The 129,273-nt window shown below is 64.5% G+C and overlaps 10 protein-coding genes across 40 annotated transcripts in view; 6 read left to right on the top strand and 4 right to left on the bottom strand.

Moving 5' to 3' along the window:
- DENND6B (DENN domain containing 6B) overlaps window positions 1-7,330 on the top strand; it is a 10,413-nt gene extending 3,083 nt beyond the window's left edge. Inside the window, exons 2-20 of one of the 7 annotated variants that reach the window (XM_059187380.1) lie at window positions 1,489-1,527; window positions 1,602-1,644; window positions 2,459-2,571; window positions 2,912-2,992; window positions 3,649-3,754; window positions 3,871-3,950; window positions 4,036-4,098; window positions 4,359-4,414; window positions 4,949-5,071; window positions 5,156-5,251; window positions 5,361-5,455; window positions 5,561-5,626; window positions 5,812-5,876; window positions 5,972-6,061; window positions 6,132-6,185; window positions 6,509-6,618; window positions 6,713-6,815; window positions 6,910-6,987; window positions 7,066-7,330. In XM_059187380.1, coding sequence (XP_059043363.1) covers window positions 1,489-1,527; window positions 1,602-1,644; window positions 2,459-2,571; window positions 2,912-2,992; window positions 3,649-3,754; window positions 3,871-3,950; window positions 4,036-4,098; window positions 4,359-4,414; window positions 4,949-5,071; window positions 5,156-5,251; window positions 5,361-5,455; window positions 5,561-5,626; window positions 5,812-5,876; window positions 5,972-6,061; window positions 6,132-6,185; window positions 6,509-6,618; window positions 6,713-6,815; window positions 6,910-6,987; window positions 7,066-7,188 — 1,584 coding nt within the window. In that variant the 3' untranslated portion in view covers window positions 7,189-7,330. Of the gene's footprint in view, window positions 1-1,488; window positions 1,528-1,601; window positions 1,645-1,896; window positions 2,037-2,458; window positions 2,572-2,911; window positions 2,993-3,648; window positions 3,755-3,870; window positions 3,951-4,035; window positions 4,099-4,358; window positions 4,415-4,948; window positions 5,072-5,155; window positions 5,252-5,360; window positions 5,627-5,811; window positions 5,877-5,971; window positions 6,062-6,131; window positions 6,186-6,508; window positions 6,619-6,712; window positions 6,816-6,909; window positions 6,988-7,065 lie in introns of those variants that run through there. The other 6 variants (XM_059187381.1, XM_059187377.1, XM_059187378.1 and 3 more) reach the window with 6 other exon arrangements.
- A 3,210-nt stretch (window positions 7,331-10,540) lies between these two features.
- Window positions 10,541-39,316, top strand: PLXNB2 (plexin B2). Of its 4 annotated transcripts, none has more exons than XM_059187372.1 (37): window positions 10,541-10,665; window positions 22,070-22,122; window positions 26,048-27,134; window positions 27,570-27,752; window positions 27,838-27,966; window positions 28,413-28,513; window positions 28,612-28,738; window positions 29,053-29,206; window positions 29,746-29,860; window positions 29,982-30,090; window positions 30,171-30,272; window positions 30,733-30,825; window positions 31,097-31,178; window positions 31,256-31,416; window positions 31,519-31,667; window positions 31,815-31,923; window positions 32,031-32,167; window positions 32,303-32,473; window positions 32,863-32,992; window positions 33,083-33,310; window positions 33,430-33,606; window positions 33,719-33,858; window positions 33,958-34,058; window positions 34,234-34,463; window positions 34,557-34,738; window positions 35,192-35,258; window positions 35,411-35,557; window positions 36,059-36,215; window positions 36,352-36,452; window positions 36,550-36,634; window positions 36,787-36,941; window positions 37,020-37,180; window positions 37,251-37,398; window positions 37,741-37,805; window positions 37,970-38,045; window positions 38,354-38,428; window positions 38,509-39,316. In XM_059187372.1, exons 3-37 carry the CDS (start codon window positions 26,061-26,063, stop codon window positions 38,611-38,613), a joined length of 5,526 nt encoding a protein of 1,841 aa, XP_059043355.1. In that variant the 5' UTR covers window positions 10,541-10,665; window positions 22,070-22,122; window positions 26,048-26,060; the 3' UTR covers window positions 38,614-39,316. The 4 variants fall into 4 exon arrangements, with proteins under 4 accessions (XP_059043355.1, XP_059043358.1, XP_059043357.1 ...); XM_059187374.1 differs by lacking the exon at window positions 10,541-10,665 and adding an exon at window positions 17,924-18,080; XM_059187375.1 differs by lacking the exon at window positions 22,070-22,122 and having other exon boundaries at window positions 10,555-10,665.
- A 2,597-nt stretch (window positions 39,317-41,913) lies between these two features.
- MAPK11 (mitogen-activated protein kinase 11) lies at window positions 41,914-50,199 on the top strand. The gene is made up of 12 exons (XM_059187371.1): window positions 41,914-43,757; window positions 46,060-46,189; window positions 46,288-46,346; window positions 46,433-46,544; window positions 46,629-46,658; window positions 46,745-46,792; window positions 46,875-46,989; window positions 47,345-47,416; window positions 47,660-47,739; window positions 48,221-48,299; window positions 48,388-48,561; window positions 48,888-50,199. The coding sequence occupies exons 1-12, from the start codon at window positions 43,642-43,644 to the stop codon at window positions 48,965-48,967; spliced, it is 1,095 nt and encodes a 364-aa protein (XP_059043354.1). The 5' UTR covers window positions 41,914-43,641; the 3' UTR covers window positions 48,968-50,199.
- A 1,913-nt stretch (window positions 50,200-52,112) lies between these two features.
- On the top strand, window positions 52,113-61,150 carry MAPK12 (mitogen-activated protein kinase 12). Of its 6 annotated transcripts, XM_059187366.1 has the most exons (13): window positions 52,115-52,480; window positions 52,560-52,689; window positions 55,109-55,167; window positions 55,986-56,097; window positions 56,192-56,221; window positions 56,444-56,491; window positions 56,988-57,102; window positions 57,364-57,435; window positions 57,553-57,632; window positions 57,713-57,791; window positions 57,871-58,056; window positions 60,542-60,644; window positions 60,735-61,150. In XM_059187366.1, the coding sequence occupies exons 1-12, from the start codon at window positions 52,356-52,358 to the stop codon at window positions 60,619-60,621; spliced, it is 1,116 nt and encodes a 371-aa protein (XP_059043349.1). In that variant the 5' UTR covers window positions 52,115-52,355; the 3' UTR covers window positions 60,622-60,644; window positions 60,735-61,150. The 6 variants fall into 6 exon arrangements, with proteins under 6 accessions (XP_059043350.1, XP_059043352.1, XP_059043349.1 ...); XM_059187367.1 differs by having other exon boundaries at window positions 52,113-52,477; window positions 60,542-61,150; XM_059187365.1 differs by having other exon boundaries at window positions 52,116-52,480; window positions 60,542-61,150.
- Window positions 61,151-62,313: 1,163 nt separating this feature from the next.
- Window positions 62,314-68,022, top strand: HDAC10 (histone deacetylase 10). Of its 9 annotated transcripts, none has more exons than XM_059187361.1 (20): window positions 62,506-63,063; window positions 63,134-63,268; window positions 63,514-63,610; window positions 63,827-63,924; window positions 64,016-64,120; window positions 64,280-64,348; window positions 64,454-64,580; window positions 64,764-64,829; window positions 65,020-65,079; window positions 65,156-65,245; window positions 65,397-65,503; window positions 65,575-65,642; window positions 65,712-65,976; window positions 66,083-66,167; window positions 66,473-66,558; window positions 66,703-66,759; window positions 66,925-67,003; window positions 67,164-67,346; window positions 67,525-67,593; window positions 67,752-68,022. In XM_059187361.1, the coding sequence occupies exons 1-19, from the start codon at window positions 63,005-63,007 to the stop codon at window positions 67,549-67,551; spliced, it is 1,863 nt and encodes a 620-aa protein (XP_059043344.1). In that variant the 5' UTR covers window positions 62,506-63,004; the 3' UTR covers window positions 67,552-67,593; window positions 67,752-68,022. The 9 variants fall into 9 exon arrangements, with proteins under 9 accessions (XP_059043341.1, XP_059043346.1, XP_059043339.1 ...); XM_059187357.1 differs by having other exon boundaries at window positions 62,510-63,063; window positions 65,751-65,976; window positions 67,434-67,593; XM_059187355.1 differs by having other exon boundaries at window positions 62,515-63,063; window positions 67,434-67,593.
- Window positions 68,023-71,487: 3,465 nt separating this feature from the next.
- TUBGCP6 (tubulin gamma complex component 6) lies at window positions 71,488-101,545 on the top strand. 5 transcript variants are annotated; one of them, XM_059187348.1, is made up of 26 exons: window positions 71,488-72,695; window positions 73,657-73,820; window positions 77,661-77,871; window positions 81,164-81,337; window positions 82,348-82,469; window positions 83,185-83,263; window positions 83,365-83,474; window positions 83,829-83,920; window positions 84,018-84,157; window positions 84,985-85,134; window positions 85,680-85,761; window positions 85,846-85,934; window positions 86,064-86,179; window positions 87,319-87,457; window positions 87,766-87,837; window positions 87,994-89,128; window positions 89,284-89,342; window positions 89,424-89,565; window positions 89,645-89,813; window positions 89,891-90,032; window positions 90,116-90,310; window positions 90,386-90,518; window positions 90,704-90,917; window positions 91,001-91,200; window positions 91,305-91,410; window positions 101,164-101,545. In XM_059187348.1, the coding sequence occupies exons 1-25, from the start codon at window positions 71,955-71,957 to the stop codon at window positions 91,394-91,396; spliced, it is 4,962 nt and encodes a 1,653-aa protein (XP_059043331.1). In that variant the 5' UTR covers window positions 71,488-71,954; the 3' UTR covers window positions 91,397-91,410; window positions 101,164-101,545. The 5 variants fall into 5 exon arrangements, with proteins under 5 accessions (XP_059043331.1, XP_059043330.1, XP_059043329.1 ...); XM_059187347.1 differs by lacking the exon at window positions 101,164-101,545 and adding an exon at window positions 100,140-100,453; XM_059187346.1 differs by lacking the exon at window positions 101,164-101,545 and adding an exon at window positions 96,018-100,042.
- On the bottom strand, window positions 91,515-103,223 carry SELENOO (selenoprotein O). Of its 2 annotated transcripts, none has more exons than XM_059187350.1 (9): window positions 102,627-103,222; window positions 98,751-98,954; window positions 97,428-97,608; window positions 96,662-96,792; window positions 96,055-96,335; window positions 93,360-93,510; window positions 92,376-92,561; window positions 92,127-92,283; window positions 91,515-92,023 (listed from the first exon to the last, which is right to left on the bottom strand). In XM_059187350.1, exons 1-9 carry the CDS (start codon window positions 103,205-103,207, stop codon window positions 91,868-91,870), a joined length of 2,028 nt encoding a protein of 675 aa, XP_059043333.1. In that variant the 5' UTR covers window positions 103,208-103,222; the 3' UTR covers window positions 91,515-91,867. The 2 variants fall into 2 exon arrangements, with proteins under 2 accessions (XP_059043333.1, XP_059043334.1); XM_059187351.1 differs by having other exon boundaries at window positions 91,877-92,023; window positions 102,627-103,223.
- A 1,889-nt stretch (window positions 103,224-105,112) lies between these two features.
- Window positions 105,113-108,283, bottom strand: LOC131839652 (angiopoietin-related protein 5-like). Of its 2 annotated transcripts, none has more exons than XM_059187354.1 (7): window positions 107,400-108,283; window positions 107,272-107,299; window positions 106,994-107,192; window positions 106,650-106,741; window positions 106,042-106,168; window positions 105,732-105,917; window positions 105,113-105,462 (listed from the first exon to the last, which is right to left on the bottom strand). In XM_059187354.1, exons 3-7 carry the CDS (start codon window positions 107,082-107,084, stop codon window positions 105,161-105,163), a joined length of 798 nt encoding a protein of 265 aa, XP_059043337.1. In that variant the 5' UTR covers window positions 107,085-107,192; window positions 107,272-107,299; window positions 107,400-108,283; the 3' UTR covers window positions 105,113-105,160. The 2 variants fall into 2 exon arrangements, with proteins under 2 accessions (XP_059043337.1, XP_059043335.1); XM_059187352.1 differs by lacking the exon at window positions 106,994-107,192 and having other exon boundaries at window positions 107,400-107,491; window positions 107,920-108,283.
- Window positions 108,284-108,851: 568 nt separating this feature from the next.
- Window positions 108,852-116,849, bottom strand: TRABD (TraB domain containing). 2 transcript variants are annotated; one of them, XM_059187343.1, is made up of 10 exons: window positions 116,745-116,849; window positions 112,066-112,133; window positions 111,614-111,692; window positions 111,084-111,250; window positions 110,652-110,792; window positions 110,110-110,220; window positions 109,883-110,022; window positions 109,483-109,655; window positions 109,285-109,396; window positions 108,852-109,165 (listed from the first exon to the last, which is right to left on the bottom strand). In XM_059187343.1, exons 2-10 carry the CDS (start codon window positions 112,096-112,098, stop codon window positions 108,988-108,990), a joined length of 1,134 nt encoding a protein of 377 aa, XP_059043326.1. In that variant the 5' UTR covers window positions 112,099-112,133; window positions 116,745-116,849; the 3' UTR covers window positions 108,852-108,987. The 2 variants fall into 2 exon arrangements, with proteins under 2 accessions (XP_059043326.1, XP_059043325.1); XM_059187342.1 differs by lacking the exon at window positions 116,745-116,849 and having other exon boundaries at window positions 108,852-109,138.
- A 3,897-nt stretch (window positions 116,850-120,746) lies between these two features.
- Window positions 120,747-128,941, bottom strand: PANX2 (pannexin 2). Of its 2 annotated transcripts, none has more exons than XM_059187340.1 (3): window positions 128,666-128,941; window positions 122,500-123,945; window positions 120,747-121,965 (listed from the first exon to the last, which is right to left on the bottom strand). In XM_059187340.1, the coding sequence occupies exons 1-3, from the start codon at window positions 128,889-128,891 to the stop codon at window positions 121,622-121,624; spliced, it is 2,016 nt and encodes a 671-aa protein (XP_059043323.1). In that variant the 5' UTR covers window positions 128,892-128,941; the 3' UTR covers window positions 120,747-121,621. The 2 variants fall into 2 exon arrangements, with proteins under 2 accessions (XP_059043323.1, XP_059043324.1); XM_059187341.1 differs by having other exon boundaries at window positions 122,500-123,898; window positions 128,666-128,765.
- Window positions 128,942-129,273: the final 332 nt, after the last annotated feature.

The raw sequence follows: 129,273 nt of genomic DNA, 5'->3' as shown, positions 1-129,273 counted from the left end.
GCTCCCAGGAGACCAGGCCATAAACATGGGTTCCCTAGCCTTGGATGCAGAGGCCAACGTGGCCTGCTTTGAGGCTGCAGCAGTCCATGGCTGTCAGACCAGATTCGGACCCCTGACTTCAGTGTGAGGCCCGTCACCCCAGCTGCCAGGCACCTGCCTTCCCTCGGCTGTCTGCGACACAGGCACCCGAGAGCTTGGCTGAGTGGTGCTCTGGCCCCTGCCCCTCTTGGAGCTCTCCCAAGGTGCCTCTCTGGGTCCAGTCCCATAGACACATTCCTTTTGGCTCCTGTGGCCTCTCTTGGCCCTTCCTTCTTGTTGCCTCCTGAACTGACATCTTGAGGTTTCTACACGACCTTCCTGCTCTGTTCTACCTCGGAGATGTGTTTGCAGTCACATACCACATGTGGTGAGGGTGCTCGCTGCCAGGCCAGGAGTCCCTGTCCTCGGGACACTGGTGTGCGGCAGAGGAGACAGAAGAGCACGGCCCAAGCGAAAAAGGACAAGAAGCTTTATCATTTGAACAGTGTGAAACCCAGGACATGGCACCGTCCTCTGTCTGCGGTGCAGGCAGCATCCCCAGAGAAACCTCATTTCAGCTAAAACCCAGCTCCTCGGTGTTGAAATTTGGGGGACAGGGCCAGTTGGGGCTGTGTGCATGCATGCAAGCCTGTAGACCCCCTGACGCCCTGCAGACCCTTAGCACTGTCCCTTCCAGAGAGCATCGGCCAGGGCAGCAGCAAAGCCCAAGGCACCCCAGCTTCGCAGAAGACAGCTTGGAGGCCCATTGGGAGTGAGGGCTATGGGGCCCCCTGCCTTTTGGGTATCCAGGCCATGGGCCTGTGCACAGAGCTGCTGAGCTGGGGAGCCAAGCCTTGCCCGCCACTCCTCTAGGGTATGGCCGGCTCCTGGGTCACTAGGCCTGCTGCTGGCCCTTAGGAGCCCAGGATGCTCTCCTCAGGCTCTTCCCCCAGGTGGAATAGAGGCCAGAAGCTCCCGGGTCCCTGACTAGCAAGGCCGGGATGAGGGCCCTCAAGCTGCTATCAACAGGCAGGGATGCCACGGTCTCGGTGACACCAGAGTCCGGACCAGGAGAAGCTGGCCAGGCCCCGTCCGGGGAACAAGCCTGGGGCAGTGGTGCAGTCCAAGACCCTCTGGCTGAGTGGAGGGGAAGGGACGGGGAGAGGAGGGAGGCGGAGGCCTGCAGGCAGAGCCCTGTGGTCAGAGGAACCCGTGGGGGCGGCGCTCTCAGAACCGCCTTCTGAAGCTGTGGGGACAAACCTTGGGGATAGTGGAGGCAGAGAGGTCCAGCCGCAGTCGCATGAGAGGTGTGAGAAAGGAGCTGGGGAGCTGAACCAGGTGTGGTTCCAAGGAGAGGGAAGGATAGAGCGGTCTCCCCAGAGGAGGAGGAGAGGCAAGGCCGTGCTCCGGCAAGACCAGCATCGCACCTGCTGCCGGCTGATGGTACCAAGTGCTCTGTGTCCCCTGCAGCTGGTGTACCCCAGTGACTTCCGGCTCACGGACAAGGAGGTGGGTCCTGGCCCTCCTGGGAGCAGCCGTGGCCCTGACTTGAGCCGGCCCTCACCCAGTTTCCTGTGTTTCAGAAAAGCAGCATCTGCTACCTGTCCTTCCCTGACTCCCACTCAGGTAGGCAACCCCAACTGGGACGTTGGCGCTGGGGGTGGGGGTGGGGAGTGGGTAACAGGAAAAAGGTAGGAGATAAGGCTGTCCGGGAGCCCCTGTGGCCCAGGCCCGGGCATGACCACTGCCAGCTGCCCATGCCAGCCCCAGTCCCCACGCCATAAAGACCCCAGAGCTCCACATCACAGCAGTGGTGGCTCAGGTGCCCCTGATTTTTTTCTTTTTTTTTTTTTTTTTAAGATTTTATTTATTTGACAGACAGGGATCACAAGAAGGCAGAGAGGACAGGCAGAGTGAGAGGGGAAGCAGGCTCCCTACTGAGCAGAGAGCCCGATGTGGGGCTCGATCGCAGGACCCGGGGATCATGACCTGAGCTGAAGGCAGAGTCTTTAACCCAGGTGCCACTGCCACTTATTTTCAAAGAAAGAAGTGTCCCTGGGCAGAGTGATCAGTGGGGTCTGGTCTCCTTCATCCCACCCAGTGGCCACCAGGAACTGGGTCCTGGCCTTTGCACTTCTCCAGGGCTCAGGTGTCCAGGCAGCCCTGTTTTTCTGTCACAGACCAGCAGACAGGGCCCCACCAAGGTCTCCCAGTGTCCCCAGTGCTAGCTGATTATACCAGCATGTGCTGTGTTCGTTTTGAAACTCTCAGGTGCAGGAATCAGGACATAGGTTTCCTCGAAGCCTTGGCTTTTTTGTCTGGGGTGTTTACGGCCTGGTCTTGGGTTCCCTCCCTGGTGCGTCTCTTGTTGCCTCCCCCGCATGCTGGCAAGAGAGGTCCCAGCACTGACACGGGCTGGTGGAGGCCGCCTCCTTTCCAGGCTGCCTCGGAGACACTCAGTTCAGCTTCCGCATTCGGCAGTGTAGCGGACAGAGGAGCCCATGGCACGCCGAGGACCGGCACTATAACAGTGGGGCCCCCATGTCGCTGCAAGTGAGTGTGGGCTGCCTCTTCCCAGAAGCCAGGGCCAGGCTGGCGGGAGCAGCCAGCAGGGTTTCTAGCTGCTGCCAGCCTGTGGGACCGGAAACCCAGCCTGCCTGCGTGGGGAGTGGGCCCGCTTTTTACCACCGGCTGCTCTCAGGCCCCTGTGGCCACTGTGCCTGGCTAGATGCTCTGTGTCGAGGGGTTGGCCAACTTCAGAGCCAAGGATCCCAGGGCCTGACCCCTGTGGCTGGAGAGAGCTGCTGTAGCGGCCTTGGCGGCGGGGGGCGGTCTGGGCAGGCAGGGGGGACGTGGGCAGTGGGCTGCGCCTGACTGACGCTGTTCCTTCCAGAGGGAGCCGGCACACTACTTCGGTTACGTGTACTTCAGACAGGTGAAGGACAGCTCCGTGAAAAGGGGCTACTTCCAGAAGGTGAGCCGCCCGGCTGCTCTGGGCTGGTGCTGCTGTGAGGCGGGGCTGGGGGCCAGCAGGCTGGGGGTCCTGAGCCTCCAGAAATGGCCACTCCTCCTGTGGCCGCCAGTCACTTGGCACTGGGCAGAACTCACTCCTGCCTGGACAGCAGGCGAGGGGTTGGGGAACAGGTGCCGCCGCACCCAACTCTCCTGGTGGCCCTTTGGGGAGCAGGCTCTGCTGCCCTGCCTTGCCCAGCACAGCACCCAGGGCCCTCTGTCTCTGAGCTCAGGACATCCCTGCTCCTTGCTGCAGAGGGGACAGGGGCTTTTGTCACATGTTCAAGATTAGGACAACTTCCATCTTGAACTCAGACTCCATAAGCAAATCTGCTTGACTTCTGGGGAGATCGTCCCAGAAATCTGGCTTTGTGCATTTCTCCTTGAAGGCCCGGGGCCCAGCTGTCATCTGAGGTTTCCGTGCCCTGTCTGAGGCAGACTTTGGGTTTTCTTCTGATAACTCCAGGGTCCAAGCTGGCCCATTCCTGGGGACAGCTGTCCTGTGGGGTTTGTGGGGTCCATTTCCCTGGGCAGACTCAGGATGAGCCAGGCCTCAGGGGTCCCTGCTGACTCCTGCGGGGCTGGGATCGCATCTCTCCGGCCCTGTGGACTCTGCAGTCTCTGGTGCTGGTGTCCCGCCTGCCCTTCGTCCGGCTGTTCCAGGCGCTCCTGAGCCTGATCGCCCCCGAGTACTTCAGCAAGCCGGCCCCCTGCCTGGAAGCGGGTGAGTGGCTGTCAGCTGCTGCCGGAGCGCTCTCCGTCCCGGCCGTAACCCCCGGTGGCTTCCACAGACAGCCGTTGCTCGGGCCGGGCTCCTGACGCGGCCTCCTGTGTCCACAGTGTGCAGTGAGATTGACGAGTGGCCTGCCCCTGTGCCTGGGCAGACCCTGAACCTGCCCGTTATGGGCGTCGTCCTCCAGGTGAGGGCAGACCAGCTGCGGAGGGAAGGCCCCAGTTCACGGAGACACCCACCCCATCTAGCCACTCCTCCCTCTCGTCCCCCAGGTTCACATCCCGTCCAGGGTGGACAAGCCTGAGTACAGTCCTCCGAAGCCGTGTAGCCACGAGGTGGGGACCCACGAGGTGGTGCCGCCCCTCCCACCTGCTCTGGCCTCCCTGCCCTTGCTGGGGGCCCTGTGGGGGTCCAGACAGAGCCCAGGCAAAGCTAGCGGCCAGCATCTTGCTGTGGGGTTGCGTGCCCCCTCCCCAGTGCTGTGAGGAGGTGTGCAGGGTGGAAGTCGCAGCGCCCAGGGGTGACAGGTGCTACTTGGGGTCTGTGGGCTGCCAGCCTTGCCCTCGGCCTCACCCCGTCCACCCCCCAACCTCAGAATTTGCTGCCCGCCCCAGTGATCCTTAGCAGCGTTCATGAACTGGACCTGTTCAGGTGAGCCCTATTGGCCGCTGCCTGTCGCCTGCACAGGTAGTGTGGGGACCCCGGGGGGAGGCATGTGTAGAGCCGGGGCCACTAGCGGGACAACCTAGCAGAAGTGAGCCCTTGGTTGGTTCCATGAGGGAGAGTTGGACCGAAGAAAAGCCCAGGGCCCTCCTGCCTCTACCTAGAGGAAATGGGTGCCGTGGGCAAGAAGGTTCCAGAAGTCAGGTGCAGGGAAGGTAGCTGCTGTGTTGGGAGGTACTCGCTGCTCCCACGGCTGTGTCTCTCCGGGCAAGTCGGGGAGGGGCCACCCTGGGTGAGGTGTGGGGGCCGGGGCTGCTGGCTTCTGGGATACAGGTGTGCCACCAGAGTGCGGGGCAGCCTGGACGCCGTCTCAGCATCTTCAGGTGTCCTCGCCGCCATCCCTCCGGGGCAGTGCCTGGCGTGCACGGAGAGCTGGGCCTGCCTGGTGGGGAGGGAGGGGCTGGGACTGGGAGCTCCGCCCCTGCTGGGCGTTCTCTACCACCCGCCCCTGCCTGGCACTAGGTGCTTCCAGCCGGTGCTGACCCACGTGCAGACTCTGTGGGAGCTTATGCTCCTCGGGGAGCCCCTGGTGGTCCTGGCACCCTCGCCCGCTGTGTCCTCAGAGCTGGTGCTGGCCTTAATCAGGTAGGCGGGGAGGTAGGGGTGCGTTGGGGGCCCCAGAGCAGCCCAGGCTGTGCTTAGGGGCTCTGTTGCACCCCCACCCCACAGCTGCCTACAGCCCCTCAAGTTCTGTTGTGACTACCGCCCCTACTTCACCATCCATGACAGCGAGTTCAAGGAGTTCACCACGCGCACACAGGCCCCGTAAGTGCCCTGCCCATGCCCCATCCTCTGCCTGCCTGTGCTCCACTCCCGGGGCCTGCCTCTGCCGCTTCTCTCTCTCTCTCTCTCTCTCTCTCTCTCTTCTCTCTAGACCAAACGTGGTCCTGGGAGTCACAAACCCTTTCTTTATCAAAACACTCCAGCACTGGCCCCACATACTCCGTGTTGGAGAGCCCAAGATGGCGGGTGAGGTTGGCCTGTCCTTTGCCCAGGGGGCCCGGGGGCTGGGGCTCGGGGCCCCGAGGGTTCTAAGCTGTGGCACTGAGGTTCAGCACCGGGTGTGTTCCGTAGGGGATCTTCCTAAGCAGGTCAAGCTGAAAAAGCCATCTAGGCTGAAGACACTTGACACCAAGCCAGGTGTGTGCCCCTTGGGCCAGAGCTCTTCCTCACCTCCAGAGCCCGGGCCGTGGGCTCTGAGTTCTCGAGGAACCTTCTGTGCTTCCCCCAGTTGGAGGTGGGCGTAGAGGTGCAGTCACAGCTAGAGGGGGTGGGGCTGTGGGGGGAGGCCCCTCAGGACAGGGCCAGCTCTGCCCTCCTGCCAGGCCTTTACACCGCGTACTCGGCCCACCTGCACCGGGACAAGGCACTGCTCAAACGGCTACTCAAGGTATAGGCTCGGGGGGTGGGGGGGGTTCGGGAGTGGGTGCTTGCTCTCTGTAAAGGGCTGCATTGGAGTTGAGCCCATGCCTCCCCTGCCCTTAGGGGCTGCAGAAGAAGAAGCCGTGGGACACACAGACGGCACTGCTGAGACGGCACCTCTTGGAGCTCACGCAGAGCTTTATCATCCCCCTGGTGAGGCCCAGGGCAGGAGGGGGATGGGGGCAGAGGGTCGTGGCCCAGGCTCACTCCCCTCCCCTGCCAGGAGCACTACATGGCCAGCCTCATGCCCCTGCAGAAGAACATCACGGCCTGGAAGGTGCGGTGCAGCTAGTGGTCTGGGGCGGGCTGGGAGGTGGGCTCCTCTCCTAATTCTAGAAGAAGGGAGGTCTGCAGGGAAGGTGGGGAGGAGGTCATTGGGTGAGCAGGAGTTTCCAGGGCTCTAGGCTGTCCCCACATGTGCCAGACATCCCTCGTAGGACAGAAAAATGGGGGCCGCACCTGAGGAGCTCTTGTCCCAGGAAGGGCGGGGGCTGTGGGTGCTCCCGTGGCTGCACAGCGAGGCCCTTCTGGCCAGCTGAGGGGCAGAGCTTGTGAGGCTGTGTCCCCCACCGACCTGGGCTCACTGGGCTCCCATCTCAGACTCCTCCCCAGATCCGCCCCTTCCGCCAGGATGACTTCCTGCGCAGCCTGGAGCACGCAGGGCCCCAGCTCACCTGCATCCTCAAGGGCGACTGGCTGGGCCTCTACAGGTGGGTGGATGGTGGACGGGGTCCTGAGGCTCCTGCAGGGCTTGGTGTAGGGTCATGGGGTCAGCCCACAGTGGCTGCCTCTTGCCACCCATAGGCGGTTTTTCAAGTCCCCCCACTTTGACGGCTGGTACCGGCAGCGGCACAAGGAGATGGCCCAGAAGCTGGAGGCCTTGCACCTTGAGGCCATCTGTGAGGCGGTGAGGGGGAGCTGGGGCTGCGAGGGAAGAAGGGGGGCACAGGCCTGGGGCAGAGGGAGGGCCCTGGGGATGACTGGCTCCATCTTGTCCCCAGCAGAACATCGAGACTTGGATGAAAGACAAGTCTGAGGTGGAGGTCGTGGACCTGGTCCTGAAACTTCGGGAGAAGCTGGTGAGATGCCTCCGGGCCCTGTCCAGCCACCCCAGGCAGATGGAGGTCACCTGCCCCTGACCACTGCTGCCCCTGCAGGTGCAGGCACAGGGCCACCAGCTCCCGGTGAAGGAGGCAACGCTACAGCGGGCGCAGCTGTACATCGAGACGGTCATTGGCTCTCTACCCAAGGACCTGCAGGCCGTCCTGTGCCCTCCTTAGGGCAGGGCCAAGGGGCGAGCTCCAGGGGCCTGGGTTCAGCCAGGCGGGAGCTCCTCAGCCCAAGCCCCCTGCTGCTCTCTAGTCTTGGTCCCCCATCAGCTCCACTGTTGTTTCAGCAGTAAAGGTGGCATTTGGAACCACAGCCTGGCCCCTGTCTACTGCGGATCACGTATAGGCCAGAGCCTTACCTCCCCCTGGGTCCCACCTGCCCTCTGCAGGGCCCCGGGGCTGGGAGGCAGGGCTGGCTGGGAGCCCTCATTGCTCTGGCACAGGGCCACCCGTCCCCTGCAGTGCCCACCTGCCCAAGCTCTGGGGCCCCAGGCCTTGTACTTGCCGTGTCCATTAGCCCCACCAGGCTGCCCAACCCAGGACAGAAGGGGGCAGCTGTTGGCAGACTCCTCTCCTCACAGCCAGCCAGCCGAGAGACTTGGCTGTTACGGTCACTGGCTGGGGAGGGGCCAAGGCCTCCTTGCAGGGGCGGAGTTCTGCCCTGTAGTACGTTGGGGGGCTGCCAAGAGGGTCGTTCTGGGTCCCACTCTTGGAGCACCCGGCTGGGCGTGCTTCTGTGTGCTCTGCCCAGTGATGCTGCTTGTCTGATAGGCTGTCTCCCTCCCATGTGTCCATCCACCCCCACGAGTAGCTGGAGGGCCATGGGACTCTAGTCTTACTGGACGCCCTCCATAGCCCTCGATAGCTGCTGCAGCCTGGGAGCGGTGGGTTCCTTGGCTGGAGCGGAAGGGCCCTCAAAGGTGCTGACATCCCCTGTGTGACACTGTGGAGTGCTGGGCCCAGCGGTAGCCAGTGGCTTAGCACAGGGGGACGGCATCGTCAGCCGGCGGGAGGGTGGGCGTGAGGGATGGACCCAGCGTGGTGAGCCTGCAGGTAAGTCTCCTGACCCTCAGCCTCAGCACAGACCCCTCATCTGAGAGGTGAGGATGGGTAGGTCCCTGACGGGGCTTGGCCGTCTCCCTGAGCACCGGCCATCGGAGGTGCTGTTTCCGCGAGCGGCCGCAGCGGATGCTCTTTGAGTGCTCTGGTCGCTGTGTGCTGATTTGGGCAGAGCCGCCCATGATGGTGGCTGCGGCTCTTGGCGATGCTGTCAACTTGTGGGGTTCTGATAATGGCCTAGGACACCCTGTTACTGTCACGGCTCTGCAGACTGCTGAGCCCAGTCTGATGCGGGGTCCAAGGACAGGGCTGTTAATGAAACAGAACCGAATAGAGCCGGACAGGAGCAGGGGGTCTGTGTCTGCAGAAGAAACAGGCTGGGGCTGGAGGAGTGGGAGGCCCCACGTTGGCCCAAGATGCCACCCTGGGCAGCCTGCCCTGGCTGGCTGGTGTGGAGGGGTGATCTCCTCACCCAGGGTGTGGTCTTGAAGGGGGTCTGCAGAGATGCCAGCACCTTCCTTGTGGCTGGCTTACATACCCGTGTGCCTGGTAGGGCCAGGGCCGGTCCCAGGCCCCCTGAGCACTACGGTGCAAGGTGGGTGGGTGGCTTGGGAGTTGACCTGGACCCCCCATGACGGTGACTCCACATGTGAGGGCCGGGCTCCGGGTGTCACTAGCCTGTGCTTGAGTGTGCGAGCAGTGGGCGGCCACTTCCTACAGTTTCCAGAGGGGTGCTGCAGAGAAGGGGCTGTGAGGCCTCCTCAAAACCACCAGGGGCCTTGGCCACCATCAGTCCAGGATGGCCCAGTCAGGTCCCCCCTATTCCCAGAGTTGCCCCCTGGGCACTTGAGGGCTGTGCTTGGGGCCCCGTGGCTCTCCATCTTGAGCACCACGTGGGCAGGCGCCCTAGGGAGAGATTCCAGGCAGAGTGGGCAGTGCTGCGGGGGGAGGTGGGGAAGTCTGACCCTGACATGGAGAGATGTATGGAAGCACCTCTCCTGGGGCGCCTGGAGCCAGGAAGGGTCCATCTCCCTCATAGGCTGACCTCGGCATGGAGGTGGCCTCTGGTGAGAGGGCTCTGTGGGAGCCCCACATGAAGTCTCCCAGCTCCATCTCCCCCACAAGGTCCCTGTTCCCTCCTAGGACCAGACCAGCTCTGGTTTGGCTGAGCTTTCCCCCCAGCGGGCCAAGTCGCAGCCGCCAGTGAGGAGGAAGGGGCCAGCAGATAAGGCCCTCCTGCCCCTCAGGCTGATCAGAGCCCCAAGGGCGGGGGTGGGGCACAGAGGCAAGAGCTGGCTGGTCCAACAGAGTGTTGTGCTTGGTCGCTGAGGCTTCCTGAGTTTGGAGGGGCTGTGTGTGGCCGTGGGGATGCGTCAGCCCCACCAGGAACAGGAAGGACAGTCTTCACCCCCTTGCTTCCTGTGCTTTATTTAAAGATGCCCTTTTAGTCTGGGAGAGTGGCCTTCCCACATTTCTGGCATTAAAATGTCCTTCAGTGACAATGCTTGTCTTTTAACGTCCTCTTTTGATTAAAACAACAACAAAAAGTAAGTGCTCTTGTCAGGCCCTGCTAATTTTAGGGGTCCTCTCCGGTGGGATTGGGTGGGCCTCGGTTGTAAAGTGTGGTTCGGGGCTGAAGGAGAGGAGGTTTGGCCTGCCTGGCTGGGGTTGGCGGGCAGAGAAGCTGCGAGGACTGACATGCTCCTAAAGCCTCCAGACCTAGTGCAGGTCTCCGGGCGGAGAGCGCCCAACGGGAGGAGATGCGGGAGGGTGCGGAGGCCACAGGAGGAAGTGAACAGTCTGCGGGGAGGGGCATCCTGGGGGAGGGGTGCAGGGTAGGGTTCAGGAACTCCGCTCTTGTCTTCCATGGGTCCCCAGCTGCTGCTCACCACCCCGCCCCCCATCCTGTGACTGGAGACTCCTCCCAGGGGCAGAAAGAGCTCCCAGGACCGCGGGCCCCACGGAAGGTGCCCACCCCTTTTCCAGTCAAGGCGCCGACAGCCCTGGGTGCTGGTCCTGGGGGCGGGTCCCCAAAGACCTCTGGGAGTCAGCAGGCGCTCCTCTAACGCTAAGAGGTGGGGGGGTGAGGCTCCCGGCAACTGGTCAGGGCGCAGCAGTCCCCGCGCCGGGGATGTGGCAGGCCTGAACCCAATCTGGTGAGGGCCCTGGCGCTCAACGGTGCCTGAACCGCGAGGTGGCTGGGGCAGGTGAGGCCCGGGGCGCTCCCAGGGTGGGGCCCGGCCCAGGGGCGCGTGCTGCCCGCCGCGAACCTGGGCCCGAACCCGGCCGAACCTACCCCGCGACGCGGCGGGCTCACCGTGGGGCGCCAGGCACGCGCGGGGAGCGCCCTACCCTCCTGCCCCACGCTCCCCTCCTCCCTGCCCGCCCCTCCCGCCGCCGCCGCCCTCCCTCTCCTCCACCCGCTCTCCCCGCCCTCCCCCTCTCGCCGTCGGGGGCGGGGCCGCTGCTCCCGCGCGCTCCGGCCCCTCCTCGGCCACACAAAGGCCCGTCTCCATGGCAGCCGCGCGGGCCGGAGCGCAGCGCCGATCGCGGCCCGGGCGCCATCGAGCCTCGGCGGCGGACGTGCAGGTACCGCGGTGGGGGTACAGGGCCTACGGTGGGCCCGCGCGAGTCGGGGGGCTTCGGCGTCAGCGCCGCTCCGTTCCAGTCTGCGCGCTCTGCGCGCGGGGGACCCGGGGCAGCTGCGGGTCCGCGGACGGCGATCGGGCCTCGGCCGCGGTGCGTGTGCCCTGGACACTTCCAGGTGGCCGGCGAGGCCCGCGGCGCTCGGGCGAGTGGGGGGAGGTAGGGGCCCGGCCCGGCCGAGAGTCCCTGGGACCCCTTCTGGTTTCCGATCGTCCCTACCCGCCCATGCCTCCCACCTCCCCCGACTCCGAGATCCGTGGGCAGGGCTGCAATTGTCCCTGTTGTGCAAGAGCTCGGGGCCCCCAACCCCGCAGCAGTTCGGGGTGGCTGAGCCCAGGCTTCCCCAGGGGGGTGGACCGGCAGTCCGGGTTTAGCGGCACTCTTCCTCCACACCGCCGGGGGCTCCTTGCGAGGACCACCCTGGGATCTCCCTGGTCTGTGCTGGGCTGGGTGTAGAAAGTGGGAGCAAGGGTTCCAGGGTGGGTCTGGGGGCGCTTAGTCCTGGTCGCCGGGGCCTGCCTGCTGCTCCACCGGGCCTGCTAAGGCGGTTCCTCATTTGCTTTATCGGCGTCCTCTGTGGGTCTGGGGACATACTCCGTGCCTGGGCTTTCCCCTCAGCCTCTGACCCTACACCTCTTCATGATTCTTCCTGCGGGAAGCCCTCCTGGCTGGGCTCTTACCACCCCCTCTGTGTTCAGGCTGATTAGCAGATTTCTGGGGTTCCCGAACTCAAGCGTGCCGGAGTTTCCTGCCACGTCACTGAAGCATCTTTCCAGCAACTTGGAAAAGGAAGGAAAGGGTCTGTCTGTGTCCACTGTGGCCTGTGGCAGTGCTCAGGACTGGGGCAAAGTTGGGCCCCAAAGCTAGTGGAATATTTTGAGGCTTGGAGGGTTTTCTGGCCTGTGCCTCCCTTGGGGGAGCTCCCTCGTTTCTGACTTCAGGTGGGCCCTGTGGAGAGTCCGGGAGCAGGAGGGTTGGGGGGGTGCCGCATGCCCCATGCCCAGATGTTACCCTGGCATGGCCTGGAACTGCCGTCTGAGAGAGTCGAGCAGCTAGTGGAGAGGCCATCCCCTGTCCTGAGGTGAGGGTCCCTAGGAAGGACGGCCAGCGTCACCCCAGCTGCGTCTGCTGGGTATTTTTTGTGGTGTGTCAGCTTTCAGGAATTCTCAGAGAAGATTAAGGACAGACAGGTGGGCTCTGCAGATACGAGCCTCCCACCTCTTCCCAGCATACTTACTGAGTCCGGGGGTGGGGGGGCTCCTTGGCCTAAGGAGTGGGCCCCTCTGGAAGGCCTGAGATCTGGCCAGGGGTTCCTTCCCCAGGAGGGGAGGGAAGTTACTGAGAAAAACAAGGGTTTGGAATGTAAGTCCCCCCTCCCCCGCCGGCCTCCTGCCAAGAAGGAATTATTTTGGGTTATCCAGCCGTGTCCAGCCACCCAAGGGGGGAGGCTGCGGCCCTGGGAGAGGGATCCACTTCCGGGGCTGAGGGCTGAGAGCACCGGGAGGGAGGGCCGGGCAAGTCTGGGCAGCTCCGCCACCTCCCAAGGCTGCTCAGACCGGTCCACGGCAGGGTGGGTGGGGGACACGTCACCCCTGGGTCAGAGATCGCAGATGCCCTAGCTGGCCCTGCCCAGCTAGCCTGGGGTAGACCCAGGCCCCTCCGTGGGAGGCCGCAGGGGTGGAGGGGCCCTAGATCCTGTCCTCAGGGCCTGGGCTAAGGACCCAGCCAGGGAGCCCCTTCAACTCCAGAAGGTTTAGGACTCTGACCTGAAAGCCTCTGAGGCTGCTCTCATAGCCAGCTTCAGGGACACGCCTTGGTGAGTTACCCACACCTGCTGCTTCCCAGGGAGGACGGAGAGCAGGTAGGGGTGTGGCTTGGATTGCTCAGGGTAAGGCCCTGGAGTCTTCTCAGGCTGGACCTCAAGCCACCTTCCTGCCCCCCCACCCTGCCCCTCTGACAGTCCAGAGTGATGTGCTCCCCAGGTGAAAATGTGATGCCAAGTGATGTGCTCCCCAGGTGAAGAGATCAAAGCATTATTAATGGGTCCTTGTGAGGAGCTGTCTGGGATGCTGTCTCCCCCTGTGTGGGCTCCCTGGGTTTGTGCCTGAGTGTGCCCAGCAGTCCCTGTGGGGACCACATTGGAGACGCAGAGCCGGCAGCTTGGCCAGAGTGCAGGAAACCCAGGATCCTGGCCCTAGCCCAGGGGAGTGGAGCAGAAGAGATTGGCTTGGACAGCACTGGGGTGGGCTGGCAGCCTGAGAGGGTCCATACGGCATATGCCCACCTTCCCCAGGAGGGCACGGCCGCAGGCACTCGAGCCACCCTGGGACTGAGGCCACTCTGGGAACAGAGCGCCCTCTTCCCTGCCTCAAACCCACGACCTTTTGCCCAGAGACGAAGTTCCCCCTGGGACGCTGGGTGCAGGCTGGGCTGTACTGGTAGGGAGAGGCTGCAGGGGCCAGCACCTGTGGCCCCTTCTCGGCTCCGGGCAGGGCCACGCCGAAGAGTGGCGCCCTCCGCCGCTGAGTGCTGTCTGGCTGTGAGAGCTCTGGTTCTGCAGGCCGCCGGCCTCCCTTGGAGGGGAATGACCTTTTTCCTCGCGGTTGAGGAGCCTCCTGTGTCCAGAGCCTGCCTTGGACGCAGGTGCGCGGCTGGGGAAGGCAGGGGAGGTGAGCAGGGCAGACCTGTCGCAGCACAAGGCCATTTAGGGGGGCTGCAGTGGTCCCCTGGCCACAACCTGGGAGGTGGACGGGCTTCCCTGGGGGCTCCCTGGGGGCGAGGCCGTGGCTGAGGGTGGGGCAGGGCAGAGTCCCGCCCTCAGAGCCTGCCGGGTGTTTGTGTTTGGGGTGGGGCTGTGGGGTGGGGCGGGGCCAGCCTGTGGTAATTGTCTTTGGATTCAAATTACAGGCTGAGGGGGCGGGATCAGGGGGCCGTAATTGACTGGTGGGGTGGGGGCAGCTCCCTGGGGCGATGGGTGGGGTCACCGCGGGAGCTTCTCCTTCCTCCTGGGGTCCCTACACACCCTTCTCCTCCGCAGTTTCACATCTCCTGGCAAGCTCCTGCTTCTCTCTGCGGCAAGGCCAGGAGGACCTGGTCCCCTCAGCTGCCCAGGCAAGAACCCTGTCCTGACCAGCCCTGGGTCAGGCCCGCACAGAGCTCATGGCGTCTCAGGGGGTCACCTCGGGCAGAGCATTTGAAGCACTGGGCCAGCCCTTTGCTGTCCTGCCGGAAGGGCCCCCGAGGTGGCTCCACGTCCCCTGTTCTGTGGTTGATACAGACTTGTGTGACGGTGACTGGCCCCAGGCCCCTGGTGGGAGCCTGGTGTAGCCACGGATGGAGACCAGGCTGGTCACAGGGACACTTGCAGGGCTGGCCCGGGCCTGGAGCTGGGCTTCTCTTTCCCGCTTTGTCTCTCTGTGGTCTCCCCACCCCACCTGCCCACATCTCCGCTCCCCTCGCCTGCACAGAGACGGGGCCACTCACTGCCGCTTCCCCGGGGGGGTGGGCGCAGGTCCGCCTGAGAGCCTGGTATTTCACCCCGGGCTAGGAGTGGGTGGCCTCTGGAGGCAGGGCCTGGCTCAGCGCCCACGCCCATGGCCTCAGCCTCTGAGGGGCACGACTGCTGAAGCCTGGCAGTTTCCCATAATGATGGCAGGTGACTCCTGGCCCCAGGGCCACAGGGAAGGACATGGAAGCCTGTGTTCTGACCTCAGCTCTGCCGTCAGCCTTGCCCTGACAGGTCACGTTCCGGTACAGACACCAAACCCTTGCAGTCGAGGCCCCTGGCACCTCTGGCAGAACTGCCCAGCAGTTCCCATGTGAGGCTTGGGATGGAGAGGCTCAGTGGGGAGCTCAGATCTCTGTGCCCAGCACTGCCCCCACTGGATGCCTTTTCAGGAAAATCAAGAAAGAGAAGAGGGTTTGATGGTTAGCCTTTGAAGGTGCCACTGTGTCAACAGAGCAGCAGGGCTGGGGCGTCTGCCCCCGAGGCCGTTCTGGCTGGCCCTCTACTCTGGTCTGTGTCCCCTGAGCTAGCATGCCACCTGTGCGGGTCATGGGCCAGGCGTTGGATGGGGCCTTGTTGTGGGGTGCCACTGGGGCCCAAGCTGGCTGCGGGAGGCCGGAGGCTGGAGGCGGAAGCTTGGAGGCCAGGGCAGAGGGTGCTGTTCTCAGCGGGGTCCTAGTGCTGGGAGGAGGGGTGCCAGCAGGGGCCTGGGAACAGCCCGGACAGACCCGGCAGCATGGCTCTTGAGTGCAAGGGGACCTGTGGCAGTTGCAGTTCAGAGGCTCCAGGGGTGGGGGGGATGGGGACCCGGCTATGGAGAGGTCGGGCTCGGGGCTGCCCGTGGAATCTAGGCCCCCACCCCCATTCTAGGGTGGTTTCCGAGCTGACGCCTGCTTTGGAGGAGCGCCAGGCCACAGGACACTGCCTGAGGTGAGGCCTTCTGTGGAGAAGCTGGGGCAGCCCCTCCTGCCCAGCAAGTAGGAGCCGCCATTGTAAGTCAAGCTGAGCGAGTTGGCAGGGCTGAGTGATGGTGGGTGGGGGGCAGGGAGCCAGCGTGGTCCACCTGCCCTCCTCTTGGACATGCTCCGCACAGGGGCCAGGAAGCCTGAGGGGCTGGCCTACTCCTCCCGCTCTTGGCATCTGGACTGATTTGGGAGCCACCCAGAGGGACCTCAGGAACCAGGAAGGGATGTCAGGACTGGGGGTGGGAGGCCAGCGAGAAGAAGGGGGCCGGCCCGGCAGTGCCGGAGGTGGCCCCGGTCTGACCACTGGCTCGGCACCTTGCTGAGCTGAAGGGGTTGGATTTGGCTGCAGGCAACTGGGCCTCCTTCCTGGGTGCGTCCCAGGGAGGATAGCTCCCCCCCTCCCCCGCCAGCCCGCCCCAACCAGTCAGGCTGGGCTTGCCTCTGACCCCTGCATCACGTCACTCCTCCCCGCCTTGCTCTGACCTGGGGCATTTCCTTACTGGGGCCTCCTGGGCCCTCTGCCCTCCCCAGACCCCGACTATTTGCCATTGTGGGGTTCTGGCTACTGTTCCACCTTTAGTCTGGCCCCCAGACCCTGCCCAGCACCCAAGCATTGTGCATCTTGCCAGGCCCCCAACCTCACCTAGATGGGGCGCTCGAGTGGCAGCAGGCAGTGTGGAGCCATTCCCTGTACCTGCGTAGATGCCCCCCCCCCCCCCCGCTCCCACACGTAGTCCCACTCTCCAGGCCAGCTCCAGGCCTGCCCAGCTCTGCCAGCCCTTTTGCTCCCTCTGGGCAGCCTGGGCTACCCCAGTGCTGGGGCCCCCAAGACTCTAACTGCACACGGCCTTTCACAGCCCCAGAGCTGGAGTCTGGGGGACTTCCCGTGGCCTGTTCATCCTGGGGACACTCGCTGGGTGTTGGCAATGTCCTTTACTGGCATCGCAGATGTGGTGCCTGCCCGTGTGTGGTCACGTGTGTGAGTGGGGGCTGGTTTGCCGGTTTGGCACAGTGCCCCAGACTAATTGTGGGGTTCGGTAGTGATTGGGGAGGCGGGACTGGGGTGGCCGCCGCGGCGCTGGCAGACTGACGGGGAGATTACAGGTCTTGCCTGCTCCTTGCTTGCTCAGGCCCTCACCCGTCCGCCCCCCATGCCCACTCCCGCCTCCTGAACACGGCCTATGGAGGGGGCTCTGGGTGGGGGCTGGTCCGGGGCCAGCTGCAGCTGCCCGGAGTTGCAGGCTATCCCGGCAGCATCCAGTCAGCAGGGAGGGGTTCCTGCAGTGGGGAAGTGAGGGGGAGCGGGACCAGGGGGTGGGCAGGGGGCAGTAGGCTCAGAACCAGTGGCTCCCGCCTGTCCCTGAGCCCCAAAGGCCCACAGGACTGCCCTCAGCCGCCTCCAGCTCGGATGTGGGGGCTGCTCACGTGGGGCCATCTGTGTCTGTACGGCCCTCTGAGCAGGTCTTCTTCCCCCAGGGGGTGGCTGGAGACTTTGCCTGTGCTGTGGGCATCCCGCAGCGTCCGACCCCCAGCTGGCCCAGCCTTTAATCTGCCCGTCCCCGTCTCTCAAGCCCTCTTTCTCTCTCTCAGTCCTGCCATAGTCTGGCCACTGGAGAGTTACCTCAGGAGGGTGTCCGCACGGGCCTCCGGGCACGGGCCATCCCTGCATCTGTTCACGTACTAATTGAGGCCACATGCGAGCTGGGCGCGGAGGTGCAGTCCCGGGTCCCCAGCACACCGCGGTTGGGGCACACAGGAGGCTGTTTGGGGCTCTGGGCCAAGCAGATGGGACAGGTCAGCGGGCCCCAGCCTGGGCTCCCCGGGAGCACGGGGCTGCCATTGGAGTGTTGAACTGTGGAGTGTTCTGATTCAAGGACTGCTGTGCAGAGGAGAGAGCTGGGGCAAACCCAGAGGGGCCTAAGCATGCCCAGGGAGGGACATGGTGGCTGGGACTCAGCAGGGAGGCATCAGAACCTAGCAAATCCCACCCCTGTCCTGAGGGCCTGGGAGGCCAAGGCGGCAGCAGTCCTGCGGCAGGGTCCGCGCACTGTCATTTTACTGAGACTGTTCTTGGGTTTTCCTGAGCTACAGGGTTAGGTGCAGGGAGTGGGGCCAGAGAGTGGCCAGCTTGCCGACAGCACGGGGATCCCAGTGTACGCAGACAGTCACGAGGGACAGACAGGGTCAGGGCTGGAGCCCACGCCCAGGCTCTCTTGAGCAAGAGACGCCAGAGGGCACGGGCTGAGTGCAGATATCCCTGGTGATGATGACCTCCCGACCTTAGAGTTGTTGAGCAGGGACTCCGATGCTGGGGATGGGGGGGGTGGGGACCGGAGCATCAGAAGCCTGAGTGGGAGGGTGGTGGGAGAGGGCTGGGAGCAGAAGGGGCTGGGGTTTCTCTGGGCACACTCTCCTCAGCCCTGGGCTCTGGGCCTGTGACCTCCTTACTGCCACCAGCCAGTGGCGACTTAAGGCCAGGAGCCAGAGTCCAGGCTTCGGGAGGCTGGTCACTCCCCCCCAACCCAGGCTGGGCGTGGGCAGTTGGGCCACAGTCTAGGCAGGTAGGAACCTGGCCCCAGGAGCCAGGGCTGGTGAAGAGGGGTCCTGTGGGAGGTTCTGGTGGCGCTGACGCAAGTCTGGGTGTGCGACGTCAGTCTGTCCCTAGAGCCCCGCCCCGCCCCACCACGCCCCACCCCTGCCCTAGGTGCCTGCGCCCGGAGAGCTCAGCCTTCGCCCGGGTCGGGGTCACGCGGGCGACCGCCAGGGCCAGGGTGGTGCGTGACGGGCCGGCGGCGAGGGGGGAGGCCGAGCCCCGGGCCGGGGCCGCTGGGCTGGGAGGCCTAAGGCAGGTAATGGCCGGCCGTGCGCTGGGCTGAGCCCGACGCCAGGTGAGCGCTCCGCGGCGGCTGCTCCGGTGCCCACGTGACCGCCGCCGCCGTCATTGTCCGACCCGCGGCGCGTCCCGGGGTCCCCGTGAGACTCGCGCGCCGCCCACGTGCTCCCCGCCGAGGGTGTCCGCGGGGCGCGGGGCCGTTCCCGGATGACCCGCGGGCTCCGGGGACCGGCGGGGACGAGCCAGGGCGGTTCCCAACACCACCCCCCACCCCCCGCCGGGTCACCGGGCGGGCGGGGCCGGACGGCGGGGGGCGCGGGGCGCCCTGGGAGCCCCGGTCCCGGGCAGGTACCCGCCGCCGCCGCGCCCCTCCCTCGCGCTTGTTTTGAAAACAGCCGAGGCTCGGATTTGCCGGCGCTTCGGCCTGTTTTGTTTCCCCTGATTTGTTTAACGCTCCCGCTAATTGCAGATTTGCATTTTCGTCGGGAGCGCTGCGGCCTGGTCCCCGGGCTGCCAGCTGCCCCGCGGGGGAGGGGCGGCTCCCTGGCTCCTCACGTGGCGCCCAGAGGCTGGCTCCCCGCCCGACTGGGGGTTCCCGGGACGCCCCCCATGGTCGGCGCGCGGGGGGGAGAGGGGGGGACGCGGTGGGCGGGATCTGTCCCACCTGGCCCTGAACCTCCCCCCAGATCCTCCCTCCCTCCTTGTCTGCCTGTGCCTGAGCCCTCATCTTGGTCCCTGGGCCCCTCTTCCGTCCCTCTGTCCTGTCCCAGCCGCATCCGGGTTCCCTTCAGGAGCCCACAAGCTGGCTGGCCCGGCGTGGGCGGGGGGCAGCCCTCAAGCTGGACCCCACGTCCGCTGGGCCTGGGGGCTGTGTGTGGTTCTAATGAAGTCTGTGTTTACTGGAGGGCCGTGGCCTGGGAGGCAGCGTGGCTTGGGCCCATTCCCCAGACAGAGCCTTCCCTTAGGTGGGGCTGAGGGCTGGTGGGGAGCAGGAGGCTGACAGGCCCCCTCCCTCTGGAGGTCGGTCTGCAGTGAGGGCTCTGCCCTTCTTCCTTAGGGGCCTTCTGTTGACCTTTCTTAGGGTAGGAGGTGCCGAACCTGCCCATGCAAGGCGCCCTGTGTCCGTGGCTCAGAGGAAGCTAGAACCTGTGAGGAACCACAGGGAGCCATCTGGCAAGAGACTGACACTGCTTCCTGCTCCAGGGCAGGTGTGGCGGGGAGGCCTGCCCCCCACCCCCACAGTGCCTGTCTCCTGCCAGCTCTCGGGCTGGGGGAGGAACGAGCGCCCTGTGTCAGGCTTGGGGATCAGCTGCGGGGGCACCTGTGTGTTCAGCCAGTCCATTTGCAACGCCACCAGCTTCCTGGTTGACCACACTCAGGCGCACAGGTGCCCATCCGGCCGGCTCCTGTGTTCACATGTGTTCCTGGTAGGCCCATCAGCTGGCTGTAGGCCACACAGCAGGAGTGACTGTCCCACAGGACCAGGTCAGGGTGGGTGTCTTGAGATTCTGAGGGATGTGTAGTTTTCTGGGCGAGGTGTGGGGGAGACATCACAGAGGACCCCAGACTACCCCCACTACTGTAGGCACAGCCGTGGGATTTCCACACGTGGATTTGCTTACACTTTGCAACAGTTCACGGAGATGGATGTGATCACCTCTGTTTTCCATGGGGAAACAGTTACATGGTGTAGCCTGGTAAGTAACCCACATGACCAAGAGGGAAACCAACAGAGAGCTGGCATTTGAATCCAGAAGTCTGGCCCCAGAGGCACCTGGCTAGCTCAGTGGGTGGAGCATACAACTCTTTATCTCAAGGTTGTGAGTTTCGAGTTCCATGGTGGGCTTAGAGAGAGCTTAAAAATGAGAGCCAGAAGTGTGGCTCCAGAGTTGTGCTCTTGAGGCCCTTCCGTGTGGCAGTGTTGCAGGTGTGTGACTGTCGGGTTGAAGGGCTAGCCGTGGCCTCAGTGGCCTGCGGTTGCACAGAAGAGTGGCTGCCTTCTGAAGGAAGTGGGAGTGGCCTTCTGAGAGGCGAGAAAGCCTGGCTGTTGGGAGACAGACAGACAAGCTGGGAGATGCTGGGGGCAGCACTGGGTGGTTGAGAGAGGCATCCTTGAGTTAGGAAAGGCCAGGCCCCAGGACTTGGAGGGATCTGGTTTCATTCTGCAGGAGGTTTTGGCTGGAGGAACTTGATGTTGGGAGAAGAAATCAATGGGCTGCCTCTGGGAGGGTCTGAGAGCAGGACCCAGCATGGTCAGTAGGTCCCTGGAGGCCTGCAGCAGACAGACAGACAGACACACACACACCCCACCCTGCCTGGGGGCTGGGGATTAAGTCATGCCCTGGGTTGAAGTTCAGAGGCTAGACAGAGGAGCTTGAGGCAGCAGGCATCGGGGCACGTGGAGGCTGGCATGCTGTCCCTTCAGGGGGGGATGTCCGTGTGCTGTGGACCCCAGTGCAGTTTCCACTTGCGCTGGCCACAGCCTCAGGCCAGGCCAGCCCCTGCTTTCTCAAGAGACTGCATCATACTGATGCCCAGGGGTGTAGCCCCTGAATTTGCCTGTGGAGTGGCTCTTGCTCCTTTCCCAAAGGCTCTGTTCAGTCCCTGTGGCAGAAGGACATCCCTCATCCCTGCATCCAGGGCCCTGAACCCCTTGGCCTGTGCTCAAGTGTGTGCTGCCCTGCCCTCCTCGCCTCGACCCGTCTCCCTTGGGTCCGCCATAGGTCCTGCCCAGGACACTGCGGGATGGGCATGGGAAGGGCCTGGCAAGGGCCTGGGCCTTGTAGAGAAGGTGTTGGAGGGACAGTGGCGAGGGGTGGGGAGCAGCCAGTCTGGGAGCCAAAGTGGGAGTGCAGGAGTGGCTGAAGCTTAGACGTGGGGAGGGTCTGGGATCGGCCTGGAAAGATGGTTGAGTCCATAAAGCCACATTCTAAAGCAGAGTGGAGCCGGAGGGGGTGGGCTGTGTGGGGGGGCAGTCATTATCATTAGATACATACCCCTTCTTATTTAGGAAATATGTGAATATATCCCACTAAAAATTTTTCAAAAATTGGTTAATGAGGTTATTTTGCTATCCCGGTCCCTTCCTCCTGGCCCCCAGGCTTTACTACTATTTTCAGTTTGAAAGAAAGCTTCCAGAACTTCTCAGCAGTTAAACTGATGTCCACACACAGGTCCATGGAGACACATGTCCATCCCTGACATGTCTAGGCTCTATGGGACTCAGCATGGACCACCCCCTGTGTGGGCCTGGTTGTATTTTTGTTTTGTTTTGTTTTGCTTGTTTGTTTGTTTGCAGCAGTTGGGGGGGTACTCTGGTTGGCGACTGGGTGGTTGTTACATTTTCATCATCCTCAACCATGCCAAGAAGTATCCTTCGACCAAGAAGTATCCTTCGACAGGTCTCCCAGGGGATAGACTTGGGTATTTCTGGAAGATGATAGACTACAGTAGCGAGCTTCACTGAGTGCTACAGAGTAGCAGGCTCTCCTGAGGCTTTCTTGAATGCATCCTTTAGTCCTTACAAACTCTGAGGGGGGTTCGCTATGACTGTCTCCGTTTTACAGATGGGGAAGTGAGGCAAAGAGAAGTAATTTGCCCAGGGTCACACAGCTAGTAAGTAGAACTTATTTTTCAAGAAAGCAGTTTACTGTTTAATCAAATATATATCCCTAGTTTAAAAAAGACAGCCGGTACCAACAGAGTCTTAACGAAAAGGAGCTGTTCTCACCCTTTTCTTCCCCGGCCGGGCCTTTTTGAATGGAGTGAGGGATGTGTCAGGCTTGTGTTCTGGAAAGGCCAGAAAGTGGGTGTGTGTGCATTGGGATGCTGGACTAAGGGACCCAGAGGCTGGTGTTTGAGGGACGGACTGTGATGGGGGCAGGGTGGAGGAGGCAGAAGGTGTTGGGGGTCTCCTGCTCAATGACGGCAGATGCCAGGTGGGGTCGCTACAGCTGCCCCCCGCCCCCCAGACGTGGCGCGGAGGCGGCAGGTGGAGGCAGGCTAGGCTTGTGGTGAGACCGCTGTTGCTCCTTTGCTTCCTAGACAATCTTGATGCTGGCCCAGAGCAGAGACTGAGCTGGACTACTGGAGCCTCGGTGAGTGGAGGCTGGGCCCCACCTGGGGAAGGCAGTGGGGGGCTACAGCCACACGGACAGGCTGGGGTGCCTTCCACTGGGTGTGGGTGGTGACCCTGAAGCTCTGGTCTGACTGGGCCCAGTGTGTACAATCCCAAGTGCCCTGGGACGCCCAGGTGGCTCAGTCGATTAAGCCTCTGACTCTGGATTTGGCTCAGGTCACGATCTCAGGGTCGTGCGACTGAGCCTTATGTCAGGCTCTTTGCTCAGTTCGGAGTCTGCTTGACACTGTCCCTCTCTCTGTGTCCTCCCCAAGCGTGTGTGTGCAGGCTCAGTCTCTCTCAAATCTTAAAACTAAAACCCCCAAACCAGGTGTCCTGCCATGGGAGCCACTGCCAGCCAGCCCCCCCACCCCCTGCCCCCAGCTCTCTGAGACCAAACTTTCCTTGGGAGGGCAGGCTCTACAGTGGGACCTGCAGGAGAGCTGGATTCTGGAGCACAAGGCCTGGGAATTCAGGTTTGGGGTAGGAGTGCCTGTCCAGAAATTGTTCTGGGCCAGCAACAGGCCAGAGTCTGTGCAACTTTTTGGAAGTGCACCTCCAGGCTTCAGCCAGGAAGAAGGCCGTCTGATGCCCTTAAGGAAATCCCCGCCAGTCCCGGTGAGCCAGGGGTCCTGGGGCTGCTTTCAAAACAGGAAGCGCCCGTTCCAGGAACGCTAGCGGCAGGAAGCTTTGCCGGCTGTGCCTGGCGCCTCCCGCACCGCACCTCGGCTTGAGCTCCCCAGTCAGGTGGGTCACCCTTTGCTCTGGGACCTGGCCAGGCAGGTCACCTGAGGCTTTGTTTATCCAGGAAGTGGGTGGGGGAGCTGCTGCCTCTGGAGTGTGACCCAGGTCCCTCCTGCCACCCTGATGACTTGGGCTCAGTCTGGGGTGGGGATGAGTTTGGAACACTGGGATCTGAGTCACTTTGCCCACCACCTCGGGGTTCCTGGGGCAGGAGTGTGGGTGGTGGGCAGCACAGGGTGGCTGGGAGGGCTGCATAGCATCGGGGCCAGTGTTAATGCTGCTGGTGGGATCTGGGCCAGCTCTCCTTGATGCCATACCCAGTACTGGTGGGCCAGCCCTGGGGGGCTCTGGGGCAGAGGACCAGGCTGAGGGAGGGTCCAGGACAAGCTTTTTCAGAACAGGAGTGCCCCAAGAATTCCCCCACTGGGTCAGCTATGTCTTCAAGTCCTGGCCCAGCGGGTGGACCAGCAGAGGGGCCCTGGGCTCCTTGGGTCCACGTGGGTCTGACTGCCGCAGGGGTGGCCAGGGCTCCGGCCCCGCCCCCGCGCCCCGACCCCGCCCGCCTGCACTCCCTCCCTGGGCCCCGGGAACATTCCATTCATTCCGGGCTCCAGCAGGCGGGTGGGAGCCGAGAGGGGCCGGGGTCTTGGCGGCGACGACGGGGGAAGCCGGTGAGCGGGGCCGGGTGGGGGAGGGCCAGCTTGGGCCCGAGGCCGAGGGGCCAGGAGGCCCACGCCCACACCCCCTTCGCCCTGGCCGGCGCCACTCAGTGGACTTTGGGCCCCTACACGGCGCTCGGCGCAGGGGCGGGGGGATGGGGCGAGGGGGCGGGTCCTTGGGCGCTTCCCTTCCCCGGGAGGGGCGGGGGAGGGGCGGTGGCAGTGACCAAACCGTGGGTGCCTGAGCCAGCGGCCAGGCCCTGGTGCGCTTGGTTCTGCGAAGTCTCAGGGTTAGGGACAGTCAGGCTCCACGCCTGGGGACCTCCCAAATGGCTCTCTCCTCCCTGTGGGAGCCACAGGGGCAGAAGGGACCCCCACCATTCAGCGGGGTGCCCTGAAGGGCTGGTGAACTCTTCTTGTCCTGGACTCAATCCCCAAGCGTCTCCCTGGCTCTCCCTGCTACTGCCCTGCCTTGGGCCGCCTTTGTTTCACCCTGGTACTGCCCAGCCTTCTGCCCCAGGCAGCCAGGGGTTCCCTGCCAGGTCCCTGCTGGGTCCCCTTCTGGACATCCTCCAGCTCACCCATGGGTGTGGTTGCTGGGGGCCAGGCAAGAGCTTTGCGCTCCAGTACAAGGGGGGTGCTCTCCGCAGCGGCGGCGGCTGCCCTGCTGAGGGGGCATCTTCCCCAGCCACTGTGTCCTGCTCGGGCTGGAGCCTTGCCGTGACCTAGCGGTAGAGAGGACTTTGTCAATGCTTGCTTCTTGGTTGTACTTCCTCAAGAGGTTTGAGGAAGGTTGTGGATACTCGGAACGGCAGGATGCCAGGGGGACGGTGAATAGCCACGCTGGGCAGGGGCTTCCTCGTGGCCCAGGCAGAGAAGGACATCAGCTTGACGGAAGACTCATGGAAGAATCATAACAGTAAACACAGCTTTGCCCAAAGCCAGTGCTCCAGAGAAATGTCTCCTCTGGCCAAGGAGCAGAGCAGATGCTTTTCTGCTTTCCTGGGAGAGAGGAACAAGGATGCGTGGCAAGGCAGGATGTCGGCAGGTAGTAGAGAGGCAAGAGCGCGTCCAGGGAGGTGGTGTGTGAGGAGGCCCCAGGGGGAGAACCAGTTCCTCCGCGAGCGCGGTGCGGTCTGTTCTGGGGAGTCTGGGAGGCTAGGGTGGGTCCCTCCATCCCTTCTGCCGTGTCTGCCCCACTCAGGCGTCGGGAGAGGCAAGAGGGCCATCAGGGTCCTGCCAGTGATGGGCGTGCTCAGGGAGGGTGACAGCTGCGGGGGCTCATGCCCGTGTCTGGAGAGGGCAGTTGGGGGGGTGCCAGCGGAGGGTGGCACTGGGGGTTCTGACCAGGACAGAGCAGGGTCTGCAAGCTGGGAGGTCTGGGATAGCCCCCAGGGTGAAGAGGCCTAGAGGCAGAATGGCCCTGCCTGAGTTGGCCAGAGATCCCTGTGTCCCTGAATCGGGGAGGGAGAACCACATAAGCTCTGGGTCCTCGAATTTGGGGACACTGCGTCTCACCATGGCTTTAGCAGCTCATCCCTCATACACACGGATACATGTGCGGGAACATCCAGAACATGTTCTCAGAGGGACCCCTGCACACTGGCTGGCCCAGCCCCAGCCCTGCAGGCAGCATGCCCCTGTAGTCTCCTGGCTCTTCCCCTCTCAGAGAGCTGGTGGGTTCTGGAAACTCCTCCCAGGGCCCCACACCTGAGGGTCTCCTGGGGAGAGGGGAGGCAGGGCAGATGGAATCTGCTGGGGAGGGAGCCCAGAGGTTGGAGGAGGGAGGGCTGGGCTGGGCTAAATGCGTGTGTCAGGAGAGTGTGCAAGTCTTGACCCCGGGTCTGTGAGTTAAGCCGCTTGTTGGGTGTTGAGACTACCTTAAAAAAAAAAAAGTGTGTATGTGCCCTCGCTGGCCCACACCATTGGTTCCTCCTGTTCATCAGCTTCCTCTGTCTCCCTCGAGGTTGACCCGTCTGTGGAAAGTCACCTGTCAGGCAGGGGCGTGCCCTGTGACCTGTCAGCCTGGGCTTGTGCTTGGGGCTCATGGAGCCCCGGGGTCTCACGGTATGGGCGGACACATGCGTGAGTGCCCAGACACTGTCTAGAGGGGCTGCTCCGTTCCCTGGGAGGTGGGCCTGCAGGTGCTTTGAGACCCAGGAGGTGAGATCATGGCCATGCTGGGGGCAGCCACCCCTGTACCTGTCCTGCTTAGTGGCGGTGGCTGGGCTCTGGTCGGTAGGTTGGGTTACAGGTCAAACCTCTTGAGAAGGACTGGGAGTCGGTCTCCTTGGAGAGGAGAAGGGCAGGTGGGCCTGGTCAGAAGTGGAGGAAGGCAGAGGAGGGCCGGGCACTCCTGGCGCGTCCTCTGAGGCCCTGAGCCCCGCTGGCCTTTGTTCTAGTTTCCCAGGCAGGTCTAGAGAGACCCTCAAGGGGACGCGTCCTCTGCACTGGGTGGCTCTCCCGGGCCTGGGCTCCCCTGACCCTTATCTCTCCCCACAGGGTGCGAGGGGTGATGGCTCTGCAGCTCTGGGCCCTGACCCTGCTGGGCCTGGTGGGCACCGGGGCGGGCCTGCGGCCCCGCAGGCTGGATGTCTTCCGCAGCGACACGGAGCTGAACCACCTGGTTGTGGACGAGGCGTCGGGCGTGCTGTATGTGGGAGCTGTGAACGCGCTCTACCAGCTCAGCGCGGATCTGCAGCTGCAGCAGCAGGCCACCACGGGCCCGGCCCTGGACAACAAGAAGTGCACGCCGCCCATTGAGCCGAGCCAGTGCCACGAGGCCGTTCAGACCGACAACGTCAACCAGCTCCTGCTGCTCGACCCACCTGGGAAGCGCCTCGTCGAGTGCGGGAGCCTCTTCAAGGGGATCTGTGCCCTGCGCGCCCTGAGCAACATCTCCACACGCCTCTTCTACGAGGACGGCAGCGGCGAGAAGTCCTTTGTGGCCAGCAACGACGAGCGCGTGGCCACGGTGGGGCTGGTGAGCGCCGCGAGCCCCGGTGGCGAGCGGGTTCTGTTCGTGGGCAAAGGCAATGGACCCCATGACAACGGCATCATTGTGAGCACCCGCCTGCTGGACCGGGCCGAGGGCAGGGAGGCCTTCGAGGCCTATACCGACCACGCCGCCTACAAGGCCGGATACCTGTCCACCAACACACAGCAGTTCGTGGCCGCCTTTGAGGACGGTCTCTACGTTTTCTTCGTCTTCAACCAGCAGGACAAGCACCCACCCCGAAACCGCACGCTCCTGGCTCGCATGTGCAAGCAGGACCCCTTCTATTACTCCTACCTGGAGATGGACCTGGAGTGCCTTGACCCCAGTGAGCCCCAGACCCCGGCCTTCGGCACCTGCTTGGCGGCCTCTGTGGCCGGGCTGAGCGCCAGCAGGGTGCTGTACGCCGTCTTCAGCAGGGATGGCCGGAGCGGTGGAGGACCCCACGCAGGCCTCTGCCTGTTCCCGCTGGACGAGGTCCATGCCAAGATGGAGGCCAGCCGCAACGCCTGCTACACAGGCACCCGGGACGTGGGCCGCGACACCTTCTACAAGCCCTTCCACGGCGAAATCCAGTGTGGTGGCCACGGGCCGGTATGTGACCTCAGCACCTCCTCGCAGAGGCCTGGCTCACCTGCGTCCCTGTGGGTCTGTGTGTTGTTGCTCTCGTGGGTGTGTTCCCCTCCCCTGCTCGGGAGGGCCCGGCGAGAGAGTGTGTGTGTGTGTGTGACGTGTCACTGTGTCAGGTCCCACCCATGGGCCCTGCTTCTTCCTGGTGTCTGCCTCTCTGCCAGCAGGCAGGTGCTGTTGGGTCATGGGGTCTCTCCCTCTGGCCTGGGCTCTGGGCACTGAGCCAGAAGACAGGGAACCTGGGAGTCAGGCGTGCATCACTGCCTACCTGGGTGGTGTCCCTGATTGTGGCCCATGGTCCTGGGGACGTGTGTGGGGACTGCATATCCTGGGAGCCCTCGTAGGGGGGGGCGTCCAGAGCTGGGGGATCTGTGCCCAGAGCTGAACCCTGGTCCACAGGCCGCCAGTGAGAGCTTCCCATGTGGCTCTGAGCACCTGCCTTACCCGCTGGGCAGCAGAGATGGACTCACAGCGACGGCCGTGCTGCACCGTGGTGGCCTGAACCTGACGGCTGTGGTGGTGACCGCTGAGCACGGCCACACTGTTGCCTTCCTGGGCACCTCGGATGGCCGGGTCCTCAAGGTGAGGCCTGGGCTGGGGCTGGGCCGCTCCCTGGGGGGCCATCCACACAAGACCCGCATCTCACACTCCTGCCCTCGCCCCGCAGGTGTACCTTGCCCCAGATGGCAGCTCTGCGGAGTACGGCTCCATCCTTGTAGAGATCAACAAGAGAATCAAGCGGGACCTGGTGCTGTCCCCGGATCTGGCCTTTCTCTACACCATGACCCAGGACAAGGTGGGCCTCGGCAGCCCCTGGGGGAGGGGCATCGCGGGTCCAGGCCACTGTCAGAAGCCTGGAGAGGTGCGGAGCGGGACGGGAGGAGTTCCCTCGTCCCCCTGGTGCCGGCCTTCTGTCGGAGACTCGCTTCGTCTGTGGCCCTGCCCCAGTTCCATGCTGACAGAAGGGGCCTGTGCAGCCCTCTGAGCTCAGACAGAGCTCATGGGCGAGGCCCCCCAGTCCACTGGGACCACAGTTGGGACCCCACATTATCCTAGGCCAATGATAGCCACAGGGCAGGCCCGCCAGAGCCTGGAGGGCAGCTGCTTCTGGACCCTCACCAGTAAGCCTTGCATTGGTATCAGGCTTTTAAAGCTCAGAAAGGTGCGGCCGAGGAAGACCCGGGCCGAAGAGCCAGGCCCTGGTGGCTGCTGTCGTCCCACTCACCATCCTGTTGCCCTCAGGTTTTCCGGTTCCCCGTGCAGGACTGTCTGAGCTACCCGACCTGCGAACAGTGTCACAGCTCTCGGGACCCCTACTGTGGCTGGTGCGTCATTGAGGGACGGTGAGTGTCCAGGACTCCAGGGGTCTCGGCCCTGCCCCGGGGGGGCCTGGGGGTGTGGCTGGCAGGGCCCATGACTAAAGCTACCCCTTGCCCCCTAGATGCACCAGGAGGGCCGAGTGCTCACGGGCCGAGGAGAGTGGCCACTGGCTGTGGAGCCGGGACGAGTCCTGTGTAGCCATCACCGGGGCCCAGCCACAGAACATGAGCCGGCGGGCCCAGGGGGAGGTGCGTGGTGCAGTTGGGCATGGCCCTGGTGCTGGGCAGGGGTGGGTCTCCTGCTGGCCTGGGGCTGTTGGGTCCACGGGGAGAACCGCGGCGTCTTCTCTCTCTCTGGCCTGGGTTCTGGGCGCTGAGCCTGAGGACAGGGAACCTTTCCTTTGTTGGGTTCCCTGGCCCCTGTGACCTGGGGGGCCCTGCTCCCAGTGCGACGGAGTCTATTCCAAGGGATTAGTGTGTGCACGCACAGGAGTGCTGGAGAGCAGGACGTGCACACGCACCCTGTGCGGAGAGGTTCTCGTGGGAGCCGCGCCCCTCCCCAGGTGCAGCTGACTGTCCGTCCTCTCCCGGCCCTGAGCGAGGAAGATGAACTGCTGTGCCTCTTTGGTGACTCTCCCGCGCACCCGGCCCGCGTGGAGGAGGACGCCGTCATCTGCAACTCCCCACATACCATCCCTGACACGCCGCCCGGCCACGGTGAGGCCCCCATGCAGCTGCAGGGTGGGCACCTCCGGTCCCAGCGGTGCAGCCTGAGGCCGAGACACCCCTGCCTCAGTCGATTGAGGTGGAGGGCCCTGGAGCCGTGGGAGAGGGGGCCATGTGCTCTCGGCACCACAGGGGTGCCCAGCTTTAGGCTTTGCTGTCCAGGCAGAGACCCCTTAGGCCTCCCCAGCCCTGTCCGGCCTGAGATGGTGGGGGCTCTGAGGGCAGCTCACTGGTGCAGGCAGGGCCTTTACAACTGAGGATCCAGCCTTTGTGCCTCCAGGGACAGAGAGAGGGTGGAGGAGCGCAGAGCCCTGGGAGCCGGCCCCGGAGCCGAGATCTGAGAGCATGGGCAGGCCTGGCTGAGCCCGGGCAAGTCACAGACCAGAGATCTCCCCGGGGCCTGTGGGAACTCCGATGGGGCGAGGGTTGGGCTGCAGAGGCCCCGTGCCCACCTGCCCTGCCCCCACCCCACTAGCCTCACCCTGCGCGCTGAGGCCCCCACCTGATGCTGCCCTGGTCTCTGTCCGCAGACCACGTGGCTGTGAACATCCAGCTGCTGTTCCGACGCGGCAGCGTCTTCCTCACGTCCCACCTGTATCCCTTCTACGACTGCCGGGAGGCCATGAGCCTGGCAGAGAACCTGCCGTGAGTGTCTCGCTGGCCTGGTGCGCCTGTCACCTGGTCCCTGCTCCGGGCCCTGCGCCCTTCACCACCCCCTCCCCCGGGGGCCGGTGGGCCCCGCGCTCCTCACCACCCTCTCCTCCAGGTGCATCTCGTGTGCAAGCAACCGCTGGACCTGCCAGTGGGACCTGCGCTACCACGAGTGCCGGGAGGCCTCCCCCAACCCCGAGGAGGGCATCGTCCGCGCCCACATGGTGAGGGTCGTACTCCCCGTGCGGAGGCTGTGTTGCTTGGCTGTGGCCACGCGGCCCCTGACCAGCTTTCTTCTCTCCAGGAGGACAACTGCCCTCAGTTCCTGAACCCCAGCCCACTGGTCATTCCCATGAACCACGAGACGGACGTGACCTTCCAGGGCAAGAACCTGGACACAGTGAAGGTGGCAGGGCTTGTGGGATACCGGCCAGGGAGCCCAGCAGGGGCCGTGGGGGTTGGTGGAGAGTCCGTGGGGCTCCTTCAGAGCATTTTCCTGCAAAACCAAAGTTCAGGTGTCTGGTGCACCTTTGAGCTTTCCTGGGCTTGGGACCCGGCACACAAGGGAGGTGCTCCATGTGTGTCTGGGCCCAGAAGGCAGCAGAGAGGCCAGAACGGGGTGGCGTTCAAATGGACCTCGAGAACATAGAGAGCAGGAGACCAGTGGGGTTCAAGCTGGGCACGTTGAGTGGCCGGGACGCTGCTTGGTGAGGGGGAGTGGGCCGTGCTCTGGGTCTTAGCAACGTGCTCTGGGTCTCAGCAAGACGGGCACATCCAGGAGCAGCCGGTGGTCAGCCCAGTGGGTGGCCGTGGGCCCCCAGAGGGCTGGGAGGTCTGTGGGGGGTCCTGACCACACCACCTTGCAGGGGTCCTCTTTGTACGTGGGCAGTGACGTGCTCAAGTTTGAGGAGCCGGTGAGCACACAGGAGCCAGGAACCTTCTTCTTTCGGACCCCAAAGGTGCGGCTCCCAGGGCAGGCAGGCCACGCTGCTGGATCCCGAGGAAGGGTCTTGGGGGCACAGGCGGGGTAGGGGTGCACGGGGGCTGGGGCGCCTTGGGACGTTTGTGTGATTCCCACCTCCCTGCAATCAGTGATCGTGATCGGTCTGAGGCCACAGCTTGCTGCCCCTGGAGGCCTCCCCCTGCTGCCCCTCAGCTGTGGGGGGACTGTGTGGTCCAGACGCAGGGGGGGGAGCGGGGAGTCCAGCGGGTCCCTGCGTGTTCCTGCAGCTGTCCCACGACGCCAACGAGACTCTGCCTTTGCACCTGTATGTCAAATCCTATGGCAAGAATGTCGACAGCAAGCTCCAAGGTAGGCGGGGCGGTGACGGGGGTGGCCGGGGAGCAGGAAGTAGGTGACCCCCTGACACCTGGCCACTTCGTTCGCAGTTACCCTCTACAGCTGCTCCTTTGGCCGCAGCGACTGCAGCCTGTGCCTGGCCGCAGACCCCGCGTACAAGTGTGTGTGGTGTGTGGGGCAGGGCCGCTGCGTGTACGAGGGCCTGTGCAGCAACAGCACCTCCGAGTGCCCGCCGCCCGTCATCACCAGGGTGAGCCCCCACACCTGCCCGGCGGGGAGAACCTTGGCCTGGCCGCTGCCCCGCCCCTCCTCCGCCCTAGCGGCTGGGTCAGCTGGGCTCCGCCAATTCCAGATTCATCCTGAGACGGGCCCGCTGGGCGGCGGCATCCGGGTCACCATCCTTGGGTCCAATTTGGGGGTCAGAGCAGAGGATGTCAAGACGGTCAGTGTGGCAGGCCGGAACTGCATCTTCGAGCCGGAGCGCTACTCCGTGTCCACACGGTGAGTGGCTCGCCTGCAGTCTGGCAGCGCTGGCTGTGCTGGGGGCGCAGGCGACCGGTGCACGGGGGAGGGTGGGAGGCAGACATGCGTGGGTGCCCAGGATGTGCACACCCACTGCGGACTGTGCTGCCTTGTCTGGGAGTCCAGGATCGTGTGCGCTGTCGAGGCAGCCCCGGAGCCCATCACCGGGGGGGTCGTGGTGAATGTCAGCGGGAAGCTGGGCCACTCGCCTGCCCACGTCAAGTTCACTTACCAGGTAGGGGCCTGGCCTTTTGACCTGGAGGGTTGTGTGTTGACGCGGGCTGGGGTGGGCCGAGTCCCCAACGCCCCAGCCCAATCCGAGTGCATCCGTTGCTCTTCTAGCAGCCGCAGCCTCTCCGCGTGGAGCCAAAGCAGGGGCCCCAGGCAGGGGGCACCACACTGACCATCAGCGGCACCCACCTGGACACAGGCTCTGCAGAGGACGTGCGGGTGACCCTCAATGACGTCCCTTGTAAAGTGTGCGTGTCATCTGCAGGCTAGGGCTCTCTGGCCCTCAGTCTGGCCGGAGTGGGCAGTGGAAGTAGCCTGATCTGCTGACCCCCACCCCGGTTTGGGCCTGGGGTTGACAGTGGCTACCCCCCCCCCCCCACCAGGACGCAGTTCGGGGCCCAGCTCCAGTGTGTGACTGGCCCCCAGCCCATGCTGGGCGAGCTGCCGCTGGAGGTTTACTACGGCGGCTCCCGGGTGTCCAGCCCCGCTGTTGTCTTCACCTACCGCGAGAACCCAGTGCTGCGGGCCTTTGAACCGCTGCGAAGTTTTGTCAGGTGTGGCCTCTTCCCCTCCCTGGGGACAGTGGTGCCAGCTGGGGGACCCCACCCCACACCCACCCCCTTCCGCTACTTCCCCAGGAGTCCTCTGCCCACCAGGCTCATGAGGACATCATGGGGCCGGTCCATCAGAGAACCCACTGTGTCCCCAGATCTGCTTCCTCCTAGAAACCCACGTGGGCAGGCCCCCCCACTTCTGACAAGCGATGGCAGTGCCCGTGGTCCTGTGCTCAGAGCTTGACCTCCCACTCTACCTCAGAGCAGAGAGGGGTCGGGGCTCTGGGCCCTGCCCTCCCCTAGCCAGCCCACTGCGTGGCCGGAATTTGGGTGGGGGAGCTGGCTCGCCACGCCAGGCCCGCTCAGGCACTGCCCACCCCTGTCCCTAGTGGCGGCCGCAGCATCAACGTCACGGGGCAGGGCTTCAGCCTGGTGCAGAGATTCGCCATGGTGGTCATAGCTGAGCCCCTGCAGTCCTGGCGGCGGCGGCGGGAGGCCGGGCCTCTGCAGCCCGTGACGGTCAGTCCTGGTGTTGGCTCTGCTCCAGCGTGGTCCCCTTGGGAAGTGCAGGGTAGGGATGGGGCCTGACGGCCTGGCCTCGGCCTGCAGGTCGTGGGCACGGAGTACACATTCTACAACGACTCCAAGGTCGTGTTCTCGTCCCCCGCGGTCCCCGAGGAGCCCGAGGCCTACAATCTCACAGCCCTCATCCAGATGGACGGGCACCGGGCCCTGCTCAGGACCGAGGCCGGTGCCTTCGAGTATGTGGCCGACCCCACCTTTGAGAACTTCACGGGGGGAGTCAAGAAGCAGGTCAACAAGCTCATCCATGCCCGGGTGAGGACTGGCCGCTGCCCGGGGGTTGGTAGGGGAGGCGGCTGGAGGTCTGGGCCAAGTCGGCCCCAGTGGCCCTGCCTCCCTCCCGGTCATTGTGTTGCTCCCCATGACCCCCACAGGGCACTAACCTGAACAAGGCAATGACACTCCACGAGGCCGAGGCCTTCGTGGGTGCCGAGCGCTGCATCATGAAGACGCTGACCGAGACGGACCTGTACTGTGAACCCCCAGAGGTGCAGCCGCCCCCGAAGCGGCGGCAGAAGCGGGACACGACCCACAACCTGCCGGAGTTCATTGTGCGTGCGGTCGTGCCGGTGCAGCTGGGGCGGGGCAGGCCAGATGCCGGTCAGTTCCCTGGTGCCCTGGTGGAGCCGCACCTGGCCCTACTGATCCTGCCCTGCCCCGCAGGTGAAGTTTGGCTCCCGAGAGTGGGTGCTGGGCCGCGTGGAGTACGACACGAGGGTGAGCGACGTGCCGCTCAGCCTAATCTTGCCGCTGGTCATCGTGCCCATGGTGGCGGTCATTGCCGTGTCTGTCTACTGCTACTGGTGAGTCCCTCCGGCCACACACCCAGCACGCCACACAAGCTCTGAGCCACCAGGTGGCCTGAGCCAGGCCAGGCCCTATTAACCTCCCTGTGCCCGCAGGAGGAAGAGCCAGCAGGCGGAGCGTGAGTACGAGAAGATCAAGTCCCAGCTGGAGGGCTTGGAGGAGAGCGTGCGCGACCGCTGCAAAAAGGAGTTCACAGGTGGGGCGGCCTGGCCAGGGCGGGAAGGACCCTCGGGCTGCCTGGACCCTGGAGTCCCCAAGGACACCTCTTGGGGACTGGGAGGGAGGACGTTCTTGAAAGAAGCTTACATTGGAAAGGCAGAGGTGGGCGGGGTGGCCAGCGGCTGGGATGCCTCACACTGGCCTCCCCTCAGACCTGATGATCGAGATGGAGGACCAGACCAATGACGTTCACGAGGCAGGCATCCCCGTGCTGGACTACAAGACCTACACCGACCGCGTCTTCTTCCTGCCCTCCAAGGACGGTGACAAGGACGTGATGATCACAGGCAGGCTGGACATCCCAGAGTCGCGGCGACCTGTGGTGGAGCAGGCTCTGTACCAGTTCTCCAACCTGCTCAACAGCAAGTCCTTCCTAGTCACTGTGAGTGGGGCCGGTCCACAGGGCGGCTTGGGGAGGGCCAGGCAGAGACCGGGCTCAGGTGCTCACGGAGGCTTTGCCTGGCGACCCTCGCAGTTCATTCACACCCTGGAGAGCCAGCGTGAGTTCTCCGCCCGCGCCAAGGTCTACTTTGCGTCCCTGCTGACCGTGGCGCTGCACGGGAAGCTGGAGTACTATACAGACATCATGCGCACGCTCTTCCTGGAGCTCATGGAGCAGTACGTGGTGGCCAAGAACCCCAAGCTGATGCTACGCAGGTGTGTGGGCTGCGGGGGGTGTGGGCGGGGCACATGCCCGAAGGATGGCGGAGGGGCGGGGCGCGCGGATGGTTGGGGGCGGGGCCTGCGTGCAGGGTGGGTGGCCACGGGGTTGGTCCGGGTGCACGGATGACAGTGTGGACGGGGCAGGGGCACACAGAGGGCAGTGGGGCGGGGCGGGGGTGACCCCAGTACCTGGGCTGCCAGCAGATAGATGCAGGCAGTGCAGATAGGGAGGAAGGATACGTGAGCTTCTGCTGGTCCCCTTGGCGTCAACTCTTGGTGGGATGGGGTGGATGGGGAGGAGTCGAGCTCTAGGGTCACTGTAGGCTGCGTGCGTCCGTTCTGACGGGGACCCAGGGCCTGGATGCACGTGCTGTGGGTGCCTGGAGGAGCTGGCTGGGCCCAAGGGCACTGAGGGGTCCCTAGGGAAACACTTCTCGGCCCCTGCAGGTCTGAGACGGTGGTAGAAAGGATGCTGTCCAATTGGATGTCCATCTGCCTCTACCAGTACCTCAAGGTGGGCTCCGGGGGGGCCTGGCCAGGGTCGGGGAGGAATGTGGTTGTGCGCTCCCCGCCCACCCCACACAGGTCCGCCTGCCTGTGCAGCATCACCCACGGCTCTGGCGTGGTCGTTCCCACCCATGGCTGAGCTGCTCTTTGTCCTCCCAGGACAGTGCGGGCGAGCCTCTGTACAAGCTGTTCAAGGCCATCAAGCACCAGGTGGAGAAGGGGCCAGTCGACGCTGTGCAGAAGAAGGCCAAATACACCCTCAATGACACGGGGCTGCTGGGGGACGACGTGGAATACGCGCCCCTGGTGAGCCCTGGGGCCGCGGGCCGGGGGGCTGGGGGAGCTCAGAGACTGCTCTCCGTGGCGCTGGGCTCTGGGCCCAGCCGCAGTCCCAGAAGCTGGATGGTGTTGGGGGATTCACGTGGGCCCAGCTGAGTTCGGACAGGGGTTGTGGGTCCCTCGCAGTTGTCTCTAGAGAGAGGCTCTATGTGTCCTGGGCACCTGGGTCTGCCCCAGGTCTGTGTGGGGCCTGGGTGTCCGCGTGTGCCTGGTGTTGAGCTTGTGTGCACAGGTGGGAGATGGCGTGGGGCACGTGGTGCCCGGGAGCCAGCCAGTCCCCGAGCTGCTCTGTTCTTTGTCCTGTGGAGCCCGGGATTGGGACAGGGCCAGGCCGTGCTACTCTGGGTGCTCTAGGGGCTCAGAGCTACTCCCGCCCCACTTGATGGTGTGGCCGTGAGTCTGCTTCCACACTGGTGGCCCGTGAGAGCAAGGGCCCTTATGCTGACTCTTCACCGTGTCCCCCGGCAGACGGTGAGCGTGATCGTGCAGGACGAAGGGGCCGATGCTGTCCCCGTCAAGGTCCTCAACTGTGACACCATCTCCCAGGTCAAGGAAAAGATCATTGACCAGGTGTACCGGGCGCGGCCCTGCTCCCGCTGGCCCAGGGCTGACAGTGTGGTCCTTGGTGAGCAAGGCCCTTGTGTTCCCTGGAGAGGGGTCCTGCCCTCAGAGGCTGGTTGGGCAGGGGGCGGGTATCGGGACAGCCCCAGGGAGCTGGGTTCCAGGTGCCGGGCTCCAGGTGCCGGGCTGTGTCCTTCCAGAGTGGCGTCCTGGGTCTACAGCCCAGATCCTGTCAGACCTGGACCTGACGTCTCAGCGGGAGGGCCGATGGAAGCGCATCAACACGCTGATGCACTACAACGTGAGTGCCAGTGGGTGGGGGCGGGAGGGGGCCGTTGGGCGCAGGGAGAGCGGGCTCCTTGCCTAGCGACACCCGCCCTCATGACCGTGTGCCCCAGGTCCGGGACGGAGCCACTCTGATCCTGTCCACTGTGGGAGTCTCTCAGCAGCCTGAGGACAGCCAGCCGGACCTGCCCGGGGAGCGTGAGTACCCCCGCCCCTGCTTTTGCCCTGGGCTCCTGTCGGCTCCGGAGGTCTGCGTGGACCAGTGCCCACCCTCGGCCGCCACGGCAGGGTGGGGGGCTGCTGAGCTCCAGCCCTCATCCTCCAGCACCGCCCCTCCCTCCCCTCCCCAGGCCACGCCCTCCTGGAGGAGGAGAACCGCGTGTGGCACTTGGTGCGGCCCACAGAGGAGGTGGAGGAAGGCAGGTCCAAGCGAGGCAGCGTGAAGGAGAAGGAGCGCACCAAGGCCATCACGGAGATCTACTTGACACGCCTGCTGTCCGTCAAGGTGGGCGTGGTGGCCCGTGCGCTGGCGGGCTGGGTTGGTGCTGGCGGGCGATGCTGAGCGCCTCCCCCACCCCTGCAGGGCACCCTGCAGCAGTTTGTGGACAACTTCTTCCAAAGCGTCCTGGCACCCGGGCTCGCCGTCCCACCGGCGGTGAAGTACTTCTTCGACTTCCTGGACGAGCAGGCAGAGAGGCACGACATCAAAGACGAGGACACCGTCCACATCTGGAAGACCAACAGGTGGGTGCTGCTCCGTCCGCGGCCCCTCGCCCCGGCCTCAGCCGCCCCTCACTCCGCCGCTCTGCCTCAGCTTGCCGCTGCGGTTCTGGGTGAACGTCCTCAAGAACCCGCATTTTGTCTTCGACGTCCACGTGCACGAGGTGGTGGACGCCTCCCTGTCCGTCATCGCCCAGACCTTCATGGACGCCTGCACGCGCACCGAGCACAAGCTGAGCCGCGTGAGTGGGCGCCGCGAGCCGGAGGGCGGTGGAGCCGGGGCCGCGGTGTGGCTGTGGCTGGAGGGCCCCGGGGACGCTGGTGCTGGGCTGGTGCTGTGCTGGTGCAGGCCTGAGGAGCCCGGCGGGGAGGAGGCTCCCTGCGGTGTGCGGGCTGGGGAGAAAGGCGGGCAGCCTGGGACGCCCCACCTCTGCCTCACGTGGGAGCCCACAGAATCGGAAGCTCCCCCTGTCTGGGGCTGGGCAAGGGTGGCTCCCCGGTCGGACCTCTGTTCCCCACTCCCCTTCCCTTCTCTGTTGTGTGTTCGAGCTGAGCGGCTGGGCACCTGGCTCTGTCCCCCGCAGGACTCCCCCAGCAACAAGCTGCTCTACGCCAAGGAGATCTCCACCTACAAGAAGATGGTGGAGGAGTGAGTGCTCCCCGCCCCCAGCCAGACCCAGGCCCCCAGCCCTGACCCCACCCAGTGGGCCCCGGGGTGGGGGTGGGGTTCAGGCCTGTGACTGGGAGGGGGCCCTGCAGCCCCCAGGACCCGTGGCCGCACCCCTTCCCTAACCATACCCCACACCCTTGCAGTTATTACAAGGGGATCAGACAGATGGTGCAGGTCAGCGACCAGGACATGAACACATACTTGGCAGAGATTTCCCGGGTAAGAGCAGACGGAGGGGCTGCAGCAGCCGACCCCGCCCCGACAGAGCCGCCCTGCCCTTCCCCTGATGCCCCCTGCCATGTGGGGCAGGAGACTGTCCTTGGCGGGGGGTGGCCAGATGGGCCGCCCCCTACGTGGGACTGAGGTGCCCTGGGGAGAGGGCTGTATGAGCAGTGTGCCTGTGTGGATGGGGGGGTGTGCCCGTCTGTGGATGTCCCACATCCCTCCGACACGCCCAGGACCCCGTGTGTCTGTAGCCATCTGCTCCTGCGCGCTGGGTCACACACCCCCCGTCCCTGTGTCCCCAGGCGCACACAGACTCCCTCAACACCCTGGTAGCTCTGCACCAGCTCTACCAGTACACGCAGAAGTACTATGATGAGGTACGGGGTATCCTCCCGGGGAGGCGGCACTTGAGAGGTCCCCTTCCCTGGCCTGCGCTCTGACGTGGCCCCCCTCTCAGATCATCAACGCCCTGGAGGAGGATCCCGCCGCCCAGAAGATGCAGCTGGCCTTCCGCCTCCAGCAGATTGCGGCCGCGCTGGAGAACAAAGTCACAGACCTCTGACCTCTGACCTCTGCCACCGCTGCCTCTGGGCGCAGGTGCGTGAGGCCCGTGTCAGGCATCGGGTGACCCCTGGAACCTGAGGCCCAGTGGTGAGGCCCTTCCCTTTCACCAGCAGAGGAGGAGCCCCCAGGCATCCGCGTGTGGGTGCCTGCGGGTGCCCTCGCCCTTGGCGTCTGGTGGCTGTAACGTCCTTCTGAGCCACAGCGCCTGGCAACCTCCGGCACCAGCCCCCCCCTGCAGCACCAGCATCGGTGTCTGTGTCACACCTCCCAAGCGATTCGCGAACGTGCCTTACGCCCCTGGCGCTGCGCTGAGTCGTGCCTGAGCACCAGCAGCCGCCTCAGATCCCTGGGTTTGGCCTCCTGGGGGTGTGCTGGGAGTGCCCGCGGCCCCCGGGGCCTAGCGCCCAGACCGTGTCTGTCTGCCCCACTGGGGCAGGAGAAGTAATGCGGTACTCGCCTTCCTGACCTCACCTGGCCTGTCCTGTGGGGCGCGGGCTCTCCGGGTGGACTCCCTGTCCCGGGCCCCACCTCCAAGGTCAAGCTGGACGTCAGACGTCGAGGCCCAGGTGCCTGTCAGACAGGCTGTCCTGGAGGCCCTGGCCAGGTCTGAGGGGTCCCGGCAGTGCCGCCAGGACCACCCTCACCCCCACCCCCTTTTGTAAATTTTGTTAATTATAAATCAAATACAATTGTTTTTTTCACTCTGCTGGTTGGCTGGCTTCCTCCTGGGGGGCCGCAGATTCGTGGCTTGCCTCTTCCCCCGCCTTCCCAGGCTTGTCCTGCTGAAGGTCTTTCTGTGGACACTGGCCCAGGTGGGCAGGGGGTTCCTCTGGGCCACAGGGTGGCAGTGGGGGCAGGAGAATGTGCCCCGGGAGTCCACACCCTCCCTGCTCCGCCCCCCTGCTCCAGGCCTGGGCCACGAGGTCTGGATCCTGGAACAGTTTGGCTGCAGACGGGGAGGTGGGGAGGGTCGGCTGCGGTTGGGAGGGTCCTGCGCCATCTGCTGGTCGGACAGCCCTCGCCTGTCTTCCTTGGGCTGAGTGACAGGTCCTGCCCCCGGGATTAGGGTAGGCGTGGCTTGGGCTTACTGTCTGGACCCTGAGCACCCAGAGAGGGTGTCCTCTTTTCTAAGAAGGGGTACTTCACAGACATGGTCCAGCCAGCACACATTAAGTTACTGCTGTGTGCAGACCACAGCACACACTGGCATGCCTCTGGGAGAGAGGGCCTGTGTCCCCCTCCTTAGGCTGTGGGGCTATTGGGTCAGCTCTATGGTCCCAAGAACAGCTCCAGGATGACTTAGGGCATAAGTCAGGCTGAAAGGCCATGTAAGGGAGAGTGAGGGTACCTTTGCCCATGCCTGAGGGAGGGGGTTGTCTTGGATTCTGGTGATGGGGGAAGGGGTTTGCTCCCAATCCCCGTGTTGCATGCAGGGGTGCAGCAGTGAAATGTCCCACCCCACAGCCTCCAGGCACACATACATGTCCAAGCACACACAGCATCAGCATGTCCGGTCGCTTCATTTGATAAATACACACTGTTCAGATCCTGCCCTGAGAGAGTTCTTTTGCTTCAAGGACACCCCCCAGCAGAAAGGGGATTTTGTGATCCATCCAGCTTCAGGTAAGGCTGGGTCCAGGTGCTCACATGTTTCCATGTGTCTGAACTCTTCCCAGCATGCGCTGCTATGTCCTCGGACTGGGGGGCTGCTGCTGACAGGCTCCCCTCTCTTCCACTTGGGGCATCGCTGTGGCTGTGGCTGGGGATGGGCCGGGTGCACAGGGGGCAGCCCCACTCAAGCCACGTGGAACAGGTGTGGGTATCCCCCACAAGGAAGGGGTACTAGGCAAACAACTGATATCCCCTATCCCAGGACCCCAAAAATGACATGGTTATGACCCGTGCTATGTTCCCCAAGATTCAGCTGTTCAGAAGCAGGTGGAAAGTGCTAAGCTGTGGATGCCTGAGGCAAGGAGGTGGGGACCTAGAGGCCTGGCTTCCAGACTGAAAGTCCACAAGCCACTCTTCCCTCCCTCCCCATGCTGGACAGGACAGCCAGGCAAGAGCTGAGTCACTGAGGACCACCTATATTCTGTGAAGCTCAGAGAGGAAAGGCTGCAGGTCCCAGAGATGAGGTGACCTCCCTTGGAGGACAGGAGTGTGAAGGGATCCAGGGGGGCTGTCCTATCATGGGGCCAGTGAAGGGTAGACACTGGGCATGCATGTTGGGGTGCAAGGCACTGTGGGGGAGGACAGGCCAGCCTCAAGTATTCAGGATGCTGACAGACGGGGGGTGACCCGCCCTCCTAGTTCCACTTCCCCATTTCCTCCTAATGTGGGGATCAGGGAGGCAAGGACAGGAGGAAGCCGCACAAAACCTCAGTGACCTTCCAAGTTGTAGAAAACAGCACCAAACCATGCACTGCTTGCTAAACAGCACGAACCCCACCCCACCCCGGCCCATCCCCTGGCCCCTATGACAGGACCACAGTAGGAAGTTCTTCTGACCTCAGAAGTACAGCCAAGAGACCAGCAACTAGCCAAAAAAGGGTGGCCTGGGCCAGTGGAGGGGAGAAGTGGACATGGAGAGGAGGAATGCAGTCTTGATTTTGACGGCTACTCGAGAATCCCGGGGCGGGGGTGTGGTCAAGAGAGCTGGGGATGAAGGTCCTGAGGCCCCAGGCTGATGTCTGGGGAGGAAGCTCTTCTGCCTGGGTTCCCCACTCATGCCTGCTCACACCTGAAGCACCTGCCGCCCCCCACCCCTGCTGCTCTCCCTTCCAAGCCACCACCACCTCCGGACTCAGGCCTTTCTCACTCGCACCACGCAACAGTCGTTCTGGACCGGCTGGCCAGGGTCGTGCTGTGAACATGTCCAGCAGGGCTCCCTATCAGCCTGTGGGACCCTGCCATGGCCCCACACAGCCAGCCACAACCCCCCAGCCCAGCCACCATACTTGTCTGTGACCCAGCTCAGTCCTGGAGAGGGAGGACTGTGGACGCTTGCCCCAGCTCCACCGGTGTCCCCTCTCCAGGGGACTTCCTGATCTGTCTGGCCCTGTGTCTTCTCCCCACCTTAACCACCCAGGAAACCCCCTGGTTGCTGCTCATCAGTATTACAACCGCGACCCTCCCCAGAAGGCAGCCGGGCCTGGGTCCTGGGGACCAGGTGGGCACCCGAGGATGAATCATGACCGAGGGTCTCTGCTGGGCCTGACCGCGAGGAGGGGCCCGGGCTCCCCTAGGGGCGGCACAACCCCACCCCTCCGGCCGGGGCGGAAGGGCGGGGCCTATCGCCAGGGGAACCTCCGGGGCCCCGCCCGCCGGGCGCAAACAAAGGCCGCCCCCCTTCTCCCGGCCGCACGGTCAGCGCCCGCCGCCCGCTGCTGGACGAGCCTCCTGTCCGGCCTTAGCTGAAGCTCCACGGACCCCGCACGGAACCCCAGCGCGCCTCAGCCGGCCCGGAAAACACAGCGCAGGGCGGGGACCGCCGAGGAGGCGCGGAGTGGGGCGGCTGTGGGAGGGGCCCCCGGTGTCCTCACCCCAACACCGCCCGGCCTACACCGGCTCCTAGAGGGGAAACTGAGGCTGGGGACGGCTCGGGACTTGGCCGAGGTCGTGCAAGGCTGGCTGGCGCGACTGGGACTCGGCCGACGCCACGGTCCGGGTTCGCTGGGTAGTGACGTTTGCCTGGTACTGCGTCGACGTGTTTTGTTTTCGTCTCGCTGCCAGCATTTGAAAATCAGGACATTTCCCATAAAAACTCAAGCTTTGGTTTGTTTGGAAGAGGAAGAAGATCGGGCAACAGCCCGATTGCCCACTTTCCTGGGAGACGCAGCCCCCCAGCGCTCTCCCGACACAGAGGGCCCGGGGACACCTGTCACGGGGCAGCGCTGTCTCCGCACACTTGTCACTTTTAAGGAGGAAATGAGGAGGCGCGGGCCCCGAGCGCTAGAGAGATGCGGGGAGGCCTTCTTGCTGGCACGAGGAACATTGCCCCGGGAGGAATCCTCCTCCCGGGCCGTGAGAGGACGCGAGGAAACGTGTCGTGCGCGGAGGAGGAGCTGCGGTTACGTAGCTGAGGAGCCCCCCAGTACCTAGAAAAGTCAGGGTGGGCTTCCTGGGAGAGGTGACAACTGGGGGATTAGAAGGAGGAAAGGCACCAGGAGCCAAGAAAGACCCATTTGGAGATGGCCTTTTATGGGTACAGCCCCTCAAACGTCCCCCCACGCCCCGTGCCGCCGCTGTCCCTGGTCCTGACGGGGCTGGTCCCCAGGCCTGACCGAGGCGGGAGGCCGCTGCTGGTCCGCGGAAGGTTACCAGGGGACGAACCGCACCGCCAAGGCCGCAGCGGCCTCCGAGAGCCGGAAGCCGGGCGAGCGCAGGATCCAGAGCGCGTCCATCTGCCCACCCCACAGGGAGGCCTATCTGACCAAGTGTCCAGTTTCTCTGTAGTGATGAAAGAAATCTCTGCCCTGGCTTCTTCGATTTGGAGGGTTCGCCTTCATTTCAGAGGGAGCAGCTTGGTGGGGAGTCTCGCGCAGGGCCCGGAGCAGGGGGTGGGAGAGGAGGGGTGCGTGCACCGGAGGTGCAGGCTCGGGTGCTGGCAGGGTTGGGTGCGGGGAGCAGAGGCTGGTGAGAGGCGGTGGCGTCCTGGATGGGGCGGTGCCCGGCCGAGCACAGATTGCGGGCGGATACTTGGGGAAGTGCGGGCCCCAGGAGGTAGAGGCGGGCGGGGCGGCGAGCTGGACGCCGGCCGTCCCTCCCCCAGCGCGGGCGCAGCGGCCCCGGACGAGCCCAGGAGGGGACCGAAGGGCTGGTTTCCGCCCGGCCGCCGCCAGGCAGGGGCAGGAAGCCGCGCGTCTGTCCCCGCGCACCACCCACCACCAGCCCCCCGGCCCCGCCCCGCGCCGCCGCCCGCCGCCGCCTCCTCCCGCCGCCCTCCGTCCTCTCCGCTCCGGCTCCCGCGCGGGGCGGGGGCGGGGGCGCGGGGCGGGGCGCGGGCCGAGCGGCGGCCGCTTCGGACATGTCGGGCCCGCGCGCAGGCTTCTACCGGCTGGAGCTGAACAAGACCGTGTGGGAGGTGCCGCAGCGGCTGCAGGGGTTGCGCCCCGTGGGCTCCGGCGCCTACGGCTCGGTCTGGTAGGGGCGGCGGCGAGAGCGGGGAGGTGCGGGCGGGACTGAGCGCGCGCCCCCTCCCCTCCCTCCGCGAGGTGCCGGCGGGAGGGGCCTCGCCCTGCCTCCGCCCCCGGGCCTCTCACGGATCGCGGCAATGAATGGGGGGTGGGGGCGTGAAGGAAACTTTCCCACCGGGCGCCGTTCGGGTTTGGGGAGAGGGGTCGTTCCTCCGTCCTGTCCCAGCCGGAGCATCCCCCACCAGGCCCAAATCCTGCGGCGTCACAGTCGGCGAAAGGGCGGGTCTCATGCGCCCCTAAATGTGCAAGCATGCGTCTAGGTTGCCCCCCCCCCCATTCCCTCCGTCAAAGGTCTGGCATCCCTGGGGTCCGGCAGATGCCCAGGTACTACGGTGGGTAGTTTTGTTTGCCAAAGGAAAAGCCTAACTTGGGGGAGGGTAGGATCAAGCTCCATGGCGGGTCCTGCCCCTCCCCTGTTTTCCAAAGGGTCTCAGACTCTGGCCAGGGTTTAGGCCTGAGCAGAGATGCCTACCATCCCCCTGCAATACTTGTGGTGGTCTAGACCCCAGCCCATTTTTTTGCCCTAACCAAGATAGCTCAGACCACAGCCCCACAGTTGGGCTCTGGGGCTCAGACAGAGCATAGTCTGGAATGGGAGAGAGGGTCAGGATTTGGGTGAGGCCCGTGTGGGTTTGGGGAGGGTCTAGGGTAGGGTGGTTGTAGGAAGTTGGTTGCAGGTGCCATACTGATGGGCTGAGTGCGGATGTGGGTGTTGAGCGGTGTCCCCCCAAACCCACTGGGGTTATTACAGAGGCCTGAGCCAGGTGGCTGCTGTCCACTGAGGGAGTCTTGGAGGTGGGGAGGCCAGAGCCCCTAGGGGATGGGGCATTGCTCCTGGCTCTGACAGAAGTTAAGACTGGGACTTCCTGAAGCCCCCAGAGGTCCAGTGCTGGAGCCTGGACCAAGGGTTTCTGCCCACCCCCCATCTCTTGTCATTGGCCCGCTTGTCAGAATCGTCGGGCTGGCCATCTCCTCCGTCCTGGCCTCAGGTCTCTGTCTCCATCTCCAAGACCTCAAGGGTGGGAAGAGGGTCAGGATAATAAATGAGTGGTCCCTGGGGAATATAGAGTCCTTGCTGGAATCACCTTGGGTCTAGAATCACCTTCTGGGAGCTCCTAGAGAGTATCAATCTCCCCAAAGGAGGCCTGGGCCCCCCACTGCACTTAGTTGATGGGGACCAGTGCAGGTGATTGCCCTCTCCTGGGCTCCTGTGTTCTCCTGATGAAGATGGTGCCCCAGTGCCAGATTCCTGTCACTTGATTGTGCCGACAACTGGGCAAAAGGATCCGCTGCCCGCATGAGTGGACATTCCCCTACCTGCCTCCCCAGAAGTGACAGACCTTTCCCCACAGGCCACTGTGGGGGTGGGGGGGGCGCGTGGATGCCCCAGGCACCTAGCTAGCTTTCCTGCACTGCCACCTGGGCCCCTGGGCATCCCGTGCTGCAGAAACTGCTCCCAGGGCCGCGTGGACCCCACTCGTTGCTGGGGAAGCAGCATTCTAGAGAGTGGAGGTAAAGGGAGAGGGAGGAAGGAGAGGAAGCAGTCTGTGTGAAGGCATGGATGGCTCTTTGCAGGGCTCCAGTGTTGGGCCAGTGGGACTCCGGGGTGGGGGGGCAGCCTTTGCATTTGAAGCTGATGCCTGTGGGCCTTGTGTCTCCTGTGAAGAGCAGATGCGTGGGCATCGGGACCTCTGGGGAATGGGGTGCACCAAGGGGAATGTTCGTGGGCCCAGACCTTGCATATTGTCCGGTTTGTCACTCTTAAAAATAATAACGCGGTAAACACCTTTGGCCAGTTTTTCCTCCGTATTTTGTCTCTTCAGAGGTGTTGGGCACCCAGGGGCTTTGAAGGTGGCTCTGGAACCCTGCGGGGTGGAGCTATGAGCCAATAGGGGAGCCAGAGGGCTGTTTGGGGCTGGTTTAGCAATGGCTGTTTTCCTGACCTGGTTGGTGGAGATTCTCCCTCAGCCCCATGCCGAGTTGGGGAAGAAGATCCAGGTTAGGACTCCCTGGTGGCGCAGGCCCGGCCCCTGTGCGTGGGAGGGTGGGCTGCCCCTTGAAGAAGGAGAAGGCCCCAAAGAGGCACAGAGGAGAGGCTTCCTGGGTGCCGGTGTCGCCGTGTCCCACCCCCCAGCGGCCGTCTGAGCAAGCGCGGGGGCGGGAAGAAGAGCCCCGCGGGAGCAGGGGCGGGGTGCGGGGCGCGCCGCCGGGCCCCCCCCCCCCGCGCCGCCTCACTCCCCCCGTTGCAGCTCGGCCTACGACGCGCGGCTGCGGCAGAAGGTGGCGGTGAAGAAGCTGTCGCGACCCTTCCAGTCGCTGATCCACGCGCGGAGAACGTACCGCGAGCTGCGGCTGCTCAAGCACCTGAAGCACGAGAACGTGAGCGGGGCTCGCGGGGCGGGTCCGCCGGGCGGCCGGGCCTCCCGGGGCGCGCAGCACGCAGGGGGCGTCCAGGCCTAACTCCCGGCCCCACGCAGGTCATCGGGCTGCTGGACGTGTTCACGCCGGCCACCTCCATTGAGGACTTCAGCGAAGTGTGAGCGGTCGCCAGCGGGGCCACAGGGAAGCGCGTTGGGGGTGGGGGGAGAGGCGGCCTCTCGGTGCTGACCCCCCCCCTCCCAGGTACCTGGTGACCACCCTGATGGGCGCCGACCTGAACAACATCGTCAAGTGCCAGGCGCTGAGCGACGAGCACGTCCAGTTCCTGGTTTATCAGCTGCTGCGCGGGCTGAAGGTGGGCGCCGCAGGGGCGGGCACGGGGCGCGGGGCGGCGGTCAGAGCCTGACCCTGCCACCGCATCCCCCTCTCCCTCTCGCAGTACATCCACTCGGCGGGGATCATCCACCGGGTAGGTGCGGCTGAAGGGTGCGGGTCGGGGCTTCCGCAGGGCCCGCGCAGGGGCTCCTCCTGCGCTCACGCCCGCCTGCCCCGCAGGACCTGAAGCCCAGCAACGTGGCGGTCAACGAGGACTGTGAGCTGCGGGTGAGCCGCCTGCAGGTGAGGGCCTGCCGGGCTGCGGAGGGGTCGTCCGGGGAGGTGCTCACAAGCCTGCTGGTCGCTCTAGATCCTGGACTTCGGGCTAGCCCGCCAGGCTGATGAAGAGATGACCGGCTACGTGGCCACTCGCTGGTACCGGGCCCCCGAGATCATGCTGAACTGGATGCACTACAACCAGACAGGTGACATCTGCCAGCCGGGCAGGTGTGCGGGGTGGGGCCAGGGTGGGCTGCAGTAATCACACCAGGGCCTGGGGACTGAGGGCGGCGGGTACAGGGCCAGGAGCCCAGGCCCCTGGGGTGGTGTGTGTCCAGTCTTGGAGGGCAAGCATTCAAAAATGGACCACAGAGGGTCCAAGCACCATGGGTCCTGGGCTAACTGTTCCCCCTTCCCAGCGTTGTACTTAGAGGAGTAAGGGGTCTGCTGTCTGGGGGCCTGGGTGCAACAGAGAGCCCACTGTGCACAGTCTGGGCAGCACCCTGATTCTCGGAAGGGCCCTTGGGGAGGGTGGACTGATGGAGCCTCCTTCCCCAACAGTGGACATCTGGTCTGTGGGCTGCATCATGGCTGAGCTGCTCCAGGGAAAGGCCCTCTTCCCAGGAAGTGACTGTATCCTTGGCCCAGGTGTGGGAGGAGGGTGAGCCAGGAGCCCCCTGTGCTGGGTGGGGCGCAGGGGAGGTGCGCACTGGCCCTTTCTGGCCGGCCTTGCCTTCTCTGCCCCATGCGGGGCCCCCTTGGGCTCACTGACTCCAGCTGTAGGAGAGCAGGTTTTGGGTAGCGCCCCCAGGTCTGGGATCTGGGGGCCTGGGAAGGGTCTATTCCTGGCCAGTGGGCATTTCCTCAGCCGGACAGACATCGACCAGCTGAAGCGAATCATGGAAGTGGTGGGCACACCCAGCCCTGAGGTTCTAGCAAAGATTTCCTCAGAACACGTGAGTCGCTCGCTGCCCGCTCTCTCTGCTGACCCAGCTCCTGGGCACTCCAGAGGAAGGGGCTCTGTGGGAAGAGACTGGGAACCATGCGGGAGACCTGGGTCACGGTGGACTAGAGCCCAAGGCAGGTACCTGAGCCCTTCAGGGAGAAACAGGTGAACAGGGAAGGCGTTCCCGGCACGAGGACAGTGAGGGTACACCCTCAGCACTGACAGACGGTGGGACAGTGAGGGTACAGTCTTAGCACTGACAGACAGACATCGCCTTTGCCAAGGACAGGGGGTGCCCCGGGCATCGGGAGCCAGGTAAGCCGCGGGAGCCGCCGCATCCGTGGTGGCAGGGGCCCTATGGTGTGTGCGGGCTCTGATCCAGGCCTGTTAGAGCGGGTTGGTCTTGTCTCAGCAAGTCCTTGCCTGGCTTTGGGCAGGAGGGGGGCCGGTGCATGAGCCGGCCCCCTCAGGCCCTTCCTGTGTGCCCCCAGGCCCGGACCTACATCCAGTCCCTGCCCCCCATGCCTCAGAAGGACCTCAGGAGCATCTTCCATGGGGCCAACCCCCTGGGTGAGGACGGGCTCCGGGGCTGGGCTGGGCTCCCCGTCTGGCCCTACCTGCACGGCTGACCACCCCCTCCCTACGGACCGCTCCATAGCTGTGGACCTCCTGGGAAGGATGCTGGTGCTGGACAGCGACCAGAGAGTCAGTGCGGCGGAGGCCCTGGCCCATGCCTACTTCAGCCAGTACCATGACCCCGATGATGAACCTGAGGCCGAGCCCTACGACGAGAGCGTTGAGGCCAAGGAGCGCACCGTGGAGGAGTGGAAGGGTGAGATGGGCCAGGGCCCGGGGTTGGGCGGGGAGGGGAGAAGTGGAGCCCAGGGGCCTGACGCTGGCTTCATTCCCCGTAGGCTGGGAGTTGCCTGTTTCCTGCTGGAAGCATCCTACTCCTCCCCAGAGTGGTTCCCACACTGCCCGTGCTCCTGGGGCTGGGCTGGGTCCAGCAGAGGCTTGGGGCAGCACAGCGCCGGCTCTAGAAGGAAGCCCCCCGGGGCTGAGACTGCCCTCAGGATGGTGGGCCCGGTCTGGGCAGCCAGCACCGGACAGTCAGGTGGGGGCTGTGAGCCAGTGACGGCCTTTCCCTTCACTCCCTAGAGCTCACCTACCAGGAAGTTCTCAGCTTCAAGCCCGCAGAGCCACCGCAGTCTCCTGGCAGCCTGGAGATTGAGCAGTGAGGACACGTGCCTGCTGGCCCTTGGGACTGGCGGACGGGCAGGAAGGAGCATGCCGGCTGGATTCCCACAAGGGCCGCCTCCCAGCACCACTGTGGCCAGCACCCTGAGCCTAGCTGGGGCTCCCTCGCCTGCACGCTGCCCTCGTGGGCAGTCTGTATACGCAAGTGAACGCACAAGAGTGTGCATGGGTGCAAGCCGCGAGTGCAGGAGTCCAGACAGAGCACCCTGGACTTCCTCAGTCCTCTGCCTTCTCCCAACAACCTGGGTCTCCCGTAGGACCTCATCTGGATGCCTTGGGGTTCCCCTGGGGAGTATGTCTGTCTCCAGACCTCCTCGGTCCCAGGTCCCAGAGGGTTGTCTCTGGAGGGCATGGTGCCCTGGGGCCAGGCCCTCTGGAGACTGAAGGGAGGGTCTTGGTTGTCAGAGCCTCTCAACCTGGAAGGGGCGGCTGTCCTGGGAAGTGCTGAGACCCTGAAGAGCTGAAAGCTGAGACCGTCACCACGTATCCAATGAGAAGACCATGCTGGAGCCCCGTGTTCCCCTGGGCCATACGTGGCATATGCATACTAATGCGTGCTCCCGGTACTGACATGTCAAGGCGCGTGTGAATCTGGGGAGGCCTGAGAGCCAGCCGCCATGAGCAGCTGGAAGCCTGAAGTGAGGTGCCTCTGCTGTTACTTCCCTTCCCTCGGTTCCTGGTTGGGGGTGGGCTGGGGCGCTGCCGCTGAGATCCTGGGTGTGCCATGCCAGGGGCTCTGGTGGACAAGGGAAACCAGGGAACAAAAGCCAGGGCTTTCTCCTGGAGTGCGGGGGCTGCAGCAGATGTGAAGAGGTGGTTGGTACAGGGGGCTCCAAGCTTGATGCTGGCGGTGGGGGGGGCACACCCCAGTGTGCCCTTGGACTCAGACCCTGACCTTGGCCAGGAGCTGATGAAGAAGCCTCTGCCTGCTCTCGCTCTACCTCTGCCCTCCTCCGGCCCTGCAGCTGAGCCCTGGACTGTTCTGCCCTGTGGGTCCGCTTGCCTCCCTTCTTCCAGAATGGAGCTGGTCCAGTAACCTGTGGACTTGACCCTGTTCAAGATGTTGGGGGTGTGGGTTCCCCAGCGAGGGGCTTCTCTTTGAGGAGGTGGTGTTCCGTGTGTCAGGTGGTGACCCCCCCCCCCACCTTGCAGAGGTCTCAATGTCAAGTGCCTGCAGTGGGGTTTCACAATAAAGGGGGTTCTCTCCCACTCAGCTTGTGTCCGAGGCCCTGCTGCCTGGAGCGGGGAGGTGGGAGCTGGATCCACACCTCACATTCCCAGCCGCTCTGACCCCACTAGTCGCCAGTCGGACAAGCAGCCATATTCAGTCCAGCACCCTCCCTGCTCCCAGAGAGCCGAGGGCCATGGTGGGCGGGACAGGGTGAGTTCTGGGTCCAGGCTGATAGGCTCTGATCCAGGACAGGGCTTGAGGCAATCCACAGATCAGCCCACTGCCCTGGGGGGGCGGAGTCACTGGGCATGCTCGGCTTCTGGTCTGGTTGCAGCTCTGCCCCTTCGCTCAGTGGTCAGGAAAGCTGCTGGTGGACAACCAGGGCTCCCTGGGAGCAAAGGCTTGTCCTGCCCTGGAGCTGGGTAAAATGGGGAAAGTAGCTTTCCTTTCGTTCCTGTTTAAGGGGTGAGAGGGCCACTCCAGCCCTCGGGATGTCCACCGAGTTCCTGCTGCTCACCACGGCTCGGGAGGAAGAGCACTGGCCTCAACAGGGATGGGGCAGAACTTCCCTTGGATGGGGCATCTGTGCCCTTGCCCTGGGCCTTGGGGGTGGAGATCTTCTGGGAGCCCCACCATGGGCTGGTCAGTGTAGCTACGGGGCCTCAGGTCCTGGGGAATGGGAGCAGAGCTGGGACATGCCCTGCGTGGGGAAACCTGCCAGACCCCTGGGCCCCACCATAAGTAAGTGAGCCAGCTAGGGGCTTCCTGGAGGAGGCAACCCAGGGCATGAAGGGCACAGGTGGTTGTGACTCCGGCGACTGGCCGCTCTTACTGGTCTCCAGCTGCTGGGTGCTGCGGAAGACCAGCCCGCAGCGCGGGTGTAAAGCTGCCCTGGCCGGCTCTGAGCTGCTGATTCATGGTGTCTGGGGCCAGAAGGGCACAGAGGAGGGGCGGGGGACCCTGCAAATCCTGTTACCCCACTCTGTCTCCGACCTGCCTCATGGAGCTGGGGGAGGTCCCGGAGGGAGGGGTCTCTGTCTTCCAAGAGCATCTGGTGCAGGGTGGGGCCAGACCTCTGGAAGGAGAATGCCGATGGCCCCACCGATGGCCCCACCGAGGGGTAAGGGGGGCACTAAAGGCCCAAGCCGGGCTCTCCTTCACCCCTGGGGTCAGGGGTGACTTTCTGCAGAGAGAGGAGAGGCTCAGGCCAGACTTAGGACAAATGAGGAGAAAGCTGGGAAGGAGGCAGAACAGGAAGGGACCCCCACAGACTCGGAGCAGCTTCCCACCTGCCAGGTGGGTGCAGAGAAGGGAGCTGGGTGTGCACCAGGGCCCAGGGGAGACCTACAGGACCAGCTTCTCTGGCTCCTGGGGTTGGGAGGCCTGGGGTCGGTGGTGGTCACACGGAGGAGGCCCAGCTCCTCCACAGGGAAAGGGGGATGCAGGCGTTGGGTGGTGGGGGACCCCACACTGGGATGTGGATGGATCCGCCCCAGGGGAAGGGGGCGGCCTGGGGGGTGGGCGGTTGGCCTGGGGGTCACAGCATTCAGCTCCGGGCACTCCGGGGTGCGGGCCCGGGTTGATGGGGTGGAGCTGGTGAGGGAGGCGGACGGTGACTTGCAGCTGGGAATAGAAGTGCTAAGGTCCGGACTGCCCAGGATGGGCCCAGCTCCCCGGGCGCGTGGCTACTAAGGGGGAGCCGGAGCCCCACGGGACTGGTGCTAAGACACCCCCAACCCGGCCCCGGGGAGTCCGGCCCGGCCCGGGTGAAGAGGCGGCCGGGGTCTGCAGTGCGGTCCGGCCCGGCGCGGCCCCGGCGGCGCTCCCCTCCCCCGCTCCGCCCCTCCCCCAGCCCCCCCTTCCCCGCCCGCGGCGGGCGCCTCAGGTTTCCGCGGGGAGCCGGAGGGCGGGCGGGGGCGTCACGTGCGCGCCGCCCGGGGGCCGGTTGGTCCGCAGGCGGGGGAGGGGCCGCGCGCTCCCCGGGCCGGGGCTGGGGTCGGGCCGGGGTCGGCGGCTCCCGACTCCCTGGAGGGCGGCCCCAGGACGGAGAGAGCCGGAGGCCGGAGGGCCCCAGCGGCGGCCGGGCGACGGCGCGGAGCAGGCTTTGCCCACGCGGTGGCCCCGGCTGATCCCGGGCGCCCGGTCCTCGCGGCGCAGCGCCCACGGGGTCGGTGGCGGGGGCGGCGCCCGGGCCGGCCATGAGCTCGCCGCCGCCCGCCCGCAGGGGCTTCTACCGCCAGGAGGTGACCAAGACGGCCTGGGAGGTGCGCGCCGTGTACCAGGACCTGCAGCCCGTGGGCTCGGGCGCCTACGGCGCGGTGTGGTGAGCGCGAGCCGGGCGGGGCGGGGGCGCGCGGGGTCCGGGGGCGCGCGGGCCTCCCGCTGACCCGCGCGCCCCGCAGCTCGGCCGTGGACAGCCGCACTGGCGCCAAGGTGGCCATCAAGAAGCTGTACCGGCCCTTCCAGTCGGAGCTGTACGCCAAGCGCGCCTACCGCGAGCTGCGTCTCCTCAAGCACATGCGCCACGAGAACGTGAGTCGCGCCTGGGGCCCCCCCAACCCCGCCAGCGCCCGCCCCGGCTGCTCCGCTCCCTCCCCGCCCGCGGACCCTGCCCCCCTCGGCGGCCCCGCCCGTGCGCTGTCTGGAGACTGGGGGGCCAGGCCGTTGTACCCCGGAATTCGGGGGGCTCCACGTGGTGAGCCCTGAGAGCCGCTGCTTCCCTGGGGCCAGGCCTCCCTGCGAAGCCGGTGCCCGCGAAGGGCTGAGCTCCTTGGCTTCCTCCTGGGGCCACATCTGCCTCTTCACCCAGGCCCTAGTCGGGTCACGGCCCCGGCCCAGGCCAAGGGCACCCTCAGCGTCTCACCCCAACCCTGCCTCCGGCCAGGAGCCTAGAGGTGAGAGAGGACGCGCACAGGCGACCAGCGGTTGTTCTGCAAGGGACGCTCAGCCTCTTCCCTCCTGCTGGGCATCGCACGGGCCGCAGCCCAGGCCCCCTTCTCCAGACCCTGCCCTGAGCAGTCTGCTCCAGTCCCCCGCAGAGCTGGACACAGAGCAGGAGCCGGCATCCTGGCAGGGGCACCTCAGAGCCTTGCAGTCTCCCAAGCCGAGGGGTTGAGGGAGCTGTGTGGACAGCACTAAGAAGAGTGCCCCCCCCCCCCGCCCCCAATGACTTCTTCCATGGGGGGAGGGATGGCGGATCTGGGGCCCTACCAGGGAAGGGTCTCCCTTTTTTCGGGACCTGCCCATAGGACACCACGTGCGGCTGCCCCTGCTGGCTTCTGAAAGCCCTCCCTCCTCCTGGGAGAACTGCTGTTCTCCAAGTTCCTCCTACAGCCCTGCACTCTGCGTCTCCCACATACATCATTCCTGCCACACCCCTAGTTTGGGCCCCCTCTCAGGGCTAGTGGTTTGGGTACCCAGACCCTGGGCTGATCATGCTCTAGACAGGTGGTCTAGGCCCTCCTGGACCATCAGATCTGCCAGCCTCCATCGGGGAACATGAGTCCCATGTCTGCCAGGAAACTTGTTCCCTCGGTTCTTGGCTGACCCTAACCCTCTTAACCCCTTGAGTGGGTCCTTGGTTCCATCAGACTTTCCTTCTCTGTCCTTAGCCTTTCCCCAGTGAAACCCACTCACGGTGGACACCAGCCCAGCACCGACCCCACCACGTGGTGGTTACACCCAGTCGTGCCCCTGGTTCCCATGGAGACAGAGTCTGCCCCCTCAAGGTTTCCTCCTCCTCCCCAACCACCCCCACTCCCACTCCCCACCCTGCCCATCCCCTGAGGTCTCAGGGCTTTCTCTTCAGACACTGCTCACCCACGGCCCAGCCCCCTCCTCTATGCCATCCTGACCCACCAGCACAGGAGCCACTGCCTCCGCGGGCCCTGCACACAGCTGGGAGGCTCTGCCAGTCAGCACCTTGCTTTCTTAGGTGAACACTGAGGCTGTGAGAGGCTGCGCGCCATGGCAGGGGCTGCCCTTCCGCCCTTCCCCTACTTAAGGCCAGAAGCCGCACTGCAGAGGCACAGAAGTCTCTAGCAACCTAACAGATCCCCCTCACCCTTGGCAACCCTGTCTTCTAACCTCTTCTTGTCAAGACACTGTCCCGGTTCCCCAGGCTTCCCTGGCTTCCAGACCCCTCAGTGAACATCCCTCTGTGTTCTCTCCTCCCCTGTGCCCATGACTCCAGCCCTGCTGGCCGCAGAGCTCACCTCAGTGTCCCTCCACCTGTGTCCACTCTTGCCTCCCTCCTGTCTGTCCCCACACAGCAAGCAGTGGACACACTTGTTTAAACCCTTGCTCAGAAGCTCTTGGGGTCCAAGCCAGACCTTCACCTGGCACGCACGGGCCTGCTCGGGCTCCCTCTGGCCTCTCCTTGGCTACTCCCTGGCTTGGGCCTCGGCCACCTGGCCTTTCTCCCTGTGTTCCTCAAACACTCGAAGTGTTCTCCCTTCCGCCTCGGCCGTCGTTCACACGGCCTCTGCCAGGTGTCCCCCCGCTGGCACTTCCACCTGGCCACTCTGCTGTATAGGCCTCCCAGGGGTCGGCAGGGCGGGCTCTGCTGCCAGCCTGCCTGGGGCTCTCCAGCAGGGGTGAGGCCCCCTGATGGACCTGCTGGTTGTCGGCCCTCCCCCGGGAGGCTGTCCCCCCTGGTCTCGGGTCTTCCTGGGAGCTAAGAAGAGGAGGAGGAAGGGCCATGGGAGCTGCCCCTCCCCCAGGGGGTCCCTGTGGTCACCGTTCAAAAATAGCCTGTGTCTAGGGGCTTGTGTGCCAGGGCTGGGCCGCCCGCCAGCAGACGGAGCCAGGCCCTGCAGACATTGGGAGGAGACGGGGATGGCTGTGGGGGGCTTTTCTGCCCTGAGTGCAGTGCCCGCTCTGGGGGTGTACCCGAGCCGCCGTGCCCGCCGCCAAGCCCCCATTCCACACAGTCCTCTGGGTTCCTCCCCAGGTCATCGGGCTGCTGGATGTGTTCACTCCTGATGAAACCCTGGATGATTTCACAGACTTGTGAGTGTGGTCTTGGGCAGGCTGTGCCGGGCAGTGGAGTGTTGGGTGCTGACTCAGGTTCTGTGTTGGCGTGAGGGCCTCCCCACAGCCCGGGTGGGGGGTCCCGAACCCAGGACCCATGGCGGTGGCACGGCTGGGTGGATCCTGGGCCTCCTCCCACCACACTGGGGGCCCACCGCCCTGGGCACTGGCCCCCGCCAGAGCCGGAGGTGCGAGTGTGGGACCCATCTGTTAGTCGGCAGGTCCCGTGCTCTCGGACCCTGGCACTCTGTGTGGCCTGTGTGGAGAGCTGCGGCCCTTTGCTGGCAGGCAGGGGAGGGGCAGCAGTTGGCCTGCCTGTGGCTGCTGTCCCTGCTTTCCTACTGCGGTGGGCCCAGAGCCAGAGGCTGAGCTGGGGAAGAGCTGAGGACAGCGCCTCACCGTCTGACCTTGCAGAGGTCAAGGACCTGCACAGGCCCCTGTCCTGGCGAGGTGCTTAATGTCTGTCCTCTGCGGCCCTCTCCTGCCACCTGTCCGGTGTGCTCCTCTGACCCATGTGCCCTGCTGTCCCCACCCCTGCCCACAGGCCCTGCCCTCCTTTCTCTGGCCGCTCTTTTGCCTGTGATCCCTGGTGCTGCCTGGATCCTGGCCTCCGTGCGGCCCTGCAGGAAACCGTTCTGGGTGGGGCAGGGCGGGCAGAAGAGCTGTGGCTGGGCTTGGGAAAGGCGGGCGCTGCCCACGTGTGGAAAGGGGAGCCCGTGTGCCGTGGGGCCGTTTCCGGGACCCCCAGGGGCGGAGTGCATGTGACACCAGGCATCTGCACGCACTCCATCCCTCAGTTACCTGGTGATGCCGTTCATGGGGACTGACCTGGGCAAGCTCATGAAGCACGAGAAGCTGAGTGAGGACCGAATCCAGTTCCTCGTCTACCAGATGCTGAAGGGGCTAAAGGTGGGGGCGTGCGGGGTGCGGCCGGGCTGGGGCTGCCGGCCCGTGGCTCTGGGGTCTCCGGGAGCTGACTGCCGCACTGTCTCTGTCCCTGTAGTATATCCATGCTGCTGGCATCATCCACAGGGTAGGTCCTTGTGGCGGTGGGAGGGCCCCCTGGCCTACAGGTGAGGGAGGGGCCTGGCTGCCTGGAGCCCCCATCGCGGGGGCACAGCTGTTGGGGGTGAGGGACCAGTGCCCTTCTTGGAAGGGCTGTTGAGTGGGGCTGACCAGAGGCAGGGAACAGGGGCTCTTCTCTGCATATGCCCCCGTGGGAGGGGCTGCGCAGCCACCTCTCTCCTGCCCCCAGGACCTGAAGCCCGGCAATCTGGCGGTGAACGAGGACTGTGAGCTGAAGGTGTGTGTCGTGGGGGAGGCTCTCCCCACCCACGCATCTGCCTGTTGCCCTTGGCCCTCGGGCCAGGCAGAGGGTTCAGACCCCAGCCATCCAGGCCACAATGGCACTGGATACTGGAGGGCATGGGGCATGCTCCGTACCTCATTGAAGAGAAGGAAGGGAAGTGGCCCCAGTCCCCGATGTCTGAGCCAGGGTAGGGCCAAGGGTCCTCTCCAAATAGGCTGGCCAGGTCCTGGGGTGGGCAGGGAGTAGAGGAGCAGGGACAGGACACCTGCTGGGACACCTGCTCCTGAAGGTGCTGGAGGGCAAGGTCAGTGGTGCTGTGGGCACTGGCCATGGGGAGGGACTCATGGGGACGCTTGGGGAGTCTGTGGCCATGACCTCAGGTCCTGGAGGGCTGGCGGGAGGCCCCGGTGTGACCAGTTCTCCCGGATCACAGGCTGACCCGGCTACTCCCTGGGGCCCCTCTGCCCCACCTTCTCGATTCTGACCGTAGATCCTGGACTTTGGCCTGGCGAGGCAGGCCGACAGCGAGATGACCGGGTATGTGGTGACCCGGTGGTACCGGGCACCTGAAGTCATCTTGAATTGGACGCGCTACACGCAGACAGGTGAGAAGCTGCCCAGAGACGCAGAGCCGCCCTGGCACCGGCCTCCTGGGTCACACCCTCTGGCTTCCAGTTCTTCATGGGAAGTCCAGGGCCAGCTCCTCCCGGGAAGGCTGCTGAGCTGGGGTGGGAGCCGGGAGAGGGCGCGACAGGCTAGACACGGCCGCCTTGTCCGTGTCTCTCCCCCTCCCCGCCCCCCTCGACGTGTGTGGGCCCCTGCCCTCCCTGGCCCCCAGAGCCCTGACGCAGGGGCTTCTGTCTCAGTGGACATCTGGTCGGCGGGCTGCATCATGGCAGAGATGATCACTGGGAAGACGCTGTTCAAGGGCAGTGACCGTATCCTACCCTTGTCGGGGGCGGGCAGGGCCTGGGTGGGGGCTGGGCATGCTGCCCGGGCCCGGAGGGGGCGCGCGCTGCTCTCGGCCCTGTTCTGTGCTCCTGACCTTGGCGCAGACCTGGACCAGCTGAAGGAGATCATGAAGGTGACCGGGACGCCTCCTGCGGAGTTTGTTCAGAGGCTGCAGAGTGCCGATGTCAGTTGGGAGCTGGACGGGGGCTGCGGGGGCTGGGCCTGGGTCTGGGGGTCAGACCCTTACCTTTGCTTCCCGAAAAGGCGAAGAACTACATGAAGGGCCTCCCCGAGCTGGAGAAGAAGGATTTCGCCTCCATCCTGACTAATGCAAGCCCTCTGGGTACGACTGGACCGGGGCGGGTGGGGGGAGCGTCGGGTCAGGGACTAGGGCACCGCGGCCTGGGACCCTCCCTGAGCAGCCCTCCCTGTAGCCGTGAACCTTCTGGAGAAAATGCTGGTGCTGGATGCAGAGCGGCGGGTGACTGCGGCCGAGGCGCTGACCCACCCCTACTTCGAGTCACTACAGGACACGGAGGACGAGCCCACGGCCCAGAAGTACGACGAGTCCTTTGATGATATGGATCACACGCTGGACGACTGGAAACGTGAGTGGCGGCTCTGGGCAGGGCCCGTGGAGGGACCTTGAGAACCAGTGCCGGGCTCCAGGGCTCAGGTTTGGGTCCCCCTACCTGGGGATGCCGGTCATATGAGGGATACACAGACGGTCAGAGGGCACTGGGGCTTCTTGCCAAGGTGACCTCTGGCTGAAGGTGAATGAGGGACGAGACAATGTCCCCGGCAGGAGTTTCAGCACTGACAAGAGCAGGAGGTGAATTCTGAAGACTGGAGACAGCTCCCCGCTCAGGGGAGTTGTGAGCCCTAACGCTGTCCCTGCCCCGGCGGCCCGGCCCCGGTGCTGCCGTCTTCCCTGTCCGGGCCAGAGACCTGGGCTGTTCTGGAGCCCCTCGGCACCCTCTTGTCCCCCAGACCTCCGCTGTTCCCTCTTGAGCTTGTCCTCGTCTCCGCACTCTCTCTCTCTCTCTTTTTTTTTTTTTTTTTTAAGATTTTTATTTATTTATTTGATGGACAGAGAGATCACAAGTAGGCAGAGAGGCAGGCAGAGAGAGAGGGGGAAGCGGGCTCCCCGCTGAGCAGAGAGCCCGATGCGGGACTCGATCCCAGGACCCTGGGATCATGACCTGAGCCCAAGGCAGCGGCTTAACCCACTGAGCCACCCCAGCACCCCTGCGCTCTTTTTTTAAAAAAGGATTTACTCAGTCATTTTAGAGGGAGGGAGAGAGGGGTGGGCGTGTGCACGTGTGAGGGAGGGAGAGGACCTCCAGCCGACTCTGACACAGGACTTGGTGTCATGACGCTGAGATCCCGACCAAGAGGCGACATTCCGCTGACTGAGCCGCGCAGGCGCCCCTCTTTGCCCCTTTCAGGACCTCTCGTACCTGGACTGCTGCACACCAGCTGGCAGGATAGGGCCCACCCCAGGGAGCCTCCTCCGCACCCTTGCCCATTCCTTCTAGTCCCGCTGAGCCGTGCAGACCCACTGAAACCTGAGCTTGGCACCACCGGGCTGGGCATTGTCAGGCGCCTTAGAGCGATGTCCCCTGCCCTCATCTTTCAGGGCCCAACCAGCACACGCTCGGCCTCAGGCTGGGCTCGGGGACACCTGCCAGGTGCTCAGGCTGCGTGCTGGGGCTGGCTTTGCAGGATGGCAGGCAGTGGGGGCTGGGCTCCGTGTCTTTCTCTTGGTGGCTGCTGGACCAGCCTGGAGGGTGCTGGAAGTACCTGCAGACAGCATTCAGGTCCGGTCCTGGCTTTGCCTCAGACCTGGGGCCTTGGTGCTGCACATGGGGGTGGGGTGGACGGGACTGGTGGTTCTCAGACCCTGTTCCTTGGTCACTGGGCAGCTTGGTGCCTGCGCAGGGCCCCACTCTTATCTGTGCTTATATGTTGGGTTTGGTTTGATGAAAGTCTTCTGTTGCTAAAAAAGATAACATGAAAACCACGAGCCACAGAACCCTTTCTGTGGTTCCCACCCACACACAGTGGTAAGAGCTTTCACTTTTGCTGCAGACCATGGTGAACACGTGACCTGCTTGCGGGCCGAGCCCCCGGTTAGGAATGCCAGGAATGCTGACTCTCTTCACTTCCCATTTCTCTGGGAACAGCCAGCTTCACACAAACCTCCCCTGTGGGGGCTGACCCCCAGGTTAGGGTTAGGTGAGGGGCCTGGGGGCCCCCGACGGGGCAGGAGCACACAGGTGCCACAAGCAGGGCGAGCCACACAGAGTACCTGCTCTAAACACACAGTGTTTCCTGCGCTGGGCCTGTGGAGGACCGATGTTCCCCACACAGGTGCTCCACTGGCCGGACTGGCCAGATGAGCATGGGAATGACGGGGCAGGGCTGTGCAGAGCCGTCCCTCTGCAGGCTGCTCAGAGGGGAAGCACATCGGGCCTTCTCCCTTCCTCTGGGATGGCTGGCCCTGGGCTCACATTTCAGGGACCATGAGCACCTGGCGAGGAGGGCAGAAGCTGTGGGTGTTTGTGGGAATTCTTGTCATTGAAGTTGTGGATATTCGTGGTCCAGGAACCGGGCTGTGTTCTGGTGGGACCACTTGAGTAGACACATGGATTTCTATTCAGAGGACAGCGTCTCCTCATTATGTCAGGGTGTGGGGCCGGGGCCCACGTGGCCACTCCAGGGCTGCAGGAGCCCCATCAAGGCGGATAGCTCCTGTGGATGGACACAGGTGGGCTGAGTGTGGCCACTGCCTGCGATGAAGTCGCATGTGTGGGACAAGGGCAGCCTATCCAGCACCTGCACTCCAGCAGTGACTTCTGACCCTGATGTTTTTGGGGACCGGCTAGGCCCCTAGGTCAGTGGCTAACAGCCTGTACTATAGGCCCGGGAGCTCTCCCCTCCCCCACCCAGAGAGGCAAGTACCAGTGCCCTGGGCCCAGTGCTCTTCCTGGGTCCCTGGCTTCCACCCTGGGTGTTCATCCTAGGAGGTGATTCTGAAGGGTGATGAAGTCCCTTCTCCCATGACAGTCTGTCTCTGTCACCCCGACCCAGGTGTCACATATAAAGAAGTGCTCAGCTTCAAGCCTCCCCGGCAGCTGGGGACCAAGGTCTCCAAGGAGACGGCTCTGTGAAGACCCGTGGGCCCTGAGAGGTGGTGAGGATGCCTTGGGGATCCTGGCTGGGGCTCCTACCTGGAAGGGCAATCCTAACGATCACTGTGACTTGGCTGAGGCTTATGTCCCAGGAGACCTCGGGTTCCACGGATGCCCCCACCCGCCCAAGGCTGTTACCCCGCTCTCAAGGTTCCCACTTCAGTCTAAACTTGGGGGAACATCTGGACCTTCTGGACAGGATGTCAGCCTGATTGGGGACTGGCCTCTGACTCCCTGAGCGATGGTCCCCTCCCCCAGGTGCAACAACAAGCCTCAGAGCCTGTGTGGAGCTGGGGGGTGAGGCTTGGGGTCAAGGCCTGGCCTCTGACCTTGCCTGCTCCAGCCCCAGCTGAAGCCCAGCTGAAACAGCTGAGAAAGGACAGGGCGGGCGCACAGTGCCTACTCAGGGATGTCTGTCCTGGGGGGTGTGGCTGTGGACTCCCCTGCACCCCCAGCCCAGAATGGGCCCACACAGCTGGAAGGAATAAACCCTTTTGTAGAGAGCGCACTTTGGCTTTTCCAATTCTCAGACTGGATCTCTACCTCTGGGCGTCTGAGCTGCAGCCTGGCACAGAGAAGCTGGCCATGGGGTACCAGGCCCTACTCAGCAGCTGGGCTGGGGCACCTCCTTCCTTCCAGGTCCACAGGGAGCCCAGAGCCTGAAGCCCCTGTACTGGGGATGGGCCCCGCCTTCCTCTAATGGCTCAGATTCGGGAGCCCGACGCCAGGCACGGCCTGATGAGGACGGGGTTAGGCTCCGACCTGGGGCTCAGTCCCAGCTGTCTGGGCTCCCTGTGCTCTCAAAGCCAGGCTCCTAGCGAGGAGGGGTCCCGCTTGGCGCTTTGAGACTCCTGTGGCACCCCAGCGCCCTTAGCGAGCCCTCTGCCAGCCAATGGACGTCGCGGAGAGCGGACAGCGGGGTCAGGGGCCCCTCCGGGGCTCCGGCGTCTGCCCTGGCTCCTCCCACCTGTCCGACGGCGGAGGCGCGAAAGCGGGGCCAGGCCATCCCCCTTCTTCCGGCCTGGAGCTCGGCCGCACAGGCGAACCGCTAGCCCAGTCAAGTATGGTCAGACAAGTTGCCAAAGCGGACACGGGCTTCCTCCGCTCAGGGCTCTGCGACGGTAGCCGCCCGGGACGCCCCGCCCCGGGAGATCCTGGGGGGGAGGGGGCGCCCCGGGCCCCGCCCTAGAGCCACGTGACCCGGGATGGCCGCTCAGTGTGCGCCACTGCGCAGCCGCCCTGATTGGCGCAGAGGCGGGCACCGGACCCCGAGAGCCCGTCGGGGTCCTCCCAGAGCCCCGGTGGGGCTCCCGCAGCCCGCGCTGGCGGGTGCCTGGGCCGGGAGCGTGGGGGCCCCGCGGGGTCGCGCGCCGCGGTGGGGCAGGGCCCTCTCGGGGCCGCCGTCGGGGTCGTTCCGGCACTCTGGGGAGCCGAGGACGGGATTGGTGGCGCCCCCGCCTCAGGGGCCCCACTTCCAATACCCGCGGGCCTCAGGACGCGCGCTCCCGGCCCCGCCTTCTAGAAGCCCGCCCTCCCCCGCGCGCGGCCTCCCGAGGCCCCGCCCCCGGAACCCGCCTCGAGGCCCTGGGGCCCCGCCTCCGGCGAGCGCGCGCCGGGCCCTCGGCCCCGCCCCACGAGGCCCCGCCCCCACGAGGCCGGCAGAGCCGCGGGGTCTCCGGCCGGCGGCTCCCGCGTGCGCGCTCTGCCCGGCGGGCGGGTTCTGGGGCTCCGTCTGCGCCGCCCCCGGTGCCGGCCTCGTGCTCTCGTCGCCTCCTTCCTCCCCCGCCCGCACCTCCCTCCGCTCGGCCTCCCGCCTGCCTCGCCCCGGCTCGCCGCTGCGCCTCCAGCCCTGGCGAGGAGGGGCCCCTGCGCGGCGCCGGACGGGACGGGCTGCGGGTGTCTGACGCCTTGGCCCGCGCGGTCCGCGAGGGTCGGGTGACCTTTGGGGCGGACGGGGACACTCCGTGGTGCCGCCGTGACGGCCCGCGGGGCGCCCCTCCCTCCCGCCCCTTCGCGTAGCCGCGTCCGGCTCGGGGCTGCCGGGGGAGGTGGAGCCGCGGCCCCGGGCGTCAGGCCCGCCCCGCTCCGGTCAGGCCGCGGGGTTTGGGGCGGCTGGGGCAGGACCGTGCCGGGTCCGAGTCTCAAGAGGCCGGAAACCTGTGCCCGGGAGCCACCCCGCGGACTCCGACTGCGGCCGGCGGCTCGTGCGGTGCCTGGGTTCTGCGCGTTTGTGCCCCGGCTCCGCGAGCGCCGCCCCACTTGTGTCCCGGGGGTGAGCGGCTCCCCGGGGGTGAGCGGCTCCCCGGGGCTGCCCGCAGGGAACGGGCGGTGCGCTCACCTGCTTCCCCGGGGCGGCTGGGCCATGAGGACGGCGCTCGTGTACCACGAGGAAATGACAGCCGCGCGGCTGCTCTGGGACGAGTAAGTGTGAGCTTACACTTCAGGGAGCATGGGGAGGGGGTTCTGGTCGCTGAGCTCGGTGTCCATGCAGCCCCGAGTGTGAGATCGAGCGTCCTGAGCGCCTGACCGCCGCCGTGGAGCGTCTGCAGCAGGGTGGCCTGGAGCAAAGGTGTCTACAATTGGCAGCTCGAGAGGCCTCAGAGGCGGAGCTGGGCCTGGTGCACAGGTCAGACCCCCCCCCCCCCGCCCCCGCGGAGCCACGCACCACAGAGGCCACCGCCTGGGACGTGCAAACGCCCAGCCCGCCCGGGTCTTGAAAACAGAGCTCCCCTCTCTGCCTCAGTTTCACTACTGGGTGGATGGGGGAGGGAACAGTGAGGTGGGCGGTCCCACCGGGGTCCAACTCCTCCCTCTCCTCCCCTCCCTGCTGGGTTGGGGGTGACCTAGTCCTGACTGCCTGCCCCTCTGCAGCCCAGAGTATGTGTCCCTGATGCGAGGAACCCAGGCCTTGAGCACCGAGGAACTACAGGCGCTGTCTGGACAGTACGATGCTGTCTACTTCCACCCGGTGCGGCCCTGGGAACATCCCCCACGCCCCCCCAATGCACGTCTGCCTTTTTGTGCCTGTTTTACCTCCGGGGGCCCCCCCAACGTTCAGGAATGTGCAAATGGCCTGCGTACCCTACTGGCAGCAGCTGCTGGGACCTGCACTGGGCAACAGCCAGGGCAGAGCCTGTGGTGTAGACGGCAGGGGCTCATGGGCACCCCCACCCCCACCCCGCAGAGTACCTTCCACTGCGCCCGGCTGGCCGCGGGAGCTGCGCTGCAGCTGGTGGATGCTGTGCTGACCGGAACTGCACACAATGGGCTCGCCCTGGTGAGGTGAGGGCTGTCCCCTTCCTGGGCTGCTCCTACCTGTGGATGGCCGTGGGAGGGCACAGGATGAGCCCAATGGGTCAATCTTCACCCGCAGACCTCCGGGGCACCACAGCCAGAGGGCTGCTGCCAATGGATTTTGTGTGTTCAACAACGTGGCCATAGCAGCCAGATATGCCCAGAAGCGGCACGGCGTGCACAGGTGTGTCGGGGTGGCTGTGGGGTGGGGGCTGCGCCGGATGGAAAGTGGTGGGGTAGGCTGCTCCGAGACCCCATGTGGTGCTCTCCCGTGCAGGGGTGGGCTCCTCGCCCCCAGGTCGGAGGCCCAGCCCCTCAGTGGCCTGTGTACTCCCTATCCCAGGATCCTCATTGTCGACTGGGATGTCCACCACGGTCAGGGCATCCAGTATATCTTCGAGGACGACCCCAGGTGAGCTGGGGTCACTGGCCTTCCCTGCCACCCCTGGCTGGGAGCCATGGGGCTGAGGTCCTGACCTTTGAGCTCCAACTTCTGACCTGGGCTGACTGTCCACAGTGTTCTTTATTTCTCCTGGCACCGCTATGAGCACGGTCGCTTTTGGCCTTATCTTCGGGAGTCAGATGCAGACGCTGTTGGGCTAGGGCCAGGCCGAGGCTTCACTGTCAACCTGCCCTGGAACCAGGTGACCACCCCTCCCCCCAGCCCTGCCCCCAGGCCTTCCCCCTGCCCCACAGCCCCAGGTCTCCTGAACGTAGTCCAGGGCATCCTTCCAGGGTCACCCCCTGATCTTGGGCCCCAGGAGTGAAGACCCCAGAGCCTCCCACCCCCCATCCAAGTGCCCAGCTCTGATGCTCAATGGCCGCAGGTTGGGATGGGCAATGCGGATTACATGGCCGCCTTCCTGCACGTGCTGCTCCCTGTGGCCTTTGAGGTAACTGCATGGGGGCCCCCCCCCGCACAGGGTTGGTGGGGGGAGCGTGGGAGGGGGATTCTGTGCTCGGAGCCCCCCCCTCCGCTGGAGCAGAACAGAGCCCCGTGGGTGGGGGCCACTCTCTGGAGGGGCCTCCTTCACCCCCGCTCCAGGCTCTGTCTTGCCTGTCCCCACCTGGCCCTGTCCACAGTTTGACCCTGAGCTGGTGCTCGTCTCAGCAGGCTTTGACTCGGCGATTGGGGATCCCGAGGTGAGGTCTGGGCCTGGCTGGGGAGGGCATCTGGGGTCCCGGGGCCGGGCCCCCTCACATGGGGCTCTGGTTCCAGGGGCAGATGCAGGCCACTCCCGAGTGCTTCGCCCACCTCACGCAGCTGCTGCAAGTGCTGGCCGGCGGCCGGGTCTGTGCTGTGCTGGAGGTGACTGGTGGCGAGGGGGGCTCACTGGCTGGGTGTCAAGGTGCAGTCAGAGGGGGCCTGCTGTACGCGGCGGGGCGTCCTGCTTGGGCTGGTGGTGCCCCGGTCCGCTCACAGCCCTGTCCAGTCGTGTCTGTTTCCTCCCTGCTCCCAGGGAGGCTACCACCTGGAGTCGCTGTCTCAGTCCGTGTGCATGGTGGTGAAGGCGCTGCTGGGTGACCCTGCCCCGCCCCTGTTGGGGCCCATGGTGCCTCAGCACAGGTACAGGGCAGGAGGCTGGGCAGGGCTGGGGGTTCGTGGCCAGGCCTGACTGCTCCTGCTTCTCCTCACAGTGCCCTGGAGTCCATCCAGAGCGTCCGGGCAGCCCAGGCCCCTCACTGGACCAGCCTTTGGCAGCAAGGTCAGTGTGGCCCAAGCTGGGAGTGGGGTTGCTCCCACACAGTGGCTTTGACTCTGAACCACTCCCTAGGGTCGACACCCACACTGAGTCTCAGCACGTGCTCCCCAGAGAGGAGACCCTCCCCTGTGTCGCCTGGGGGACCCAAATGCAAGGCAGCGGAGGCCCAGACTTCGGCTGTTCTGAGTTCACTCCTGGACCGGCTGCACCTCTGCGCCACACCCCCTGTCCGCACGGCTATTGCCCTGACTGCGCCGGCTGCTGCCATGGTCCTGCCCCCCGACATTCTCCGTCAGGAGGAGTCAGCCCCAAGGGAGGAGACACAGGCCTGGGCCAGGTGGGCAGAGCAGGCAGGCCTGGGGAGAAGGGTGGGGCTGTGTGTACATGGGCGCCATGGTATCTGTGTCACTTCCTGTCCACGTGTACCTCTGGTTTCCTGCCAGGCTGCACGAGGCCCTGACCCAGGACACAGCTTTCACTGCACTTGGGAAGGTCCTGCATCTGTTGAATGGGATCCTGGATGGACAGGTGGGGGCTCCTGGGATGGGTCGAGGGCGGCCATGGAGCTGGGGGCAGGGCCCCTATCCGGGGAGGGCTGGATGGTGCAGAACCACGTGGATCCTTTCTAGAACTACCCTTCGGGACGAGGTCACAAGTTCAGGGTCACTCAGTGTCCTCAACTACATGCTCTCCGACAGTAAGGGGAAGGCGGTGATTTAAAGTACAGTTTTAGCACCTTATTTCCAGAAGTGCAGCGGTCTGAGCTCAGGTCACACAGACTAAGAACAGGGGCAGATGTGACTCTGTGCCTGGCTGGGGGCTGCCCTCGACAGGTGAGCAGCGGCATCGCGACAACCCCAGCGGCAGCCTCCACTCTGGAGGTCGTCCTTCGACAGGGCTTGTCCCACGGAGCCCAGAGGTAAGCCTTCAGGGCATGGCCCGTGGGCACCCCATGCCTTCGCGGGGCCACACCTTTCCTGTTTCCCACCCTGTGAGGAGGGCTCTGGAAATGGATTCCTGGCTGGGTGAGTGCAGCCTGTCCTGGGGCCACCTTCTCTTCTAGGGTGTTCTGTGTGGCTTTGGGACAGCTGGATCGGCCCCCAGACCTTGACAATGATGGGTAGGACACTCAGGTTGTATGTGCATCTGGTCCCGTGTGTGGGTGGGCACGTCATCCTGGGTTCCCACGGTGGAGGGTAGGCAGGGCCTCCGCTTCTGCTGTCTGGGCTCTGGAGGGTAAGCCGCAGCTCACACCCGTGCACGTGTGCTCACCCTTCCCTGGAAGGAGGACCCTGTGGCTGAACATCAGAGGCAAAGAAGCGGCTGCCCTGTCCACGCTCCACGTGTCTGTGCCGCTGTCAGGGGTGAGCGGTGGGGTGATGGGCAGGGCAGCTGCCGCTCATCGGCGTCCTCAGGGGTCCAGTTTCTGGCCTTCACCTGTCCTGCGTGGCTTCCTGTTGGGACTGTGGGCGGTGGGGTGATTGCTGGCTGAGGGGCTGGGCCGTGCTGCTGTCCTTCCTGCAGACGACGGGTGGGTTCTTGAGCTGCATCCTGGCGCTTGTGCTGCCCCTGGCCTATGGCTTCCAGCCTGATCTGGTGCTGGTGGCGCTTGGACCAGCCCATGGCCTCCAGGACCCCCAAGCTGCACTCCTGGCTGCCCTTCTACGGGGACCAGCGGGGGGCCGAGTCTTGGTCCTCGTGGAGCAGGTGAGTTGGGCAGGGTGGACGTGCTGTTGGGGGGTGGGATGGGGAGAGACTAGTGACTCGCCGCTTCTACCTCTGCTCCTGGCCCAGGAGTCCACATGCCAGCTTGTGGGAGTCCTGGCCCGGGTGTTGCATGGAGACCCCCCCCCGAGCCTGGGTCCCTTCTCCGTGGCCTCCCCAGACGACGTGCAGGCCCTGGTGCACTTGAGAGGGCAGCTGGAAGCAAAGTGGGAGATGCTGCAGGTGGCTGGTAAGGCTGGGGGGCAGGGCTGAGGCTGGACGCAGGGAGTGCAGGGGGACAGTCCTGCCATAGAGATCAGGGGAGAGAGGAGCTCTTGTCCTGGGGACTGAGGTGCCGTCCTGAACCTGCTCATTGCGGTGACAGCGTGATTGTACTTTTCTTCCCAGCTCCTTCTGGAGTGCCGTGAGCTGGTAGCTCGAAGTCCACCAGAGTGGAAGTCTTCCCATCCAGGAGATGCAAACATTCGCCAGTACACCACGGCTGGAGGCCTTTGCGCGGAGGGCCAGGCCACGGAGCTGTGGAGAGCGCTGGCTCGGGGGCACTCTGTCCACGGCAGGGACCTGGAACCTCCTCCAGGGGCCCACCTCTTCACAGGTGGCCCCATCCTCACGTCCTACACTTCTCTGAACCTTAAAAATAAAAGTTGTTTTACCAGCAGGAATGGGTTTATTCAGGAATAGCAGAGAATTGCAATTTGGGACAAGACTATGGCAAAACCATAGGCAAGTTCAATAAGTGAAAAGGAACGTTATTTTATGGAGAAGTAGGAAGCGGGGAGGGTTTGTTCTGAATGAGCGTCCACTGGAGAAGAGCCAGAGGTCAGGATGGTGATGATTTTCTGCACTTGATCTTAGCCAAAAGGCCGAGAAGCGATGGTGGTGATGATTTTCTGATGATTCTCTGCCAGTGGTTCTTCTGGTGGCCCCTTCCTGTAGTCGCGTGGGGAGGCACAGCTGCTCCTCCAGCCTCCCCGTCTAGCACCCAGGCACACTTCAGAAAGTTTCCCTTTATTAATTTCCACATTTCCCCCCTTTTGATCAAGACCTTTCTTTCTTTGAAAGCATCACTGATCAAGAGTCAGGTTTTCCGTGTTTAGGGTTGTTGTCTGGGATCACGACCTGGGTGGAAGGCAGATGCTCACCCAACTGAGCCCCCCAGGCGTCCCGCATGGCTACTTTCAATAGAAGAAATTAGACCCAAAGAACAATATGGAAGTGGATGTCCTTTCATTAACTTGGGTCAGAGGCTGCAGGGGCCCAGAGCATCGGACGTCCTGGAAATCTCCACGGGTTGGAGTCTGGCAATTCCCCAGGGGGTGGATCTGAGGGTTAGAAGGACCAGCCGCAATGCTCTGGGCCCAGGTATTTGGAAGGTGTATGGACTTTGCCAGTTGAGGCTCACCAGTGCTGATGGTGTGTGTGACTGGCTCGGGGACTGACGGGGGTGTGGGGGAGGACAGCGAAGGGCAGGCCTGCTGAAGCACCCAGCCAGTAAGAGTTCTCCGACCTCGAGGAAGTTTGAGGGGTTCCCTGGGTAGGGACAATCTTTCCTAACAGAATTTTAGTCACAGCAGCAGCACTGGCCTGTCCAGAAGAAAAAGCTTCAGTCGTGAGAAAACATAGGGGCTAGGAGCCATGGAAGCTGTAGGATCCCTTTGTGTGGACAGGTGGAGCAGAGGAGGGGCCCTTTCTGCGGCCTAATTATCTCAACGGTACTGGTTCGTGAACACTCATTTTGTCAGTAGGCCAGTGGCTTAATGGTTTATGCATAGGCTGTGGTGAGTAGTGGGTATTTTAGGGTTTCTGGGAGGGCTGGTTTGTTAATTGGTCCAACCAGACTTCTTTTTTTATCAAACCAGCTATTACCAGATTTTCCTTTTTTGGGGCCAGTTTTTTGGATACCTCTGGTTGGTATTCCAAAATTATCATTTGGGAGAACGTTGCTTGGGACCATGACAGAACAGAGGCTTGGCTATTGGTTTTTTCTTTTCTTTCAATTTTCTTTTGAAGTCATCTCCACACCCAGCGTGGGGCTCGAACTCACAACTGGAGACCAAGAGTCCCACACTCCACTGGCCAAGCAGCATTTTGGCAGAAGTATCAGCAGGATTATTACTCTGGCCTCCAGGGACTTTCTTCAAAGTCCCCAAAACTATGTCTTTATGATCTTTCCAAATAATAGGGTTAGGTTTGCATTTTCAGCAAAGCACACAGGGGCTGAGCCCTAAGAGAGACGTTTGGGACCCAGCTGTGACAGCAGCCAGCCAGTCCCAGGAAGCCTTGTAACTGGATCCAAATGTAGTCGTTGTTCTGAAATGAGGCCCCCTCAGTACTGTTACCGAGTTTGAGTAAACTGCAGCTTTCCTCCGGAGATTTTATGTCCTATTAAAGCTAATTTTTTTTTTTTAAAGATTTTATTTATTTATTTGACAGAGATCCCAAGTAGGCAGAGAGGCAGGCAGAGAGAGAGGAGGCAGCAGGCTCCCTGCTGAGCAGAGAGCCCGATGCGGGGCTCGATTCCAGGACCCTGAGATCATGACCTGAGCCGAAGGCAGCGGCTTAACCCACTGAGCCACCCAGGCGCCCCTAAAGCTAAAAGTTTTAACAGGCGGATGCCGCCTCCTGCGCATGGAGAAAGGCAGACAGTGCGTCCCGTGCGCGTTGTAACCAGGTGTTGTCTACAGAAAGCTTGGTACCTCGACTCAGCTTCTGAGGTTGTGAACAGTGAGAAGGGCTCCGGAACCCTGGGGCATTTCTGTCCAGCTGAAGGCCAAGCCATACTGGCCTAGCTCACCTACTGAAATCCTGGAAGATGCACCCCACAGGTCCCCTATGAGGAGTTCGCTGTGGGCGGGAGCGCATGTCCTAGCACCTGGGGCGGGAACTGCAGGGTGCTGCTGGAGGACCTGGACAAAGCTCCACCCCCCCCCCCCACAGGCTGTCTCGCAGGTCAAATGGGCGTTACAGGGACTAGTGCAGGGAATAGCGAGGCTCTGAGCTTTGTAAGCCGGATGCCCTGAAGGGCTTCTAGAGTATTCTTTAATTCTGGGGAGAGGTCTTGAGGGTCTGTTTGCGACTCGATGGGAGGCTCATTGTCCATTCTGCGAAAATCAGCCAAGGACTTTGCCGATAAAGAGCAGGGCAGCGGATCCAGCGGGAACAAGCGAGCAGTGTACCCGGACGGGGCCACGGCGCCGTCAGAGACAAGCACAGGGAAGATGCCGAGGGGACCCCGGTCGGCTGCTTCGGGCGCAGTCAGTGCGCTCAGGGAGCGAGGCCCACGAGCAGGCTCCGCGGGGTTAAAAACACAACCGGCCGCGTCTCAGGAAGGGGGTCCCCGAAAGCACTGTGGTTTCGGGGCCCGCTTCTCAGCGGTGGTTCTCTAGAGCAGCGCAGGTCCGGCCGGGCAGTCCAGCTCTGAGAAGGGGACCTGGGCCAGGACAAGGCCTGGGGCGCCCGCACACCGCGCGCGCGGAGCTGGAAATCCGGGGGCAAGTCACCCTCCAGCCCCGGGTCCGAGGCGGCAGCGGGCTCCGTGGGCTCCGGGGCGCCCGCACCTGTCCTCGCGGCCGCCCGCAGCCCGTGGGGGTCCGCGCCGGGGTCCACCGCAGGCCCGGCCAGCCACGGGGCCGGCACACGCGGTTCACTCGGGAGCAGGAGCCGTGCAGCCCGGGCCCAGCGAGCCGCGGCAGCGCCAGAGCAGGGAGCTGGGAGGGCCGGTCGTGGCAGAGAAGCGGGAGTCCAGGGCGCCCGGGTTTCTCCCTGCCGCAGCTGCAGGCCGGTGGGCTTCCCGGAGGAGACGCGGCGCACAGGCCCGCGGCACGCGCTCGGGCTGGGTCTGCGGCGGACGCGGCGATGACCGGGGTCCAGCTGCGGGCCCCGCTCCAGCCCCCACTCCTGGCGTGCGCGGTCCAGCCCAGCGAGCGCCCCCTCGGTCCGCTTTCACGCTCCCAAGCTCCGAAAACTCGCGAAACTGTGACCCCCACCCCCTCAGTCCAGCCCGCCGCGGGCCTCGCTCCCCTCCGCGGCCCCGGCCGCCAAGCCGGAAGTGCCCTGCCCGCCGCCCCGCCCTTCCGATGACGCAATTCCGGCGCGACCGCTCTAGATAACCTAAGCGGGCGCGGGGGCAGTGACGCGGCGGGCGCAGCTGGTGGTGGCGGGAGCGGGGGCTGCGCTCACGTTGCGGAGTGAGGCCTCGCCCGGGTACCTGCGCGCCGCCGCCCCCACGCCGCCGCCCCCACGCCGTCTCCCCCGGCGGCGCGCAGCCCGGGCGGTCCCTCTCGGTCGCCGACCGAGCGTGCAGAGCGGGCCCCGTCCGCTGAGTACGGCCCTCGCGGTCTCCTCGGGGTTGTCCCGCTCCGTGACCCCGGAACGGGGAAGGCCGGGGGCCGGGACAGGCCGGCACGCTGCGGGCTGCTGCGGGCGGCGGGGCGGCGGGGCCGCCGGTGCTGAGCCTCCGGGTGCGGGTCTCGGGTCGCCCGGCTCTCAGCCCCGTGCGGTCCGCTCCCGCGTCTGCGTCCGCGAGGCCGCGGTGCCGCCCGGCCCGGTGCTTTTCCGCCTGCCGGGGGCCGGGCGCTGAGAGGGGTGGGCATGGCCAGCGTCCCGCAGCTGTTGGACGACCTGTGCGAGGCCCTCCTGCCGGCCGCGAAGGCTCCCCTGGGCCAGCGCGGCGCGAGCCGGCAGAGGGCAAAGCAGAGCCTCAAGAGGGTGGCCTACAGTGCCCTCTTCACGGGCCTCTTCCAAGACGAGACTCGGAGACTGCAGCCTGATCTCGCGAAGCTCCCCGTGAAGAACAAGGTCCTCATGCTGTCCTTCGACTTGAGAGTGGGCGGTCTGGGCCCCGAGGCCGACCGTCTGGAGGAGCTGGTGGAGGAGCTCCTCGCGGCCGCTCGCGGTCCGCTGCTGGAGGTGGGGTCTGTTTTGGACCTCCTGGTGCAGCTGGCAGGGAGCGGCCCCCCTCAAGTGCTGCGGCGCAAGAGGGACTACTTCTGGAACAACAGGCATGTGGGGCGAAAGGTGCCCTACGGCGGCTACGACTGCTACGACCTGAGTGTGTGTGAGTTGGACGTCCAGTCCTTGATCTCCAGGGAGGAGTACTTATGTCAGGACATGATCCAGAAGGCGCTTCAGGTGATGGAGGCGGCCCCAGGCACCGGCCTGCCCACCACGGGGCTCTTCTCCTATGGGGATCCTTGCAGTGACAGGTTTGAGAGAGACACCCGGGTCTCGCTCTTCGGCGCCCTTGTGCACAGCCGCACATACGACATGGACGTGCGGCTGGACCTGCCCCCGGTGCCGGACAGTGCGGACCTCTTTGGACTGGCCATTAAGGTAGAGTGTGTGCTTTCCCGGGTCCAGCTCCTCCGCAGCTGGAAATGCCTCCTTTGACCTCCCCTTGGTCATGCTAAACGTAGCGTAACACTCGAGTCCCTGTCACTTGGTGGCCGAGCTGTGGCGAGGCAGGGCTGCTGGCCTGGGCTTCACCTGGGTGGGCGGGGACCCCGCTGCAGCGCCTGCAGACTCTGCGCTCTAGGGTTGCTGTTTACATTTGATTGCAAGGAAGTAGCCACACACAGCGGAGCCCTCCTACCGTGTGCGCCGCACTGTGTCCTTCCTCCACCTGTAGCCTGGGGTATTTCCTACCTTAGTAAATCACTGTGGGTCTTCGTGTTTTGCGGCGTTATAAATGTTGCTGAAACATTCCAGTGCTATCATTACTCACTGATTCCCTTACTATGAAAAATTCTCGCTATAACACACTAAATTTTTCTGTTTATTGTGATTTTTTAATTTTTTTTTTAATTTTTAAAGAATATAAAGAATTTACTTACTTATCTGAGAGAGAACGCACACGAGCATGGGGCAGTGGCAGGCAGTGGGAGAAGCAGGCTCCATGCTGAGCAGGGAGCCCGACATGGGCTCCATCCCAGGACCCTGGGGAGTTCGGCAGATGCCTAATGGACTGAATGCCCCAGATGCCCCTACTATGATTTTTGTGTGCTGGGTTCCCCAAAATGGATTTTCCAATCAGAGCCATTTCTTGAAAAATTCCATTTTAAGTTATATTGATGCCTTTATGTGTCCTATGCAATTGGAAATTGATCATCTTACTTGATCCCTTAAATCACTCGGTGGGAGTAAAAACATTGTGTAGTAGCTACGTGCTTGGCAAAAGTAGAGGAAACATTCTGCTGGGTGTTTCTTGGGGGGAGTCCAGGAATTCTGACCACACTTGGGTGAAATTTAGACCCAAAAGCTTATATGATGTTTCCTTCTCTCCTGTGGTCTCCAGGTTCCTCAGAGTGTGGATCAGTCTGATGATGAAGGGTTCCAGTCGGCATCTAATTTGACTCCTGACTCCCAGTCTGAACCAGGCATGACTCCAGACATCGACCTATGGGACGCTGTGCTCACCTACGAGGCCAGCAAGCGGAGGTGCTGGGAGCAAGTTGGATGGTACTTGAGCCTTTGCCCCTAATCACAGCCCTTCGCCCCCACAGGATGTGAGCATGGCTTTTACTCAGGAGAGCTCAGGCCATTGTTTGTAGAGCAGCTATGATGGGATTAAGAGCCGGGAAGTTTCAGTCAGGCTCGTGTGTGGCCTGACCTGGGTCCCAGGACATGAGAGAGATGCTGAGGGACGGACTTGCAGGCTTCAGAGAGGTTTATCAGAGAGTCTGTTGGCAGCGGAGTGATGTGCTACCGTGAGGGCCCCCAGTCGGAGCTGTGGAGGGCAGCCCGCAGGCTGAGCAGTCAGGGCCAGGCGCGGTCTTCACATCGAGGACTGACCCTGGTGCTCTCTGGTGGACAAGTTCGGTCATCACAGTGCTCCCCTGGGCTCACCCAGGTCCAGAGGCCTCTGCGCGGAGGACTCTCAGAGTCTATAAGGCGCTGGTGTCGCTCAGAAGCTCCCAGACTGGGGCTGGAGGACACATATTTCCCACTATCTGCTCTTGGGACCCTCTTGCCCTATCTCATGTGCTGGTAGTTCTGTGGAAGACCACTTTGGGGAGCACGGGATGGAAGAGGCAGGGTTAGCAGGGGTACAGTGCCTTTGGAGCAGCGTCTGGGGGCCAGCAGGGTCTCCTGAGGATGGACACGTGCCAGGGTGTAGACAAGTACCAGTCATGTTCGGGCACCGCTCCTGCTGGCGAGGTCATCTACCCTCCCCTACCGCCCTCCCGCAGTGGGTTCCTCTGCAGTGGATGGCCAGCTGCCTGCTTCTCTCCGCACCACTGGTAGAGGTTGCCTTGTCTTTCGTGTCCTGCAACTTTCTGTCTGGTGTACAAAGCAAGTCTAGCCATCCCGCTTGCCGCTAACCCCTCACGTGTCTCAAAAGCGGGCCAACAAGTTAGCACTTTCTTTTGTAAATACTTGCTCAGTGGTGTTTCATTCATTAGTTCCTGCTTCTCAGGTAACTGTTGAGGAGATAGGGTCGCTCACCAGACCTCTGTCCTTGCCTCTCCTCACCTCCCCCAAGCATCATCCTCTGCCTGCTGTGGTGCGAACCTGATCCCACAGGGCCCTGAGCCAGGAGGCTTTCTGTTCTAGATCCTTTGGCAGATCTTTTGAACTTGTTTCAGTTTAAACCCAGCCATCCGCTGGTTTCCTACCATGATCTCTGGCTAGTGAGCAGTTGGGGAAGCTGCTGCCCTCCGCAGCCCAAGCTGTCTGTGCGCCCTCAGCCCTAGGACCGTAAACTCTATCCTCCGAGAGCCTGGAGGACCCCTCTCGCTGCTTCAGCCTGAGCACCCACGGAGGTCTGAAGGCCGCCCTGCCTGCTGCCGGCCTTCCCTGCCGTTTCTCTGTGGCTCTGCTCATTCTGCAGGGGGGGGGGGGGGTTGGTCTCATTATGTTCACGGCTGAGTTCTCCGTGGGGACAAGGGGAGTTTGGTGTTTTCCTTCATGGGATTTTCTGCCTTCGCTCTGTTCTCAGAGGGTGCACGCGTGGCCTTAGTGGTGCTCGTGCTGACCCTGGAAGAGCGGGCGCAGGAGCCGCTGGGCTGAGAGATAGGACGGCACCTGAGGCGTCCGCCTGCCCTCCGCGACTCCCTTGAGGAACCTCAGAAGGACTTTGGAACCCGAGAGGCCTTTCCTCATGCTTTTCTCTCCCGAGGGAGTGAGGGCAGATGTCCGTGGTCTGGCCACGGCCCACTTGCCAACCTGGACGCCTTGGAACTGGTCTGTCTGTCCCCCGCAACCCTCCTTCATCCTCCATATAGTCGGTGCTGCCCTCCAGAGACGAGAGCCGAGCACATCGTTGCTCTGCCTGCGACACCGTGGCTGCCCGGGTCTGCAGCGAGGGCCAGTCCTCCCGCGAAGTCCTCCCCGCGGCCCCTCAGCTCCGCTCACACTGACTCTTTCCTCTTCTTGCTGCTCCCAGGGCCTCTTGGAGCCCCGCCCTGCCCTGGGATCCCAGTCGGTGCTTCCTCCGTGGGGCTGGGCCTGTCCTCGCCGCCCCCTGCACTCACAGACTTGCTGGATGAGGGGAAGGAGGATTGACATGCGTTGTCAATTAAAAAGGAGTTTTGGTTTTTTTTTTAAGATTTTATTTATTTGCGAGAGAGGGACAGCTGGGGTGCTCAGTCAGTTAAGAGACTGCCTTTGGCTCAGGTCGTGATTGCAGGGGCCTGGGATCGAGCCCCACATCGGGGGGTCCCTGCTCAGCGGGGAGCCTGCTTCCCTGCCCCCCCAATCCCCGCCCCCCCTGTTTCTTTTCTCTCTTTCTATCTCTCAAATAAATAAAAATTAAAAAAAAAAAGGTTTTGTTTATCTGCGAGAGAGAGCAGGAGCAGGGGAGGGGCAGACGGAGAAGCAGACTCTCTGCTAAGCAGGGAGCCTGATGCAGGACTTGATCAATGTGGGGCTTGATCCTAGGACCCCAAGATCATGACCTGAACTGAAGGCAGGCGCTTCACCGCATGAACCCCGTAGGTGCCTCAGAAGGGTTTTTGGTTTAATAGGTTCTGAGATGTAGTGTTCTTGTATCTTGTGTCTCATGCCTGATGGGGATATACACGTGCTGGTGGTCAGACGTGTGTCTTGATGTTAGACTGTCCTCAAGCTTGGAGCTGTTACCCCTTCAGGAAGTGACTTTTGTCTTTGAAGAATAAATGATACTCTTTAGAGATGCTAGACCTAAAAATAAGGTTTTTGTTTTTTGTTTTGTGCAGAGGAAGGGAAAGGAGCTGGTTAGGGATTAAAAATGAGAAGAAAAGTTTTACTTACTTATTTATTTTTTTAAAGATTTTATTTATTTATTTGACAGAGATCACAAGTGGGCAGAGAGGCAGGGAGAGAGGAGGAAGCAGGCTCCCTGCCAAACAGAAAGCCTGAGGAGGGGCTCGATCCCAGTACCCTGAGACCTTGATCGGAGCCGAAGGCAGAGACTTAACCCACTGAGCCACCCAGGTGCCCCAGAAGAAAAGTTTTAAAAAGGCTTGTGTTCCCTAAGCTCCCCTTATTAAGAAATTAGTTTTTCAGTGGATTTTAAAAAACAGCTCTTTTAAGTTTTTCAGTATGGGTTGATGTTTTTCAAAGGAATATTGAAAAAGTGATACTGGTTTTTTGGGCTGCTTTTGAGTGATGTGGCTGTGAGTTCCTAACACAGCACCATGTGGAGGCAGAGCCCCCGGAGGTGTGCTGGGAGACACCTGCAAGACCCAGCAGGCATGTTACATCCGAAAATTTGTGAGACTTTTTGTTTCTTGGAACTAAATCAAGGAAAGCTCAGCAGGACGTCTGGAGGGGGGCGGGGCTCTCACAGCCGCTCCTGTGCTCCCCGGTGGGGGCTGGGGCTGGGAGTCCCTGCTGGGAGGGCCTGGTCCTGCTGGGGCCTCGCGGCCGGGAGCTCCTCCTGCTGGCCGCCTGGTGCCGTCCCGGGACGCAGGAGCGGTCAGTGCACTTAGCATAAAGTTTGCCCTCATGCTTATTTGGCATGTACAGTTTTGTATGTGGCTTCTTTAACTTAGTGTAATGTCTTCGAGGTTCAGCAGGTGTTAGTGTCCATTTTAGGCCTGAGTCATCGTCTACTTTATGGACAGGCCATGCGTTGCTCACCCACTTGTCCGTCTGTGGACGCCTGGGCTGCTGCTGCCTTGGGCTGTTGTGAATCGTGCTGCTGTGGACGCTGTGTGGTGGTCATGCTGAGGACCGGCGTGTGGCCCTGGACACTGGGCAGGCGGGGGCGCTTCCTGCTGCTTCTGGTCTTAGTCCCTCTCCCCAGGCTTCTCTGTATGCGGATGAGGTGTCCGTGTCGCTCCGTCCGCTCAGTGCCCCCTCCTCTGTCTCCCACAGCGCCCCCGGCCACAGAGAGGAGCCCTACCTCACCGAGGCCGGCAGGGACGCCTTCGACAGGTTCTGCAGGCTCCGCCACGGGGAGCTGCAGGTGCTTGGCGGGGGTCTGCTGCAGGCCCCACAGCTTGTCCTGGTCAAGGAGTGTGAGCTGGTGAAGGATGCGCTGAACGTCCTGATCGGGGTCGCGTCGGCCACGTTTTCCCTCTGCCAGGTGAGCCAGCGCTGGCGTGCGGGGACAGCCCCGGCTCCATTGGACAGCCTGCCGTCGGCCGGGCACTGTGCGGGGCAGAGGGGAGCCCAGTGCAGTAAGTGGGCGGCTGGATGCCAGCCTCAGCGGTGGGTGGGGGGAGGATGCCGCAGGTTGCCAGGGAAGCTGGCTCCATGGCCTGCCTGGAGGACGTGGCCATGGTCTTCTCGTTTCAGTTCTAAAAAGTACTCGTTGATGAGCGTCCTTCTAGAACTGAACAAAAGTGAGACGTTTATGCTATTGGTGGAGCCATAGAAATGTGCTCCCCGTTTCCCTGACCATCCTCGAGAGGCACCGAGTGGCCCTCGGAGCCTTCCTTGTGCTTGGCGGGGCGCACGTTCGGCCCCGGGGAGCACCTGCCGTGCAGGAAGGGGCCTGCGGTTCGGACACAGTCGCTGGCTTTACTCGTGCTGCGGCTTCTCTCCTGGCGGTGGGGGGGCTGGGCTCCTTCTGAGCAGCAGCGGCTGTTCTTCCACAAAGTGAACGAGTGCACTCGCGAGCCCGAAGCCTTTCCTGCGCGCTCTGCGGCCTCCTCTGGGGTCAGCAGCTGCCTCTCCGGCTCTTCAGCGTCGTGACCAAGTGGCTGTTCTCAAACTCGAGTATGTGCTCAGTGCGCGTCCTGGGGGTTGCCCCGGAGACATGAGGTCCTGCCTCAGGTGACTGACGGGGGTGCTGGCGTGAGGGCCACCCTCTGGAGACTTTCTAGAATGCCGTTTTGAGGCCTTGTACGAATGACCTTACTGCGAAGCAACCCCCTCCCTTTTCTTTTCAGTTTCAGTAAAATACACATAAGAGAAAATTTACCATCTTAATCACTTTTTTTGGGTAAGATGTATTCATTTTGAGAGAGAGTGCACGTGTGTGTGTGCTTGTGAGGTCGAGGGAATGACTCCTCACGAGTGTCGAGCCCATCGTGGGGCCCGAGCTCACGATCCTGAGATTAGGACCTGAGCTGACACTGGGAGTTGGACGCCTGACTGCCAGCGCCACCCAGGTGCCCCCCACGTTTTTTTTTTTTAAACCAATTTTAAGTATGCTGTTCAGTGGCATTGGCTACATTCCCAGTGTTGTGTCATCCTCACCCTCCCAACCTGAACTTCCCAAACTCTGACCCCACCACATACTCTCCCCCTGCAGCCCCCTCCCCGGCCCCACTGTCTGCTCTGAGTCTGACCACTCGGGTGCCTCCGGGAAGTGGGGCCAGACAGGATTTGTCCTTCTGTGTCTTGCTGGTTTCACTCGGCACCCACCGTGTCCTCGGGGCTCCCCAGTCATGGCAGGTGTCCGCTGCTCCTTCCTCCTCTCTCTGTTTTTTAAGGTTTTCTTTTTTTATTTGACAGAGCGCAAAATCACAAGTAGGCAGAGAGGCAGGCAGAGGGGCAGGGGAAGCAGGCTCCCCGCTGAGCAGAGAGCCCGATGCGGGACTCCATCCCAGGCCCCTGGGACCATGACCTGAGCCGAAGGCAGAGGCTTTAACCCTCTGAGCCACCCAGGTGCCGCTGCCGCTGCCACTGCTGTTTTAAGTGGAAATGGTGAAAGCCGACATTCCGGCCTCCTGTGTCCTAGGGGACAGTCTTGTGGTCTTTTACTGTGGAGCATGGCGCTAACCGTGGGCTGTCACACGTGGGTTTTATCTTGAATGTGCTGGAATCTGTCAAATGCTTTCTCTGCACCAGTTAAGGTAACACTATTGTTTCTTCATTCTATTGTGGTTTATAGCGTTATTGTTTTGTTTCTTTCCACTTCTCCAGTGAGTATTTACTGGTAGCCGAGCTGTGGCGCAGGATCCCAGGGTGGGAGAGGGATCGAGGACAGAGGGCAGGGGTGCGGCCGGGTCCCGCCTTCCCAGGAAACAGCCTCTTGCCTGGTGGTCGTCCCAGGCTGACACCCAGGATATGGCGCTGGGGGACGCATACAGGTGCTGGTACCATTCGCGCAGGAGCTGTCTCCCCTGTTAGTGGTCATGAAGTCCTGGAAGTTCTTGGTTTCGGTCTTGATGTCTTCTGCCATGGTGCTGAAGCAGCTCGCAGACCAGCGTGACCGTCGGTGAAGGCCAGACTGATTGATTCCTGGGTGCCGAGCTGCCCTTTCTTAATATGCCGCAGGGTTTGACTTGTTAGTAGTTTCTTTTTCACATTTATTTATTCATTTTTGGGTGGGTGGCCAGGGAAGCTGGAGAATCTCAAGCAGACTCCATGTCCAGGCTGGTGCCTGTGGGGCTCCTCTGAGACCGTGACCTGAGCCGAAACCAGGAGTCAGACGCTTCACCAACTGAGCCACAGGCGCCCCGATTTGTTAGTATTTTGTCAGAGATTCTTACATTTATGTTCATAAGAGATGTTGGCCTATAGTTTTTTGTTCTTATAGTGTCTTTATCTTGCTTTGGAATCAGGGCAATACTGGCCTCTTAGAATTGGGAAGTATCCCCCCTTTTGGGTTTTGGAAGAGTTTGAGAACAATTGGTGTTAGTTCTTCAATTGTTTGGTAGAATTCACTGATAACGCCATCAGGTCCTGAGTTCTTCTTTTTTGGGAGGGTTTTTTTGTTTGCTTAAATTTTTCTTTAAATTGCAATAAAACACACAAAACATTTATCATCTTTTTTTTTTAAAGATTTTATTTATCCATTTGACAGAGATCACAAGTAGGCAGAGAGGCAGGCAGAGAGAGGAGGAAGCAGGCTCCCCGCTGAGCAGAGAGCCCAATGTGGGGCTCGATCCCAAGACCCTGGGACTATGACCTGAGCCGAAGGCAGAGGCTTTAACCCACTGAGCCACCCAGGCGCCCCAGAACATTTATCATCTTAACGTGTTGGGAGGTGTTGTGTCTGTTGGAGCCTGTGGCTAGAGCTGCGTCGGCTGGGATGTCTGGGGCTGTCTGTCGGCCTGCCCGGCAGGCAGTGATGCAGAACATGCTCTGCCACAGCCCTGCAGTGCCCTGCGAGCCGAGTGACCAGATCCGGTGCCTGCGCCGTGTTCCCCTGTGCCCTCTCCCGCAGTGGGCGTCACGTTCTGACATGCACTCTGCAGTGTGGTCCGTGCGAAATCCTGCTTTGTTTCTGCAGGCGTAGCTTCTGTTGCTGAGTGGGGGACAGTCAGGCTCTGCCTGGTGGCTGTCTGCTCTCTGCTCTCGGTGCTTCCCGTCTGTGCGGCGTGGTTTTGGGGACACTGCACCGTGCTAAGGGGGTGGAGGGGGACAGTGATACCATGTCGGGCTCTGGGTGCCTGACTCAGTAGCCTCTGTTCTGCCCTGTCCAGCCGGCCCAGACCTTCACGGTGAAGCGAGGTGTCCACGTGTCCGGAGCCTCTCCCGAGAGTGTCAGCAGCCTCCTCGCCGAGGTGGCCGTGTGCGGGACGCATTACGCACGTCTGAGCCAGTTCTCTCTGCAGCCTGTGCTGGACTCCTCGTGTGGCAAGGGCCTCGTGTTCCAGGTGTGGCCCTCCGCCTTGTGGCTGTCCCAGACCTTCCCTGGAGCCACAGAATTCTACCCCAGGACCACTTTTTGTTTCCTTAGCAATGTCTAAAAGCTGACAGTCACTCTCTGGGAACAGGATCCCCGGGATGATGTCACTTACCTGCAGACCTGGGGAGAAAGGCCATGGGACAGAGGTGCCCCCAGCATTCGGGGCCGGGGCAGTACGGGGTGGGCGTGCACTGTCTGTCCCCTGCTCGGCCCTCAGGGAGTCGCACCGTGTCCTCCCTTATTTGGGACATTGGGGTTCTGGGCCCTGGGGCTGACCCATCTCTTCTGGAGAACCTTGCAGTCGGTCCATATGCTGGGTAGAGCACCCCCAGCCCTGGGACAGCAGGTGTGGGCTGCGGGGAGGGACAGGCCTCCAGACGCGGCTGGAGCTTTGGGAGAACAGAACAGCAGAGGGAGGCTGAGCAGAGGAGACAGGGTGCTGGGGTCCAGCGGGGGCACGTTGAGCCCCTTCACTTTGGGGCCCAGTGGCATTGCCTTTGGCCGACCTGATGAGGTCAGGTGTGAGACGCACGGGGCAGCTGGTGGAGGCAAGTAGGGAACTGACGACGACGGAAGGGCCCGCCGTGTGGGGTGGGGGACATGGCTGGTGGGTGAACTGACTTTTGTTCCGGAGCCTTCCACACAGACCTCCCGTGGAGGCGGAGGCTGAGGTAGGGCGCTGTGGCTGTGGATGCAGCCCCGGACACACGTGTGGTCGAGATCCCAGTGGTTCAGAACTCCCCCTGGAACCCCCAGTTCCAAGTTTCTTGGTGTAGCTGGTCTGGGCCCTGGGATTTCGTGAAGGGTCCTTGCTTCCAGCTGGGCGGGGGTCCCTGGGCACGACCCAGACATGGCCGTTCCACAGATGATGGAGCCCCAGGGCTTTTCCTCCCACTCCGGTGGTGTCCTCCGCATTCTGCGTGCCGCAGCGGTGTCCCTGTGTGCGGCCGCCCTGCCTCCAGCCCCCTCTCCCCGCAGGCCTTCACCAGCGGCCTGAGGAGGTACCTGCGGTACTACCGGGCCTGCGTCCTCTCCACACCGCCCACCCTGAGCCTCCTCACCATTGGCTTTCTCTTCAAGAAACTGGGCCGGCAGCTCAGGTGAGCCCCGGCGGGGGCCGCTCTGGGGCTTGCGGGGCTGCAAAGGGCTGGTGAGAACAGGGGCCCTTGCCCCCGACGGGCTCCCCGGGTGCTGTGTGCTGAGTATCTGTTGGTGGCCTTCTGTGGCAGGCCCTGTCTGGGGTTGGGGGCTCCTGCCTGAAAGGCACCCAGGGTCCCCACAGTCCTGGCCCCTGGCGCTCATGGGCCAGTGGGTAAACAGCGGGCGGAGTGGTGTGGAGGGTGCCCTTGGGAGAAGGGAGCCTGGGGCCTGGGGGTGCTGGGGAGGGAGGTTCAGTGGGAGAGGACACCTCACGGGCAGAGGGGCTAGTGGCGGGGTGTGGGGGGGTGGTGGGGCAGGCGCACAGTGCTGTCTTGTGGACGTGGACTGCAGCAGGGCGGAGGCCGAGGGGTCTGGGCAGGGTCAGCCCAGTCCGCGAGTGAGAGGAGATGTCACTGGGCGGGACGCGGTGGGGTGCGACAGGTGCAGGGGAAGGGTCACAGACTCAGGGTGGCTCTGAGTCTTGTCCGAGCCTGAGAAGGGGGTGGGGGTGCACGGGGTGTGCAGGGAGGGGCCGGGCAGGAGGCTCTGGTCTGGAGTCCCCGTCCTCAGTGAAGGCAGGCATAGATGTGCCTGGAGGACATTCTGCTCCGGTGTCCCTGGTCCTGGGGGTGCGGTGCATCTGCCCACCTGGTTTCATGCAGCCTCTGCATCTAGGTACCTGGCCGAGCTCTGTGGCGTGGGCGCTGCGCTCCCAGGTAGCAGCAGCGGGGAGCCCGGGGCCACCTTCCCCACCGTGAGTTCTGGTTCTTCCCGAGGAGCGGCTGAGCGGTGGGGCTGTGGCTAGGCGTCAGGGGTGTGTGGTGAGCGCCCCAAACTTCCCCTTGCTGTCTCCAGGGGGTGAAGCTGCTCTCCTACCTGTATCAGGAAGCTCTGGATAACTGCAGCAACGAACACTACCCCGTGCTCCTGTCCCTGCTGAAGACCAGCTGCGAGCCCTACACGAGGTAGGGCCCGCGCAGACCGTGAACCCCACGCAGTGTACCCTGTGCACTCCGCATACCCTGAGCAGACAGCGTATCCCGCGCAGACCACGAGCCCTGAGCAGACTGTGAACCCCGCGCAGACTGTGTACCCTGTGCACCCCACGTACCCCACGCAGACCACCTACCCCGCGCAGACCGCGTACCCACCGCAGATGTACAACAGCAGTCTGTTGTCGCACACCTGCTAGTGGTGGAGGTTGTGGGGGAGGAGGGGAGAGCTGCGTGGGGAGGCAGGAGGGGGTTGGGCTGTGGCCTCGGTCAGAATACACATGTGGCTGCCATGACCCTTCACTGTGGGCCCATCCGCTGTGGCAGGTTCATCCACGACTGGGTGTACAGTGGCGTCTTCAGAGATGTCTGCGGCGAGTTCATGATCCAGGTGAACCACGAGTACTTGGGCTTCAGAGGTAGGCGGCTGCTGGTGGCTGGGCTGGGCCTCTGCCATCATGTGGCTCAGGGCCAGTGCTCGACCCCAGCCGGCCGTGTGTCCTGTCTCCAATTCAGATAAGTTTTACTGGACCCACGGCTACGTGCTCATTTCCAAAGAGGTGGAGGACTGCGTGCCCGTGTTCTTGAAGCACATCGCCCATGACGTGTATGTCTGCGGGAAGACCATCAACTTGCTGAAAGTCTGCTGCCCCCAGGTGAGGGGGGCCGCCCTCCTGTCCCTTCCTCTGTAGTTTGTGGTCAGTCTCATTTTCCCCTGAATGTCACAACAGCTTTGTCGAGTCTCTGGGAGCTTGTCCAGAGATAAGAGGAGAAGCAGAGGCGTTTCGGAGCCGGGGGCGGCTCCTTCTCTCCTCCCCCTCTCTCCATGCGGGAGACTGTCCCGGTGGGACAGGTACGGGCTGCTTCCCCAGGAGGGTGGACCTGGTTTAGGGAGTCATGTCTTCGTGGCTTAGTGGGTTGGGGAGAAGGGTTTGTCAGGCTCCCAGGAGGAGTCCTGGCAGCCGCCCACGTGTTGTCCCTGGGGCGAAGAGCTGTGGAGCGGGGTGCAGGCGGGCTGCCCAGGATGAGGCCGGGAGGAGGCCTGTGGCTCATGAGGTCTCCCTGTGCTGGGCTGAGAACAGACCGAAGCTGCAGGACATGGGGAGGGGCAGATGCTGGGGAGTGCACAGGCCAGGGCTCCCTGGGGAGGGAGCGGGTCTGGGGGGTGGCTAGCTGTGGGATGGGGTCTGTTCTGTCTGGGCTGAGCTCAAGGCCTCTGCCCAGGCCTGTAGCCCACACTCGTCCAGTGAGGGAGGCCAAGGAGAGGTCTTTGTGGCTTCTGGAGGGTCGTTGGTGGGAGGCAGCCATGGCCTGGGCAGAGACTGCACACAACCCATCTGGAGTGTCCTGGAGGTGGCCCTAGGGTGAATGAACATGTCTGAGAAAGGGAGCTGTCCCTGTCCCCCAGGCCACCAGGAACCGAGGCAGAGCTGGGCACGGGTCTGCGTGTCACTGGCTCACCTCAGCTCTTCTCTCTTGGTAGCATTACCTCTGCTGCTCTGATGTCCCCGTCCCTCGGATCTCGGTGATCTTCTCCCCTGAGGAGCTGAAGGAGGTCGAGAAGGACTGTGCCATCTATGTGGGGCGGATGGAGAGGGTGGCACGCCACAGCTCTATCAGCAAGGAGGAGAAGGTGCTGGGCGCCGTGGGACCTCCCTCCCCTCTGAGGGTCTCGGGCTGATGGGGAGGCTGCCCCTGGTGTTCTGTGTCTGAGTAGGGTTATCTGGGTGGGGGACGCCCGGGCAGGGGCTGTCCTTTTCTCTCTGGGGCTGGCTGGGTGGTAGACAGGCCCAGTCCTGGGCAGCAGGACCAGAGGTTCCCGCACCCGGAGGACTCTGAGCTCCTCTCCTGTTCCGAAGGGACTGGTATTCCAGGGCCTGAGCTTCGAGTGTTTCGCGTGCCCCGGGGGGGTTTGATGGCAAGCCGCTTCTGGCCTGTCCTCCATCCCTGTGGAGAAGCCCGCCTCGAGCCCCTGCTCTCCTCCGGGTGGGTGCACGCAGGCGGGGGGTCCCGGCCCAGATTGCTCGGGGTGGTGGGGGCCTGTTGACTGCTGAGGCTTGTGGAGCCAGGGTGCCGTCCCTGGAGGGGCCTGCGCGGGGTCTGAGCAGCCCCTGCTCAGAGGCCATCCTAGAGTGGGGGACAGAGAATTTGGATGTGTTGACAGACGGTCTTTCTCAGGAATTACGAATGGAAATTGCAAAGCAAGAATTGATTGTCCAGGCTCGGGAAGCAGCATCCAGAGTCCTGCAAGCCCTCAGTGGTGCGTGCGGCTCGGGTCACCCTCCGTGGCTCTGGGGCTGCCCGCGCAGGCACCTCACCACACCGCACCCCCATCTCCACACAGATCGGCAGACCTCGGAACGCATGGCCTTGGACGCCCGGAAGCGAGAACAGTTTCAGAGGCTGAAGGAGCAGTTTGTGCAGGACCAGGAGGTAGGCAGTGTGGCTGCCGGGGTTGGGGCCCGCGCAGGCCGCGTGTGGTGCCTCGTGCAGGGGCGCCGGGGGAGGGGGCCCGTGGGGTCCAGCTCTGACCCGCCGGGCCGCGTGTGGTGCCTCGTGCAGCGGCGCCGGGCAGCTCGGCAGGAGGCCCTGGATGACGACGTCGGCCCCGCGCGAGAGCTCTGCGACAGGGAGAGGCGGCTGAGGGTCCTGGAGGAGCAGCTGGAGAGGAAGGCGAGGTAGGCGGCCGCAGGCGAGGCGGCTGCTCGGGGCTGTCCTGGCGGGATCTCGAGACGGTCGTCTTTGCATCTTGAAGATTCTCAAGTGTGTGTGAAGAGTGGGGGTCCGAGCTCCCGCGTGCGCCTGGGCGGAGGGCTTCGGGCAGCTCCGCCACACTCCGTGCGCTCCCCTGTCCTCGCGGCGGGGTCGTGCGGACTGGAGCCCAGACAGGGCATGCGCGGTGGGTCTGTCTCTCCTACTTGCCTGTCTCTTGTTTGTTCTCAAGGTCAACAACACCCAACCCTTTTTTCATTTTTAAGCCTGTGGTGAGCCGGACGCTACACGGACGGGGCACTTGTCCAGCCCGGTGTCCAGGAGGCTGTCTCGTGGGGCCTTTAGCTTGCCCTGCCCTCCCTTGCGCCTCCTGTAACCCGGCAGCAGAGCCGGCCTCTCCCAGGGGCACCTTTGTGGGGGGCTGTCTCTTCCTGCCTCTTCTCTCAGGACCACAGTCGCCCTGACCTTAGATACTGTTCACGGAGCACGTGTCGTGTGCGTGCGTGCGCGCGCCTGGGCACATGTGTGCCTATGTGCGTGTGGGGTGGATGTTCTTTTGTTGTCGATGGGAGACAGCAGAGTGTAGGGCGGTGTTCCTGGTCTGGGGCATCCGCGTGGGAATGAGCCAGTCCAGGTCTGACCCTGTTCCCTGCTGCTGAAAGGACCAGAATGGCTGGGAGTTACGTGCGGGGAGAGCGGCCAGGGAAGCCGATGCGGCGTTTGCCTTATGCTCTCTGTACCCTTTGGCACTTGTCTTCAGTTCAGCAGAATAGGAAGGTACCCCTCGTATGGGGGGCCTGGCAGCCCTGGGCCTCCTGCCTGTCCTCTTGCTTCCGACCATGTAGTGGCTCATTCTGGTATTTGCTCAGCAGATGTCAGCTGAGCCCTGGCTAGATGCCTGTCCTCCAGGGTCCTGGTCTGGTGGGCAGAAACACCTGTCCAGCGAGGCCCCTGCAGGTGCAGTAGGGGGCCCCACCGGGGACCAGTTGCTGGCCTGGGAAGGTGCCGAGGGCCTCTGCCGTGGAGAGCCACCCTAGCCCGTGGGGTACCAGCTGGACAGTGTCGGGTGGCCACGGCAGCTGGGTATCTCTGGGTGTGGCTTTAGGCAGGCGCTAGTTGACCATTATAGCAAGTTGTCGGCAGAAGCAGCTTGCCGAGAGCAGAAGGCGCTGTGGAAGATCCAGAGGCACCGACTGGCAAGTGCACGGCTTCGTTTCCTCGTAGAAGATCAGAAGCACATTCAGGTATTGCTGCTTTCGGATGGGAGCTTTTCCCCTGGGCTGTGGCGGTCTCGGAGCCCCTGAGTGCTTGCGGACCTGGGCTCTGGGAAAGGATTGGCAACTCTGCCAAGGGACGTCGGGACTGGGAGGAGGCTGTGCTGGCGCCGGACGGTGGGCAGCGCAGGGTGCTCTCTGTAGGCCCAGGCTCTTTCTCGTCTTCGTGCTGTGGCCCGTTGGGGCAGCTGGGAGCCGTGGCTTCCGTGTGTTGGGTGCTGAGGGTTAGGGTTGGGTGGTGCAGGGCTAGGTGCTCACCACCGCTTCCCGAGTTTCAGGGGATGCTGAAGGACGTGTCCGAAGGGAAGGCCCCGGAGCCACTGGCCGTCCTCCCTGCCGCCGGCTCCCAGGTGAGGAGCCGGGGGTGGGCTTTGGGCGCAGAGCATGGGGTTGGCAACTGGATGCCTCATGTCTGCACTGGCCTGTTCCAGCACTTACCGGCTCCATGAGCTTTGGTGCTGGTTGCAGAACCGAGCTTCAGAGACTGACACCCACTTGTGTTTCAGACTTTGTCTTCGGGCCATGAGCACCCTGCCGGCGGCAGCAGCTCCGACTCCAGGTGTGCAGAGCCGCAGCATGTGGCTGCCTGGGACTGGCTGAACTCGCGGACGCCGGAGCAAGTCAGGCCGCCAGCTGCAGGGGCCCACGGCTCAGCGCCAGGATCTGAGCTGCAGCCGGGGCCAGGGGACAGGCCGGGGCCGTTCTCTGAGGGCCTCAGCATCCAAGACTTCCTGCCCAGAGCCCGGGAGGCCGAGCCGCCTGCGCATGCTGGCGTGACCCCTGTCCTGGAGGAGGCGTTACAAACCATCGGCTCTGACCTGCCTCCCTCGGCTCCATCCGATGTGGTGGCCACAGGGCCTGCTGGGACACAGGAGTATGATTTCAGAACCATCCTGAGGCCTGCTGTAGCCCCCTTGGCTTCCCCAGGGTCCCTGCAGACTATAGGAGGTGGCTCGAGCAATGAGGGGCAGCAGCTATGGCGGGACAGTGTCACACAGCCAGGGAACACAGGTGTCCCAGATAGACACGTGGCTCTGCTTCACCCCCACCCCGCTGGGCACACCGTCCCCCAGGAGGGGAGCAGTCAGGCCATGGAGCAGCTCCTTGAGCATGTATCAGAAGGCAGCGTTCCCATAGGCGGCTGTACTTCTGGGATGGCCCCCTCCCGACCGCGCTGGAACGTCCACGGACACGTGTCTGACGCCAGCATCAAGGTGGGGGAGAACGTGTGGGATGTGGCCCCCTCCCGACCGCGGTGGAACGTCCACGGACACGTGTCTGATGCCAGCATCAAGGTGGGGGAGAACGTGTGGGATGTGGCCCCCTCCCGACCGCGGTGGAACGTCCATGGACACGTGTCTCAGTCCCACATGGCACTGAGTGCACTTTCTGGGGAAGGCCAGCCCGATATGCCCAGGCCCTGCCAGAGCCTCACTGACCAGGTGTCCCGGTCAGGCCTCAGTCTGGGAGCACAGAGCCCTGTCTGTGAGCACGAGCCACAGATGCCTACAGAAACGGCCTCAGACAGCGACTCTGCTCAGGTGGCTGGTTCCAGTGGTGGGGAGCCACATGGCCTCCAGGCTTTGCCGTCCGCAGCGGCTCTATCTGGGGACCTGGGTGATGGTATCCCCGAAGAGCCAGGTCAGTGGGACCCCTACAGCTCTCCTATCACTGGTGGTACCTGTGGGCCCAGGAGGGGTCTGGGCAGGGAGTCTGCAGCCCTGGGGACTTGGGAGGTCCCACTGTGGAGGGGTACTTGGCCCTCATACTCTTCCTGCCCCACTTACGTTGCTCAGGACCGGTACCGAGTAGGGACACGGAGAACCTCTCTCCAAATCACCCTCTAAGCTCACAGGTGAGGACAGATGGGGTTAGGGGTCTGGCCTGCCAGGATTGGGCTGTACGTAGGGGATCCCACTGTCCCTTTCCTTCCTAGGACGACGTGGCGGCCCAGAGCAGCCCCGGCCTTGGTGAGGAGGCGGCCGCGGCCCAGCGCTGGGACCGGGAGCAGGCCTACCTAGCGGGTCTGGCAGAGCAGTACGGGCTGGAGCAGTACCCGGACAGCTACGAGGCCATGTGTGAGTGGCCGGTTGTGGTGGCGGGCAGGCGGAAGCCCAGTGTGTCCCGTGTGCTGAATGGCCATCTGCCGTCCTATAGCAGAGCCTCCTGCCGCCCACCTGCTGCACCATGGGCTTCCCCGGGCCTTCGCCCTCCCGGAGGACCCCCATGTCCGATCAGATGCAGATGAGACCGCGGTGCAGCTGAGCGAGCTGCTGCCGCTGCCGGTGCTCATGAAGCACTCCATCAGCGCCCCGCTGGCCGCTCAGTGAGTGCCCACCCCTGCCCTGCCCGCCCTGCCCGCCCTGTCCCCCGCTGCCCCTGACCCTGGGCCCCTCCCGCCAGCGTCTCGTTGGTGAACAAGGCCGCCGTGGACTACTTCTTCGTGGAGCTACGGCTGGAGGCGCACTTCGAGGCGCTGCGGCACTTCCTGCTCATGGAGGACGGCGAGTTTGCACAGTCGCTCAGCGACCTGCTCTTTGAGAAGGTGACCGGGGGCGCGGCGTGGGCGTGGCCGCTGGCCTCGGTGCCGGGACTCCCTTGGGACGCCTGTGCCCTCTCCTGCCTCAGCTGGGGGCGGGCCAGACGCCCGGGGAGCTGCTCAACCCGCTGGTGCTCAACTCGGTGCTCAGCAAGGCCCTGCGGTACAGCCTGCACGGTGACACGCCGCTCGCCGCCAACCTCTCCTTCGCCCTCAAGTTCCTGCCCGAGGCCTTCGCCCCCAACGCGCCGGACGTGCTGAGCTGCCTGGAGCTCAGGTACAAGGTCAGCAGGGCCGGGCCGAGTGGCGGTGGGTGGGGGGATCCCCGCAGGGGCGTGCTGAGCCGGCCTCGCCCGCAGGTCGACTGGCCCCTGAACGTGGTGCTCACCGAGGGCTGCCTGAGCAGGTACAGCGGCATCTTCTCCTTCCTGCTGCAGCTCAAGCTCATGATGTGGACGCTCAAGGACGTCTGCTTCCACCTGAAGCGCGCCGGTGAGGGCGGCCGGAGCCCGGCTTGTCCTGGGCGGCGCGCACACGCCTGACCCCCCCCCCCCCCCCCCGCCCGCCCCTCCGCAGTGCTGCTGAGCCGCGCGCGTGCACGTCTGACCCCCCTCCCGCTGTAGTGATCCGCGCGCGTGCACGTCTGACCCCCCCCCCCCCGCGCCCCTCCCCCCCAGCTCTGGTGAGCCGCGCGGCCGGCTCCGTGCAGTTCCGCCAGCTGCAGCTCTTCAAGCACGAGATGCAGCACTTTGTCAAGGTCACGCAGGGCTACATCGCCAACCAGATCCTGCACGTCACCTGGTGCGAGTTCCGGGCCCGGCTGGCGCAGGTGGGCGACCTCGAGGACATCCAGCGCGCGCACGCCGAGTACCTGCACAAGGCCGTGTTCCGGTGAGCCGGGCGCCCGGGGCGCCTCTGCGCGTGTGCGTCCGGGGCCCCGGGCGCCCCTCACCGGCGGCCACGCGCTTCCCCAGGGGCCTGCTGACCGAGAAGGCCGCGCCGGTCATGAACGTCATCCACAGCATCTTCAGCCTCGTGCTCAAGTTCCGCAGCCAGCTCATCTCGCAGCCCTGGGTCCCCGCCGGCGGCCCCCGCGGCGCGCAGCACCCCAACTTCGCTCTCATGCAGCAGTCCTACAGCACCTTTAAGTACTACTCCCACTTCCTCTTTAAAGGTGACTGTCCCCCAGGGCCGGGAGGGCTTGGGGACCGTGGGGCAGGAGCCTGTAGGGCAGGAGCCCGTACATGGGCCTGGCTGAGCTGCTCCTGGTCCCCCCAGTGGTGACCAAGCTGGTGAACCGAGGCTACCAGCCGCACCTGGAGGACTTCCTGCTGCGCATCAACTTCAACAACTACTATCAGGACGCCTGAGGCTGCCGACACAGGTGTGCTCCAGCCCCCCCATACTCCCCAGACCCCGCCTCCCCGCCCCCCCACCCAGCACCTCTTTTTCCCAGGCTGCCGGGTCAGGGGCAGAGCCACCGAGAGATGCGCCACGGAAGCTGCTGGTTTATTTGGGGGCCGTGTCTCCCCAGTAGGCAGAAGCCACGCCGTGGCCTGCGGTTGGGTGGCCCAAGGCCAGGGAGGTGGGCTGGGGCTGCTCCACCCCTCCCCCACCGGGCCGCTTCCCTCCTGTCCCTGCACAAAGCGGCTTTGATAGGGAGCGCCCTGAGCGCGGGCTGGGCTGCTGAGTCTGCGTCAGACGGAGACGGGTCAGGTCCTGACTGGACGTCTCGGCCATCATGGAGAGACGGGCTGGGGTGCCCATGGGGTGTGCGCCGCCTCAAGGACTCGGTAGGACTCGGGGCCTCGGGACTCCACGTGTGGAGGCCTCCGAGGCTATTACGAGGATCACGTCACACACAGTTCGGCCGCCCACAGTGGGGGCTTGCTGCTGTACGAGTTCCCCCCACTGTCTGCCCCGGTGGCTCCCAGAGCCTCGGTGGGCTCCCCGTCCCTGTGGTACGGGGTTTCCAGAAGCTTCAGCACCCGCCGCACCTGGAGAGGAACGAGGAGAGGCGTTTTAGAGACTAGCCCTTGCTCCCTGGACCGCCGCCTGCAGCAGGACCCAAGCACGGAGGAGGGCCGGGTGTGCGCTTGCCTCTGAGAAGTCCCCATTCTCGGCGGCCTCGATGGCATTCTGGGCGATGTAGTTCCGCAGGACGTACTTGGGGTTGTTGGCGTGCATGATGCGCGTGCGCTCGGCCTGCCAGGCGTCCTGGTCGCCCACGCCCTCCCTGTCCTTCTCCAGCCGGGCTCTGGAATCATCCGGGTTCATCTTTCCAGTGGATCCCCCCCCACCCTGGTTCCCTGCACGGGAGTCGCTGGTGCCCGGCCCCCACGGCCTCACCCGTACTCCTGGAGCCAGTCGGTCCAGTGGGCCCTGTTCTTGCTCAGCAGCTGCGCCGGGCTCAGCTGCTGCAGCCGCGACTGCTGCTCCACGCGCTCCAGCTCCTCCGTGACGCTCGCCCGCGTGCCCATGAGCGCGAATAGCTGAGGGTTGGACTGTGCCAGCACCAGCATCATGGAGAGCTGCCTGCGCAGAGGGGCAGCGTGAGGCCTGGCCCCGCCCCTGCCGCAGGCGGAGTCCCGGGGCCACTGGGCACCTGGAAGATGGCCATCGGGGCCCAGGGGAGGCGGTGGTGGCTTTAGCAGCTCCGCTGGGCCGCTGCTGACTGCCCCGGGGGGTGACCCCGGCCCCACGGGGTGAGGCAGCCATCCACCCCCACTCTCCAGCGGCCCTTGCAGGTCTCGGGACATGGGTGCCCCGAGAGGAAGTGCTGCAGGCTGACTTGCAGGCCCCTGGGGTGCATGGGGCACCTACTTACCGCTGGAGGGGGCAGGTCACTGCTGTCCACTTCTCCACAGCGTACTCGCAGAAGGGCGGCGGGGAGGGGGGGTAGCACCAATTCCCCTTCCCCGGTCCTGCTAGCCTGTCCCCCTGCGCCGCTGCACTAAATTCTCTCCCACACGGGCTGCTGGCTTGTTTGTCAAAACCCAGAGACCGCGCTTCCCGCGTCTTCGTGAGTGCGGGCTCGGGCACCATTTGCTTTTCCCGGTGGGAGAGGGCGCAGAAAAGCCTGGTCTGGCTGTGACCCGGGGGCCCTGGGGCTCTTCCTGGGCAGACGAAAGAGCCATTCTGGGAAGCTGCTCCCTGGCCTGTGCCACTGGCCTGCCCCAGTGGTGGCAGCACTGCTGTTCTTCTCTCTGACCAGTGGGCTGAGCTGCCGACGTGGGGGCCTGACCCCCCTCCCGAGTGCCCCAGCGCGCTCTGCTCTAAACAGTCGTCTCCTTCTGGAAGCAAATTCCAAGAAAGTGAGACGTGGGTACCCACCGGGGATCCATCTGGGGTCGGAAGGCGAGCTTCAGCTCCTCTAAGGAGGCGCACTGTGCGGTGAGCGCGGCCAGGAACGCAGGCAGGCCCAGGGGCTCCAGCCCCACTGGGAAGGAGCTCAGCAAGTAGAAGGTATTTGTGAAGTCGGCCCCTGGAACACGCCACTGCTCAGGGTGCTGTCACACCAAGTGTGGACGCTCGCCAGGCCCACGGGCTCCTGACCTTCCCTCTAGTCTCCACCTCAGCAACCCCCAAACCCAACTGCCACCCAGCCTGGCCACCACTGTGACCCTGGCAAGTCACTCTAAGCCCTGGTTCCCTTATCCATGAATCAGGTAAATATGGCACCAAGGTCCGCCTCTGGCCACCCCCGCTGTGGTCACCATCCTCACTGCCTGCTTGACAGAGCATCAAGGACAAGCCCCTGACACGTCCGAACACACAGCCTCAACGTACAGCAGCACTAACAAGTCAGGCCAAGGACCCACCTCCAAACACAATCACTGTCAACCCGGGAGAGCATCCTGGAGACAGACACAAAAGGCAACGAGAGGGGACCAGACGGTGCAGACACGAAGCTGGACACGAAGCTGGAGCGGAGAAAACAAGCGGGAAAATGGCGAGACAGAGATGGCGCCCCAGGTCCCCATCAGCAAGGACTTGAGGTGGATTCGCTGCCGAACGAGCCTGGCAGCTTGAACTAAAACAAAAAACTTTCAGCTTGTCCGGTCTAAAGGGAATGGACAGGAGAAAGCGCAGGCAGACCGTAGGCTGCAGAGCGGGGCCGGCCCGCTGCTGTCGGCACGAGGCCCGCGGATGACGAGGGCGTCCTGTGCTGACGGACAGCCCGTTCACCGAGGTGTCCCGGCTGGAGCCCTACAAACCGAGCACTTGTGGAACGGAAGGCAAAACGGAACGGTTCCCTGGAGCCAGAGGCTTCCCTGGCCCGCTCTGGAGAACAGATGGGAGGTCTGCAGGGCAGACCGACAAGGACCGCGGACGCGGTCAGGCCACTCCGTCGGACAGACAGACGCCTGTCTTCCCGAGGACAGACTGCGTGTTCGGCCATAAAGCAAGTCCGCCTGCTTCAAGAGACCGGCGTCTTCTCCAAGCACGACGGGATGAAGACAGAACTCAGGGAAGGAGAACCAGAGATTTCCCAGAGAGTGTGAAGATGAACCAGGGGCTCCAAGAAGAAATCACAAGGGAAATCAGAAAATACATAGGGGCAGGAGACTGGAAGCAAATACTGAAGGTCGCCACGGAAGCAGTGGTCGGACGGGACTTAACGGTGCTGATCACCGACAACGCAAGAGCACAGCCGTGTGGTGATGGGAGTCGATGGTTTCATGACCCTGACACTGGTCCAGGTCGGTTCCTCTCAAAGGGAAAAAAGCCTCAACCAGTAACTTAACCGTAGCCGTAAGGCACTAGAAAGGGAACATGCAGAGGAAGGCTGGCCGACAGGAAGGGAACAGGGTACAGCAGAGTTAAACAAAACAAAAAAGCAGCAAAAGTCACTGAAACCTAGAGTTGTTGATTCTTTGAAAAGATCGAGAAGGTGGACATTTTTGGTTATGGGCAAGTAACTGAGATCAGAAATGGGAGTGTGGCCGTGACTGCGGAGAGTCTGGGCGACTCCAGCCAAGGCCCTGGAAACGCCATCTACCGAAACGGACTCAGGAGACACAAAATCCGGGAAGTCTTGAGACAAGCGAGGACACTGGGCAATCAGAACCTCCCAGCAAAGACAACGGCAGGACCAGAGGCCTCACCGCTGAGTTCTGCTGGACGTGGGGCATGATCACCAGTTCTTCCCAAGCTTCTGAACAGGAGGGAACATTTCCTAACTCACGAGAGCAGCGTCGCCCGGACACCAGAGCAGAGACCACGCAGACCAGCACCCGGGCGGGCGAGGACGGAAGGAGGCCCTCAGGGCAGCCCGACCACACAGCAGCCCGACCTCCGCCCTCCAGCCTCCAGAAGCGCGAGACATCAGCGCCTGCTGGGCACGCTGCCGCGCTCCGCCGTGACGGTTCACCCGAAGACAGGACATGGGCTCCTCTCAGCCCGTGCACAGTGGGAAAAACAAATGGACAGAAGGACACGTCCTCAATTTCGTAAAACCACCGTTTGGGGAGGAAGGCAGAGCGCTCCCGAGGGCTGGAGGGACGCACACGTGGACGCTTCTGCTCGCGCGGTGCTGGGAGAACCGAGGGCAGGGACTCAAAGGGATGTCCGTCCGTGCATCTGTCTCGTGGTGCTGTTACCCACACAGGCCAAGGGGAAGACAACCCACGTGCAGCCGCGATGACGGAGGAGTGACGTGTGGTCCGTCCACACCGCGGGCTTTCCCTCAGCCCTGAGAGGCCCAGAAGGCCGACACCCACCACACCATCGGGGACCCCAGGGACGCTGTCCTCGGCGCTGTCACGGGACAGACCCTGCGTGGGCCCGTATCATGGAGGGCCCCGCACGGAGTCCGATTCAGAGACAGACGCCGGAACGGGGCTGCCAGGGGCGCGGAAGCGGGGGAATGAGGAGGGGGTGTCGTGGGGAGACGGGCGGGGGCAGTGGGTGCCCGGCGGGGTGAACGGGCCTGCTGTCCCCGAACCCCACACCGCAGGGTTGAAACAGTCGGTTCTGCGCTGTGTCTAGTTCACTGACCAACGCCGAGGCACCGGCCCCCACTCACCAGTCAGGTGCATGGTCTCCAGGAGCCTGGCCACCAGCGCCTCGTCGTCGGGCAGCTCCGTGCGCACCAGGCCCAGCTTCCTGCGCATCTTCTGCAGGTAGTGGCAGCGGAACTCGGTGTCGAACTCCTCGGCCAGGATGGCCTCCCCCTGCTCGCGGGGCAGCTCGGGCTCCAGCGCCTCTGCCAGCTTCTGCAGGTTCCACTTGCAGACCTCGGGCTGCTTGCTGTACGCGTAGCGCCCGGTGTTGTCCGAGGCATTGCACACGTGGTTGGGGTCATACCTGCCACAAGGGACAAGGGGACCACCGAGGGGGTGAGGCAGGCCTCTTCTGCGGGGCCACTGCCGCCCTGCCCCACTGGGCTGCTGGCCCGCGGCTCAGGTCCAGATGCCGCAGCCACAGACGCCCACCCGCCCAGTCAGCAGCAGAGCGGCACGGCCTCCGCCTGCTCACCGCCTCCTCCTGCTCGGGCCCCCCGGGGCCATTTCCCGTCTCGGAACCTTCCAGGGGATTTCTGCCGCTGGGAAGAGCTGACCCAGCATTTCCAAACAACAGGGAGAACAGCAGCCCCGCACCTGCAGGCCACCCCCAGTGGCCTTTCGGCTCACCTGTCCAGGAAGCCGAAGGGCCCGTAGTCGATGGTGAGCCCCACGATGCTCATGTTGTCCGTGTTGAGCACGCCGTGGCAGAAGCCCACACACTGCCACTCTGCCACCATCCGGGCCGTGCGGCGGGTCACCTGAAACAGGACAGATGCACGGTGCCCCCTGCCCCGCCCCCCCCTCCCCAAGGACAGCTCTGCGGCCGAAGACTCCTCCCATGGCTCTGCCCTCCGGGTGCACACTCAGCCCTGAGAGGGAAAAGCACACGTGTGGGCTCTTATTTCCACTTACCCCGTCTGTCTCTTTCATAATTTGGGCTTTTATCCATGAAACCAAAAACACCCGGAAGCCTTGACCATCCCCACCACTCTGGCCCGGGAGGATAACTGGGTGCAAACCGAGCCAGCAAAACCTGCGCTGGGTCCAGGCTGCTACACCCGGGGCCCCACTGGGACTGTCTGTGAGTCCCACCAGCACCCAGGCTCCCCCGCAGCGGGGTCCTCCCCCACCCCGTTTTCCTGCTGGGCCTGGCGGGGGCACACAGCACCTCCAGTGCCACGGAGACAGTGATCCTTGGGTGTGTCCAAGAACCCCGACCCTCCAGGCAGCATTCCCAAGAAGTCAGTTCTGCTCAACGCTCACGAAAGGTGACAGGCTTTGGGACAGGGGAGGGACTCAGAAGGGCAGGGACATCAAGAGAGAACCTCTGTCCATCCGCCAGGCAGACCGAGTCACACCAGCAGGCGGGACGCGGGTGCGCAGCCACCCGTACCTCCCGGAAGAAGGCGGCGTTCCTCTGAGCGCGGTCCTCGGCGTGCGCCGCCTGGATCTCGGGATAAAACGAGCTGATCACATAGTCGAGCATTTGCGCTCGGATGTCGTTTCTCCCCACGCTGGGGCCCTCGCGCCCTGTGTGCTCATCTGCGGACTTAAAGATCTCAAAGGATCCGAACCTGGAGGAAGACCCGCGTTTGTACCGGGTTCAGCACGGCTCCAGCCTCCTGGGATAGAAGCCTGCCGCTACGCCTTGTGGCCAAGGCCAGGAAGAACACCCAGATTAAAACAAAACCAAGAAAAGCACAACTCGTCTTTGAGTGACACACGCATTCTGCTTTTGGCCAACACCATGTGTGCCTCTGTGGGAGGCCCAGGGAGGCACGACCGGCTCGGGACCAGCAGGGCTCTGCGCTCGTCCCCCTACCCCAAGGACAGCGTCGGTGACTGGCGTCCTACCAGTCCCAAGCGGGGTCAGCTCTACAACCGAGGGCTCGTGTCACGCAGGGGACGGAGGCAGTGTCCGGAGACACTTCTGGCTTGAACGACCACCATGACCGTTGGCGGGCACGGGGTTGGCCCCACAGTGCTCGCCACCTCCGCCCACTCACTGGTCAGACTGCCGGGAGCGCCCCTCAGGGAGGTGGCCCTGGTCTCCTGGGGGGAGGCGGATGACCACCCAGGCTCTTCTAAGCCCCGGAGGACAAAAGACAAAGCCAGGCGCTCAGGCTCATGCACCGCAGGAATGGCCCCCAGCACACGGGGTCTGTCCGGCTCCGCCGGAGGGGACCAGAAGACGTCACAGCCGTTTGCCGACAGCCGTGGGTTCCAGTGGTCAGAACCGGGGGAGGCCAGGTGGCACGCTGACATCAGGGAGGAGGAGCAGGGACCGTGGCTGAGGACGGGGGTGTGAGCAAGGATGGCCCCGCGGACGGGGCACAGCAGGCGTGGCTCCTGACACCTAACAAGGCCACTTTCTGGGTGACTTCCGTGTCCTTCTGGGTCCCAGAGCCCTGCGTCTGGGCGGCCCCTCTTTTGCCGGCCTGAGACCATCCCCTTCACTGGTGCTCCAGAGACACGGGCCGCCTCTCTGCCACCTCCTCTCTCCTGGGGGCAACGGGGGCCCGAGCAGCCATCCACACGCAGGACAGGGCTCCCGACCCAGGAAACGCCCGGTGCCTTTGCACCCCGCCTCCCCCGCAGCAGGAGCCCAGCGGGGGATGGGCTCCGCGCACGTCCCTGCGGCGCACCCGCGCCGGCCTGCGCGCCGAGGCCACCTGACAAGCAAGGTGCGGCCGCCCACGGAGGGCAGCAGTATTACCTCAGGAAAGTGGAAGCTATCCGCAGCACGACCGTGCACTTCTCATACTTGGGATTGCCATCGTAGAACACGTCTCGGGCGACCACGGACTGGGACGTGACGCAGGCCCCGGCCCGTGTGGTGGGGATGCCCAGGTGGAACATAGCTTCGCTGCACAGGAACTCGCGGATGCTCGACCGCAGGACCTTGCGGCCGTCGGCCTGTCTGAAATCACACAGCCGCGGCGGTCAGGCAGCTGTCCGGGCCACGCCCAGGCTCCAGCAGCAAGCGGCGGGCTCGGCCGTCATCGACAAAGATCTCCAGGTCCGATGGCTCCCGATACCGAGAGGCCCCGACCACGGCCCCTGATCCGGCAGCCGGGGCCTAGCCCGCGGAGCCAGATTAATGCCAAGGGCAGCGAGGGCCACCTGAGGCCTCTTGCCCAGGACCTAGCCAGGCGGGCGTGTTGCACGCTCACTGGTACGTGTGCAAGTCTGCTTTCGTTACTTTAGTCTCTTACAGTTAGGGGCGAAGGATCTCAGGCAGCCCTTTCCAGGACTTGAAAACTCGTTTTTTTTGTTTTTTAGATTTTTTATTTAGGGGCGCCTGGCTGGCTCAGTGGGTTAAAGCCTCTGCCTTCAGCTCAGGTGATGATCCCAGGGTCCTGGGATCGAGCCCTGTGTCGGGCTCTCTGCCCTGTGGGGAGCCTGCTTCCTCCTCTCTCTCTGCCTACTTGTGATCTGTGTCAAGTACATACTTGGCAGAGGAAGAGAGTACAGGCAGACGGAATAGCAGAGCGGGGAGAAGGAGCCTCCCACTGAGCAGGGAGCCCCATGCAGGGCCCAGGGCCCAGGGATCATGACCTGGGCCAAAGGCAGTTGCTTAACCAACTGAGCCCCTCAGGCGTCCCGAGTTTTAAGAGTTCTTTGTCTACTTAGAGTAACAGTCCTTTATCAGGCATGTCTTCTACAAATATTTTCTCTTTGTTCTCTTGATACTGTCAGTTGCAAAAGTTTTAACTTCACTGGGGTCCAGCTTAACCGTGACTTTTTTTTTTTTTTTTTGTGGATCTCGCCTTCAATGTTGTGCCAAAAAAATCATGTCCCAGGGTGCCTGGGTGGCCCACTTGGTCGAGCATCTGCCTTCGGCTCAGGTCATGATCCCAGGGTCCTGGGACCCAGCCCTGCATCGGGCTCCTGGCTCAGTGGGGAGCCTGCTTCTCCCCCGTCTCTCCCCCATGCCATGCTGTTTCTCACTGTCTTTCTCAAATAAATGAAGTCTTAAAAAAAGAATAAAAAATCATGTCCAAACAACGTCCTCTGGGTTTTCTAGTTTATCTTCTGGTTTTATAGTTCTGCATCTTATGTTTAGGTCTATGATCCCTTTTGAGTTAATTTTTCAATTTTTCAGGGTCTGAGGTCCGTGTCTGGTACATTTTTGGTGTGTACACATCCAGCTGCTTCAGCACCAACTCTTCGGACGATGGTCTTTGTACCGCCTTTGTTCCTGTGTCCTAAGTGACAGCATTTACGAGGGGTCTGTCTGTTGTTCCATGGCCTGTGCCCCCGCCAGCTCTGCGCCTTCTTGGTTACTCCAGTTTTACAGTCAAGCCTGGAGTCGGGCAGTGTCTGTGCTCCGACTCTGCTGTCCTTCAGCACGCGCCTCTCCGTTTCAACTTTAGAATCCCATCATTAGTATCTACAAAATAACCGCTGAAATTTTGATCGGAATTGTACTTTTTTAAAAGATTTTATTCATTTGAGAGAAGAGTGAGGAACATAAGCAGGGGGAGTGAGAGAGGGAGAAGCAGACTCCCCGCCGAGCAGGGAGCCCAACACGGGGCTCGATCCCAGGACCCTGGGATCATGACCTGAGCCGAAGGCAGACGCTCCCCCACCGAGGCCCTGGGCGCCCTGACTGGGATCATACTGAATCCGTAGTCAAACTGGGAAGGGCTGACATCCTGACAAGACGGGGTCTTCTCCTTCGTGGGCATGGGGTATGGCGTCCGTTCAGGCGTCCGCTGCGAGCTTTTAAGCAGCTGCAGTTCTCACAAATGCCTGCTGTTGCGTCTCGTCGCAGTGTGAGTGACACCTCTGGAGACCAGGCCTGGCAGTCACGCAGGGCTCACTGCGGCAGCCTCTGGCCAGAGCGACAAGTGCACCCCACTCACCTCCTTCTAGTCCGTGTGGGGAACTGGGACAGAGACCTGTCCTCAAATGTCAGCCCTCCCCTCCCTGGCCTGGGAACGACTCTCACCCGGCTGGACCTCATGCTCGGCAGGAAGCCAGCACTGCGTAGTTTAATCTGGAATCTGGTAAAAATGGTCCTGAAAATCAGCAGCCTGTCTTCTTGCCCAAGGCAGGGTTCCCAAAGCAAAAGCCAGAACTGGACAATTACACAGCAAGGATAAAGAGCCTCTCTGTACCCACAGGGCCAGCACGACACGCGACAGCACTCCCTTCTCCTGCACGCCCGTGTCTTGCCAGCCGAGCTGTGGGATGGGCCCAGCGGAGGACAAGCTCTTCTGTACCCGCCAGGAGAGGCATCTCCCCAAATCCCAACCCCACAGCAGGCAGGACGTCACCCGCCCACCCCCCAAAGTCCACATCTAGGTACCCAAAGGGCTGGCCTGAAGCCACACACAGCCACTCGGGACGTTAGCCTCCAGGCATGAAGTGACCCCTCTAGCAGACCTCAAGTCTAAAACATGGACTTGCAAACACTCAAGTCTTCAAATACAAGAGATGTCCAGAGGGTTCCTCTCCTGAGCACGTCGTAGTAGCCGGCAAAAATAAATGACCAAACTGAACACACGAAGTCTGACGATGCTCGAAGAGTGAGCAGGCCCGAAGGCGGCCGTTTGGAGGGGCAGGAACCCTCGCCTCACTCGCCGGTGCGGACAGCTCCGCACAGGCTGTCTGGGTGGTGACAGGGGCGTGAGGCTGACCTCCGGAGACCTCCAGGGACAGGAAGGTGAGGAGGAGGGATGAGTCATTCTGGGGTCCGAGATGGAGCTGCCGCGGCGCAGGCAGGGGGCGTGGGATGCGTTCAGATCCCGGGGGAGTCGGGGAGGCCACAGGGACCGGCCAGCACACTCCCCCTCAGGACTTCTCCGCACAGAAAACAGCTTAGGTGTGGCTTTTCAGCCATTCAACAAGTATTTAGCAAATACGGACTGAAGGCACCAAGCACGGAGTGGACAGAGCAGAACGGGCTGCCAGCGCCGTCTGGTACGTGAGCGGCAGGACCGGTCTAAGAGCTGCCAGGCCAGGCGTGGGGACCTCGACCCAGGTCCCTGGCCTGCAAGTGCTCAGAAGCCTGTGTCTGGGAGAGCGTCCACGGGGGCTTGGATCTGAGGGGTTCTGGTCCCTGTGCAGGGCACCGGCCACACACGGTGACTCTGGGTGGACGCACAGCAGCTATGCTGGAGAGCAAGCCTGGGCTGTCTGCGCGGCTGCTGAGAAACGGCCCTGCCTCCCCAGGCAAGGCTGGCTGCGCCGGGCAGGCGGCGAACCCGGGGTCACAGGCAGAACGGACTCCAAAGTCCTTGTGTCGATTTCGGGACCAGGACACAGCAGGGGCTGGAGCTGCGGGACCGGGGCCAGCAGGTCCCCTCCCCGGGCCGGCCAGAGGGGCCAAGGGCACCTGGCACCAGTCCTGCAGCGGGGGCGCAGGCTCGGCAGCCCCAGTCCCCCTTCTGTCCTCTCCTGTGACCTCCGGGTCTCTGCACAAGCCCTTCCCTCCGCCGGGGCCCTGGGACGCCCCCTCCCCCCCGCAGTGTCTGTCCCCAGACCAAACCTCCAGTTCCACCTGGCCCGGCAGCAGGGAGGACCAGCGTGGCCTGAGCACGCCCCGCCCCCCGCGCGCCCCCGCCGCGCCCCCGCGCGCGCCCACCTGGAGAAGGGCGTGGGGCCCGCGCCCTTGAGCTGCAGCTCCCAGCGCTCGCCCGCGGCCGTGCACACCTCGCCCAGGTACATGGCGGCGCCGTCGCCCAGCTGCCCCGCGAACTGGCCGAACTGGTGGCCGCAGTAGCAGTGCGCGGCGGGCTCGGCGCCCGGCAGCAGCGCGTTGCCGCTGAAGAAGAGCGCGGCCTCGGCCTCGCGCGCCTCGCGGGCGGCGGCGTCGGCGGGCGGCGCGCCCAGGCCCAGCAGCGCCAGCGCGGGCTCCGACAGTGCCACGAGGCGCGGCTGGCGCAGCGGCGCGGGCCGCACGCGGCTGAAGCAGGCCCCGGGCACCGGCCGCGGCGAGGACGGGGCGCCCTCGGGCCCGGCCGGCGGCGTCTCCACGGGCAGCGCGCGCAGGGCGCGGTTGTCGAAGCGCAGCCCCCCCAGCCAGCGGGGCGCCGGCTCCATGGCAGCGCCGCGGGCGGCGGCCGACGCGGAGCAGGGCGCGTGCGGCGGGCGGTGGCCCAGCGGCGCCGACCGGGCACGGGCGGCCGCGAGCGAGGCCCTCAGCGCGGCCCCCAGCGCGGCCATCCGCGGCGCCGCTGCGGCGGAAGCCCTTTTGCCCCGACCGGAAGCCCGGCGGGCGTGCCTGGTCGTCCAATCGCCGGCGGAGGTGTCCGCTGGTGCGCCTGCGCGGGCCGCGCCCGCGAAAGCCTGACTCTGATTGGCTGCGGCGTGCGTCTTAGGGGCGGTGCGCTCCTTAGGGGCGGTGCCGCGGCGGCCGGGGCGGGGGGGAAGGAGGACTTGGCCGCCCGCGACCCGTCCGCCTCCGCGGGCCTGTGGCCCAGCGTTGGAGCCGCTCGGGGAGCGGGGGAGGCCGGGCCTGCGTGACGAGCCAGCGGGTCCCTGGAGGTCCCTGGAGGTCCGGCCCGGGAAAGGCCGGACAGTCGGGGCTCCGAGCTCCGAGCGGGCTGACCCGTGTTGAGAGACGTGCCGGGTCGACCACCAGGGGTGCCCCTCGACCCCGGGGGGAGGCCAGGGTCAGCTCCGGCCCCGCGCTGTGCCAGGGCCTGTCTCCGAATGTCCTCGGCTGCGCCGGGCAGCGAGGCAGAAGGGAAGGAGGGGTCTGCAGCCCGGGTAGAGGGCCCGTGTCCCTGGGGACGGGCCGCGAAGAGCCCCAGGGCGAAGCCACGCCTGAGACCCGGCGGCGCCCGGGCCGGGCCGGGCTCCTCCCCGGTGCGGGAGCCCCTTTGCCCCTGCTCTGCCTCTGCTCGGAGCAGGACTGCTCCTGCGTCCTGGCTTCGGTGCCGCCCGCGTGCCTCCCGAAGTGCCCGCGGGAACTTGACTTTCCCCTCGGAGCACCCCCGACACGAGCTCACGCCCTCGTGTTCCGGTTTTTTCCGTGCCGGTCTCCTCGCCGGGCTCCAGGAGGGCACGCAGTCGGCGTGATCTGGGGCCAGCTCTTCCAGAACAGTGCCTGGCCGAGAGAAGCTCCCCACATACTGTCCGGGAGGCTGGGGAGAGCCAAGTCTGGCCTCCAAGCGTCTGCCCCAGAGAAGCCAGGAGGCCTGTTGCAGAACAAAGACCTCCGATACTCAGGCTGGAAAAGAACCCCGGATGGAGGTCCTTGGAAGGGCTTCCCACCCCCTCTCCCCCACCTAGCCCCATAATAGAACCCAAGACCAGGAGCTATGTAGGGGACCCTGGACAAAGGCTCAAGCTCCCTCCTGGCTGGATTCTACCCTTAAGTTCCAGGAGCCACCTGTGGAACTTTCTTCTGGGACCAAAACGTGGGCCTCCCAGAGCTCATGTGAACCATCTTTGGCCCTGCCAGTTGTGCCACTGGGGAACCCCTCAGCCCCTCTCCATCTCAGAGTCGTCATCCCTGAGATGGTCAAGGACACTACCTTCTCTGTGGGGGACAATGTGGTTAGGTCCCAACAGGTGCTCAGAGCCCCAGGGTCTCCTCCTGCAGCCCGACTTTCTCTCCCCACTGATGCTCACCGGGGCCTTCACTTGGCCTGTTGGCAGAGATCCCTGTTCCCAGTCTTCTTCCTAACTGCGTAGAGGACCTGGCCTGAGCCTACTGTCACTGCCCCCCCTAACTTCCCCAGGTCCCAGGCCCTTCTGACACATCTCCGTGCCCCCTCACTCCACTGTCTTACCCAGACCTTGGAGTCTGGTGGGATCTGGTTCTTGAACGCTCAAGAGTACTAGGTTCTGCGTCTTGCTGGCTGCCCCCACAGAGGTCATAGCCAGTGGTGGCTCTGGTGGGTGCCAAGGGTTCCAGGAGGAACCAGCACCAAGGGGTAGTGCCTTCTCAGATGTGGTGACCTGGCTTCTGGCCTAAATGTTGGGCTGCACGGCCGCCTGGATTTCCCTAGGCCTGTCCTGGATGGACAGACATCCGGGTGAGCAGGGTCTGAGCAGCCAGGCTGGGCCAGAACAGAGCTTGGCCCCTCCCCAGTCCCGACCCCAAGGAAGACCGCAAGGACAGCCAGGCTTAAACATTTAATGAGGCTCGGACGCGGACTGGCGGGAGGCCTAGACCTTGCCGGAAGCAGTGGTGTGCACGCGCAGCACGCTGGCGCGCAGGGCGGGCTGGTGGTCACCAGCGGCCCAGCGCATGCCTGAGGCGGCCCCGGCCTGCTCCGGCCACAGCCCGTTGAGGTCAGCACGGCCGCAGGTGCTGTACCACCATCCAGCGCCTGAGCGATCATGGCTGCAGCTGGTGAAGGTCTGGGCGCCGTCCACGCAAGGTGAGCAGCGGTCATGGTCACGGTCCAGCGTGCTGAAGCCACAGCCCTCCTGGTTGTCCGTGTGGCCCAAGCCCCGGAACGCGTCCCCTGCAGTGTTGTGGCAGTGTGGGTGGCGGGCCAACTGACCCCAAGGCCCCCCACTCGCTGTCTGGCCATCTGGGACCCGAGGGCAGGTGCTCGGGAAGCGGCCGCCCTTCCCAGAGCACAGAGGCTGGCAGATGTTGCTGGAAAACGGGGGCTCCAGGGGCCCACACTCCCTTCCCTCCTCTGGCCTGCTGCAAGAGTCCCCCTCCCCACAGGCTGGAGAGCCCAGAGGGCAAAGCAGGCACAAGGGTGCCTTATCTCCCAGCACTCACCTGCATTCCCCGAGTACCGGCCAAGGGTCAGCGGGTAAAACTGTTCCTCCCTGCCCACGCGGAAGTCATCGTAGTGGGCCTGCAGCGTATGGTTGTCTGCGTCCAGGAGATCCACGCGCAGCTCGGAGCGCAGGCCTGGCTGGGAGGTCAGGCTAGAGATGTGGTCCAGCCCCAGCCAGTGGTCACCTGCAGAGGCAGAGGCTGCTGTGTGATGGGCCACCCCGGCCTCCTCCATCTCTGCCCTGTGTCCCCAGTGGGGGTCAAGGCCTGGAGGGCTACACCCCTGGGCCGCTGGGCAGCACTGTCCTACCTCTCAGGTCTCCGAAGCCCTGTTTGTACTCCTGCCAGCACCTCTCGAAGTCCAGAGGCGTCCCCTGGCCCTGGTCTCGGCTCTGAATCACTGTCCAGCCACCGTCCGGGCGCATGTCACAGAGAACCTGGGAAAAGGGCCGGCCCGTGGCAGGCACTGCCCCTCTCCTGTCCACGCTCCCTTAAACACTGTATTTGAAAACTGAAACGTTGTTTTTCTACTTGTCAGTATCAGTAAACTTGTATCCCATTAAATTCACTTTCTCAGAAAGGGGATGAAGCTTGGCAGTAAGGGCCTGGGCCCCAGGAAGCTGCCCAGTTCGACGTCACTGCGCCCTGCTCTGTGTCTTTGTTTCTTCACTCGGCGTTGTCTCCTGGGCCCTCTCTTTGTTCAGACCCTCACGGTGGAAGCCTAGGTTTCTCCCAGCCTTTCCTGACTGTAACACAACGTCCGTGAACATCTCTGTGCCCGGGGGGGTCTGAGGACGGACTCCACCAGCGGCACCTGGCCTGGCTGGCCCTTCCCCAGCTAGGTGGACAGTGCCATCTCTTGTCTTGGTCCAGGTGACACACACAACACCCCCTGGGCCCTCGCTGTGGGGTGCTCACCTCGAAGGGGGTGCTGGCTCCTTCTGGCTGGACGGTGTACACACCGCTCGGGGCGCGGGGTCTCTGCATCCAGATGTGAGAGCAGTCCCTCCCTGCAGGAGAGAGGGCCCGGAAGGCTCAGGGCCTGGGAAGGGGCCATGCTCTCTCGGTGCCTGGAACCAGAACTGTCCTCCTGCAGACGCCCTGCGAGAGTCTGCCAGACGACTCACAACCTTGTTCCTGGCAGGTGGGCAGCCAGTCCCCTCACCTTGGGCCATACCCTCCCAGGCCTCTTTGGAATTTGGCCGGCCGGCAGCCCGTGGCCAGACCCTCCATTCTTCCCGCCGCCCTGGACACGCCCTCACCTGTTGCCCTCGCAAGGTCAGTCTTGGCTTCCCCACCTTCGTCCTCCTGGCCTGGCAGCGGGCCGAGCGCCACCCCAAGCCCAGCCCGCATTAGGAGGGTATACAGTGGGGCCACATCCTTGCCTGCCCTCCCCTCAGGCTGCTCTGGGCAGGGACCCCGCTGGGCCCTCCTGGGCAGTGAGACCTGCCGGGTGGGGACCTGTGCGCGACAGGTGAGAGGCTGTCTGTCTCGGGCCCACCCGGCCAGCCCCTCCCTCCGCCACCCCACGCAGCCAGACCTTGGGGTTCCAGAAGCACCACGTGCACCTGTGGAGAGAGGATCCTGGTAAGAGGCAGGCTCAGTAGTTCTGGGAGGCCCAGCCCATGTCGGACTTACAAGAGCCACTGGCCCAACGGCCACCCTTACCGGCCGCCGATACTGCACCACGGAGCTGGCCTGAGGCGCGGAGAGGCAGAGCAGAGCAGCGAGACCCAGCACAGGGCAGGCGGCCATGCTTCCTGGGGGTGCAGACATGGTGGGTGCGGAGCCCAGCCCACGGCCCGACCAGCCTCCCCACACGCCCCCTGTGGTGCTCACTGTTCTTTCGGGGCAGATCTGAGCCACGGGTCCCCAGCACCTTTTGACAGGTGCTGGGGACCTGCCCTCCCAGGGGCGGGGATCCCAGGGGTGTGGACAGGGACGCGAGGGCTGGGCTGCCCCTCTGAGCACACTTCCCCTTGGCGGGTGTCCTCACTGGGCCCGGGAATAGGATCTTCTGTGAGAGGCAGGCAGTGGCCGGAAGTCCTCCAGGCCCCAAGGCAGTGCCAGCGGCCCGGGCCACCTCCTCCCCTACCCCCCCGAGTCCCGTTTCCACACATTCCACCGAACAGGAGCTTCCAAAATTAGACTTTATTTCAGTTTCTGAGGAACGTGTACACGCACGTACGTGACAGGAAGAACACGGTCCAGCCCAGCTCACGGCCGTGGGTTTCACCTGATTTTGTCGGACACAAACACAATGGAGCAGGGCCCCGGGCCCCAGGCGGGCCACACAGATGCGTCACAGACATGACCAGGAGCAGCGACGACACACACTGCAGATGCCTGGGGTGGGCGCCCCGTGCGGGGCCGCAGAATGGTGGCGGGCACCTGCCAGCGTGTGTGCCAACTACTGGGCTCTGGGGGACCTGCACCCTCTGCCCACTGAGGGTGCGGCACGAGAAGCAGGTGTGGTCCTCTGTGCCTGGGCGGGTGGGGGGGAGACTCAGGCCCAGGGGCCGCAGCCCTGGATGCCCCCCAGCCAGGGGCTGACCGAGGGGGCAGCTGGGGGGTGGGGGTCCGCGTGCGGAGGCCGGCCCAGCTCCGCAGCTGAAGCCGACCCTTCCCCAGGCTCACCGGCACCCCCACCCCGACCCCCAACCAAGACATCTTCTTTGTCCAGATCAGATTTAAGGCTCATTATTTCCTGACGTTTGCTTCAGTTCATTTTAAGTTAAAATTACCTGAGTAAAAAAAACTTCAGACATTTTTAAAAGCCAAAAACACAATCTCCACAGGCCACGGTGCATGTCCGTGGGACCAAGATCGGCCCGGCTGCCCCGCAGGGAGGGAAGCTCCCCGGAACCACCACGGAGCGGCTCCGGCCCTTCCCAGACATGCCGGCCTGGAGCCCGACGGCCCAGACCCCTCCGCCGGGTGTGCCTGGGCCGGGGGCTCCTGCGGCCAGCCCAGGAGAAGGCACAGTGAGGTAGGGGAGGACTGGCCGTGCCCACCTCGGCCCCTCCCCCGCCAGCTGGTCCTGACGCCCCGAGAGCCCCGTGAGGGGGCCCTGCAGGGGCCAGGGATGGGGTGGGGGAGGGGCTGCTGGGAAGCCTGAGCTCAGAGCAGTTAAATAATTCTTTATTTGGGCGGGTTGGGGGAGGGCAGGGGTGGCTGGGCCTGGACCCCCACGGGGGGTGGCACCCAGAGCTCCTGGGGGAGATGGGGGGGTGGTCCCCTGCCGTGCTGGTCCCTCCTATTTGTGCGACCGGGCTGAGGACACCCTCTGCAGACAGTACTGAGCGACAGGCAGCGACAGGACCAGGCTGGTGGCGCGGCGCCCCATCCAGTAGAGGCCGTAGCCCAGCAGGCCCACGAAGGCGGCCTTCACGGCCAGCCGGGACACTCTGCCGGAGATGGACGGCGGGGGGACGCTGGGGAAGGGAGACGGGCTGGGCCGGGCTCGGGGGTGGGGGGCGTGCACGCGCCCCCCCGCCCCCCGCCCGGCCGCCGCCCTCCCCCGCGGGACTCCGCGCTCGCAGGTGACACTCACGTCATGATCTCCTGGATGTTGAGGTCCGTGGTCCAGTTCTTCTCGATGCCCGGGACGTGGCCCATGCCCACGACGCCCACCACCACGGACGGGACGCACTTCCTGGGCTCCGCTGTGGGGGAACGGACACGTCAGCCCTGGGCCCCGCGGCGACCGGGCCCACCGAGCCCCGCCCCGGCCCGCGGCCGCGGCGGTCACCGTCGGAGGCGCGCGGCAGCTCGAGGCGCCGGGCCGCCTGCCGCAGCATGTAGGTCAGGTAGACGTCGCGCTCCGAGACGATGGTGCGGTGCAGGTCGGGGAACTCGCCGATCATCTCGGCCATCATCTGCTCCAGCAGGTCCTTCTGCTTGCAGCGCTCCACGTCGTCCTTGCTGGGGGCAGAGGGCACGCTGCCAGCCTCGTGCGGACGCGGCGGCCCGCAGGAGGCTGGGCTGGCCAGCGCTGTTGACCCAGGGCAGGGACCTCCGCGCCCTTTGTGTCGGGGCTCCCGGGGGAAGGAAGGGCAGGAAGGCCTTGTTTGAGGAGGCTTAGTTCCTGACCCAGCGGGCCGGGCCGTCTTCCTGGGTGGGGCTGCCCGCGGGAGGCCGAGGGGCCCTACCTGATGGGGTCTGACAGGAAGCACAGGCCCCAGGCCAGCTTCAACTTCTGCCAGAAGGACAGCGCCGCGATGGCCCTCTTGAAGGTGACAGGGATGGGCCGGTCGCCCAGGTGGAACTTGCAGAAAGGCACCTTGCTGGCCTGGGGCAGAGGCTACGTGTTGGCTGGGGACGCCTGAGCCCCGGGCAGCTCCCGGGCACCCCTCCTCCCGGCTGACCCCAGGCCTACCTCCTTGAAGGCCTCCCTGAACTCGCCACCAGGAGCCATGCCCAGCTGCTCGGTGATGTGGGCGGACACTTTCAGCAGCAGCATCTGCATGAGTCCAGACATGACCCCGTTCTGCAGGGGAGGGGGCCGGTGTTCAGCGGCCACACGGGCACAGAGCACAGGTTTCCCCAGCCGCGAGGGGAGGGCCCTCCTGCCCCTCCGGCCCAGACCCCAGCTCCTCTGTCCATGTCCCTCCGAGGGGCACATGTCCCTGTGGGAGATGTACGGGGTGGGGGGAAGGCCAGCCAGCACCCCGAGACCACCCCTTCCCCTTTGCCGAGCTCCCGGGGTTCCCTGTCCGGCTCTTCCCGGTGGGGGGGTTGAAGCTCCCCCGCCCCACCTCCCTAGTCTGAAACCCAATACAGGCGCGCCCCTCTCCCGCCCCAGGCCAAGTCCCCTGGGCGCCTCTGCATGGACTGGAAGGCCGTGTGCTCGCGGGCGGGCAGAGCGGGTAGCCCGGCCACCTGGGGAGGGCGCCCAGCCCGGGCCCCCCGACGCCGCACCTGCCTCACGGCCTGCTGCAGCTTCTCCAGGCTGATCTCCTTGGCCTCGCGGAGCAGCGCGCCCTCGTCCATCTTCAGCATGGACACGCGGTACTGGCAGAGCTCCACGACCACCACGTCAGGCTGCACTTCCCGGATGGTCTGCAAGGGACGAGCCAGCTCAGCCCGGTGCCCCGGGCCCAGCACGGACCCCAACCCTGGCCCCGCAGGCGTAGGCCACCTCGGCTGCCGTGCCGACGACACGCTTCTTTAAATGACCGAGGAAAGCGACACAACAGGTCCGCGCGTTGCTGAACAGAAAAGCCCACGAGGCCACGCGGGCTCCGCGGTCTCCGCAATCCCCTCTCTGGGGGCGCGCGTGTCACGCAGGAGGCGTGGTGGCTCCCGGGACGGGGACGCTCGGCCGAGACCAGCCCGGCGTGCCAGCCTCACCTTCACCACGTCCTTCCTGCTGTCGTCGCTGAAGTGGGCCGTGCCCACCACGTACACCCTGCTCCCGTCCTCGGCCACCAGCTCGGTCACCGTGCGCGGCAGGCTGGGTCGCTCTCGCCGCCGCCTCAGCTTCATCTCCAGGAGGAGGGTCAGAGCGTCCGCGTCGGCTACAAGGACAGCGCGTCAGCTGCGGCGCGGCACCCCGGCGGCCAGGGCACCCCGTTCTCAGGGCTGGGCCGTGCGCGGGGCCCAGATACACACAGGGGCACGCGTCCCCGAGGGGGAGCCCCAGCCGCCCAAGCGTCCACGGCATCTTGAAGCACGGAGCCCCCCACCCCAGTGAAGGGTCTCCTGATGGGGCTCCAAAGACCCTGCCTGTACTCCAGAGCCCCTCAGAGACCCCCAGCCCGGGGCTGGCCCAGGCCACTATCCGCCAGACTCAGGTCACCCAGGCTGAGCCCCTTCTGGCCAGGGAGCTGCCCCGCGCCCCCACCCCCCCCCCGCCCAGAATGATCTCAGGGAGCACGCACACAGGTTCTGGGATTCTCCAGAAAGCACCCTGGGCACCACCTCTGAAGCCCCCACTGTCACAACAGGTTCCGTGTCAGCCTGCAGAGGGAAGGGGAATGTTTGAGTCAGGCCCACCCTCCCGGGGGCTGGCCTGGGCTCAGGGCACGTGTCCCCAGGGGCCCACCAAGGACTTGTGCTGCTGCTCTGTGAGCAGCCCACGCCCCAGCACTCACATCTCTCTGTGATAACGGCCTTGTACGCAGCCCGCCCTAGGCTCCCTGGCCCAAGCTCGCCCTTTGCTGACCAGAAACACCCCGGGAACCCACACGCACAGAAGCAGCCAGTGATCCAGGCTGCCACACTGCGGGGGGCGCCCACCCTCCATCGAACAGCTGGCTGGACCCTGAGCCCGAGGTTGTACAGGAACCCCCACCCCCCACCCCCGCCACCACGTCTGGCCCAGGGCTCTGACCTCCTGGGGTGGCTGCTTCTCCTCCCCCTCCATGGTTGGGGAGTGGCTCCTGCACCGTCGAGCGAAGCCTGAGGAGACAGAGGAAGCACGTTCGCACCCAGAACCCCAGGGCTGCGCACGGGGCTCAGTCTGTTTCGAAAGAACCGTAGGTGGGATTGCAGCCTCTGCCTCCCGGTCAGTCTGACACCCGTCTCCCTCCGGCTGTGCGGGTCCGGGGTCCCGCCGGCTGAGCACAGGGCCAGAGACGCCGAAACTGCCCTGGCCAGTGAACTGGGGGTCCTCTGTGTCACCAGGGACACACAACTGCCACAGACGACGGCCCACCCGGACCTCCTGGGCCAAGGGGATCCGGGGCCTGAGGCCTGTGTCAGGCCGCGGGGTTCTGGACACCCTGGGAGACGGCCACACCGGCCACGCAGGCTTCAGCCCCACTTCCCCAAGACGCTGCGGGCAAGCTCAAGGCCGGGTCTGAGTGCACGGGTGGCGGGCACGCTCGGGGAGGCGCCCCTGGGGAAGTGTGGCACGTGGCTGCCGCCGGTCCGGTCAAGAAGCCACTCCAACTTGCCGAAAGCCTGGCGTGCTGTCGTGTTTGGCTCCAGAGTTGGCCTCCGTCACATGGACACTAGTGGACGGAAGGACCGGGGCCCTGGGACGCGTACCCGCCCGAGCGCCGCAGACCTGGGGGGCTGTGCGGTGCTCCCACTGTCCGGCCCTGCCTCTCGGCATCTCGTGAGAGGAAGGCAGGCCCATGGCAGAGTAAGAACCTGCGTCAGGTCCTCCCCCGCCCCCCACTGCGATCGCACAGCTGTGGGGAGCACAGACAGGGCTCTGTCCCGCGGCCACCACCGCCAGCATCTCCCAGCTCCCCCCAGCCCTTTCCTCCTGGGCAGCCAGTGGGAGGGACCTGCCACCTGCGCAAGCAGCTCAGTGACAGGGTGGGGCTCCCTCCGATTTGAGCAAACCCCTGATCTGGTGTCCAGGGACACTGGGACAGGCCCTGGACCTGACCTGAGGACGGCCAGGTTCCTGAAAGAAATACAGTCACAGCAAGGGTCAGAAAGAGGACCTGGCTCAGGGCCAGAGGAGGCAGCCAGGCCCGGGCGGGAGGCAGGTCAGCAGAGAAGGGCAGCTGGGGGGGGCGGGGAGGAAGGCCCCCCTCCGAGCACTCTTCCCTGAGCACCTCCCGTCCAGGACCCCCAAAGCCCCCTCTTCCCACTTTACAGATCAGAGCTCCCCACCCAGGCAAGGTGCCCATGCAAGTGCCAACAGGAAGCAGGGCCCGAGGCGGAGGGCGGGGCGGAGCCGGCGGGAAGCTGGGCCTGCCCCTCCTCAGGCTCCGCAGCCGGCCCAGGAGGGCCCCGCAGCCCGGCTCTACGCAATAAGCAAACAGTTCCTACTTCCTGGCAGCACGAGGCCGCCAAGGTACCGAGCAAACTTAAGAAAACATCCTGTGCGCTGCAGGGAGGCTCCCGGAACAGCCAGCATATGGGAGGCCACCACGTCCTCGCTGTCCCTCTGGCTCCTCGCTGTCCCTCTGGCGGGTGCGGTGGGGCGGGTCTGGGGCACCGCCTCCCGCGCCTCCGGAGCTCCGGCCCGACCCGCCCTCTGAAGCCCAGGAGGAGGCCCGAGCAGGCAGCGGGACAGGCCTTTCTGGGCGTGGGTCCCGCCTCCTGAGGGGGGTGGGGGAGAGCGGACAAGCCCCCAGGCCTTGAGCCGGGGGCTGACCCGTGCACCACAGTGCCAACACGCGGGTCCCTCTGAGCTGTTCCCCTTGCGGCAGCCGCGACCCAGCACTGGGAGCCGGAACTGGTCAGGCAGGAAGGCCACCGGGGCCCCCCTCAGCACCAAGAGTCCGATTCCGAGAAGCCTCTGTCCCCGATGGCCACATCCACTCACTTTCCAATTCTCTGGTTTCTCTCGACTTCAGAGGCAGGGTCCCCGGCAACACCCTCGCAGGGTATCATTTCAGGGGGTTGTTAACGTCCCCTCCACTCCCAAATACACAATTTAAAGATTGATGGCTGGGGCCCGAGCCCTCCCCAGCTGCCAAGAGGGAAGCAAGGCCCCCACCCCCTAGCCCTGAGTCCAGCCCCCATGGCCCTGCACCCACCAGTGGCTGCCAGGGAGCACACACGCCTCCTGGTTTCCTGCCACACTCTCTGGAACCACAGGTCCCACCAGTCCCACCACTGCATGCTGCGGTGACACCCTCGAGGGGAGACACCTGTGCCCCTTCCAAATCCATACCCCAGAGGGCAGCTCTGCTCCTGGGCCATGGCCCAGCCACCACGGAACCTGGCACAAAGCAGGAAAGAGCCTTTTGCCAGATCCGGCTGCTACTCACCACCCCCCTGACCAGCTGCCACTGCCAAGCAGGACTGCCCACGGAGACGTCCGGTGGCCGGATGCCTCAGCCGTGCTGCAGGGGATGGCCTGGGTTTGGCCAGATCTCAGGCCAGCCACTTGGTGTGGCCTGGCCCCAGTGAGGACCCTCCAGCCTGCTGGGACTCTGAGGTCCTGCCTCTAGGATGGAGGTGGTCGGAGCCGTCACCCAGCCGCCCCATCTGTCTGCTCCCAGCTAAAGACACGCGCCACGATGCAGATTTCACTTCAGCTGCTGACCGTGGACCTCTGTAGGCTTCCTCCTGGGTGGGGAGGAGCAAACCCCACGGGGCACTACAAGAACCAGCAGTCTGGTTTCAGGGGACGATGGAACACGGGTCCTCCTAGGCTGTCTCCTCATCTGTAGAGGGACACACCGTGACCTGGCTCTGGAAATCGTCATCCTGCACACAGGTGACAGCAGCAGAATCACCCACAAGCTTCCAGGAAAACAAACTCCAAAGTGGTGGGAGTTCCCAAAGCCCCAGGAGGCCCCATCTTGTCCAGTACTCCAGGAAAGGGACCTACAGGAAGAGCCCCACACGCACGAGGGACCCACCGGGGGGGGCACAGCCCTGGAACAGCAATCAGAGCAGCACGTTAAGCTGTTCTGCATTGGATGACATTATTAGCATCTGAAAATGTTTGGCCGGGCGTCCAGGCGTCCGTCTCAGTGTATCAGACGGTTCGGTGGAGTGGCGGATGGCGGGCTCCTGCCAGCCCCAGGCAGCCGCCGACCCTCTTCTGGGTCCCACTGCTCTGCACTGAACTGCGCCCCCAACGTGCATATACTGAAGCCCTCATCCCCAGGTGATGGCGTTTAGAGATGGGGCCCCATGATGATATTAGGGCCCTCATGAGATCTGGCCGTGTGAGAACACAGCGAGAAGACAGCCATCCGCAAGCCAGGAAGAAAACGTCCTCACCGGCGACCAAGCCCAGCACCTTGCCCCCGGACTCCCAGCCTCCAGAGCTGTGAAAGAGTCCGCTACTGAAGCCCCAGCTTTGGGGTTTGTTGTGGCAGGCTGAGACACCCTTCTCTGCCCCTCTTAAAACTGGAAGGCCACACAGTGCCTCCCAGGTCCCAGACTCCTTCTCGGTGTGGCCAACACCCGCCCAGCACCAAATGGGGCCCCTGGAAAAGCCTGTATCTCCCCATCAACCCACTAGGCTTGCTCAGAAAGTCAAAGGTCCCAAACCAGAGACCGGTGGGCTGCAGGAATGAATGTGCCGCTGGGAGACAGCAGGATGTGGCCAAAGCCCTGACCTCTCCTCTGCCTCCACTTCTTAAGTCGGGGCACCCCTGGCCGCCGGAGAGCCTCCTGGGACCACAGCGCCCGCTTTATGGAGGCGCGGCAAAGTTTGGGACTGAGACGGAGGACATATGCCAACTTGTATCTGCGCCGCAGGCCTGCACGGCTCCTTTCCCAGCACGCCCGGCTGACCCTCCTGGAGCCTGGCCACCGCCCAGGGCTGGGCCCCCGCACGGACCACCACGGCAGGGCGCTGTGTAGGGTCTGCCCACCCACCCTGCCAGGCCCTCTCCTGGTAGCCTCCGACACCACGGCCCCAGGGCCGTTCTGCGAGACTGACCCGTGGTCCCGGGTCAAGGATCCCCTCCAGCCGTACTGCGAGGGGACGAGCAGGGGCGAAAGGGGCCGGAGACGCAGAGAGCGCGGAGCCTGCCCGGGGGGCGGGGCGCCCGGCGGCCGCACATCGCCCTCTCCGGGGCACCGCAAGCCGGCGGGATTCCGCCTGGAAACCACCCAGCCCGCTCGTGCGGCGCAGCGACCTCGGAGCCGAGCCCCCGGGACGCCCACGCCCCGGCAGCCTCGCCCCGGAGAGTTTCCGCGGACGCGCCCGCGCGGCACTCGGCGGCACAGAGGGGGACCCCGCGCGCGGCGGCTGGAGACGGAGCGCGGCGGCCGCAGGCCCCGAAGTTCGGCCGCGCGCCGCGGGACAGCCCGCCGCACCCCGGGGCACGCAGCCGCGCCCGCCCGGCCGGAAGGGCAGCGGCCGGCGGCGCTCGGGAAGCGCCCGGGGTCTCCGGGGGGAGAGGCCGCGGCCCCCGGCCCGCCCCAGCGGAGCCCGCCAGCCCTCTCCCCGCGCCCTGCCCCCTGCAGCGGCCGCCGGCCCGGCCCCGCGCGCCCTGGGACAGGCCTGGGCGGACTCTTCCAGCCGCAGACCCCGCGCTGGGGGCTGACTGGGCCCGGCCCAGGGCGAGGTGGCCCGCGACCCCGGCCGCGACCCGACCCCGACCCCTGCCCGCCAGCCGGGGCCCGCGCCGCGCAGCGTACCGAGGCGGGGCGGCGCTCCTCAGCCGGCCTCCATGCGGCCAGTCGCCCCACCGGACGGGGCGGACCGGGGCCGGGACCGGGGGCGGAGCGGCCGGACGGGCAGGGGCCGGGGGCGGGCGGCGCGCGGCATGCTGGGAAGCGCAGTTCCACGCGCCGCCTGTCGGCTCCGTAGGCGCGCTCTGTCTGCGCCTCCGGACTACACTTCCCAGGGATCCGCGCGCGAGCGCCCGCGGACTACACTTCCCAGGGGCCATGCGCGAGTGCCCGCGGACTACATTTCCCAGGGGGCCGCGCGCGAGAAAGCCCTCCCCACCCCGGCGCCTCCGGCTTTAGGAGGAAGGAGGCGACTGCGGAGCCGTGAGTTCGAGTCCCCGGCCCTGCCAGGCAGCCCGGCGGCCTTGCAAAGCACTCTTAAATTCTCTGAGCGCGGCTCCCAGTCTGCAAAAGGGAAGGTGTTCCCACGACGCCCACGGAGACGCTTTGTGTCACTCGCCCGCGAAAGGGGCAGTCCGTAGTGGGATGGGGTGCGGAGGGCGCCCACGTGGCTCCACCTGGGTCGGGGGTGCCGAGACTCCCGCGCGCCGGCGCCCCGGCCATTCCTCGACTTGGTAGGTGCAGTCCCCTGGGAGGGCAGGCCCCGGTGGTCCTGCTGCCGACCAGGCTGAGACCTGGACCCCAAACCCCGGAGGGGTGCTCGGGGGCTAGTCTCAGGACTGGCGGACCCCGGAGAGCCTGCAGCCACGGGCCGGCTGCCAGCGGAGGGGTCCCAACCGCCCCTCGTCGTCCCCATTTGGCCAAGAGGGCGGTGGGGCGTGGGAGGGGGACTCCCAGGGCCCACGACCACCTCCAGTGGGGTGTCCCGAGGCCGCCTCCCTCTCCTCCCCACGTGCAGTGCCCCCGGCCATGTGCCCCCACGGCCGGGGCCCTGGAGGGGGCCAGGGCGCTGCTGCCCTCGCCTGGGCCCTCCTCGGTCCTCAAAGGGTGGCTGTGGGGCTGGGCACCCTGCGGCTAGGGGCGTGCTGATGGCTTGCCTGCTGGCCAAGTCGACCCTGCCGGCTGTCCCCTGCCCCCAGCCAGTTCCACCGACGCCTGTGACCACCCCCGGCCATAGGACAAGCCAGGCTGAATGGGGGCCGCCGCAGGGACTGCCTGGAGCAGGCCACCGGCCCTTCAGTCTGGAGCTACCTGGGAGTGAGGGGTTAGGCCAGTCCAGCCCCTCCCCTCCTCTGCGGGTCTGGGCTGGCCTGACCCTGCTGGGACCATGCACCAGCACTCAGAGCTGGGCACTGGGCTGCCCCTCAGTTTCCAGGATGAGAGGGCCTGGGGACTTGTAGGGGTCCCAGGTTCCCATGTTCTTCGACGGTGGTGGTCCTGGGGTCCTGCTGGTGGGGGAGATGATCCGCAGCCACTCTTGCTGCCAGGCTGGGCTGTTTGCCCGCTGAGCTCTGTGCAAGAGCCTGAGTGTGAGGCCTCCAGGCAGGTGCTTCCGGGCCAGGCTTGCTGCCCACCTCCCTCCTGCGGCTTCTCGGTCCTGGAAGGGCCCAGCTGGCCTCAGGGTGGCCGCTGTCCTTGGTGCACGCTCCTTCTCTCCAGTTACCTTTCTGTCCCTCTGTGCCGGCTCAGGTCGTTTCTGCGTCCCAACCCTTAGGCTCCCTTCCCCGGAGAGCACAGGGGTCTGCCCGGCGGCGCGCGGTGGATCTGGAGTGAGTCTGGGGGCGGCCCAGTGCCCGCGCCCACACGGTGCTGGCGGGGCAGGAAGAGGCCCGCGTTCCAGTCTTGCCTGTGTGGGAGCCTCTCCTTTTCTGGGATCGGGAGAGTTGCCCCCAGCCACTACAGGGCCCTGGCTAGAGGGAAGGGGCGAGGTGAGGGGAGGTGGTGTGGGGGGCCTTCAGACCGACACCAGAGACGACAGGGTGGCCTGTACTCACGGGCTAAGGGGCATCCTTGGCACCTGCAGCGAGAGCTTGGCCTCTATGGGACGATGACTGGGGCGCTTCTCTTCCCCAGGGAACCAGGGCTCGGCCCAGGAGGAGGGCACTGAGCGTGCTCCGAAGGACAGAACTCTGGGGTGAGCGTTGCTCTGCAGTGTCCTGCTGGGCCTCAGCCCAGGGCACAGGTGGCTGGTAGCCTGGCAGAGCTGTCTCCCCAGAGACACGGAGGGGGCTGCGCTGGGGGCCTCCGCGGCAGGCGTGCGCTCACCGGACTCAGACTTGTGTGCGGGAACATTGCTCAGCCCGCAGGCCCGAGCTCACTGGCAGGAGGAAGGGTGCGTGAGGCGTGGCCCGGGCAGCCGACGCCCCTGCTGGGCTCTGGGACCGTCTCACTGTGTGTGCTGTCAATGGGGTGCGGGGGTAGGCATGACCTGTGGGGGCCCAGCGGAGCTCTGCAAGCGGATGGGCAGGGTGGGGAGGCGAGGGCGGCCTTGGGCGGCTGGGGAGGCTGGGCCGGACTCCAGCCCCACCCAGGGAGCCGCAGGGGGCCCTGGCAAGAGCTGCCGCCCGAGTCCAGCATGACCAGGGTGCCCTGGGTGGGCACAGCCACTCTACTCAGAGGGTTAGGGAGCCCGCCGGCAGGGTGGGACCAAGGTGGGCGGGGGGAGGCGCTGCTGAGGGACCAGGGGCTTCTCCCACTTTGCAGAACTGGCCACAGGCCACACGTGGGCACGTGGGGTCCCTTCCCTGGACACTGAAAATGGTAAGGGCCGACCCGAGGGGCAGCAGACTTCCCAGCCTGGGATGCTGCCGAGAGATGTCCCGGCTCAGGTGAGGCTGCGAGCTCTCTGGGGACAGGGCGTACCAGTGACGCCTTTTTATTTCCTGTTTTGACCTGGGGCCAAGTGGACAGTGGAAGGTTGGCCCCTCCCAGGGCTAATTCTTAGGAACAACAAACTCCCGTCTGCCCACCAGCCAACCCGACACCCTGGCCGCTCACCCCTCTGTGGGGCTCCCAGCCTCGGGGCCTCCCTCACCCGCCCCCACCCCTCAAGGCAGGTGCCCCACAACCAGGGGAGCCCGGAGCCCGCGGACGGTATTCACGCGAGCCAGTCCTCGGCCTGTTTCCCCGCCTGCCTTCTCCGGGCCTTTCCATGGACACCCTCGTCCACTCCGGCTCTGCCTCCTGGTGCTTCCCCCAGCGGCCCCCAGCCTGGGCACGGCCTGAACCCCCCTTCCTGGGGCTGTGAGGGATGAGCTAGCTTCTCCTGGTCGCAGGCCTCCGCAGCCGCCAGTGATAATAAAACCACATTTAAAACCCGTGGAGGGATACAGTCCCTTGTCCGTGTCCCTGTCAAATGACCCAGCTCCGGGGAAGGTCGGCCTGCCCAGCTCCGGGCACCACGGAGATTCCGGGGCCTAGGCTGGGCAGGTTCCCTGTGTAGTACAACCCATGGGCCCATGCCGGTCTCAGCAGGCTCCCTACGACAGGAAGGCAGCCCTCACTGGCTCTAGGGTCCACAGGTCTCTGGCCTGGCCACCTGGCTCCAAGGAGAGCATGTCCGGTTCTGGGGGTCAGCAGCCGTGGACCGAAGGCCAGGTGGCCCCTGGTGGACCCGGAAGACTAGTCTCATCCCACCCAAGTCCTGGGCCCCGTGAGGAAGGCCTCCTGCCCTAGGGCCCTGGAGCAGAAGGGGCGCCCCCAAATCACATCAAGGGGACCTCCTCCAGGAAGGGTTCTTGGCATCCCTGTCCCCTTAAGTGCAGCCAGCGGGCCCCGTCCCCACACATTTGATGGAGGGGTCAGTCTCCTGGGGGCTCCCGCCTTTGCCTCTGCTGAGTGTGTGAGCGCAGGGAGGGCAGGGCGCACCTGATCTGCCCCCTAGGCCCGGAGGGAGAGCCTCGGAGTCAGAGGTCATGGCAGGTCAAGCGCAAGGGACAGCCATGTGCTCCTGCCTCAGGGTGGGTGCAGCGGGGCCCCCAAGGTGACCAGGAGGCAGGTCGTCCAGATGTAGGAAGGCCGGTGAGAGCACCGGCCTCCCGCAGGACGGACCACACGGGACTCAGGCGGTATCAGAATAATATTTATTGATCTGCTCGGTGCTACCTTGTTAATACTGTCCCGTTGTCACCGTGGCTGAGGTAATAGGGGCAGACCCTCCGCGCCAGCCCTGGGTGCCCACGGGAAGCCATGTGGGGCCTCGGGTGGGGGGCTGGGGGCCTGGGTGGGGGACATGGTTATTGCGTTGGATTCCTTGCCTTGCACGCGGGCGTCCACACGGTCTCAGCCCCGTGCCCGGTCACACCGCCGTGCGTCCGCGCTCACGCCCACTCACACACACATCCATGCACGTCCTCGTGGTCACGCGCGCACGCACACACCGCCCTGTGCCTGGCAGCGCCCCCCTCGGTAGTTACAGTGGCCCTAGTAAAGCAGAGGACAGGCAGGTCGGGAGACAGGGAGAAAGTGCATGTCGGTCTGACGGAGGGGGCCCCGGCACCTCCCAGTGCAGGAGCGGGTCCTGAGCACGGCCCTGTGCACAGCCAGGCCCGGAGGTGGGGTCACCCCCAGCTTCCTTCCAGACTCAGGCCCAGAGCTGTCCTGCTTCCGCCTGGGCCCAGAACAGAATTGACTAAAAAAATAAACTCTTCACCTTGCAGCCGAGTGCCTGATTGGGGGTGGGGGGGCGGCTCCAGGCCTTTCTGGCTGGTGGGGGGGGGGGGTGCTCCGCCGGGCTCAAGGCCAGCCCCCGGCCCAGCCAGCAGGCCAGCGATGCTGTCTTGGGGGCCGGGTGGGCAAGGAGTCGGCCCCGTGGCATGCGGACAGGAGGCCAGGAGGGGCGGGCGGTGCTGGGCGAAGCAGAGGCCCCGTCCACGTTGGGCTGGGGTCAGCGGCGCTCCCTGGACACGCGGAGGGGACGGCGGTGGCCCGGGCGGCCCCATTGCTCAGAACTCCACGGTACTCACTACCGTCCTCGGCTCGTCGAACGTGGCGATGAGGATCTGCTGCGGGGGGGGGATGGCAAGGAGACTGCCCACGTCCGGGGCCGCGCGGGGACCCCCGTCCTCCTCTTCCCGGGCTTCGTACAGCGTGCCGATGTGCAGCAGCGGGTGCGTGGCGTTGCGGCTCAGGATGGCGAGGGGGTCGGCTTTGCCCAGACTGGCTGGCGACAGAGGGGCCGTGGTGGGGGCCGCTGGGGGCGAGCAAACGTGAAATGGGCCCCCGGAAGGAAGTGCCGCCCGGGCGGGCTCTGCTGGGTACAGGATCTCCTTCTCAGGGAGCGGAGTGTCTGCAAACGGCCGAGGACAGGGGCAGGTCACACGCTGCAGGCTGTGCACCTCTCCCCCCGCGCCTGCCCCCTCTCTCGGACCCCCCCTGGCAGAGGCTGGTCACCCAGGACCCGGCTGGGCCTTAGGCCCCCCAGGCGCCGTGGGAGGGCTTGATTCTCCCTCCTTCTGCCTCCTCAGCCACGTGGGGCTGCGCTGAGACCCTCTCTGCAGGCTCCAGCCCGCGTGGGCCGAACCTTCCACTGCCTCAGGAGCAGCAGGGCCTACTTCCAGAACCTTCTGTAGAGCCTGAACCACCTCGTCTTGTCCCCTCGGGCCCTCCTGCTAGCGTTCCTCCTGTCTGCTGGGCAGGGCCCCTCCCGCCTGCTTTCTGCCCCAAGGCCGGCCCCCTGGCCACCCAGCCCCCTCTTCCACCCAGCTGCCCCCCCCCCCGGCCCGCGCACACGGTTCCCAGACGCCCGGTCTGCGGAGAACCGCGCGGGGAGGCGGGGGCGGGGGGCTGCCTCCCCCGGGGCCGGGGGTCCCCCGCCGCCTACCTTTGGTGGGTGCTGCGGCCAAGCCCAGCGCGCACTCCTCCGCCTGGGACAGGAAACCCCCTTCCTGGCTCCGGGAGGCGGGCAGGGCGGCGGCGGGCACGGCCTCGGGCTTGGCCTTCTTGGTGCCCAGGATGTAGGGGTGCACGTCCAGGGAGAAGTGGCGCGCGTGCTTCTTGTCGGGCGCCGGCCCCGCGTCGGCCCCGCCGCCCTTGTAGTGGTGCGCGGCGCGCGCGCCCGCGTCCAGCAGCGGCGCGATCAGCGTGTCCGTGGCCGTCTTGCGGCGCACGGGCTTGGGCTTGTCGGCCTTGCTGTTGTCCACGCGCATGATGGCCAGCGGCTCCTTGAAGGGCTGCGGCAGCGGGTTGCCCGTGGGGATCCACTTCATCTTCCTGCGCGGCCGCTTGACGACGGGCGGCTCGGCGGCGCCGTCGGGCTCGGCGGGGTTGGCGCTGGGGTCGGCCGTCTGCACCCCCGCGTCGCGCACGGTGGGCGTGGCGTCGTGGTTGGACTGGGCCAGCGCGGCCAGCAGCTGCCGCACCACGTTGTCGTACATGAGGTCGCTCTCGTTGGTGATGAAGTCCAGCCGGTTGAGCGACTTGATGTGGTCGCGGTTCTCGTTGCAGAACATGGCCAGGATGTTGATGTCGCAGAACTGGGAGCGGCGCCACTGCCGGCGCGTCTTGATGCCCACCTTGTGCAGCTTGTCGAAGATGAAGTTGCTCTTGCGGAAGATGAACAGGTGGATGAGGTTGACGAGGATGATGAGGTTCATGGCGCACAGCAGCACGATGTCCACGCCGGCCACGATGCGCTGCAGCTGCACCGACGGCAGCTTGCAGCTGACGCGCACCGCGGGGCCCGCACCAGCCGGCCCGTCGGGGGCCGCGCCCAGGGCGCACGTGAACTCGTTCTGCTTCTGGGTGGCGTAGTAGGTGCATAGGTAGGAGATGGGCGCCACGCTGAGCAGCAGGATGAGCAGGTGCCGCGCCAGGTACAGCTTGGCCAGGAAGTTGCTGCGGCCGCGGCGCTCCAGGTACTTCTCGAACAGGTTCTGCTCGGGGCTCTTCTCCTTCTCCGCGTTCTCGATGATCTCGCGCCGCTCGCGCTCCGTGATGCCGGGCCCCTTGGACTGGATCTGCTTTTCGATCTTGGGGGCGCGGCCCTCGGCTGCGCGGTGGTAGCAGTTGTCGATCTCCTGCAGCAGGAAGTTGAGCTCGGAGGTGAGGCGGGTGGAGGCCAGGAACTCCCAGCCCAGCGCCGGCACATACATGATGGCCGCGAAGGCCAGCAGCGAGTAGGGCAGCAGCTTGTGCTCAAACAGCGACGGCCACAGGCTGGCGTCCACGCCGGGCAGTGCGTCCCGCAGCTCCGTCCAGCAGTAGCCACGAGCATACAGCGCCTGGTCGCGAGTGAAGTTGTGCGGCGTGTAGCAGTAAATGGGCTCCTCTGAGGGCAGAGAGGACACTCGGGCTGGGGCGCTGGGGCGCTGGGGCGCTGGGGAGGGGGCGGGGGAACGCGCCAGACACACCAGGGACGGCTGTTCCCCCAGTAGAAACGCCCCGGTCCCAGGAGATGCACGGTCCCCTGTATGACCGACTGGTGGCTGGGTGTGGGGTCTCACCCTGGAGACCCCCACACATACAGCGGCTGGCCGGGGCACAGGGTGGGGGTACAGCCCCCCAGGGACTGACCTGCGCTGCAAGCCTGGAGTCCCTCTCTCTATGTGTACAGTCTGCATTCATGTGGGGGGACACCCAGTCCCACAGGGGAGGCGGCCGGGCCCGGCCACTCCGCACACCTACCCGCCCTGGGGCTGCTCTGCCAGGGGGCTCCATCTTCAGGAGGGTGGAAGGCCTGGTCAGGGCCGACCTGGCCAGAGGCAGTTACGGTGGTGCAAAAGTGGGTCCCGCCTGCCCTTGAGGGCATGGGGTATCTCTCCCAGACCCACTGTCCTGGAGAAGGGCAGACCCAGGCGTCCTGGGCGCTGGGTGGGCCCAGGTGGTGACCTGGACTCGAACAGGACGGCAGGGTCACCACCAGGAACAGTGGAAACCTTCCAAGTCGCAGGAGAAAAGCCCGTCACTGAACTTCCTTTCCTTTCCAGATGGTGATGGCACAAAGCAAGAGCCAGAGAATGTGTCAGGGCTGTGCGGGGCTTTGGACACTTCTCCAAAGGGTAACACTTGGCAGGCTTGGAGCTGTCCCTCTGCAGCACCAGCCTCCATGTTCACGGCCCCAAAGGCCTGGCCACGCTGCTGCCAGGCCAGCTGGAGCCCCTCTCACCGCAGAGGCCAGGGGTCGGCGGCCCTCCTACAGGCTTGGGCCACTGGGATCCTAGCCCCAGACTGGGCTCATGCCCGCCCCCTGGCCTCCTGGGGAGATGCAGACCCTTTTCAAACCCCGGGGGCCTAACAGACGTCCACACAGGGCTATCCAAGCGGCCACGTGCTAATACACAGAACCTTACGCAGACCCTGCAAGGGGGATTAGGCGAGGCTGGGGAGGGGGATGGTCCTGGGTTATTGGGTGGCCCCAGTGTGATCTCGGGGGTCCTTAGAGGGTGGGGGGCGAGAGGGCTGGAGTCAAGGATGTGGGGGAGAAAGTAGAGGCCACTGGGCTGGGCCGGAAGGAGGAGGTCAGCCCACAAGCCCGGGAGCGCAGGGTCTTTAGAAACCGGAAAAGGCGAACAACAGGGCCTCCAGGCGCCTCCAGAAGCAGCTGGGCCCTACCGAGCCCCACGCGCTCGCCTGTAATGCCCACCAGGCTTCTGAGCCACAGAACCCTAGGGTCATGTGTTATTTTGAGCCCCTGAGTTTGTGGTCACTCAGCGCACCAGGCGGGAGCTAACCTGGGGTGGCCGGACCCGGGGCCAGCGGCCTCCTCTGCCGAGACCTTGTCCTGTCCCCTGAACAGACGTTTTCCCGCGGTGCTGGGGGCCCTGCGGGGGTGGGACCCCCATGCAGGAGGGAGGGTGAGACCCTCAGAGCCTGCAGGTGAGGGTCAGGGGACTTGGCCCCCGAGACGTGCAGCAACCCCTCCCCAGAGAGCAGGCGGCCTCTCTGGCTCCCCGGGCCCTCCGAGAACTCGGCACAGGCCCTGAAGCCCACGTGCGCCAGGCCCCATGGGCGGAGCACCTACCCTCTCCCCTCTGCGGACAGGGTGCGCACTCTGGGGACACCTACATGCCCCCAGGCTAGACAGGCACCCAGGACACGTGGGGCCCAGCTATCTGGCTCCTTTAAGAAAAAGCAGCTGGCCGTTCCCTGTGCGGGGCCGGAGGACATCTGCGGAACCCGACGACTCGTCGGGGCGGCCTCTCGGTCCACTGCTGAGTGGGTTGGCACAGTGAGGGGCCTGCTCGTGGCAACCCTGGCCAGGAAACACAGGAGTCTTCCTGCCTCCTCTGCCCTCCGGATGGGGGAGGTTTAGGCTAGGGGCCCAGTGCTGCCTTGTCAGCAGCTCACCCCAACTCTGTAGCCAGTACGCGTTTACCATCACGACCCTGATGAGCAAATCAGGGTGCAGAGAGTGGGTGTCGCCCTGCTGCAGGGGTCCCCTTGCAGCGAGGACCCGAGTAAGGGTGGGGGTGGGGTGAGTCACAGCCCCTTGCGCCAAGCCAGCTCCTAGCTGCTGGGGTGTGGATCCTTCCGGCAGTGGCAGGGCACGCTGGCCTGTGCCTCGGGGCTGGGGCGTCAGCGATGGAGGCGGACGCAGCACTGCGGGGGCCGGAGGTGTTGGATGGAGAGGTCTCCGGTGCCCTCTGAGGGTCAGCACTTCTGACCTCGCTTCCTTCTCGCACCCTCACCGGAGCTGTCCCCTTGCGTCAGCATGTCGGGAGGCCCTCCCCAGTTCAGCCTGGGGACGCATGGCTCCCCTGTACCCCTCCTGTCCTCGGGTCCGGGGAAGGGACCGGGGATGCGTTCTGTCTGAAGCACCAAGAGACAGCTTGCTGCATACGCCCACTCAGCGTCCTGTCCTGCCTTGAACCCTAATCTAGGTACATAAGGGCAGCAGCCATAGCCCCCCCAAACCCTGAGGGGAGTGGGGCAGCCCTCCTGTGTTCTATGACCGAGGACAAGGGTGCCGAGGCAGGTGTGTTCGACGGACACGCAGCACGGCCCAGGATGCCAGGCAGCAGCGGCCGGCCTGCCCGCCACTGCTCAGAAAGCCTGCCTTGTCCATGCTCAGGGGGCCCAGCGGGCACAGACATGTCCACGTGCAAGCACAGGTCAGTACGGGGGCGCCGTAGGGGGCAGGCCTGCACAAGAAGGCCCAGGGAGCTACCAGGACCGGGGATGAAAGGGTGAGCTCGGGAGACCCTGGTGGCCCAGGCCTGACCGGGCATGGAGAGGTGCTGAGGGTCCATGTGGGGTTAGCCGGACTGAGGACAGCACGGGAACGGAGGCCTGTGCCCCGGGGCCTGAGGATGACAGTCCTGAGCCTGCCTCGCCGTGCCCATCCGTAGAGGGCAGAATTGTGTTCTCCGCAAAGGAAGTTGAAGTCCCGACCCCTGGTACCTGTAACTATGACCTTGTTGGGAAATGTGATCCTGCGAAGGTCACACTGGGTGCACCCTGGGGGGGGGGTGGCCGTGAGGTGTCCTGACTGCACTCCGCAGGGAGGCTGCTGGGGACGCGCTCTCTCCCTCGGCCTTCCCTCTGGGCGCGCGCTCACCCTCTCTCAATTAAATACATCTTAAAAAAAAAAAGAGAGAGAGAAGGTCCCACGGGAGTAGGAGCCCCAAGCCAATGACTGGTGGCCTAGTAAGAAGAGGGAATTTGGAGCACGTGCCCAGGAAGAGGGTGCCCATGTGGACGGGCAAGCAGAGCCGGGGTGAGGCGGCCCCAGAAGCTGCAGCAGCCAGAGGGACCCTACCCCAGCTCTGGGAGAGAGGCCCCGCCCACCCCGTGGTTTTGGACGGTCAACCTCTAGACTCTGACAGTTGAGTGACTTAGTTCCAGGCATCTCAATAACCCGACACCCCTATGTGCCCTGAGAGACACTGTGGGTCACACCTGCCTCTGCACCGTGCTACCCCCGGCCCTGGGAGCGCGTCCTGTCCCAGGAGTGTCTGAGTGTCCGCGCACTCGTGTCCGAAGACAGAAACTGCAGAGGCCCCCAGTGTCTTATCAGGTGGCCTGCACATGGCCGCCGCAGGTCTGGTGGGTTCCCAGGTCATAGGGAGCCCTAAAAATCGAGCCCTTTGTATAAGAGCCAATGCAGAGTTCGAGAATGTCTGCCGGTGTCCCTCAGAGGATAGCCCTCCTCGAGGGCTGCACAGGGACCCCCGCCCCCTCTGCCATGGACGGGCACCTCTGGCCCTCAAGCCTGGCCCGAAGGCCCGCGGGGGGCCTCCCCGGACCCGCCAGATCTGGGTGGACCACCGCCCACCTCTCCCTGCGCAGCTCTGCTCCTTAGGGAGGCCACTCTTCCACCTCCTTGCTCCCAGTGCCTCCCAGGCTGCCTCACCCCAGGTCACCTGTGGGGAGGTCCTCCTGGCGCCCCCACGTCTGTCAGCTTAAGGCCTCAGCCTCTCACAGCGTACTGGTTCCTGTCACCGCCCTATCCCGCCTGCGTGGGCCTTCTGGTTGGCCAGGTGGGGTCACTGCCCAGCCCCGGGAGAGGCTCGGCCTGGCCTCAGGGTCCTGCCCGCAAACCTTCTGGGCTCCCAGTGCCCGGAGCAAGGCCGCCCCCTGCAGCTAACCAGACCCCAGCCGGGTCCCAGGGCCCACCACTGCCGGTCTTGCCGCTCTGGCTCTGCCCGCAGCCCGTGCTCTGACAGCCTTTGGCTTCAGCTGGAACAGCCTCTTCTGGTCCCCACCTGGCCACTCCTCCTGCCCTCATAGCCGGCCCACTCCCCCTCCTGGTCTCTCCTGCCAGACCCCAAGTCTCATTTGCGCCTGAGACCACCAGGGCCGGGCTGGGTCCGCCCCGGCTCACGGGGAGCGCAGGGAAAGTAAAAACAATCCAAGGGGGGAGAGGGGTTCGGAGGCAGCCCCGGGCGACCAGCGGCACATGCAGCGGTGCGGGGAGGGCGGTGGTGGCTGCGGATCTGCGGGGAGACCCCCGGGGCGCCGCCAACGCCGCCAGGCCCCGGCGGGATGCCGGCGCGGAGACTCGGGGAGCGCCCGGCGCCCGACACCTGCGGACGCGCCCCCAGCCTCACCTGCGAAGTTCTTGGTGAATACCAGGGTGACCAGCAGGATGGGGACGAGCACGGTGCCGATGGTGACCACGCGGTCGAAGGGCAGCTCGAGCTTGAGCTGCAGCAGCAGCGCGGCCAACGCGCCCGCCTTGTCGTCCTGCGCGCCGGGCAGGATCAGCTCGCGCAGCTTCTCCCCGGCCAGCAGCGCCGTCGCCATGTCCGCGGACTGCTCCAGGAGGTGGTGCATGGGGGGCGGGGGCGCGGCCCGGGGGCGCGGGCGCGGGCGGGGCCGCGGGGCGGGGGGCGCTGGGGCGGGGCCGCGGGGCCGGGGGCGCGGGCGGGGAGCGCCGGCCGGGGGGCGCCGGGGAGGGCCGGCGGGGCCGCGGGGACGGATGGGGGGCGCCGGGCGGCAGGGGAGGGTGGCGAGGGTGCGGGGGGGCGCCGGGCCGGCGCGGGGGTGGGGGACGCTCCGCCGCCGCCCCCGCGGGCAGGGGTCGGACCGCCCGCGCCCCGCCGCCCCCGCCTCGGCTGCAGCCCCGGCCGGGCCTGGCGCGTCCCTGCGGCGGGGGCGGCGGCTGCTGTCCCTGGCTGGGGCCGGGGCCCCGCTCCCACCGCGGGGAGGGGGCTGT

The sequence above is a fragment of the Mustela lutreola genome, chromosome 8, assembly GCF_030435805.1.
Source record: "Mustela lutreola isolate mMusLut2 chromosome 8, mMusLut2.pri, whole genome shotgun sequence".
NCBI lineage: Eukaryota > Metazoa > Chordata > Mammalia > Carnivora > Mustelidae > Mustela > Mustela lutreola.
Note: the sequence above shows the minus strand (reverse complement) of the source record. Positions and strands in the feature narration are given on the sequence as shown.

What these genes read in the sequence shown, in the direction of transcription:
- TUBGCP6 (XM_059187348.1), top strand. Translation starts at nt 71,955, where the DNA reads ATGGCCAGCGTCCCGCAGCTGTTGGACGACCTGTGCGAGGCCCTCCTG. An exon ending in GCAAGGGCCTCGTGTTCCAG is followed by an intron (nt 81,338 to 82,347) that starts GTGTGGCCCTCC and finishes CTCTCCCCGCAG; the next exon opens with GCCTTCACCAGCGGCCTGAG. An exon ending in GGACAGCTACGAGGCCATGT is followed by an intron (nt 89,566 to 89,644) that starts GTGAGTGGCCGG and finishes GCCGTCCTATAG; the next exon opens with CAGAGCCTCCTGCCGCCCAC.
- PLXNB2 (XM_059187372.1), top strand. Translation starts at nt 26,061, where the DNA reads ATGGCTCTGCAGCTCTGGGCCCTGACCCTGCTGGGCCTGGTGGGCACC. An exon ending in CCCAAGCTGATGCTACGCAG is followed by an intron (nt 34,739 to 35,191) that starts GTGTGTGGGCTG and finishes CGGCCCCTGCAG; the next exon opens with GTCTGAGACGGTGGTAGAAA. An exon ending in ACACGCTGATGCACTACAAC is followed by an intron (nt 36,453 to 36,549) that starts GTGAGTGCCAGT and finishes CGTGTGCCCCAG; the next exon opens with GTCCGGGACGGAGCCACTCT.
- MAPK11 (XM_059187371.1), top strand. Translation starts at nt 43,642, where the DNA reads ATGTCGGGCCCGCGCGCAGGCTTCTACCGGCTGGAGCTGAACAAGACC. An exon ending in GGCGCCTACGGCTCGGTCTG is followed by an intron (nt 43,758 to 46,059) that starts GTAGGGGCGGCG and finishes CCCCCGTTGCAG; the next exon opens with CTCGGCCTACGACGCGCGGC. An exon ending in ATTGAGGACTTCAGCGAAGT is followed by an intron (nt 46,347 to 46,432) that starts GTGAGCGGTCGC and finishes CCCCCCTCCCAG; the next exon opens with GTACCTGGTGACCACCCTGA.
- SELENOO (XM_059187351.1), bottom strand. Translation starts at nt 103,207, where the DNA reads ATGGCCGCGCTGGGGGCCGCGCTGAGGGCCTCGCTCGCGGCCGCCCGT. An exon ending in ATAGCTTCCACTTTCCTGAG is followed by an intron (nt 97,609 to 98,750) that starts GTAATACTGCTG and finishes GTCTTCCTCCAG; the next exon opens with GTTCGGATCCTTTGAGATCT. An exon ending in GACTGGCTCCAGGAGTACGG is followed by an intron (nt 92,284 to 92,375) that starts GTGAGGCCGTGG and finishes GGATGATTCCAG; the next exon opens with AGCCCGGCTGGAGAAGGACA.
- HDAC10 (XM_059187355.1), top strand. Translation starts at nt 63,005, where the DNA reads ATGAGGACGGCGCTCGTGTACCACGAGGAAATGACAGCCGCGCGGCTG. An exon ending in GACCAGCCTTTGGCAGCAAG is followed by an intron (nt 65,643 to 65,711) that starts GTCAGTGTGGCC and finishes ACCACTCCCTAG; the next exon opens with GGTCGACACCCACACTGAGT. An exon ending in GAGACACAGGCCTGGGCCAG is followed by an intron (nt 65,977 to 66,082) that starts GTGGGCAGAGCA and finishes GTTTCCTGCCAG; the next exon opens with GCTGCACGAGGCCCTGACCC.
- PANX2 (XM_059187340.1), bottom strand. Translation starts at nt 128,891, where the DNA reads ATGCACCACCTCCTGGAGCAGTCCGCGGACATGGCGACGGCGCTGCTG. An exon ending in ATTCACCAAGAACTTCGCAG is followed by an intron (nt 123,946 to 128,665) that starts GTGAGGCTGGGG and finishes CTCTGCCCTCAG; the next exon opens with AGGAGCCCATTTACTGCTAC. An exon ending in GGCCGCAGCACCCACCAAAG is followed by an intron (nt 121,966 to 122,499) that starts GTAGGCGGCGGG and finishes GGCCGTTTGCAG; the next exon opens with ACACTCCGCTCCCTGAGAAG.
- TRABD (XM_059187343.1), bottom strand. Translation starts at nt 112,098, where the DNA reads ATGGAGGGGGAGGAGAAGCAGCCACCCCAGGAG. An exon ending in GCTGCCGCGCGCCTCCGACG is followed by an intron (nt 109,397 to 109,482) that starts GTGACCGCCGCG and finishes GTTCCCCCACAG; the next exon opens with CGGAGCCCAGGAAGTGCGTC. An exon ending in AACATCCAGGAGATCATGAC is followed by an intron (nt 109,166 to 109,284) that starts GTGAGTGTCACC and finishes TCCCTTCCCCAG; the next exon opens with CGTCCCCCCGCCGTCCATCT.
- LOC131839652 (XM_059187352.1), bottom strand. Translation starts at nt 108,043, where the DNA reads ATGTCTGTGACGCATCTGTGTGGCCCGCCTGGGGCCCGGGGCCCTGCT. An exon ending in GACCGTGTTCTTCCTGTCAC is followed by an intron (nt 107,492 to 107,919) that starts GTACGTGCGTGT and finishes CTGCACCCCCAG; the next exon opens with GAAGCATGGCCGCCTGCCCT. An exon ending in TGGTGCAGTATCGGCGGCCG is followed by an intron (nt 107,300 to 107,399) that starts GTAAGGGTGGCC and finishes CTCTCTCCACAG; the next exon opens with GTGCACGTGGTGCTTCTGGA.
- MAPK12 (XM_059187366.1), top strand. Translation starts at nt 52,356, where the DNA reads ATGAGCTCGCCGCCGCCCGCCCGCAGGGGCTTCTACCGCCAGGAGGTG. An exon ending in AGCACATGCGCCACGAGAAC is followed by an intron (nt 52,690 to 55,108) that starts GTGAGTCGCGCC and finishes GTTCCTCCCCAG; the next exon opens with GTCATCGGGCTGCTGGATGT. An exon ending in GACTAATGCAAGCCCTCTGG is followed by an intron (nt 57,792 to 57,870) that starts GTACGACTGGAC and finishes CTCCCTGAGCAG; the next exon opens with CCCTCCCTGTAGCCGTGAAC.